The sequence below is a fragment of the Culex pipiens genome, chromosome 2, assembly GCF_016801865.2.
Source record: "Culex pipiens pallens isolate TS chromosome 2, TS_CPP_V2, whole genome shotgun sequence".
Classification (NCBI taxonomy): domain Eukaryota; kingdom Metazoa; phylum Arthropoda; class Insecta; order Diptera; family Culicidae; genus Culex; species Culex pipiens.
The window spans coordinates 21,738,118-21,882,296 of NC_068938.1; the positions used below are offsets into that span (position 1 = coordinate 21,738,118).

Sequence of the window (144,179 nt, forward strand, 5' to 3'; positions counted from 1 at the left end):
ATAATTTTGTTGAACTTTTTCAGCTTTATTCAGTACAAATAAACTTTTATCACAATTAGAGCCACGTGTAACTCCGGAATGTATGGCTCCAATTGTACTCGAAATATCTAAATAAAGTTCAACTATTCTGACAATGGCATTCAGTGATTCACTTCAGTATCAACAACAGCTCCACACTCAACAACCTCCCACATGATAAACGCACACATCACCATTAACGATTGTTTGCACGCACACAGAAACGCATCGCATTTTAACAACCCCCGAGACAAAACAATATTCACACCACCTTGGGAACTGGAAAACCCGACACCTCGGTGCATCCGCTGGAAGCAAACGCCACTCATCAACAACACTTCAGTGACCATTGGGGTGGCGACGCACGGGGCGGAACACACACGTGGACTGTGGCGTGGTGTCACGGTCAGGGTGTTTCACGAGTGCGTTTTGTTTTTTTTTTTTTGCGTAATTAGTTGCAGCTAATTATGATGGTTGTTTTCAGGTTGATATGACACTTCAGGTGACTATGGTCAGGAAATTGTAGGCAGTTGGTTATTATTGCAAATTGTAAAATCTTAATTAGTAATTCTTAATTCCTACTAAAAATTACAAGTATTTTAAAACATTTTTAAAATTGTCAAATAATCCTATTCATTGTATTTAATGAAATCTTCAAAATCGTGTTCAAATATTTAAATTTGTATTCCTAACCACATGAAATATTTCAATTAAAGGTTCACTTAAAAACTTGCCATATAATGTCAATTTTCAAGCCCAATTTTTAAAATGTTAAAGCAAATGTTTCATGAAGTATTTTATAAATTATTACCGTTATGTTTGCGAATGCTTTGCGAATAACAATGAATTAATGGAAAAAAAAAATATCTGAAATTGTATGCCTTTTTGTGATCTTTTATTCTAAAATTCAAAATATTCAAAGGCCTTAAAGCTCCCATTTTCATTGAAAATACAAAAATAAACGCAAAAATCATCAGGGGACATTGGCTATAATTTTGACATTTTTTTCTTCCTGATTTTTTTGAGAAATTTTTCAAGAGGGGGGGGGACAAACACTTAAAATAAAAAAAGCTTTGGCCTTTTTAATTCTTTTGCTTGGGGTTTAACGTTAAGTTGAAGGCAGTCTTTAAGTTTAAAACAAGCAGTTTTCAATAAAATTTGAGAAATTTTTCGTTAACATAGAGATATTCTCAAATAAATTCAACATCATTAATTGCACAGAAAAAAGTTGATTTTTTTAAGGTTGAACATTTTGTTGGTACCTAAAACATGTGTAAAAATGTGAAATTCAACAGAAACTGACAAAATTTTGCCATGTGTGTGATGTAAAACTACACATTCTTTTGGACACATAATCTGTCACCATTCCCAGTTGTAATATAACCATTATTTTTTTCATGTGGATAATATGGAAAATAACCCGGATAGGCTTGTTTGATTTCGAAAAAATAAACCTTTTTTTGTAGCTTTGCAACACATTTTGAAAAAATCGTAGAATATTACATATGGGAATGTTGACAAAAAATGTGAAATTTTACATCAGGAACTCGTGCAATTTTTAGTTTATATTGAATTTTACTTTCACACAATAATTAAGTAAAATTACCCAAAAAACAACTATTATTCAACCATCAAACTTTTTAGTCCTCTAAAATTCATCATTTTTTTACTGTGAAGAAGTTAATTTTTTTTTTTTTGAAATTAAATATGTCTTTATTGAACTTTCTTATAATAATTACATTTCATTTACATTCTAAGTGGTATGGCTAATGCTCTTCATCTTTGTTTTATTTTTCGTTTTATTATTAACTGTTCACATTCGTTTATTTACTTCAAATTGTTTTACATTTTTGCATTGAATCGAATACATTTGGGTAAAAAAGAAAAAATCACTTTAAAAACTAATCCTAACTTAAAACTAAAAAATGTGAATTCATTGAAATATTCAAAATCATTAGAACGAGTAAACTACGAACTGTATGTCAAGATAAATCCTCCAAGCGTTACTTGTTCCTGGCGAGTTTTGCACCCACGCAGTGTTGTTGTCATCTCGATGAAAATGTTCAGAAGTTCTTGTGGTGAAAACAGGTCACTACTGCCTTCACCCGTTGATGTTGGTTGGTTTTCCCTCGGTTGCTGACTGAATCCAGGAGGTGTTGTATTCTCTGCAACTTTTAGCCGCTGATTCAACGGCAATCCCTGGTAACATTTTAGGTTTTAAGTAGGCCATAAAAGCCTATTGAGGCCGTATGAGGGTTTCCAGAACCATGATAAAACCTGTAAGTTTAAAAATGTTACTAGGGATGGCTGCAGATTTGGAACCACTCGAACAGATCCCGCTCCAGGTGACGCCAAAGCAGGAAAATCCACGTCCGTGAAAGTTGGTGGTGTTTTGCGACGATTTGGTTGTTGCCTCGTCGTCGCTTACTGCCGAATTTTTACAAACTCAGCACGTTTTGGGCAGCTCCGATTCTTGGTAGAATGGTCGCCGCCGCAATTGAAGCATTTGGCTTCGATGTTCTCGTTGATTGTTTCGCAAGCTTGTGTTTTGTGCTCACCTCCGCAGGTTGCACAACGACTCTTGATGAAACAGTTCCTTCCACCATGTCCAAACTGCAAACAGTTCGAACACTGTGTCACGTCACGGTGCACTGGACGATAACGTTCCCAAGTCACGATGATGTTGAAAATTGCCCGAATTGCTTTCAGCTCCGACGGCGTTGTCGATCCTTTCTCGAGATGAACCAGGTACAGTTGATCACGATACTTGATGTCCTTGTTGTGTATCGTCATCTTGAAGACTTCGATCACGTTCAACTTAAGAGTTTTGAGCTCTTCTTTCAGCACACTCACATCCATGTCGTACAGGCCACGGAGGACCTGTTTCATGGGGCGTTTACCTGGATCGTCATGGCTGTAGTATTCAATCTTTGTGTTGTTCAGGAAATCCCGAACGTAGTTGTAATCCTCTCTGGTAGGTAGCAGAATTTTGAGTCCATCAGCACACAAGCGAATGGAAGCTCGTAAAGCACCAGATTTGATAAACCCGCACCGAATCCGATGACGATGGTTTCACAAAAATGGGTGGCAACTTTTCCCGTCGTTTAAGTTCTTCATTCTCGCTCACGTCCACAGGGAGGGTAGCGAACTGGTTTCCAGACGAATTTTGAGCGTCCTTGCTCAAACTGCCTGGCTTTGCAGGTAGCGCTTCGGCATTCTTTAGCTTCTTCAAATCTGCCGATCCTGCAAGTGAGGACCGCCTCTTTTTCTTGCCGTGAGGCATTTTTTGCACTTTTTAGCACTTTTTTGGTTTGTGAGGGACGCACGTCTGACTCGCTTCTCTGCTGATCGCAGACTTGTGAAGAAGTTTACAATTTGTGCATTTTTCATAACTTTATTTCTTTTGGAAAAAATATTCAAAAATGTTGGTTGTCTGGTCATTTTGCATATATTTTTCCAAGCTTGCATTTTTTCAATGAATCATTCTGATATTGATTTTTATCATATCAAAATTTTAAGTAAATTTTGAATAATATTGATCTCATGAGCCTTCATACCGTCGATAAGAGCGTCCAATTTTCCCGGGAAACGTGAATTCTTAATTTTTGATATTTTCATAAAGGTCATAAAAAACAATTTTTGAAGCATTAAATCATAGAATTACACGGAAAAAAATCAATTCTCGAAATCGTGAATTAAATTCACGAATGCGAGAACCACGAAGGAATATATGCACGTTTATAGTGCAAATGCACCATACTCATGAATAAATTCCTTCGTGGTTCTCACATTCGTGAACTAAATTCACGATTACGAGAATTGATTTTTTTTGTGTAGTTCAATTCTTCAGCTGGTGATAATTTTGTCAAAAGTCTGAACATGGACAGTAAATAAAAAAAAAATAAAAATGATCAACGGCTTGCCCTTAAAAACAAACAAAATTAAAAAGACTTTGTTGTGCTTTGGATTTTAAACCAGTCATATCATATAGAGATTGAATGAGATTCCGGTTACAAATGTTTCTTGCTGAAACTAAAAAAAAGAAATTAAAAGAGAAATTATTTGATGGAAACTATGAAAATTACTTTAAGTCTGTGTAAGATTATATACGTAAATTTAGATTTTGGTATTTTGCTAAAAACAATATGTCTTCAAATTATCTTAGTATTTTTTACAACTCATTTCCAGTCTTTAAAAATAGATAGTACTTGATGAACCAGACAGTTTACGGATTTGTAAACTAAATTTTCAACATCTCTTATTAGCCAAATATAAGCTGCGATATGCACAACACAAAATTTAGTGCTTTAAAAACCTATTGATTGCTAAATTAATCAATTAATTCACTATTTTCAAAACCAAATCTGAATTTCTGTATTTTTTTCAATTCCGAAAAAATATTTATCAATCCCGGGAATTCCCGGTTTTGGAAAAACCGTCAATTCAAGCAAAACAATGTAAAGGGGCCAAAACCGAAGTGTAAACAAACAGTCTGTCTTGCTTACGTCAGTGGATGTTTACATTAGGAACGAGCGGTACAGACTCTTTGTTTGCACTTCGGCTTTGGTTCCTTTACATTGTTTTGCTTGAATTGACAAATATCTTCAATAAAACTGAAGTTTCATGTTTTCTTCAATTAATTAACATCACTCCCAACAAGTCTCCATGCACCAACCCCACTTTTGTGAAGGACATTGCAGCAGGTCAACACGTTTTTTGTCTGCATCGCCATGAGTGATGACTAACCGTCACCATAGTGCTTTCTTGACGCACTAAGATTTGTTACTTTTTTATTAAAGCTCATTCACTGAATTAGGATTTGTTTTTGTTAAATATATGATTTCAGAGCGAGTTTTCACAAGATGTGTGAAGCCGAGACTAGACTAGACAAAATTTCGTTTAACTCGTTATGCGACAGCTAAGCACGATGGTGACGGAACATAATTACAGAGTCACACACGTGTTAAGGAAGCCTCGTTGCGTGACATTAGTGTTCCAATTAACCTCTTTGGCCGCATTTCCCTGGGCAGGGAAACAGTTTATAAAGTTAAAATTAACAACTCTCAAGATGTAATGTTAGAAAAAAACCTTTTTGACACAGATATGATATTAAAATTGATCTAAAATATCTCAGCAGAACAAACTATAAAGGAGTTCACATTTAGATAACTATGAATCACACATGCATTAGTCAACAGATTTTGATAATGTAGGCAAATTTTCCACTTTCCTAATGCAAGTGCTTAATCACAAGTATAAGTTCTAATCTTGATACCAGCTCAACACCAGATCAGCTGACTAACGAAGCTCTCCAAGGAAAAATAAAGTGAATGTGTGTATGAGAATTGGTTTTTCCCAATCTGGGTGAACTTGAAAAGTTGTTGAATGTTGTACAACTTCTAATTAACGCGTAAACTGGCCGGCTGATGATTGGCACTTGTTGTTGATACTGTTTGCGTGTTGATGAGAAATTTGCGATAGTGCGAGGGAAGCATCTCTGAGATATATCTATGAGGGAAAACTTGAACTTTGATTCGGTATTGAACCGGGGGAGGAAGGTGGGAATAATGGTTTATGTGTTTTGACTGCTGTTTAAAATGTTAATTGATCGGAAATTTTTTCAATGTTTTAAATAAGGATTTAATTTTCATTTAAAATAAAAGTTAAAAAAGACAGCCAGTTTTTTTAAACAAAGCGAAACAATAAAAAACAATTCGGATAAGTCATACAAATATTTAGAGGTTTTACTATTTTCTGTTCTACTTCTTTAAACGAGCAATTATTTTTGAAATCAAAGTGGCTTTAAACTTTTTGATTAAATTTCCATGATGGTCAGAAAGTTAAAAATAAGTTAATTGATAAAAAAATCATAAATATTGGAAAAATAAGCCAATGAATCAAATTTCTATTCAGCGTCACAATCAATACTCATTCAGGTAGCCAAGAACATTGCCAATACCCACAACTGATCGACGCAAATAACCCGCAACTTTTCATTTCTCACGCACCTTCCCTTGGAACAAATCGGGTGACCACATGGCATGACACCACGCGCCACCATGACCAAGACCGGTGCCAATTCCACAAAACCACCGTGAACACCGCCACCCTAGAGTAGCTGCATTGCATAAAGGCAACGCTTTTCCGTTCCTCACCGCAGCACCATGCAAAAAAATCAAGTTAGAGTAAAGTAAGGTAACTCAACACCTCTAATGGCGTTTGCATTGCTGGTTGGTGGTTTTATTGCATTAGCCTCACCACGTGCAGCACCACCGGTATTAAAGAAATTATGAAATCCATTAAGACTGCACAATTATATCATTGCCGGTTTGTCGGTTGGTGGTCACACTTTGAGCTCCGATGGCCTGCAGCAGGGTCTTTAAGTCCCCTGGAGGTAATCACTTCTGGGTTTTTACCACCCCTCATCGATGTGGTTGCACCTCAAGTCGTTCTAGTTTCATTGCACTGAACCACTTCTAAACGTTTCAACTTTTTTTCAGGTTTTTCCCACTTTCAAAAATGCACCCTCACACACCATCAGGTTCCACCAGTTTGGGTCAACTGCCAACAACATTCCGTTTTTAGGTTCTGCCACTCCAAACTCACCTTTTAAGATCAGAAACGCACTAAACGAAAATATCAAACTCACTTTTCAGTTGAACTACCTGCCCTAGTAAAGCTCTAAACGAACACTAACCGAGCGACCTGGGCAACGCATTGGTTTTATAGCTTCCACCACTCCAAGCAGCTCGGAGGAGCCGGCTCCGGCCAGCAGCCATGCTACCTGAATGTCTCCGCCGAGTGCTGTTGGTAGTGCAATACTTGGGCATGTTCGCGCAAATCGTCGGCGATTGGCGACGGTGCCGTGGCGGTCAAGTCAAAATTCTGACCAAGCGGACGCCACCACGAACCGACGCGCTGCGATCAACAATGTCATTTTAATGTTTTAGGGTAGAGTAAGGGTTTGTTGGCACCGTGTTAGCCCTATTTACAGATTTTTTGGCTCCTTTAAAAAACCCCAATTTTCTTAGTCGTTTTGTCTGTGATGGTGAAGAAAACCCCAAATATTTTTACATATTCAGAAAGATAATAAATTGAATTGATTGAAATTTGAGTTTTTGACAGCCATTTTTTTTTGCTTGACGGGACAACGAAAGGAACTGATTTATGAAAAAACTTCTCTTTCATTTAGGGGAAATTCTCGTATGTTTGGCAGGTAAAGCACTCGCACCTAACTCCATCCAATTTGCTGTTTTTCACTATTTAAACATCTAATTTTGCTAAACTTTCGATAGAAACATGCTTGCTCACTTCTTATTGAGCTATTTATCACTCGATTTCAGTTGTAAACCTTTTTAATGGGCTGTAATTGGATGTCAAAGTTGGTCGTCATCGATCATGGCCGTTCATGGTCACCCGCGACAGACACGGACGACGAAACAAAGAGAAACGCAAAAAGTAACTTTTTCAAAACTTTTTTTCGTAGTATCGCGATAACTCGTGATGTTTATAAGCAAACCCCTTATGTCTATATATCAAAATTTTTGTAATTGTCTGCTCTACAACTTTGTAGAACATTGTTACACTCTAAAAAATAACCCTGCAAAGTTAGAAAAAACACGAAATTTTAAAATGAAAAATTTTGTTCTAAATGAAAAAATGACCCTTCTGGGACAATGTAGATTCGAAAAGTACATTAAATTTCCCATAAAATGACATGTTCCAAAAAATTTTACAGTCGAGTAACGAAAAATGGGACAGTTTTTAAAACTTTTTTAGTGTTTTTTTTCGATGAAAAATACGTTTTTCCGGAATTCTGAGTACGCCATCAAATCGGGCGTCTAATTTTACATAAAAGGTTCTTTGAAACCAAATTTCTATCTCATCACCGTTTCAGGCTGCAAATTATTGAAAAACACCTCTTTTTTCGCATGTTCAAAAATGGAAGGGGTCGTACCGCCCCTCCGTCACGAGATATCAAAAACGGACCTTGGATTCGTGATCAGGGACAAAATTTACCCCTTTGGACAAAGTTTCACGCAAATCGAAGAGGGGTCGGGGCAACCGCTGTGTGAGTTGGCGGAGAATTACCCTTTTAATTTCTTTAAAATTGTAATTCAACATATATTAAATAAACACATTTTTTTTTGTTCATGTTCAATTTAAAAAATAACACGCTTTTGAAATGTTTTAATCAACAATTTTTCGATCCTTAAAAAAATTAAATTAACCATTTTTAAAAAATTCAATTCGTTAGTAACGATTTGTTTTTTTAACGGTATTGTTTTTTTAAGTTGGTAAGATTATTTCAGGAGTTACTAGGATCACTTTGTACTCTTGGATAAATTTGTAGAACGTTAAATTTAACATTGGAATTTCACTCTTGACAATATTTCCACATAATTAACACCACAAATCGAAAATTGTGCTTTTCTCCATGAATTTTGTCAAAAATTTCCATTCAAACTTCAACTTTCAAAAGTGACCCCTAAACCTTAATCGATTAGGCTCTAAACTGGCAAAAATGCCTAATTTTGGAATGAGTAATCGAGAAATCGGGGGTGTCACCTAGGATTTTCCAAAATTTACCATTTTTCTTGTCACCCTAGTGGTCTGGTATCAAATTACAGTACCCAGAAAAAAGTGTAAATTTACTTACCACGGAAATCATGAATCACATGTAAACTCGGTTGATGTCAACTTTAGATTTGATGTTATCGTCAGTATCACACGTAAAATCATGTTTTTACGTATGATTTGATGCAAATTTACATTAAATCGCATTTGAATTTAAATGATTAATGACGTGGAAAAGTGATACATCATTAATGATGTAACATTCTAAATTATTTTTTTGAAATGTGTAATATTGTAAATGTAATGTGATTCATAATTTCTGTGTCGAGTAAATTTACACTTTTTTTCTGTGTAGGTTAACTAATTTACATATGATAAAAAAAAATGATAATTCTGGAGTCTCAAAAAGGCATTTTAGTAGATTTTTGGCCCAACGGAATTAATTACACTTCCGGACAATGCACAGCATGATCAGTTAATAATACCAATATTAAATATAATCAGAAATACATTAAGAGCGAGTCCACGAACAGGGCATACCCCTTTGTATGGGACGTCGTTTGGACCTCACCAATCTGCCTGAAATTTTCAGGGGTTGTTTGTACATATAAAACTAGCATCTGGCCAAAATATGAGCACTCTAGGTCAACGGGAAGTGGGGCAAATCGGGACACAAAGTTTGAAGGTTCAAAAACGTCAAAAATCTTAAAAAGGCTATAACTTAGGCAAAATTCAATTTAATTTCAAAATTCAAAATGCATCTTAAAGGGCTTCAAAAATACAACAAAATGCAGGGTAGAGCATCCAAATTGGTTAAAACTAAAGGGAGTTATTGGCATTTTAGTGAAAAAATAGCATAATTTTCAAACTCAAATAAAAAAGTGTTCCATCCAGATATCAACTCGGTTCGACCTGCAGCTTGTAGGGGACATCTGGGACTACCATCTGAGACTGAGAACGCTTTGGGTAAGGCAGTTTAACATATTAAATAGACACTTTTACTTTTAGTGAATTTTTGGTTGTAATTTTTTGCTTGAGGGTCCCCTTAGATCCCATTTTCTGGTGATAATTTTATCATATTCGTGTTCCTGAGACAATTTCACATTAGAAACATGCATAAAAATGTTTATTTTCATCCATTTTAACCCTTAAAAAAATGAAAGTTAAAAAAAATTAAGAATCTGCTTTTTTCTGGTGTCATCTAGTATCCTTGGAAACGAACTTAATTATCAATAAATGTGAATCGAAGATTTTTTTTAACTTTAATTTTTTAAAGGGTTAAAATAGATGAAAATAAACATTTTTATGCACGTTTTTAATGTGAAATTGTCTCAGGAACACGAATATGATAAAATTATCACCAGAAAATGGGATCTAAGGGGTCCCCCAAGCAAAAATTTACAACCAAAAAATTCACTAAAAGTAAAAGTGTCTATTTAATATGTTAAACTGCCTTACCCAAAGCGTTCTCAGTCTCTAATGGTAGTCCCAGATGTCCCTTACAAGCTGCAGGTCGAACCGAGTTAATATCTGGATGGAACATTTTTTTAATTGAGTTTGAAAATTATGCTATTTTTTCACTAAAATGCCAATAACTCCCTTTAGTTTTAACCAATTTGGATGCTCTACCCTGCATTTTGTTGCATTTTTAAAGCCCTTTAAGATGCATTTTGAATTTTGAAATTAAATTGAATTTTGCCTAAGTTATAGCCTTTTTAAGATTTTTGACGTTTTTGAACCTTCAAACTTTGTGTCCCGATTTGCCCCACTTCCCGTTGACCTAGAGTGCTCATATTTTGGCCAGATGCTAGTTTTATATGTACAAACAACCCCTGAAAATTTCAGGCAGATTGGTGAGGTCGATGCGAGATGGGTATGCTTAGCTCGTGGACTCGCTCTTAAAAACTTCAATTATGAAAGAACACTATTGCCACTTCTACCCTCATTTCACACCACATCCTCCCATCTCAGCATGATCAACCAGCAGTCTATGCGTTATTTGCAACACTTTTCTCAGTGCTAGTGCTAGTAGTACACATGATCAGGCAAGCGCGCGGTAGTCATTAATCCATTTCTGTGCAACAACCAACCATAAAACATTTCACGGGTAACCACCACCGGCGGCACTGGCTCGTTTTTGCGCTGTCCAAACTTTTTGGTCATGTTCGTTCGGTCGTCATGTGTGAACGAAGCCAAGAGGGAAGTAAGTGATCGTGACAAATCGATGATCGACTACGCTTACTACAGCTTTATGCCATGTCTGCACAACATGAATTTATAACCGTGAACTGGACACTGTCAATTTGATCGTCGACATGCTGCGGGGACAAGATCTATGAAGAAATGTGTGAATTTGAAGGTTTTCGTGCGAATTTATGGACCGTGAATAAAGTTTAACTGTGGGTTAAATTTGGACACGACAATTTACTAGTAAACGAAGTTTATCATAAATGATGAAGAAAATTGAGAAATTCGTGGATCAAATAAAAAAGGATCGTGTGCAAACTTCCGGTGGTAATTGTACCATCCTTACAAAACGCCCAACAGAGAAGTTTCCAGGTCACTGACTTTTTATCCGACTCTTCAGCTTCCACACTTCCACGACGACGACGCCGACGGTGGCGGTAGTAATTGGCAGTGTCCACACCTTTCCACACCGATATATTTCATTATCAACAATGGGCGCCGACCTTGAATGGAATGGAAGAGAAAGACCGGCATAGTGAGAGAGAAGAAAAAAAAACCGAGACTTAAGACGTGAGAAAAGCACCCATGTTGAAGGTATGGGGATTCATATTTGACTAAAAAAAATACTAAAGAATTGTCAAATTGATTGAATAACAATGTGTTATTTTTATTAACGCTTATTTGATTAAATAATTAAATCTCTCAAAGTTCCAGAAAGGAACAACTACCCTACCACAACCAGTAGAGTAAAGCAAACAGTAGCAAAAACACTGCCACCGACTGTTCGAACCGGTGGCAAATGAATGAACGAAAAAAGTGTTACAAATTCAATGTCACTCTCGGCTAACACTCTTTGGAAAAAGGATGTTACACAAGTTATCACGCCAAGGTGTGATGTGCGGTGGACGATAGGAACGAAGCTACGAAATCGACTAAAAATATACGCAGCTTTGTAACACTGCCCTTGACTTTGGTGAACTGATCTGATCAATTAGTTATGCTGTTTCAACATATTTTGTTAAATTTCAAAAAATTCCATTATTCCATAGATGTTAAGCCGTTGCAAATATTTTTTAAAGTTTATGTCCCTCGGCTCTGACCAAAGTCGAAATAAAAATATATGTATAAACGCAGGAAAAGGCATTTTAACTGGTTTTCGGTTGATTTAACTTTAATTTTCATTAAAAATTTTCGCAAAAATATTTTTTTTGCCCCTTGATTATTCTGGGCGGCTTTGAAAGGGACTTTGACGATTTGTTAAGCTGCCTCGGTAAGATTCAAGTTATCATAAACTTAACCAATCATGATAATTATAAAAAGAAGGTTACTTAAAATTTTGGGGACCGATGATCTGAACATTTTCATACAATTCAAAAATAAAAATATTTTTTCTGAAAATCAAAATTTTTTAACAACGTTTTTTTTAAGCTAAAATTATTAGTGCTTTGCGTGGCCGAATGGTTACGCTGTCCGCTTTGTAAGCGAATGATTCTGCGTTCGATTTCGCTGTCCGCTTTGTAAGCGGATGATTCTGGGTTCGATTTCCATCTGCTTCAACCATCCATCGGATGAGGAAGTAAAATGCCTACTCCGGTGGAATCACTGGTGGCGGTTGGACTCGCAATCCAAAGGTCGTCAGTTCAAACAGTGGGGTGGAAGGTTCCTTGGAGTAGAAAGAGGTTTGGGTGCCCTCCCCATTCAAGCCTTCGGACTCCTAGGTTCGAGCAGAAACTTGCAATAGAGACCACAAAAGACCCGGGGGTCGTTAATGTGGATGGTTAGATTTTTTTTTATTTTATTGGTGTTTTACAATATGGGTATCAAATGATTGGGATTTTTTAAGATATTTCAAAAGTAACGATATTTATTTGAACACAAATACTCAAAATTTTCACAAAACTAGGTAGGTGAAATATACCCATTTTAATCACACTAAGCCGTTCGACCAATTCTCATCACTTTTGCCGTTTTCCGCTATTAAATCAACTTTTTCAGGTGTTTCACTTTTATTTGAGCTATTTATTACTTTGGAACATTCAAAAAAACTTTCTGAAAGCTGTAATTCATGTTCAAAGTGCTGATAGGCCGACAACAGAAATAGGCTGAAAAAGGGTATAGTTCCCCTATCTACGAAAAGTACTCAATATTTTAGTTTTTGCAATTTGGGAATCAAATAATTGGAAGCTTTTCATACCTTTCGTAAGTTATATGTAGTAAACATTTTTAAAAGTACGCATAATTTTCACAAAACTACTTATTTTCTGAAATGTACAAAAAAAAATTGTTTTTACAATATGACCAAATCTGGAATTTCAAATCTAATGATTAGGAATTTTTGATATATTTTTTAAAAGTTATATTTTTTTTGAAAAAACTCAAAATTTTCACATAACAGCGTGTTTTCTAAAAATAGAAAAAAAAATATTTCGCAAAACTACGTCCTTTTAGAAAAATACTGAACTTTTTAGTTATTGCAATATATTTCAAATATAACAAATGTTTATTTAAACATAATTACAAAAAATATTCACAAAACTAAGTATCTTTGAAAAATACTCCAAATTTTAGTTTTTGCAATTTGGAAATCAAATAATCGGAAGTTTGTCATACCGTTCGTAAGTTCGGTGTAGTTAACATTTTTAAAAGTACTCATAATTGTACTGAAAAAATTAGGTTTTTACAATATGAGCAAATCCGGAATTTCAAATCAAATGATCAGGAATTTTTGATATATTTTTAAAAAGAAATATTTTTTTAAATACTCAAAGTTTTCACATAACAGCGTGTTTTCTAAAAATACAAAAATATTTCGCAAAACTATGTTTTTTTTTGGAAAAATACTCAACTTTTGCAGTTATGGCAATACGTTGCCATATGGATTTCAAATGATAGGGAAATTTTCAGATATATTAAAAGTGACAAAACTCTTTTTAAACATACTCAACATTTTCAAAAAACTACGTATTTTCGAAAAATACTCAAAATTTAAGTTATTGCAATATTGGTATTAAATGATCGGAAATTTTTCAAACATTTCGAATATAATATTATTTTTTATAAAATGCTCAAAAATTTTACCAAGCTATGTATTTTTGAAAAAAAAATAAGTACTAAAACGTACACCTTGGGTAAAAGAGCTCCCAGCTAGTAAAATCTAAACTTAGATAAATGTTCCCTTCTTGCAAAGGCTTATGAGTTAATCTCAGTTGAAAGGGTCTCTAAATAAACACTTATTGAAATTTAAATTTATCCAATATTTTTGTCACTTTATTATCACTAAATTTAAAAAAAATGCAAAAAAAACGACATTCGAAATTTGCAGCCTAATTTAAAAAAAAAATATATTAGCAAATGGCAATAAGCTTAAGCGGTTACATACATGTAAAAAATAGTAAAATTTCATATTACAGAAATTTTTTGAATGCACTAAAAAGATGATTTTCAATCACTCCTGAAAGTTTCATGAAGATATTTCATGATTAAACTGAGTAAGAGACGATTTAAGTTTAAAGTTTTGCCATGCGCAAAACTCAAACTTTGTGAGCGTTTTTCTCGAAACACCGATTTGATTTACGGGTGCCACGATATCTCGAGATGGGATGGACCAAATTGGGTGAAATTTGAGGTGAAGACTCTCAAGACATATCCCGTGTGCATGACAAAGCCCAATTTTTAAATTTTGCTTCTTAAAAAAATACAAAAATCAAAGAATGACGATTTTTTATATGAAAAACATAAACATATTTTTATCTTCTTTTAATATAAACTTTTTGAAAATCGGCCTTTGTCATGCACACGGGACTGGATTAACAAGTTCTCACAAAAATTTTGAGCCGTTTTGGTCTAAGCAGTGTTGAGATATCGTGGCACCCGTTTTTTGAAACTGCTAACTTCAAATAGCTATATCTCGACAATGATACAACCAAATTTCACCAAATTTATTTTGTTAAAAGATGAAAATATATATTTTAATATCCTGCAAACAGACGAATTTTTTTTTTTTTTGAATGTGTCCTCATACCAACCTCCGACATTTTTTCCGATTTAGATGTATGTAACCCCTTAATACATACCCAAGTAACATTTTTTCCAGGAGTTCTACAAGAGCTCTTCAAGATAGCTACAGCATAGCAGTTTGGACCGCGGTAGGATAAAACTCTCTTCAAGTACTCTTCCAAACTCCTGAAGAAGTTTTGAAGAGAGTTTTATCCTACCGCGGTCCAAACTGCTATGCTGTAGCTATCTTGAAGAGCTCTTGTAGAACTCCTGGAAAACAATGTTACTTGGGTAGTAACAGTTATACCTCCATCACAAATTTTATAAATATCAATGAATTTATATATAAAAAAAACATTTTTTCAGTTTATTCATAAAGAAAATAATTAATTCACAATTTAGTATTTCTTATAACCTAATAGAGTTTTGGAGTTCCTTTCAACTATTTGTACTATATTTAATTTGGATGTAAATAGATATTCTAATAATAAATTTGGCACGAGAAAGACAACTTTAAAAAAAATCGGGGGTTTAAAAAAAACTTCGAGAATTTAAAATAGCCCTAAGGTTTTTACCTTTGAGAATGATAATACTTGTTTCCCCAAGTTTCACTTTTTTTTCGATCTGTGGTTCAAAAATTTAGAATTTGTAAATAATGCTCTAGCTCCTTTTGATTACAAATTCAGAAATTAACATTATCCAATATATCCAAAACAGTTTACAACCGATTGTAAAAAAATTTTCATTTAAATTTATTAATTTTTGACAATTTTTTGTTGTCCCTTGATTTACCGAGAAACTTTTTATTCATCATGCCGCTTGTAACAAAATTGTTATCTACTTGGTTATTTATTCTATTTTTTTTACTATTTCCACGGCATAGCAAAAAAAAGCAATTTATCCAATTTTGCGCAATCACACCTGTCCTCACAACATTCCACAACCAACCGAAGATTATCCATCTTGAACGAACACCGGAAGCAGCTTAGCAATTCTCCCCCAAACAGCAACTCACGTGTACTTCCTTGCTGCCAAATTCTCGCTCCAGATGGTTGAGCTGCCGGCCGTCGTCAACGCGTTTGCACCAAGTCAATATTTGTACGCCATCTGACGTGAGAGGAGAAATGGCTTCGCACATAGCATACCGGCGTGAAATATTTCACCCAATTTTGTGTACCACGAAAAGGGGCGAGAAGTAGCAACAATTTTCGCACCACGCAAAATGTCAGCAGCGGGTAAGGAAAACGCCCACGTGCAGCTCACACACACGTGCTAGAAGCTCGGTTGTTGGGCTTTTCGAGAGAAAAGTAAATATGTGTAACGATGAAATTTTATATCCACCAAAAGAAGTTTAATCTGGGATGGGAGGAAGGAGGTACAGCTTTTCCAAGAAACGTTTATTTGATGTATACACAATTCATTACACAGTTTCGAACTCTTGGTTCAGCTCAGATTTATTGCCCTTTTTTATTGGCTTCAGCAGGTTCAGTTAATGCATAACCTTGCGCGAAAATTGTATTAAATGTTTTGGCTTTACTGTGGAGATGAAAAGTTTCAGCAGTGCGAGTTACTTTAAACGGAATTCGAATATCTGGGAGCACTGCCTACTTGATCCAATAAACGCCTACAGTTAGGCAAAGCATCAGCAGCTTTGATTTGAAAAGTACTAAATGAGGCTCAAACAAGGGCTCGAATTAATGATATTTTTTGAATTCCATTAAATCAAAGACAAATAATGCTGTTTAAAATTTGCGAAAGCAAAAAAAGAAGGCAAAATAGATAGACTAAATAGCTTGAAAAAAATGTGCGGTTTTCCCCTGAATGAGACTCACCTTCTCTCGTAAATAAACCAAATGAAAATAAAACAGTCTTCAAAGGGCACTTCCACCGCTCAATTCATCGGCATTAACGAGATGCTATCTGTTTCAAGTGGTTCCTTTTTTCCAACCTGGCATTGCTCAGCCCACCAGAAAACTAGTAAAGTTACATTTTCCGAGCAAACGGCATGACCGCACCATCGTGATGGCCGGAAAAATTTCAGTAAAACGGACCCAAAAAAAATGCTTTTCCGTCAGAATTTCCTTTTTTTATATTTCGAGGTACTCGTTTTTTTACGACCAAAATGGAATCTTTCGGAGGGGGGTGAAGTAAAAAAAAAATAACGTCCGTCATTTGCGTTTTCGTTCGTTTCGTTGCACTTGGAGCACTTTCGAACTTGCGCGCGCAATTTGGGAAGGAAATTTCATTTGGCTGGGAAATTATTGAGGATTTTTTTCTCCTTTTGCTCATTTTGCAAGCTGTAGGAGAGTTGAGCAGTGATTTACTACTTTGAATGGGACGAGTATGCTCGTGTGATTTTTGCGTTTTGCTTCCCTGACGATTGGTTGTGACAATGTATAATTTCTCGGAAAGCTGTGCATTTGGTTTTAATACCCAAATGGAATCTGTGAAAAAACTAGACAAATCTTGAAGCTGAAGTTTGACGTCAATTGCTAATATTTCAACATTAGGTGCACAATGGAATTAAGTGACGTTCCCCTAATTTAAGCTTTGTTAAGTTTTTTGTCAAACATATTGAATTAATACTGTTTGCAAGGCAGAACACCTTATAATGTTTTTCCCTAAAATAACCTTAAAGATAATCTATATATTGCTGATGAACTCGAAGAACGTATGGCTTTCATACGTAAAAAGCATTATTTGTATAAGTTTTCTCTATGAATTACGAAATCTATATGAGAAACTTATGAGAGCCATGAATATTGTTAATGGATATTCTTTGACCGTATGACGTCCATAAGGTTCAACTTATGGACGCGATATAGTCTTTTCGCTGAGTGCACTGTTTTTTATGTTTCAGATTAAATAAAAATCAAATTTTCAGAATATTTTAGAATTATGTTCAAATTTACTCTTTGAAAATATAGATTTTTTTTTAATCAAGAAGTTCTTAAGCGATTTTTTTATAAAGTACACCGTTTTCAAGTTATAGTCATTTCTAGGTATTTTATCTAGGTTAAAAATAGTTCTTTGAAAAGTTGAAAAAGTCTCTACATTTAGCTTGTTTGAATTTTATTGTACGGCCTTTGGTTGCTGAGATACAGCCATGCAAAGATTTAAAAAAAACAAGAAAAAATAGATTTACTCAGTGTTGCCCAACTATCCCTCGATTTTTGATCACCAATAGCTCGAAAACTAGTGGTATAATTTTCAATCTAATTTAATCTAATCTAATCTAACACAAACGCAGCCAGTCCGATGAAAGCATGCTGGAAAGCCTTGTGATTAGATTACGCCCCAAGCACTTTTCTTGTCAATATTAATAATTGCAGTACATCCGAGAACACCCGAAAATGAATTGCAAAAATTAAAGCGGCCAGCCCTACTGCGTTGTGTTTACCGCAGAGAGGATTCTGTGAACGGATCACATTTCACAGAATCAACAGGGGAGGAAGGATGCGTGGACATACCGTAACAAACGCTCCGAATCAGTTGTGATTGGGTGTGTAAGTGTAAATTTGACAAATAATTATATTTTAAGGGGGGTTTGTGGAAATAGAGAAATGAGAATTGGGAAAATGGAAGATGGAGAAGGGGTAGGAAAGATATTTCATTTAATCAATAGAATATAATTTATACTGGTACGGTACGGAAAAAACAGCAAAAAAATATGGAAAGATCTCACCAAAACCTGGATATCTTCAATAAGCAGCTTCAATCTTCATTTTCCTGCGTTGCGCCAAACGAAAAGGTTCACGGAGAGCTTCACTTTTGTCTTTAGCCACAGAAAGATTTTCTTACAGAATAAAGTCATCCGAAGAACAAATCCGAAACCGTCGTGGAATTTTGTAAAAATTGGCCAAAAGATGCCAACGAGAAATAACTTGAAAAAAAAAAACCCGGAGAAAACGTCAAATTTACGGCACCGAAAAAAAAATACTTCCAAACTCCCCGAGCATGAGTAAATAACAAGGGAAATGCAAAATAATACCATTCAATGGTATCAATACAAAATGTTGGTTTTCGCGAGCCCTTGAAAAAATATCTAAAGTGTAAGTTAATACCAATCTGTTGTATTATACCAAATTTTGGTATTGTTTTGTTATTGAGCAAATGTTAGAAAAATATCGAATTTTGACATACTGTTATTTACTTACATACTTAAAAACGCAAATCTACTTCAAATTAAAGCCAACCATTTTATTTTGGTCTAAAAAAGTCATTTGATGATCTTTATAAATTAGGGAATACCATACATTGGTATTGTAAAGGTATTTTAAATAAAAATATTATAAAATAAAGGTGATTCATAAAAAAAACTATTTTAAATGATGTTTAACATTCTTAAAAGTATGCTGATACATTTGAAATTGATAAGAAATACATTTATATATTTAGACGATTAACTTTACGACAACAATAGGTTTAACGTGAAAAAATTAAAATTTTAGAATGGATTTTATTTAACATTTTGTGCCTTTTGCGTCATAATCGATAAACTCAAAAAAATAATGTCAATCTTTGTTAATTTGATGAAATATCTCTTTCAATACCAAAATGTTGGTATGCATGTGGTATTTGAACTTCGTTCTAAAATCCTTTTAATATTGGATTTGTGTTGAATCCTATTCAGTTGGAATCATGCATCCTCAAAAATCCCACGAAAAATGCCACGCTGCCAGGCCTTTCTCGTTCTGGTTTAGTTTGTTTCTCTTTCTTTGAATTTCCTGATATATTTGAAAAAAAAACATGTTGATGCAGCAGCAGCTCGTTTTCAACAAGCGTTGATAGCTCAGTTCGACGTCGTCGTGCTATCATGTCGCACCCGCCATTTTGACGTTCCGAGAAAAACGCGTTTTAATGTTTTACCTTGAATAAACAAAAACGAAAGCACGCAATGTAAACAATAACAAACACGTTTTGTTTGGCTGACCATTCTGTGCATTGTCCCGAAGTTTGGTTGAAGTTGGTTGCTGGAGTCGAGAGTTATAATTACAAATGTTTACGGTAGTCTAGCTTGTACGTGCGACAAACGCATCCTGACTTTCCTGGCCTGAAATCCCTTTGGCCTTTTGTCGCACTTACATCAATTTTCATGGAGTGACAAGATAGCACGACAAGATTGAAACTACTTTCATATGTAAAATGACAAAAATGCACGGAGTTTTTTCGGTTTTTGTTGAATATCTCAGGATTGAAATCGAATTTTGGGGATCTGTGAAGGTCAAAAGGTGAGGCATTGTGAGCTGCACAAAATGGCGTTCTTAACTCAATTTGGCCCAATATGCACGTACGACAAGTTAGCACGACGGCGACGAGTTGGTAAACGGGTAGCTAAAATGGTGTCTGCACCTTACCTGTCATGAGTTCGATTCCAGTATTCCTCTAGTTTTCTTTACCTGATATTTTTTGGCTCTCCAAGCAAGAATTCGTTTTCCTGCCTGTTCGAAGGATTTAAATATAGCATCAAAATTCTACCCATATCTCATTGCAATCCCATTAGCCAAATTGAATTCCCGTTGTAATTCTATAGAGAATTCTCATTGTTTTTTGTCCAACGAGATTTTTATTTACCCGGAAAGTTGTAATTTGTCTGGTATTCATTTGCCCTTGGAATGGCACGTTTTGGTATTGCTTTGGTCTTCCCCATACAGTTTTTTGGTATGATTTCATGGTATTATACCATCTATTACTGGGCAACCAAGGGCACATTTTGGTATTTGTTATTATGCCGAGTAATACCAAAATATGGTATTCCCGTGTTATTTACCCCTGCTCGGGTCGCCCAAGGCTACTTCGATCCCGTCCAAAAACTAGTGGTATAATTTTCAACTTTAAAAAGTGAAACATTCATGTTTGCAATTCCGTAGTGAAACTCCTTACTTTTTCTGTCATTCTCGAACGACGAAACAGCCTACTTTTCTCTACCGAAAATAAAAGAATCGAATAGTAATAAATATTTTCATTTTTCTTCCTGAGATGTTTAACAGTCATTTTATTTTAATGGTGTTTAAATCTCGATTGATTTTTTTTTATTTAAATAGGCCGTTGTATATATTTTTTGAAGTTTATGTCCCTCGACTTTGGCCAAAATCGAGGGGAGGGGGGCAAAAAAGTATAAAAATTGAATTGAAGACAAAAACTTTGAAAAAAAATTGCAACGGCCTAACGGTATTTTGGACATCGTGCTCAATCTTGTCAAAACAACAAAAAGTAAAATTAGAACCATTACAATGAGCCATACGAAGTTAGATATGACGATTAGTTATACTCAGTTATACTCAATTGAAACTGATTCAATATAGAATATTTCTTATTCCTTAATCATTTAAAATAGATTTTAAAACCAAATGGTTGCACAATGATTAATGTTTTCATTCACTCTGTAATTTCCATTTTATATTTTTAACGAAAGATTGAAATCTAATATTTGTTTGTTAACTTTTTATTCTTGAGCCTTGAAAGGTGCAAAATATCCTCCTTTTACTTTATAGCACAACCTTTCAATCCCCATTATCGCCAACGCCATCCTCCAAGGCATCAGCGGCAAAGTGCATGCAAACGACATCTTCGCCGGTTGGCAGCCTGCAAGAAAACAGCTTTTCCGATATTGAAAGGAGCACTATAGGGAAGCCCTAGCCAATTTGCGCCCTTTTAGAACGCATTAGCTTCAACGTTTATTGAGTTATAGCACAGATTGGGTATAGTTTGAAAATTTCTTTCAAAAAATGAAACGACTTTTGAAAATTTTGTAGATACGAATATATTATAACACATTGCTTACATATTGTTGGATCTGCTGCTCACCCTGTATCGCTTAAACCTCTTTTTCTCTCTGACTCTTTTCAAATTTAGATCACTTTTGATTTCACTCTAAATTTACGCCTTTGCGACTCTGTAGCCTAATTTCCCTTGCAGGAATGTAAGTACAAAAATTTGATCCTCAATATCACACTATCAAAACTTTGCTTCATGTTTGTCCTTTTAAACTGCCTTAAACCTATATTGGTAGACAGATCTTGGGGATTTCTTAACCTTTGAGCTTATTTCACAGTCTCTAACCTTCCAACATTCTCGAGGAGTTGACCAAAATGCGTCCAAGCTCGCTTACACTCTAATATAGCATTAATCAAAAAAGAAAACAATTTCATTTGCGTGTACTCAATGGTTCTTAACAGTTCTAATCAGAATATAGTTAGGTATAATTTAATGCTGCGCCCGGGGGTTGCCAACTTCCGGTTAATTTCGTTTTTCACTCTCGCTCGCTTTCTCTATTCTCTCTTTTTTTCCCCTTTCCCTCCTCACCAAACCATGCCTAAAACGGCAAAATTTCCTGCTCCGTCCTCCTTCAAAATTTCTGGCCCCAATCACTTCCGGCAACACCCTTTTACTGCGCCCCAAAGCTCCTGAGCGCCCGCTGGTGGGACTGGATGTGCGAGGTCACGATCACGTCCACCGTCTTCCGCAGCATCCCGGCGATGGCGTCGGCCGTGGTGGCCAACTTGTTCCCAATCTGGTTAAACAGGCCCACGATCGGACTCTGCGCTCCACCGCCATTATTTTGTTGCGGGTTCTGCTGGCCGGGAGGGATAAAAAAGTTATCGATTACATTGTTCGGAACGAACGCCGGTTGGCCACCCTGGTTCGAAGGTTGCGGCTGTTGTTGGAAGTTCTGTGAAGAAACAAGTTGAGGTGGTGGTGGTTGTGCTACTACTTGGAACTGGCCCTGGACCAGCTGGACCGCCGGAACCGTTTCGACCTGAAGGGTGGTGGTGGTGGTTGTGGGTAGGTGTGCAGATGTGACAGATGTTGTTACGGGAGGATTTCAGCCAATTTGGGGGAGAGAATTGAGAACGAAACGGAAACGAAACAAGAAAAAGCAATTTGTTGGTGCAATGTGTGTGTGAGTGCAAAGGAATTTAATATGGATGTTGTGTTGAGACAGGTGTACAATTTGCAAGTTTACGAGTAATTTATCAATTGCTGAGTATCGCTCATGAATTTACTCCATACTAGAATCGAATTGATGAACTATACTGAGAGATTAATAAGCATTTTTCCGATGTTCCATTTTTCTGTAAAACCATTATTACTACCCTTTCAAAAAATTGCTTAAAAAATTATCAAATGAAAAAAGGCATTGAGTAAAGTTTTAAGTCGTGAATATTGTTTATTCCAGTTATCGTAAAATAAAAATTAAACATCCAAATTCATATCAAATAAGGCAATGCAATTTTTTTTTAAAGATTCATGGCGCAACTCTTCGTTAAAAAACACTCAAGGACAGCAAATAAAATCTTTAGACCAATAAACTGCCCATAATTGAAAATTCGGCTATTATGCCAAATCAAGTATTCCGAAAAAAACGCGTTTTAGTGTTTGTCACAAAATCTCCGTCAAGGCAATTTCCCATAAGATTGGCATAATAGCCGTTTGGTTTTTCGCATCGGCAGCCAAGTCTAAACACTATTTCAGTAAAATTCAAGTTCCAGAAGATGCGTTGGAACATCATCTACCACCTGGTGCTAATAACTCGTTTTTGCCAAAAGTGGATATTAGCCGTTTTTTCAATGGTGGGCAGTAAAGTCACAATTATATTATTATCTCCGATAGAATATTTTGAATCGTACATATTCTTAATCAGGAAGGTAAAACACAACTTTCTACGTACAAATCTTCCATGAGTGTTTTCAATTTATAACATTTTCCTTTCGCCATACCGTGCACTTGATGCCTACTCGTATATTTGATTATCTATATATCTGTATATCTATATAAATAATAAATTTTAAATAAATATAAAATAATTATAAAAAAATGTATACATCAATTCCACGTTAAAACAGCAGGATGTGCAAAAGTACAATTATTTGGCACAAAGTTGGCATGGAAATCCTTAGTCAGAATATTGACCCATATTCTTATACGGACAGGAATAGGGTGGTCCCAAAAAATGCGTTTTTTACTATTATCAATTTTTTATATGTTTTAGGGACTTAAAAAATACATTTATGACCCATAGAAATGATGGTGCAAAATCTGGTTCGGAAGATATGATTTTTTGAAAAATAGTACACCCAAAGGAAAAATATATCTCAAAATCTGCAACATTGGATTTGCTGCAGAAAATGTCACATTTTATAACATTTTTTGCAGCAAGCACGTAGATCATTTTTGCCCGAGTGTAAAAATTTCAGCGATCTGCAGTTCTCACCAACACATATAATGCTGGCCCGTCCCCGAGCAACACTCCAAAGAGAAGCATATGTTGGTGCTCTTTCACTCACAATTAATCAAGCGTGCATGGCGCGGTGGTAGCGTGTTGGATCAATAACCAAGAGGATGGTGGTTCAATTCTCGTTCTGTTAAGGTTTTTTTTTGTGAAATACAACCAAAAAGCCGTCGGTAATGTCGATAATTGACGGTAACGGGCAAAAATGTCATACTCCTATATCGCAAAAAATGCAGGAGGACAGATTTCATGCAGATTCTGATATACTTTCATGCCGCCATGCATCACAATCATGCGACTGCCAGTTGGGTGTATTTATTTAAATACCAAAAAACGGATATTTTAAAATAAAAAATCAAAAAGTTTCGAATCGAATTTGCAATCTGAAAGTACCATATATTTTTCTACATAAACTGTACCATTCCGTCCATTTTTACCGTCTTGGAATAATAACAGATTTTGACTAAAACAATGTGTAACTTTACATCAGAAACTGGTAAAATTACCTTCAATTTCAGATAAATTTCACACAGACATTAGCAATTTTTTAGGTAAAATTACACAAAAAAGGGGTAATATTTAACCAACAAAATTTTGAACCTGCAAAAAATAATTTATAAAAAAAAAATGTCAAAATATTTAAAAAAAATCCAAAACAACTTTTAAAAAGAACTACACAGAAAAAAAAATATGGTAAAATACATCAGGAAATGTGACAGATTTAGCGTCAAAAAAATTTGTAATATTTTATCAAAAATGTTGAATTTTCATCAGTTTCTGGTGAATATTCATTAAGTTCACATTTGTACACATTTTTTCGGTAATATTACTCAAAAAAGAGGTAATATTAAATATACCAAATTTTCAACATTTCAATATTCTACCTTTTTTTGCTGTGTAAAAAAATATAATTTTCCTCATTTCACCAAAAATTACAAAACATAATTGAGTAAATCGAAAATTTTAACAAGAGATCCATTTTTTACAGATTTTCTCATGCTTTACAAAACAAGTTATTGCAAATGTGATTTTCATTCATAAACTTTTTTTTAAACAAAAAATGATTGAATTTTCAAAAAATAATAAACTTAAAAAGACCAGAATTCCAAAACGGACACATAAAAAAAAATAATTAAAGTACTTTTCGATTGCAAATTTGAATTAGTTTCTAAAAATATATAAAAAATAATCAAATATTTTCAAAAAATAATTTCTCTGGAACCAGATTGCTCAAAAGGTGTATTTTAGGTTCCATAAAACATTTCAGACATCAAATCGATCAGAAGTTCACAATTTTGAAAATCTTACATTTAAGTAATAATTTTGGATTTTTTTTTTGTCTTCTAGCAAGCAACTATGTCGAAAACACCAAAATTTTATCTCACAATCTACGCCTTATACGACCGCTGAATTGAGCCAAATTGTTAAAATTTCGATTTTTGGGCATATTTTGGGCTTTTATGTAAAGTTATCATAATATTATGTAAAATTATCATATTAACCCAAAACATGACCATAATTTTCTGGTAAATCTGGGAAACCATAATTTTTAATTTTATTGAAATGTTCAAGATAAAGTTCATGTACAGAATACTGGTTGATTAAGGAAAATGGAACATAGGAATAAAACTCAGGGAAACTACTGAATGACTGTTACTAGTGAGATCAGCTGAAAGTAACTAATATTTAAAAAGCAATAGTCTATTTCAAATGTAAAGAAGTTTTCAGCTAGTAGTTTCTAACTAAATTTGAAGCAAATTGAACTAAAAGAATGAAGAATTTAATAAATAAACAGCTTATGCAAAGCAGGATTACTACTCTAAAATTTTGAATATTTGTTTTAATTTGAAAAACAGAAACGATTTTTTTTACCAGCGAGCCAAACCAGCAAACAAGTTGATCTGCAGCAACATCAACTGTTTGACTTCTTTCCGTCAAATAACGCGTTGTAGAAACTACAGTGCAACTTGTTTGCTAGTAGATTTATTTCAAATCACCACCCGCTCCTATACTCACAAATCGCGACGTGGTCCGCTGGGTCGGGGGTCGAGTGGTGGTCTGTCGCACCACGACCGGCCTCTGGGTGGTGGTGGGCTGGGTCTGCTGCACTACTACCGGTGGCCTCTGCGTGGTGCTGGTGGTCACCGGGGTGTCATCATCTCCGAACCGGTTCGAAAGTGGTCCCGCCGTGGGTTGCTAAAATTGGGTGATAGTCGGTCAATAAAGGGGTTTTGTGGACTTTGGGACGCGGAATTGAGGAAGCTGCATGCTACAAACAAGGCAAAAACAAACGAAGCTAAGTGGATATCTGAAGGAAGATACGATACGGTTTTAAGCATGCGAAGGGCATTAAATACTTGTAAGCTTCTAAGCAACTTGTACAATTTACAGAGCAAACTTTTTTTTACAAAATTTTGATTCAGATGTGCTATTGAGTGTGAGTGCTAACCAAATCTACCGTGCTGAAGAGGGTGGTGGTGGTTTCAAAGCCGAGACCGTCGACCGGCCTCAGAATAAGTCTACTATAGGAAGTTCTATCGACTGATGAAGGGTTCCGGATGATGGTCACTGCCGGGTCCTGCTCCTGCTGCTGTTGGCCAAACAAGTTAGGGTTATCTGTTGTGAATGAATTTGAAGCGGCAGTCATGTCCTGGGTTTGAGCCTCCGGACGGGTGTCCGAGTCGGTGTCGATCAGGAAACCAAACAAATTGTTTGCGTTGAAAAAATGTGGCTGATACTGCTGATATGGCTGATACTGGTACTGCTGCTGTTGTGACCAAGGCCGATAACGAGAGGGACATCTCGTAAAGCATGGACGATACTGGATTAAATTGTTGAATGGGCGAAACTACAAAAACACATATACATGGTTGTACACATGGAAACATATAACATTAGTGCTAATTATTTACAGGGGGAGAGAGAGGATGAGATTGAGCGTGCTTTACAGATTTCATTAGCTTACAATGCAAATTCTCTATACCAGGAGTTAGGTGTTATTTACAATGAACTGATGATGGCTATCAATCCGTTAGTATTTTTAGTTAATTAGTTTGTTTTGAAGAGAATTTACATAATATTTTTACCACCAGCAATTGGCAAATTATGCCATCAAAAACTCATATAAAAAACTATAAAAAATATTCCTCAATTAAATAGCAATATTAACCCTCTACAACCCAACACCCAAAATTCAGAGTCGAGATAATCGTTCTCTCAAAATTTATTGAGGGCTCAGTGCCAAAATCGATAGAATAATGGTACCAACTCACACCATCATAACAAATGAGTTCATTCGTTAGTTGAATCAATAAATCTCCAACAAGTGTCATACATCGACTTCTGACTTCTCCTTGGTCACCAAGCTGTGGTAGCCGAGGCAGCTAAGTCATTGGATTGGTATGTCAAAGGTCTCTGGTTCGATTCCCGTTGTCGACAATTTTGGGTTTTTGTTTGACGGATGAACTTTTTTTTGCAAATAAACCTCGAGAGAATAGTTCTATCGCCCATCTCGAGCTGTGTTCTCTGCGTCCGTGAATGGTACCACTATTCTCTCGACTCGAGACCATCATTCTCTCAGACTAGCGCTGCCAGTTTTGGGTGAACCCCGCCTCTAGACGGGCTTCGATTTAAAAAATCGCCAAAAATCCATTTTTCAACCAATTTTTGATCTTCAAAAAGCATTGGAAAGAAGAACTTTTAAAATTTTGGAAAATTTAAGGGTTGGAAGTTTGACTTGTTTTGTGCGACTTTGCCAATGTTTTAAAAAATGTAATTTTTTTAGGGGTCAGCTTTGGCTGTGTTTTTTACTAACATTTCCTATATTTTAAGTAAAAAGAAGTATGCAGTAATTTTTCTAGTGCCCCAAACTATGCCTCTACGCATTTATTTACAATTTAAATGATAATGGTTCCATTTTATAGCAGAAAATGTGAAAAACAGGCAAAACATTGAAAAAGTTACTGTAAAAACATGAAAAACTAGATAGGCAAAATGTAATGATAGGAGGTGGTAGAGTAGGCCAAATACTACCAAAAAACAAATATAAACTTAAAAAGATAAATGCAAATTAAAATACTAAAAATGAAACAAGAAAAACATAAAACAAGAGAAGTAAAGTTTTTCGTAGAACAAAAGTTGCTCAAAATGACCTCCTAAACACGGGAAAAATAAAAATTTTCGAAAAAAAAATTTGGGCAGTAGAGGGTTAAATAACTCGCTTATGGCAAATTTTAATTTCAATTATAATTGCTAGTCTCATAATACACTATTCTGATTGGTACCAACTCAAAATAATTTTGTTTAATAGATGATGCACAGACACTGTTTTTTAAATGCATTTTGACCATTTGGAGAACCCAGATTGTTATTTTTTAAGCATATTTGAATGTTTGATATTATTGATAATTCTATTAAAATAATTAAAATATTAAAAAGTAATGTTTTTTATGCATTTTTAAGATAATAGTTTTGTTGCGTCTTCATTAACCGTAAATCATAATTTCAAAATAATTCAACATATTTACAGAACAAAATTAAAATTAAAACAAGAAATCGTCTTTTTCCATAAAAAAATCATATTAAAAAAATCTCTTTTTTTACATTTTCATTGAAAGGAAAAGCCTCAAATGAGTTAAATAGACGCCAATAAATAAAAAAAAAAAACAATAAAAAAGTTCAGATATCATAATTGTAATAATTATATAATTTATTTATTGTTTTATGATCATTTATGAGCTTATATTGAGAAATCATATAATACATTGAAAATTTAAAAAAAGTCAATTGATGAAACTATTCTTGAGAAAAATAAGTCAGTAATGTGAAAAGTAAAATAAAATAATATTTATTTTTTCCACTCATTCATTTTAAAAATATTAAACAACTTCATGTTTTTTTATGTGGGGGCTAGCATTCAAAATTTTCAAAATGCCTGATTATAACAATTTTCCATTTGCCAAAATTTGCCAAATTTCAATGAATCTATGGGTTGCTTTTCTTATCTAGTCTATTTGATCTATGGTCCCCAAATTCAAAATTGATAAAAGATTTTTGAAATGTAAATTAATCTTTTAAGCGATATTTATTATTTTTGCCCACTGATTTTTTGAAAAAATGATGAAGGCATGGTAATAAATGCTGGATATAACTAAGGGAAAATGAAAGACAAGAAGAATAATTTATGTAATTGCTCGCAAAACGTCATTTTTTTTGCAGTACACGTTGGCCTAAACAAATATGTTTTAAAGTTTGTTTTTTCATGGTTTTCAGTTTAAATTTATATATTTTGTTTTATATTTGGAGTCCAAATATTTTCCCAATTTGTTTAACGTTTAACGGAGCACAACAACCAGAGCTATTGCACCAAGATTTTTGTTACAGACATTTTAGAATCTACTACGGGCACTATCGATATGGTATTTCATTTTTCCTCATTTTATTAATTATTTACAATCAGGTTGTTGCAGGATTGGGTCCGTAAGTTTGGCAATTTTAGAATAAGAAGGCAACAACTTCCTTGGTTGCTGTGCACCCTTAACCATTTGGATGCAATCATTTTCAACAACTTTTTTTTTCATAATTTCGTAAATTTTGACATAAACAAAACATAACACATAAACAAAAATTAAGATGATTAGTAATTTATCAAAACTATAAATGCAACAAATGGTTAACCAATATTGCAAATAAAATTACATTACACTTTTCCCTTCAATTGAATTAAAGAACACAGCTTTAAAATGCAATTTGCTCTCGATCTGATTGTAACTGATAGCGAACGTGGGCCGGTCAATTTCAATTTCACACCATATTAAATTAGCCACAAGCTATACACGTCCAAACAACTGTACCGAGAGTTAATACGATAGAGCTTTTATGTATGTTGTCAAATGAAATGGTAATTTAATCAGTTGCTTGGAGTGTTCTAATTTAAGTTTTTTTTTTTGTAAAAGTGAGTTATGATGAAGCTTACTTTTTCAAACCCATAAACATGAGAAAATTTTGAATATAGACATCAATAAATTATTCAAACAAAATGTATGTGTCATAATGCGATAATGCGATTCAATGTTATTTTCAGTATCGGTCCAGAATCTCATCCAAAATCATAACTTCAGGCTAACGACATCAGAGGATAGCATTACAATCATTTTACAAGAATTAATTTCAGCGCCTCAATCCAGGATAACAAAACCATTCCCGCACACAAACTCAGCAGGCGAACGCGCACGCACGCACACAGCTCAAAGCAAGGGTGCTGAAAATCGGATCAACTATCACTCATTTGGCAGTCACTCACTATTAATTCAATTTCTCTCTCAGAGCTGTTGACCTCGCGAATGAACGTGAGTTTGACAGATGGAAGAGTGATGGCGAATGAATTAGACGTGAGCCGTGAGTCAACCGATTTGTTTACAATCCATTCGCTCACTTTTCCAATCAACGAATGAGTGATTTCAACTGACTCGCTGTTACAATTCAATCATTCACTACTCGAATATTTTGTGTCGAAGATTGGTTCGTCTAATCGAAATTGTCACGGTAGAAACAAATTAAAATTCTTGAAATTAACTGTGCCGTCGAAAGTCATTCATCTGGATTCTTTTTTGGTAAGTTTTGTAGATTGTCCTTCTTGTAGAATGCATTCGAGAACGTATATTTTCCTTTTTCCAGCATGACAAAGAACAAAGAACATTATGGAATTTAATGTCCCAATTAGGACGAGCACCGATGGCAGCAGAACCACCACCGAGAGCAGCGAATTCACGGCCGATTCCTCCAGCAGAGGCAGAAGCGATTCTGTCTTCCGAGACGAATCAAATGGCACAAATTATCCGAGTGGAAACATTTAGATGAAAGCCACCTGTACGTGTTGCTGGGGGAACTGCCGCGGCACTTTGACCGTCTTGCTCTCCCCGGCGAACTACCGCAATAGCGCAAAAACCTTGTCCAAAGTGCTTTGGGCGCTGTGTATTAATGAAGATTTGTTGATACGGTTCTAAATTTAGTCATTAATAAAGTAACTTACTAAGTAGTCTTCTGATCGGTTTTGTTCAGCGAATCCTTGGACTTGCCCAGCATCCTTGTCGACAACGTTTGCCAGACGGAGCCGGGAAAGGGCGGTTGAGAAGCGCAAAATTCCCAGCAAGTTTCGGGACGAGAGTTGTTGCGTGCCTCGCGGTGCAGTTCATCGACATTGTACTTAGACAGTTCCGGCGTGATGACCGGCATTTCGCGCTGGCACTGAGCGATGTACCGGCGGATCAGATAATGTGTTTGGCCAGACGAAGATCGTTGTCGCGGTCAGATTTGTCTTGGATGAGCCAGAGAAGGTCGAAACGGAAACGGAAAAGCAGAGCGGCTGGCAGTTGGATTTGCTCGATAGTGCGACGTGGGTTCTAACGGTCGTTCGGCGAATGGGCAGCGGCAAGAATCTACACACAAGCGTTCAGATAAGTCATGATAACAGCTTTGGCGATGGAAATCGTTTGCTATTCTGTGACTTCGTGATTGGCAATTCGATCGGTATTGGCCATCTTGTCATCCTTGGACAATTTGGCCAGCTAGTCCGGAGTCAGCTCGTTGCTCGTCTCGCCATCCTCAGATTTGTTATTCGGAACAGCAGTTCCGAAACCATGGCCTTGGAGCCACTTCGCTGAATTGGCAATAAGATTCCGCTGATAACGACCTGACCTCCGGGTGAAGCCATCGAGTCGTTTCCCCGCGTCACATCACGGTCAACGAGCACGGAATCTGTCCCACGGGAAATTGCTCGCTGTGCTCCTGGACCTTTATCTCCTCTAACTTCATAAACTTTAATAAACAAACTCATGGGCTTCACCTCGGTGCAAAGGGTAACGATTCCTCGGACCGTGACCAACTTGCAGATGCTCTCCGCATTTACCTCCCGGATCGAAGCTGCCTTTGATACGCTCGGTGCCTTGAACCTCATTACGCTTGACCAGCTGGGGTGGAATTGTGTTCTGCTCATCATACGGCATGTTCGGCGTCCGCGATTTGATCCTTGCCGGTGTCACTGCCATCCTGACCATCATCGTTTTCACCGTTGTTCAGCGGAGCTTTACAACCGGAGCCAGTGGACGCATCTCCCCGGTTACCGTTTCGAGGTCCCGAAGTACGGCCACCTCGTGTCGAGGAGGTCCTCGCCGGATTGGTAAACCAGAGGAAAATGTTTAACAATTCGATGCCCGTGTGCTCTCTTGTTCTATCTAGATAGAAATTACAGCAAGCTTAGTACAAAAGAGCACACCGGCATCGAATTATTACTGTCTGGCAGAAATTAAAAATAACTAAATTCAAATAACTAGAACAAAAATTCAAAATCTAAAATTTCAGAAATCCCAAATTTCGAAATTCGAATAAACTAAAATTTCAATTCAAAATATAAAAACGCCAAAAATTTAATAGTTCAGAATTTAAAACTTCTAAAATTTTAATAGCTGATATTTCAAATTTAGAATCAGAACCTCAAAACTAAATCTAATCCAAAAAAACAGATAAGCATTCAAATATTAGTCTAGAATAGAGTTATCTAAGCCCGAGCTCACGCACACTAGCACCCCATTTGTTTTGCTGGCGGGTACAAAATTTAACCTCAATCTTTTTCGTGTACGTACACGCAATACACGTGCACGTAGATAACTCTATAGTTTGAGGGATCGTGCCGCGAAAGCCGTCACGAAAAAAAAGTTTCCCATACGAATTTTGAGTTGCGTATTTAACGGGCGGACTCCGACGAGGCCCACTTGCCATCTGTCGATGGATACGCGCAACTCACGAAAACTGTCATGTTAGGGAACGGCTGCGCGTAATGAATATGTTTTTGAAATGACGTATTTTATTTACTTAAATTTTAAATAAAAATTATATCAAATTTCGGTAAGTCACCTAAATCCAATAAACAAAAACTTAATTTCAAGTAAAAAAGTTGTCACGACATATTTTCGCGACACATTTTTGCGTTAAGCCAGTTTTGAATGTTAATCTCACGAAAAGCCAAAGTCAGCCATTTTGGAATTATGTTCATAAAAAGTGACGCGATCGGTGCGAACGGTCTTAGCGCGTGGTAACGTGGAAATTTTTCGTTTGATTTTTATCCTTTGAGTTAAAGCTGTGAAATGCCGAAACGATCGAAAAAAACGCTGCGCCAAAAGCTCGCGGAAGTCATCGAAGAGACATCAAACGATGGAAATCCGCGGTGGAACTGCAAAGGAAACATGGAGGAGGAGCTGCCATGCGCTTACTTTCAAGAGAAGAATTTCAGCCCCGGAAACTTCAAGCGCCATATTCTCAACAAGCACGCGAATATTGCTGGCGGTCTGGAGCTGGAAGAGCCGGAGGAAGAAAAAGACGCATCGGAACCGACGCCAAAGAAGGTTCAGCCGGATAAAGTCATCACCAAACTTACTGTAAGCGTGAGCCCCGCCGATGTTTTACTCGGGACAATCATGCTGGTGGCAAAGAGCGGCCTTCCGTTAAGCTTTCCGGAATGGGAGGCCACTAAATACACTTTGAAGCCACTATGGGATGCTGCCAAACTGACCGTCACGCGCAACACGCTCCCTGAGCTTATCAAGAAGGCTGCGAGGAACATGCGCGAAATAATGAGCACCGAATTTAAGAACAAAATTATTTGTTTGAAAATCGATGCCGCTTCCCGAAATGGCCGCTCAGTACTCGGAATAAATGCGCAGTTTATCGACGACACTGGAAACATCCAAATCCGGCACATTGGTAAGACGATAGTTTTTGGGTACATATTCATAGCTTTAATACTAGGCTTTACAACGTGACGTCATTAAATCATCCGCACACACATTACACAGCACACGTGGAGAAAATGTAAACAGTTCATTCACTACACTCAAACCCCGATGGTTTGACACCAACTGTTGTCAAACGAACGGGGTCACGTTTTAGTTTGACACCCCTTTTACACGTGTTCACACACACTCACTACCAAACGTTTGTTTTGATAGTGTGCGTGAGCGCCGTGAAAAAAGTGACAGTTCTAACTCGGCGTAAAACCAACAGATTGTCAAGGGAAACAGATTGGTCGATGCAAAAGTGAGAGTGTGTGCGTGCAACATGGAGTTAAACTTTTCAAAGTGCCATTGTAATCTTCACAGCAACTTCACAGAAAGTTTAACTACATGTTGCACACACTCTCACTTTTAATTTATCGATAGACAACGTATGTTATGCACTTGCAACACTGTCACTTTTGCTAGGCGTAAAGGACGGTTGGTGTCCAAGGCGTTTGGATCTGTCAAATATTGGCCAATCTGTTTCCCTTGACAATCTGTAGTAAAACCTACCCAGTCACGAAATATTCTAGCAGAGCTGGTTCTGTAATAATGGTGGAACATTTCTGCTAGAATGCTGTAAGAATATCCAGCTCTCCAGCGAATGCAAATAGTTTTTATTAATGTTAAATGACGTCATGCTGTGATATTGAAGGCATTATTTTGATTGTACCCAACCTTTTTTTCAGCTGTGCACGAGATGCCCGAACGTCAGACGAAAGAAAACCTAAAAACCGTGATCGAAAGCGAGCTGCAAAAGCTTGCAGTTTTATGGGCGCAGATACTCGCCATCGCACATGATAACGGGGCGAACATGTGTGCTTGCGTCAGACTGATTAACTCTATTTTGCGCAAACTTGTTGGAATTGAACTTCCCCAGACATCTTTGGTTGAACAACCGTCTAATGCGCTGGAAGAACAACCGTCTAATGACGAAGAAGATGAAGAGGAGGACGAATCCGGTCATGATGAAGAAGACGATTCCAACGACGCTGAGATTGTAGACGATTTCTGCGATGAAGTAGATAATCTTGAGAAGCCCAACACCACGGACGAAGGAGACGACGAGGAATTTGATTTGATGCTGGATTCTATCCAATCCGTACGTTGCAGCGCGCACACAGCTCAACTAGCGGTTTGGGATGTGTTGACATCTTACAAGCCACGCCTGCAGAAGATGAATAAGTTGTGCATAAAAATGCGGCACAAAGAATTCCGCCAGCTGTTTACTGGGTACAAAGTTCCCCTCCCGCCAAAAGTTGTTGAAACTAGGTGGAATGTGTGGTACATCGTTCTGAGCTACCTGAAAGCTCTGATGACTTCACCCCTTTATCCGGTGCTGCTAGCGCAGGACGCAACCCTAGGTAATCCGATTTTTCTTTATTTCTACAGTAAAACGCCGCTAGTTCGACATTAACACTGCTGAAGTCCTACTTATTTTTCTAATTCCAACAAAAACAATTTCAGATCTGACCAAACACACCCCGTTTATCAACCAGTTCATCGAGGCATTTGAGCCGATGTTTCAACTGACAAATCGGCTCCAAAAAGACCACGTTCCGTTGACTGACTTCTACAGCCTTTGGTTGGTTTGCCAGGGCCACCAGCATCGCATTGCTTCCACCGGGAATGTTTTGGCGAAAAAATTGCTGGCCGCGATGGAAGCAAGAATTGGCAAAATGAAGGCTACCAGCTTGTTTAAAGCATGCCTGCTCTTGGACCCTCGGTACAATTTCAAAGGTGCCAACCGTTTAACTGGAACAGACAAGACCGAAGCGAAGGTAAGAAGCTGTATTTAACTATTGAGATTACGTTATTCAATAACTTATTTTTACAACAGCGGTACCTGTTGAGCCTGAACCAGAAGTTGGAGGAGCTCAACGGCAACCGTTCAAAGGAGGAAGATCTGGAACGCACTGAGGAGACCAACCCGCTCGCCAACGTAAGCGCATTTATTGAGGACTACGTGGCCGGCCTGTTTGACGAAGACGCTGCGCCTCCTTCGACGAGCGAGAAAGTTAAATCGCCGATTGATATCCTTAATCAGTTGGAGTGCCGCGACAAGGTTTGCCTCAACACAACACCCTGGACAGTTAATGGTGAACCAACTCATAAGGGAAAGCCGTTCAGCATCATCGAGTACTGGAAGAGTAAACGCTTGCACAACCCGTTGTGCTACAAACTGGCGATGGTTATCTATTCCGCGCCGTCTACGCAGGTGACCGTAGAACGGCTTTTTAGCCACCTAAAGTTTATTCTCACCGATTTCCGTAACAAGCTGTCGAGCATGTCAATCAAGGACATCATGCTTCTGCGTATGAATTCAGACTTGCTTCCGCAAACAGTGGAGATGCTGCTGAAGCAGCTTAATTTGTGAGCTCAGAATGCTATTCCAGTTCCCGCAGTACCTGCCGACCAGACGCTCGCCTTCGCCATACCGTACACATTTTCAGTTAGCCTTAATCGTTTTTTCTAGAACTGATAGAAGAAGGTTTCTAACCATAAAATCAGATCAATAAAACCATTTTGAATTTATGTATAGTAACAATTTAATTAATCAATCCGTATACTTAATATCACATATTACACAGTTAACAATAAAAACTAATTTCTCCTATAAGGACCATCCATAAACAACGTGAACATCTTGCCTTGCAACCGTCGAGCAGCACTTCGATGAAACACATTTTTGGTGCCCGATCTTGATCAGTTCATCGAAATGTTGAAGATGAACCATGCCGCGTACGAAGCTGGTGATGTAGCCATCAAAGTTTTCCAACTCCCTGCTAACTGACAGATTTTCCTGGTCAACGAGTTCACCGTGATGCAATTTCCGACCTCCATCAAGGTGTGGCATCCTGGTAGGGCCTTTTCTAGCGTAAACAGCGTCGGAATCGTTCACCATGAAGCACTAGGGCACCGGAAATGTTCAGGCTTCGTTCCGCTCTGGCTCCGTAAGTCTCCAGCGCGTTCGTACCGATCTTTTGACCACTACATGCCCAGGTTCGATCAACATATCCGAATTGGCCTTTTTCTCAGGAGTATTCCAGTGCTTGGGCAGACGGTTTAACTTCTTAACCAACCGGCTCGAGTGGTCCTGCTTCCTCGTAATCTTCTCGTGAAAAAGCTCCTTGTACTGGTGCGGGCGGCTCACCGGAACGTCCACTTCATAACCGCCCTTTTTTGCCCTCTTCCGTTATCTCCGGTGACAGCAGCAAACTCAATTTCGCCTCTGCTTCGCTGGATACCGACACACCGTTGCAATGGCGACATCTTTATTCCAACATCCTAAAATCACTTCCAGTATCCTAATGATTCACAATTTATTCACAACTCTTACAACATCCAGTAGTGAGTGATTGAAATCCAACTGAAAACGCAGATCGCTCGCTCCTGATCATTTTGACAGAATGTAAACAATCAACTCATTCGCTTTCGAATGAACGGTCGGCGCCTACTGACAGTTTTACACTCACGAGTGAGATGAACTCAAACGGAGTGTGAAACGTAAGGCGCTCACTCGCATTGGAACAAATGTCAAATTGATTTTTCTCAAGGTTCATCGGACGGACCAACGCTCAAGTGTGAGACACATTAGTGATTGAGTGAGAGCATAATGAGCAATCAGGACCCTTGGCTCAAAGCCATGTCAACAGAACATTTACGCCACGGTAGGAGGCAGATTGTTTACGCTTGTCCACCGGAATCATGTCCCTGCTGTCGTGGTGGCTGGGTGGGCGGTGTTGACCCGGTTTAATTATCAAACTATTTAACCGCACCACCGCGGACACGTTCGCCGAGTACGAAGTGGGATAATACTTTGTGTGTTACGGAATGCATGCATGCGGTTGACCCCAACCCCTCTCAACTCTTCACGCTTTATTCTATCATCCACGCAAAAGCAATTGAATATTCCCGGGAACAACCTGCTGTCACGCGTGGTCATCCCATAAAACACAACAACAAAGCTCATCAATTTGAGTTCAGGGGGTGGACAACCCTATTCGCTACTCGTTGGCGAGAAGGGGTGGACACACTCTAAACAGCACATTTTGCACGCTTTGTAGACTAATGGAATCAACCAGCGAATCAACAATACAAAATACCGCAGCGCAACCCACGGTAGAACCCGCACCAGCATATTGCAAAAGGGTTGGGACGAAGTTGTCGGCTTGCATTTGCACGTACGGTCATCGGGAAGGATTCAACGACGGAAGTATATTCTGTCGGTCTCAATGCGCTCCCGGTGTGTTTGTTGTTGCTGTTAGAATTTATGCAACTCGTGCAAACATATCGTTTTCAGTTCACCTTTGGGCGGTGACAGTTGGGGACAAGAAAATTTATCACGTATCAAAGGTAGCTCGTAGACCTACCTTCATATACATACAGTTCAAAATAAAATCATGGTCATATTACATCTGAGAATGCATTAATGAAAACAGATTTTATGTAAGGATTTTTTAAACATTACTACTGAATGTGTGTGAATTTCCACGTTTTATGTGTAATTTAACTTTTTCCACACAAATCGAGGTAAAATAACATAACAAATAGGGCTAGTGATTTTTCGCGATTTCGCGGAAGCCGCTTAATCCGTGAAATTTGCCTCTGGCCGTGAAATTTGGTAAATAGCGTGAAATGCCACGAAATTTGAAGAATTTAATTAATAAATCGCTTCTCTGTGCATTTAAGCTTTATTTTTTGATTCAAACACTTCTCAAGATTTTGAGAAAACATTATGTATGCAGATTCCAATTAAAAAAAATTTGCATGTCAGACTTACAGCTTTTTAAACTTTATCAAAATACCTACTAAAATTTAGATATTGCTGAATTGCAACAAAACAAAAAAAAACATCTAGACTTGTTATACTGATTCCACTTTTGATGAATGATATTTTAGCAAATGAAATTTTTAAAATCTCAGTACAATTAAAATAGCGCATAAATTCAACCGACCGAAATTCTGCAAAATTTCTTAAAATTAATCCAAAACAACTTTTTTTTAGTAAACAATTTGTGTCTGGGGGATTTATTTTTTATTTATAACTACTGCTAACTTTTAAGACACTTTTTTGTTCATAATTATGCCAAAAGAACACACTTTGAGGTATATTTTGAGAAATTTTTAGAGTACCATGAAATTGCCGTGAAATTCTAATGATTTGTAATTGGCATGAATATGAAACCATTAAATATTTCAACCGTCCAACATATTTTTTTTCAACTCGAAATCGAAGACTAAACAAATGTGTTGCACGATTTTGAAAACTAAAAGTGTCACAAAATGCTTAAAAAAATAATAAAAACAAATATTTATTCCTATCAAAATTTCAGTAAATTCAAGTCTTTTTCCGATGAGCGTTCCCAAAATATTTTTTTAGAACTTTTCTTCATATTTGACTTTTCAGTCCGTCGAATAAAAGTAACAAACCGTTTCCCTTCGTTACCGACGTTTCGGCTTATGTTTTGAAGCCTTCTTCACTGGATCACTAAAAATCAGTGTGCTATTACTATTTGTTCTGTGTTGTACACCCCTATAAAATCGGATCCCACGCACAAGTTTAAAACAACCAATAACAACATTGTAAAGAGACTGAAGGATCTGAAACTAATAGATGACCGAACCGCTGCATTTATGAGCTTGACATTTCGGTCAAGAAGGTTTCCCAGACTGATGGGCTACATATTTCAAGGTGTAATATTTCATAAAATAATGCAAAATTTATTTTACCCTCAGGACCTTATTTTGCGGATTTTGATTTTTTTGTATTATCGAAAAATGCAGTATTTTGTGAAAATTTGAGTGTTTCAACAAAAAAAACTATAATAAACTTAAAATGCATATCAAATTTCGCTTCGTTGATACCCATATTGCAAATGTTGAAAATTTGAGTATTTTCGAAAAAAACGGTATTTTGTGAAAAATTATGTTATTTCAAAAAAAAATCTAATACAGTGGATAAGCATACAAAATAACACATTGTTTAGTACCCATATTGCAAATTATTAAAAATTTAGTACTTTCGAAAAAATACGGTATTTTGTTAACAATTTTGAGTATTTATACTTTAAAACTTTCTACTTTTTCAAAATATATATTCTTAGTGAAGTGGAGATTTAACTTGATTTAGTAGAATTAAGTCGATTTAAAAAAGATTCTTAAAATGAGTTATCGTTCATTATCGGCGATTCGATTGTGGTAAAAAAATTCAAAGTTTGTAAAAAGCTTAAAAATGCTCTATTTGGATAAAATTACAAAAATAACGTTATAGAATGTATCCTTAATAATTTGCAGAACTTTGCACATGTTTTCCAATAAAATTTGATATTTTTTAGCATTAATTATTTTTAGCTTCTGATTTTTGGATATTTTGAAGATGTAGAGCCCAAACCTGAGATAAAATTTTAATTAGCCTTACTTGTATACAAGTCTGAAAGTTTAAATACCTAGCAGAACTGTCTCAATACTCTTTTTGAAGCCGAAAAACATCCAGGGAAGTTTTGAGGAAGGCACTAAACTCTTATGTAGCTAGTTTTTTGACATATTTTATTGATATGCATTTGTTGCTTTCAAAGATTCTTTATTAATATTAAACTCTATGTTTAAAGATTTCATGAAAAATGCCAAAAATTAATACTTGTTTTTGCAGGTATTTAAAATTATTCCTATTCGTCACAAAAATGCTAAAAGATCTTACCTTAGCAAAAATAATCAATAGTTTAATATTTTTCGACACATTTACAACAGTTATGGGGGTTTGACACCAACATAACCACAAACACAAACATCTTTGATTTATTCAGTTATTTGTGTTCGAAGAAAATGACTTTAAAAAAAGTGTTAAAAATAAGTCTCTTTTAAACTGTTAGGTTTGACTTTGGAGAATAATATTTTTTACAAATTTCCCACCAGTGTAATTTTTTATCATTTTTATCTTTTCGTAAAAAATAGCTAAAAGTGCCTAAAAATTTAATTTTTTTGATTGGAATAAAATGTTCAAAATAAATAAGACATTTTGAATTTCAATTTTGCATCTTACTCCTGTTTTAAAAACAAATTTTGAACGAATTTTTTTTTAATATTTTTTTTTTTATTTACAGCTCCCAAATAAGATTTTTTACCAGTCCTGAACTATAATTCAAATAATACCTTTTTTGGCGCATTTAATACGTATTTTGGGCCATCCGTAAACCTCGTGTACACTTCAAGGTAGGAATGGGGAAGTTGAGTAAAAAATTACAAACTTTTCCAGTCTGATTTTTTTTAAATTGAAAAAAATGTCCGACTGATTTTAGATTTTCGTGAATGGTGATGCGATGGAAATTCGATATCGAAGAAATTTTTATGTTAAAAAACAATTTTAGAATATCCTAAAAAATAAAAACATAAAAAAGCTTGAAGTTTCTTCCTTTTTTTCTCTTTGCAACGTGAGTTTTGAACATTTATTTCCAAATGCACTCAAATTGACAATATTTTGAAGTGTGATTAATTTTATTTAAGAACCACAACTTATTTTTCAGATTAACATACTTGCGACCCCCACTGTAGAACTTTATTATCTCCTTCCCCATGGCGATGGTCCAGGGGCCAAAAGCCTCAGATCTCGGGCAAGGTTGCGAACCTGACCATCGAGCGAGGAGACACTCCGTGGCGGTGTGGTAGCCATGGCAGCAAACAGTGTGGTTCACCCAACTCCACCGTTCGACGTTTTGTCCCGAGACGGTAAACTCGGCACGGTCGTGAATCAGAAGCTTAATTGGCTTCGACTGGGAAGTTTCTACTCAGAGCAGGATGCACTCGATGTACCTACACGTCGGTCGAACCAGATGTTTCGTGTTTTGTTCACAGGTTCTGGGAAGCATGAGGGTGCTCTCAACGGATGGTACTAAAGCCACAAGAGGGTACGATGCGTTTATAGCTTGTGAGGATTTCCGGAAAGATGGATGTACGGACTCTGGTCGGTAGAGATATGATATTTTAATGAACTTTAAGTATAATGATGTTTTGATTTGCTGTTGGAAACTCTGGCGATGACCTGTCTTAATGAAGAATATGAAAAGTCATGAGAGTTCAGGGAAATAAGAGTTGAATCAAATACAATATTTACAGTATTTACAAACATTGTAATTTCAACGCAAAAAATATTTACAACCAGTTCTAACTAAGTGCAATTTCATACAAATTTCAGTGCAACAATAAAATCAAATATTTTTAGGTTTAAAAAGTACTGACTGGAATCGCTAATACTTTAATTACAAGCTAGATCATTGTACTTGGAGTTAATCTTCAAGATATTTTATACCTGAAAAGGAAAAAAAACTTATCTCTAGATCATGCTGTTAGTACATCATGCGCAAAAAACAGGAAAGCATCCACACTCGTTAGTTCCTTAACACTATCATCAGTATACTCATCGCTCCATTAGTAAAACTCAGGGCTAAACTATGTACCGAGTCCGTTGCGGGAATCGACGTGGGCGGTTCGGAGCCGCCACCAGCCTCGTCGCCACTCTCACCACCGGAACTACTAGCGCTAGTAGTAGAAGTAGAGGAGGAGGTAGACGAAGAAGGCTCTACGCTACTGTTAGGTGTTGTTGGTACTGGTGGTGTACTCATGGTAGTAGTACTAGTACTAGTAGTAGGAGTAGTGGTAGTGGTTGTGGTGGTAGTAGAAGAAGTTGTTGTTGTAGAGGTAATTGGTGCTACCGGTTGTGTTAACTGTGCTGATGCCAATTGGGTTGGTCGTTGCTCTGGGACCGGAGGTTGCGCCGTCGTCGTGGACAGGATCAACGTCTGCAGCAGGATCTGGGACTGATCCCGGTCAAAGTCGTTTCTTACCGGACGTTCGCTGGGACCACCGTTGCCGTTTCCGTTGCCCCCGATCTGGTTGAACTGAATACCGCGCAGATACTCCTCGAACCGGCGGTGGTACTCGCCCGACGGATCCCAGCGTTCACGCAGTGCCTGGTACTGGTCCGGGTAGCTGTAGTACAGCGTGGTGATGATCTTGAGGGCGTTCTCCTTCTGGGTGGACGAGCAGCGGCCACACTTGGTGCGCAGAGCTTCCGGTAGAATACCTGTTGAAGAGTAAAGTAGGAGAAACAGGTCAAAATCAGATAAAGAAGTGTGTTGGTATCAATAAAGCAATTAATTCCTAAAACTTAAGGAAAAAAAAAACTATAATCAATGTCCACTAATCGACTGAAATTATACATTGCTACAACATTATGTTATTTCAATTCAATTTCAATTCAATTTCAATTCAATTTCAATTCAATTTCAATTCAATTTCAATTCAATTTCAATTCAATTTCAATTCAATTTCAATTCAATTTCAATTCAATTTCAATTCAATTTCAATTCAATTTCAATTCAATTTCAATTCAATTTCAATTCAATTTCAATTCAATTTCAATTCAATTTCAATTCAATTTCAATTCAATTTCAATTCAATTTCAATTCAATTTCAATTCAATTTCAATTCAATTTCAATTCAATTTCAATTCAATTTGAATTCAATTTCAATTCAATTTCAATTCAATTTCAATTCAATTTCAATTCAATTTCAATTCAATTTCAATTCAATTTCAATTCAATTTCAATTCAATTTCAATTCAATTTCAATTCAATTTCAATTCAATTTCAATTCAATTTCAATTCAATTTCAATTCAATTTCAATTCAATTTCAATTCAATTTCAATTCAATTTCAATTCAATTTCAATTCAATTTCAATTCAATTTCAATTCAATTTCAATTCAATTTCAATTCAATTTCAATTCAATTTCAATTCAATTTCAATTCAATTTCAATTCAATTTCAATTCAATTTCAATTCAATTTCAATTCAATTTCAATTCAATTTCAATTCAATTTCAATTCAATTTCAATTCAATTTCAATTCAATTTCAATTCAATTTCAATTCAATTTCAATTCAATTTCAATTCAATTTCAATTCAATTTCAATTCAATTTCAATTCAATTTCAATTCAATTTCAATTCAATTTCAATTCAATTTCAATTCGATTTCAATTCAATTTCAATTCAATTTCAATTCAATTTCAATTCAATTTCAATTCAATTTCAATTCAATTTCAATTCAATTTCAATTCAATTTCAATTCAATTTCAATTCAATTTCAATTCAATTTCAATTCAATTTCAATTCAATTTCAATTCAATTTCAATTCAATTTCAATTCAATTTGAATTCAATTTCAATTCAATTTCAATTCAATTTCAATTCAATTTCAATTCAATTTCAATTCAATTTCAATTCAATTTCAATTCAATTTCAATTCAATTTCAATTCAATTTCAATTCAATTTCAATTCAATTTCAATTCAATTTCAATTCAATTTCAATTCAATTTCAATTCAATTTCAATTCAATTTCAATTCAATTTCAATTCAATTTCAATTCAATTTCAATTCAATTTCAATTCAATTTCAATTCAATTTCAATTCAATTTCAATTCAATTTCAATTCAATTTCAATTCAATTTCAATTCAATTTCAATTCAATTTCAATTCAATTTCAATTCAATTTCAATTCAATTTCAATTCAATTTCAATTCAATTTCAATTCAATTTCAATTCAATTTCAATTCAATTTCAATTCAATTTCAATTCAATTTCAATTCAATTTCAATTCGATTTCAATTCAATTTCAATTCAATTTCAATTCAATTTCAATTCAATTTCAATTCAATTTCAATTCAATTTCAATTCAATTTCAATTCAATTTGAATTCAATTTGAATTCAATTTCAATTCAATTTCAATTCAATTTCAATTCAATTTCAATTCAATTTCAATTCAATTTCAATTCAATTTCAATTCAATTTCAATTCAATTTCAATTCAATTTCAATTCAATTTCAATTCAATTTCAATTCAATTTCAATTCAATTTCAATTCAATTTCAATTCAATTTCAATTCAATTTCAATTCAATTTCAATTCAATTTCAATTCAATTTCAATTCAATTTCAATTCAATTTCAATTCAATTTCAATTCAATTTCAATTCAATTTCAATTCAATTTCAATTCAATTTCAATTCAATTTCAATTCAATTTCAATTCAATTTCAATTCAATTTCAATTCAATTTCAATTCAATTTCAATTCAATTTCAATTCAATTTCAATTCAATTTCAATTCAATTTCAATTCAATTTCAATTCAATTTCAATTCAATTTCAATTCAATTTCAATTCAATTTCAATTCAATTTCAATTCAATTTCAATTCAATTTCAATTCAATTTCAATTCAATTTCAATTCAATTTCAATTCAATTTCAATTCAATTTCAATTCAATTTCAATTCAATTTCAATTCAATTTCAATTCAATTTCAATTCAATTTCAATTCAATTTCAATTCAATTTCAATTCAATTTCAATTCAATTTCAATTCAATTTCAATTCAATTTCAATTCAATTTCAATTCAATTTCAATTCAATTTCAATTCAATTTCAATTCAATTTCAATTCAATTTCAATTCAATTTCAATTCAATTTCAATTCAATTTCAATTCAATTTCAATTCAATTTCAATTCAATTTCAATTCAATTTCAATTCAATTTCAATTCAATTTCAATTCAATTTCAATTCAATTTCAATTCAATTTCAATTCAATTTCAATTCAATTTCAATTCAATTTCAATTCAATTTCAATTCAATTTCAATTCAATTTCAATTCAATTTCAATTCAATTTCAATTCAATTTCAATTCAATTTCAATTCAATTTCAATTCAATTTCAATTCAATTTCAATTCAATTTCAATTCAATTTCAATTCAATTTCAATTCAATTTCAATTCAATTTCAATTCAATTTCAATTCAATTTCAATTCAATTTCAATTCAATTTCAATTCAATTTCAATTCAATTTCAATTCAATTTCAATTCAATTTCAATTCAATTTCAATTCAATTTCAATTCAATTTCAATTCAATTTCAATTCAATTTCAATTCAATTTCAATTCAATTTCAATTCAATTTCAATTCAATTTCAATTCAATTTCAATTCAATTTCAATTCAATTTCAATTCAATTTCAATTCAATTTCAATTCAATTTCAATTCAATTTCAATTCAATTTCAATTCAATTTCAATTCAATTTCAATTCAATTTCAATTCAATTTCAATTCAATTTCAATTCAATTTCAATTCAATTTCAATTCAATTTCAATTCAATTTCAATTCAATTTCAATTCAATTTCAATTCAATTTCAATTCAATTTCAATTCAATTTCAATTCAATTTCAATTCAATTTCAATTCAATTTCAATTCAATTTCAATTCAATTTCAATTCAATTTCAATTCAATTTCAATTCAATTTCAATTCAATTTCAATTCAATTTCAATTCAATTTCAATTCAATTTCAATTCAATTTCAATTCAATTTCAATTCAATTTCAATTCAATTTCAATTCAATTTCAATTCAATTTCAATTCAATTTCAATTCAATTTCAATTCAATTTCAATTCAATTTCAATTCAATTTCAATTCAATTTCAATTCAATTTCAATTCAATTTCAATTCAATTTCAATTCAATTTCAATTCAATTTCAATTCAATTTCAATTCAATTTCAATTCAATTTCAATTCAATTTCAATTCAATTTCAATTCAATTTCAATTCAATTTCAATTCAATTTCAATTCAATTTCAATTCAATTTCAATTCAATTTCAATTCAATTTCAATTCAATTTCAATTCAATTTCAATTCAATTTCAATTCAATTTCAATTCAATTTCAATTCAATTTCAATTCAATTTCAATTCAATTTCAATTCAATTTCAATTCAATTTCAATTCAATTTCAATTCAATTTCAATTCAATTTCAATTCAATTTCAATTCAATTTCAATTCAATTTCAATTCAATTTCAATTCAATTTCAATTCAATTTCAATTCAATTTCAATTCAATTTCAATTCAATTTCAATTCAATTTCAATTCAATTTCAATTCAATTTCAATTCAATTTCAATTCAATTTCAATTCAATTTCAATTCAATTTCAATTCAATTTCAATTCAATTTCAATTCAATTTCAATTCAATTTCAATTCAATTTCAATTCAATTTCAATTCAATTTCAATTCAATTTCAATTCAATTTCAATTCAATTTCAATTCAATTTCAATTCAATTTCAATTCAATTTCAATTCAATTTCAATTCAATTTCAATTCAATTTCAATTCAATTTCAATTCAATTTCAATTCAATTTCAATTCAATTTCAATTCAATTTCAATTCAATTTCAATTCAATTTCAATTCAATTTCAATTCAATTTCAATTCAATTTCAATTCAATTTCAATTCAATTTCAATTCAATTTCAATTCAATTTCAATTCAATTTCAATTCAATTTCAATTCAATTTCAATTCAATTTCAATTCAATTTCAATTCAATTTCAATTCAATTTCAATTCAATTTCAATTCAATTTCAATTCAATTTCAATTCAATTTCAATTCAATTTCAATTCAATTTCAATTCAATTTCAATTCAATTTCAATTCAATTTCAATTCAATTTCAATTCAATTTCAATTCAATTTCAATTCAATTTCAATTCAATTTCAATTCAATTTCAATTCAATTTCAATTCAATTTCAATTCAATTTCAATTCAATTTCAATTCAATTTCAATTCAATTTCAATTCAATTTCAATTCAATTTCAATTCAATTTCAATTCAATTTCAATTCAATTTCAATTCAATTTCAATTCAATTTCAATTCAATTTCAATTCAATTTCAATTCAATTTCAATTCAATTTCAATTCAATTTCAATTCAATTTCAATTCAATTTCAATTCAATTTCAATTCAATTTCAATTCAATTTCAATTCAATTTCAATTCAATTTCAATTCAATTTCAATTCAATTTCAATTCAATTTCAATTCAATTTCAATTCAATTTCAATTCAATTTCAATTCAATTTCAATTCAATTTCAATTCAATTTCAATTCAATTTCAATTCAATTTCAATTCAATTTCAATTCAATTTCAATTCAATTTCAATTCAATTTCAATTCAATTTCAATTCAATTTCAATTCAATTTCAATTCAATTTCAATTCAATTTCAATTCAATTTCAATTCAATTTCAATTCAATTTCAATTCAATTTCAATTCAATTTCAATTCAATTTCAATTCAATTTCAATTCAATTTCAATTCAATTTCAATTCAATTTCAATTCAATTTCAATTCAATTTCAATTCAATTTCAATTCAATTTCAATTCAATTTCAATTCAATTTCAATTCAATTTCAATTCAATTTCAATTCAATTTCAATTCAATTTCAATTCAATTTCAATTCAATTTCAATTCAATTTCAATTCAATTTCAATTCAATTTCAATTCAATTTCAATTCAATTTCAATTCAATTTCAATTCAATTTCAATTCAATTTCAATTCAATTTCAATTCAATTTCAATTCAATTTCAATTCAATTTCAATTCAATTTCAATTCAATTTCAATTCAATTTCAATTCAATTTCAATTCAATTTCAATTCAATTTCAATTCAATTTCAATTCAATTTCAATTCAATTTCAATTCAATTTCAATTCAATTTCAATTCAATTTCAATTCAATTTCAATTCAATTTCAATTCAATTTCAATTCAATTTCAATTCAATTTCAATTCAATTTCAATTCAATTTCAATTCAATTTCAATTCAATTTCAATTCAATTTCAATTCAATTTCAATTCAATTTCAATTCAATTTCAATTCAATTTCAATTCAATTTCAATTCAATTTCAATTCAATTTCAATTCAATTTCAATTCAATTTCAATTCAATTTCAATTCAATTTCAATTCAATTTCAATTCAATTTCAATTCAATTTCAATTCAATTTCAATTCAATTTCAATTCAATTTCAATTCAATTTCAATTCAATTTCAATTCAATTTCAATTCAATTTCAATTCAATTTCAATTCAATTTCAATTCAATTTCAATTCAATTTCAATTCAATTTCAATTCAATTTCAATTCAATTTCAATTCAATTTCAATTCAATTTCAATTCAATTTCAATTCAATTTCAATTCAATTTCAATTCAATTTCAATTCAATTTCAATTCAATTTCAATTCAATTTCAATTCAATTTCAATTCAATTTCAATTCAATTTCAATTCAATTTCAATTCAATTTCAATTCAATTTCAATTCAATTTCAATTCAATTTCAATTCAATTTCAATTCAATTTCAATTCAATTTCAATTCAATTTCAATTCAATTTCAATTCAATTTCAATTCAATTTCAATTCAATTTCAATTCAATTTCAATTCAATTTCAATTCAATTTCAATTCAATTTCAATTCAATTTCAATTCAATTTCAATTCAATTTCAATTCAATTTCAATTCAATTTCAATTCAATTTCAATTCAATTTCAATTCAATTTCAATTCAATTTCAATTCAATTTCAATTCAATTTCAATTCAATTTCAATTCAATTTCAATTCAATTTCAATTCAATTTCAATTCAATTTCAATTCAATTTCAATTCAATTTCAATTCAATTTCAATTCAATTTCAATTCAATTTCAATTCAATTTCAATTCAATTTCAATTCAATTTCAATTCAATTTCAATTCAATTTCAATTCAATTTCAATTCAATTTCAATTCAATTTCAATTCAATTTCAATTCAATTTCAATTCAATTTCAATTCAATTTCAATTCAATTTCAATTCAATTTCAATTCAATTTCAATTCAATTTCAATTCAATTTCAATTCAATTTCAATTCAATTTCAATTCAATTTCAATTCAATTTCAATTCAATTTCAATTCAATTTCAATTCAATTTCAATTCAATTTCAATTCAATTTCAATTCAATTTCAATTCAATTTCAATTCAATTTCAATTCAATTTCAATTCAATTTCAATTCAATTTCAATTCAATTTCAATTCAATTTCAATTCAATTTCAATTCAATTTCAATTCAATTTCAATTCAATTTCAATTCAATTTCAATTCAATTTCAATTCAATTTCAATTCAATTTCAATTCAATTTCAATTCAATTTCAATTCAATTTCAATTCAATTTCAATTCAATTTCAATTCAATTTCAATTCAATTTCAATTCAATTTCAATTCAATTTCAATTCAATTTCAATTCAATTTCAATTCAATTTCAATTCAATTTCAATTCAATTTCAATTCAATTTCAATTCAATTTCAATTCAATTTCAATTCAATTTCAATTCAATTTCAATTCAATTTCAATTCAATTTCAATTCAATTTCAATTCAATTTCAATTCAATTTCAATTCAATTTCAATTCAATTTCAATTCAATTTCAATTCAATTTCAATTCAATTTCAATTCAATTTCAATTCAATTTCAATTCAATTTCAATTCAATTTCAATTCAATTTCAATTCAATTTCAATTCAATTTCAATTCAATTTCAATTCAATTTCAATTCAATTTCAATTCAATTTCAATTCAATTTCAATTCAATTTCAATTCAATTTCAATTCAATTTCAATTCAATTTCAATTCAATTTCAATTCAATTTCAATTCAATTTCAATTCAATTTCAATTCAATTTCAATTCAATTTCAATTCAATTTCAATTCAATTTCAATTCAATTTCAATTCAATTTCAATTCAATTTCAATTCAATTTCAATTCAATTTCAATTCAATTTCAATTCAATTTCAATTCAATTTCAATTCAATTTCAATTCAATTTCAATTCAATTTCAATTCAATTTCAATTCAATTTCAATTCAATTTCAATTCAATTTCAATTCAATTTCAATTCAATTTCAATTCAATTTCAATTCAATTTCAATTCAATTTCAATTCAATTTCAATTCAATTTCAATTCAATTTCAATTCAATTTCAATTCAATTTCAATTCAATTTCAATTCAATTTCAATTCAATTTCAATTCAATTTCAATTCAATTTCAATTCAATTTCAATTCAATTTCAATTCAATTTCAATTCAATTTCAATTCAATTTCAATTCAATTTCAATTCAATTTCAATTCAATTTCAATTCAATTTCAATTCAATTTCAATTCAATTTCAATTCAATTTCAATTCAATTTCAATTCAATTTCAATTCAATTTCAATTCAATTTCAATTCAATTTCAATTCAATTTCAATTCAATTTCAATTCAATTTCAATTCAATTTCAATTCAATTTCAATTCAATTTCAATTCAATTTCAATTCAATTTCAATTCAATTTCAATTCAATTTCAATTCAATTTCAATTCAATTTCAATTCAATTTCAATTCAATTTCAATTCAATTTCAATTCAATTTCAATTCAATTTCAATTCAATTTCAATTCAATTTCAATTCAATTTCAATTCAATTTCAATTCAATTTCAATTCAATTTCAATTCAATTTCAATTCAATTTCAATTCAATTTCAATTCAATTTCAATTCAATTTCAATTCAATTTCAATTCAATTTCAATTCAATTTCAATTCAATTTCAATTCAATTTCAATTCAATTTCAATTCAATTTCAATTCAATTTCAATTCAATTTCAATTCAATTTCAATTCAATTTCAATTCAATTTCAATTCAATTTCAATTCAATTTCAATTCAATTTCAATTCAATTTCAATTCAATTTCAATTCAATTTCAATTCAATTTCAATTCAATTTCAATTCAATTTCAATTCAATTTCAATTCAATTTCAATTCAATTTCAATTCAATTTCAATTCAATTTCAATTCAATTTCAATTCAATTTCAATTCAATTTCAATTCAATTTCAATTCAATTTCAATTCAATTTCAATTCAATTTCAATTCAATTTCAATTCAATTTCAATTCAATTTCAATTCAATTTCAATTCAATTTCAATTCAATTTCAATTCAATTTCAATTCAATTTCAATTCAATTTCAATTCAATTTCAATTCAATTTCAATTCAATTTCAATTCAATTTCAATTCAATTTCAATTCAATTTCAATTCAATTTCAATTCAATTTCAATTCAATTTCAATTCAATTTCAATTCAATTTCAATTCAATTTCAATTCAATTTCAATTCAATTTCAATTCAATTTCAATTCAATTTCAATTCAATTTCAATTCAATTTCAATTCAATTTCAATTCAATTTCAATTCAATTTCAATTCAATTTCAATTCAATTTCAATTCAATTTCAATTCAATTTCAATTCAATTTCAATTCAATTTCAATTCAATTTCAATTCAATTTCAATTCAATTTCAATTCAATTTCAATTCAATTTCAATTCAATTTCAATTCAATTTCAATTCAATTTCAATTCAATTTCAATTCAATTTCAATTCAATTTCAATTCAATTTCAATTCAATTTCAATTCAATTTCAATTCAATTTCAATTCAATTTCAATTCAATTTCAATTCAATTTCAATTCAATTTCAATTCAATTTCAATTCAATTTCAATTCAATTTCAATTCAATTTCAATTCAATTTCAATTCAATTTCAATTCAATTTCAATTCAATTTCAATTCAATTTCAATTCAATTTCAATTCAATTTCAATTCAATTTCAATTCAATTTCAATTCAATTTCAATTCAATTTCAATTCAATTTCAATTCAATTTCAATTCAATTTCAATTCAATTTCAATTCAATTTCAATTCAATTTCAATTCAATTTCAATTCAATTTCAATTCAATTTCAATTCAATTTCAATTCAATTTCAATTCAATTTCAATTCAATTTCAATTCAATTTCAATTCAATTTCAATTCAATTTCAATTCAATTTCAATTCAATTTCAATTCAATTTCAATTCAATTTCAATTCAATTTCAATTCAATTTCAATTCAATTTCAATTCAATTTCAATTCAATTTCAATTCAATTTCAATTCAATTTCAATTCAATTTCAATTCAATTTCAATTCAATTTCAATTCAATTTCAATTCAATTTCAATTCAATTTCAATTCAATTTCAATTCAATTTCAATTCAATTTCAATTCAATTTCAATTCAATTTCAATTCAATTTCAATTCAATTTCAATTCAATTTCAATTCAATTTCAATTCAATTTCAATTCAATTTCAATTCAATTTCAATTCAATTTCAATTCAATTTCAATTCAATTTCAATTCAATTTCAATTCAATTTCAATTCAATTTCAATTCAATTTCAATTCAATTTCAATTCAATTTCAATTCAATTTCAATTCAATTTCAATTCAATTTCAATTCAATTTCAATTCAATTTCAATTCAATTTCAATTCAATTTCAATTCAATTTCAATTCAATTTCAATTCAATTTCAATTCAATTTCAATTCAATTTCAATTCAATTTCAATTCAATTTCAATTCAATTTCAATTCAATTTCAATTCAATTTCAATTCAATTTCAATTCAATTTCAATTCAATTTCAATTCAATTTCAATTCAATTTCAATTCAATTTCAATTCAATTTCAATTCAATTTCAATTCAATTTCAATTCAATTTCAATTCAATTTCAATTCAATTTCAATTCAATTTCAATTCAATTTCAATTCAATTTCAATTCAATTTCAATTCAATTTCAATTCAATTTCAATTCAATTTCAATTCAATTTCAATTCAATTTCAATTCAATTTCAATTCAATTTCAATTCAATTTCAATTCAATTTCAATTCAATTTCAATTCAATTTCAATTCAATTTCAATTCAATTTCAATTCAATTTCAATTCAATTTCAATTCAATTTCAATTCAATTTCAATTCAATTTCAATTCAATTTCAATTCAATTTCAATTCAATTTCAATTCAATTTCAATTCAATTTCAATTCAATTTCAATTCAATTTCAATTCCTTTTCAATTCAATTTCAATTCAATTTCAATTCAATTTCAATTCAATTTCAATTCAATTTCAATTCAATTTCAATTCAATTTCAATTCAATTTCAATTCAATTTCAATTCAATTTCAATTCAATTTCAATTCAATTTCAATTCAATTTCAATTCAATTTCAATTCAATTTCAATTCAATTTCAATTCAATTTCAATTCAATTTCAATTCAATTTCAATTCAATTTCAATTCAATTTCAATTCAATTTCAATTCAATTTCAATTCAATTTCAATTCAATTTCAATTCAATTTCAATTCAATTTCAATTCAATTTCAATTCAATTTCAATTCAATTTCAATTCAATTTCAATTCAATTTCAATTCAATTTCAATTCAATTTCAATTCAATTTCAATTCAATTTCAATTCAATTTCAATTCAATTTCAATTCAATTTTATCGTAAAATGTTGAACTATTTAAAAATTTCTGTAAAGTACTTTTCGATTGATTATACATTAAAAAGCGAAGTCAAAAAATGTTTGAGTGAGATTTCTATTTTTCCGAAAAATAGAAATCTCACTTCCCATTTATTTAAAATTAAAACTCAGCAGTTAATTTTTTGCCCTTACTTCTCTATGATTCAAAAGTTATGAATTGATGTCCCCTAACACATATCAAAAAATTACAAAAAAATATTAAAAAAATATGGATTTTGAGAAATAAATATTTATGTAAAAATAAATATTTGAAAAATCACTCAAAAGTAATGCCTGAAATTTTAATTTTTAATTGTTTCAATAGTCCTCATTAATACCTACAACTTTGCCGAAGACACCAAATCGATCAGATTTTTTTTAACATATTTTCGAGAAAATTTCGTATCATTTGTGTATGGTACAGCTGCCAAAATTGTGTGGAGTGACAATGACACAAAAAGTTTGTTACAAATTAAAAAAAATACATCCGTTTGAGACATTTCAGAGAATTGCTCATTTCAAAACTGTCATTCCAGCGCTAAAAATCCAAAAAAATGTAAACAAAATATTTTTTTTTATTCTTAAAAAATTGATTTGTTTTTATGATGGTAATATTCAAACACGATTTTCAAAGATCTTTCGAAAACAGATTCGTTTTCATTTTTAAAGCATCAATTCAAATTAAAAAATATATATTTAAAACACTTTCTCGAAGAATTTTATAAAATTTTCGATTTTTTCCTTGAAAATAAAATTTTTTCAGTGAAATAATCATATTTTGAAATGGCATTATTCTACAATCAAAAAAAGTATCGCGACTATCATTTTCAATTCCAATGTCTCTTTTTAACAATCCCGAAATAATTGCGCTCAACCACCAGAACGAATCCCGAGGTAAGCCAACAAATCGAAAAAAAAGTTAGAAAATCCCACAATCAAATTATATCATGACAAACGAATTAGACGAAGCGTGTAACCACACAACAGATTCTAAAAACCCCCCTCGCTTTCTTGCCAAAATCTCCCCCTTGATGGCATGATAAATCAACCCCAAATCGTGCTCGTCACGTTAAAATCTCATTACGCGCGATGAACTGTTGACAGGGGTGCTAAAGTCAGTGCCGCGCAAAAGTTTTCTGCCAAATCATCGCCGGGTAATTTCCGCTTTTTTTGGATAATTTACAACCTCTCGGCGCACACGGTAGCAGCTTCTCTCTCTTCTGTCACTGTGTTGAGTGACAGTTGACAGACTGCGTCTTTTATTGCGGATAATTCGTGAACTCGTGACTGTTCATCTCGCAGGAGATGTAATTTTCTAGTTTTACATTTCAATAGGTTCGATTATTCAATTTTACTTTTTAAAAAAGATTGATTCAAAACAATCCTAGAGTTTTTTTTGATTAGGCCCTATAAACATATGAAAGATAATAGTTTGTTGGTCCTTTTAAAAAAAAACTCTGGAATTTATATTGAATTTAATGTGATCCAGATCACCTTCAAACCCAAAATCAATTCTCTGAGATTTCGGTCATTCGATTTTTTTTATATTTTTTAATCCGGCTGAAACTTTTTTGGTGCCTTCGGTATTCCCAAAGAAGCCATTTTGCATCATTAGTTTGTCCATATAATTTTCCATACAAATTTGGCAGCTGTCCATACAAAAATGATATAAGAAATTTAAAAAAACTGTATCTTTTAAAGAAATTTTTTGATCGATTTGGTATCTTTGGCATAGTTGTAGGTATGGATATGGACTACACTAAAAAAATGATACAAGGTAAAAAAAAATTTGGTGATTTTTAATTTAACTTTTTGTCACTAAAACTTGATTTGAGCAATTCTCTACCAAAACCGGAAATGGATTTTATTTGTATTTTTTGATTTGGCTCAAACTTTGTGGGGGCCTTCCCTGTGACCAAATAAGCTATTTTGTGTCATTGGTTCACCCATACAAGTCTCCATACAATTTTGGCTGCTGTCCATACAAAAATAGTACGTACATATTCAAACAGCTGTAACTTTTGAGTGAGTTTTCTGATCAATTTGGTGTCTTCGGCAAAGTTGTAGGTATTGTTGAGGACAATTGAGAAAAAAATATGTACACGGAAAAAAAATTGCAGATTTTTTTATCAACTTTTTTTTCACTAAAACTCAATTTCCCAAAATACGTATTTTTTGATTTTCGAGATTTTTTGATATGTTTTAGGGGACTAAAATCCGCAACTTTTGAGCTATAGAGAAACATGGTCAAAAAATCTGCCGCCAAGTTATGATTTTTTGAAAAAATAGTGATCTTTGGAAAAAATCCAAAATTCATGCAAAAACAAATTTGAAGTTATTTTTTAAAGCAAAATTGAATTTGCAATCGAAAACTACTCTACAATTTTTTTGATAAATGGCTTCGTTTTCAAGATATAGGCACCGAAAGTTTGATTTTAGCAAAATATTTGCAGTTTTTTGATTTTTAAAAATAGTGACATTGAGCGACCATTTCTAAAAATATTTTTTTTTAAAAGTTCAGAAAATTTGCTATAAAATTGTCCAAGAGACATTGAAGATTGGACCTCGGGTTGCTGAGATACAGCCGCTTTAAGAAAAAGAAACACGAAAATTGAAGTTTTCTAAGTCTTACCAAAACAACCCACCATTTTCTAATGTCGATATCTCAGCAACTAATGGTCCGATTTTCAATGTTAATACATGAAACATTCGTTAAATTTTCCGATCTTTTCGAAAAAAATATTTTGAAAAAAATTAAATCAAGACTAACATTTTAAAAGGGCCAAACATTGAATATTACGCCCATTTAAAATGTTAGTCTTGATTTAAAAATTTGCAAAATACTTTTTTCGAAAAGATCGAAAAATTTCACGAATGTTTTATGTATTAACATTGAAAATTGGACCATTAGTTGCTGAGATATCGACATTAGAAAATGGTGGGTTGTTTTGGTGAGACTTAGAAAACTTCAATTTTCGTGTTTCTTTTTCTTAAAGCGGCTGTATCTCAGCAACCCGAGGTCCAATCTTCAATGTCTCTTGGACAATTTTATAGCAAATTTTCTGAACTTTTCAAAAAAAATATTTTTAGAAATGGTCGCTCATGGTCACTATTTTTAAAAATCGAAAAACTGCAAATATTTTGCTAAAATCAAACTTTCGGTGCCTTTATCTTGAAAACGAAGCCCTTTATCAAAAAAATTGTAAAGTAGTTTTCGATTGCAAATTCAATTTCGCATTAAAAAATAACTTCAAATTTGTTTTTGCATGAAATTTGGATTTTTTTCCAAAAATCACTATTTTTCAAAAATTCATAACTTGGCGGCAGATTTTTTGACCATGTTTCTCTATAGCTCAAAAGTTGCGGATTTTTGTCCCCTAAAACATATCAAAAAATCTCGAAAATCAAAAAATAGGTATTTTGGGAAATTGAGTTTTAGTAAAAAAAAGTTGATAAAAAAATCTGCAATTTTTTTTTCCGTGTACATATTTTTTTCTCAATTGTCCTCAACAATACCTACAACTTTGCCGAAGACACCAAATTGATCAGAAAACTCACTCAAAAGTTACAGCTGTTTGAATATGTACGTCCTATTTTTGTATGGACAGCAGCCAAAATTGTATGGGTGAACCAATGACACAAAATAGCTTATTTGGTCACAGGGAAGGCCCCCACAAAGTTTGAGCAAAATCAAAAAATACAAAAAATAAAAATGGTCGAAATCGGCCGATTTCGTAGAGAGTTGCTCATTTGCAAAAAAACACTATTTTTTATTTTTTTTATTTTTTGATATGTTTTAGATGCCAACTTTTCAGAAATTTCCAAAAAAGTTACCTAAAAATGGTTATAACTTGAAAACGGTGCACTTTATCAAAAATTTACTAAAGTACTTTTTGATTGCAAATTCGATTTTACATCGAAAAATGAAGTTGAAAAATTTTTGCGACCAATATTTCGATTTTTAAAAAAAATCTGAATTGATTCAAAAAATCATAACTCGGTCAAAGATTGTTTGCCCATTCTGGAAACTTCTGAAAAGTTGGCATTTTATATCTTCTAAAACATATCAAAAAATAAAAAAAATTAAAAATAGTGTTTTTTTGCAAATCAAGTTTTAGTGACAAAAAGTTTAATTAAAAATCACCAAATTTTTTTTTACCGTGTATCATTTTTTTTCAGTGTAGTCCATATCCATACCTACAACTTTGCCGAAGACACCAAATCGATCAAAAAATTCCTTCAAAAGATACAGATTTTTGAATTTTCACATATCATTTTTGTATGGACAGCTGCCAAATTTGTATGTAAAATTATATGGACAAACTAATGATGCAAAATGGCTTCTTTGGGCATACCGAAGGCACCAAAAAAGTTTCAGCCGGATTAAAAAATACAAAAAATAAAATTAAAGAAAAAAGACCGATTCCGTAGAGAACTGCTCACATACAGATTTAATTAACTGACTCAGGGGGAGGAGGAGACACGTTCCTCTGAAAACGCCGACAAGAAATGTTTTGCGTACCAATTGATGCCGGAGGTGATGAGTTGGGATTTGAAATTGACTTGAGCAGTTCTTGATGATGGTGCAGGCAGCACGTGTCGGCAGCGTGGGTGGAGCCAACGAACGTCAATGGAATCCGTTATCAGCGATGAATCGGATGTGAAAGTATCACTGGGGATGATGCTGCAGGGTTTCAATTTGAATTCAATGAATTCTAATTAAAGATTTAGTCATAACAAAAATTGTTTTGAACAACTTAAAAAAATATTTTGAAAAAAAGCGCAACAGAATTCGCTTCAAACAATTGACAAAACCCTCAAATTGCAGCTCTGTTCTAAGTGAAACCGTATTTATACATTCCTTGACTTGACAGGAATGGAATTGTACCGACTGACTGAAAGACGATCCGAACCCCTCCCTGCCCTGCAGCCAAATAGTTGCAACTCATTACACGTGTAATTGCAAGACGGATTTGAACACTAACAGTACCCTCAGGGAATCACAATTAATTGCAGATGAATCTTCTCTTTTTAAAGCAGTTTTTTATTCTGAAACGCAATTCCATAAGAGGATAAAAATCTTAAATAAGCTTAATGATGCTGAAAAGAGTATTTTGGCACCACTTCAACAATTATTCAACTAAAAAAATGAAAACAAATTTATTCCCCATCACACTTCATTCGATTGTGTATTTATGAAACCTACGCCCTACTCCTCCACATTTCCAATTAAAACAATTATCCTGCCACTAACGAGCTTTCCATAATGTGCAATTGATTTTATCTACACTGTAATAATACAATATTACTAGCCAGAAAAGCCTGGAATCGTGGGATGAGCAGTACTTTCAATGACCACCCTCTGTCTCTCTCTTAAAACAAGTACGTACTTGAAATTACACAGCAATAAAAGTGCCAATTGAATTTATCGAAAGCAATTAAAATTCAATTACCGTGCAATTTCGTAGCTCAACCAAATACACCCACTTCGGGATCGATTCCAGGCCGGAATTTACGCTTGTGGGAAAGGCTTCCGTTAAGTCCACGTGGGCATTGGGAAACATTTCATTTCTGTGGTGTAACAAACCCATCCGCATTCGATTGGCAGAGCCGGATGGAGGTGGAACCTACCTGCACATTGAGCAAATTGTGTTCTGGGATTTTGTGGCATAATTGGGTGTGCTTTCACAACAATGAGCATAATTAGGGTGAATGAAGGTATTATTGCTTAAATAATGCAACCGGATTTTGATTTTTTTATCAAAGATTTATTTGCAAAAGTGAATTATGAAGATTAACGAAAAGGGAATTTTGTGATAAATTCGTCGGGAAGTTTAGCTCGTTCCGGAATTGTCCGAGTTTCGTGTGCTCTTCCGATTGGTGTCAACGGTGGCCAACGCAATCGTCAGTGACAAGAGTGCAATTATTTTTAAATCGGCTATTCCTTGAAAACAAATATTCTAAAACAAATCTATTGGTATATGCAGTTTTTTCAACATGAACAGATCATTGTTAAATAATAAGATTGTCAAAAGAATATTTGTATGGGTTTTTGCATTTCTCAAAACATGACAAGTTCATTGAAAATAAATTGTTTTTTTTTGCATTCTTTTGAACATGCCAGTTCTTGAAAAATAAATTCATAATTAAAAAAAAACATTCTATAAGTTTTTGCATTCTTTTAAACTTAAGCTGTTCTTAGAAAATTTAGTAGAAATGATTTTTTTATATTTATGGAATTATAGCATTCTTTTGAGTTTTTTTAAGCAGCTCCTTTAAAAATGAGCAGATTGATAAAACAATTTTGAAATATGTTTACTCAATTTTGTCTTTCATTGAAACATGAGCAGTTCTTGGAAAACAAAAACAATTTCTGCATTTTTTTTCTGATTTGCCAATTAAGAGTATTTCTCAATTATTTGAAGAAACATTATTTGATGTGAATGAATTTTTCATTAAGAATATTTTTCTCTTTGGGGTTTTAAATTCTTTTAAGGGGTTACATACATGTAGAAAATCACAAAATTTCATATTTCAGATAATTTCTTAAATTCATCAAAAAGATGATTTCCAATCACTCCTGAAAGTTTCATGCATATATTTCATTATTCATGTAAGTAATAGACGATTTAAGTTTGAAGTTTAGCCATGCGCAAAGCGAGTTTTCAAATTTTGTGAGCGTTTTTCTCTAAACACCGAGTTGATTTACGGGTGCCACGATATCTCGAGATGGGATGAACCAAATTTGCTGAAATTTGGGGTGAAGACTCTCAAGACATATCCCGTGTGCATGACGAAGCCCGATTTTAAAATTTTGCTTTTTAAAAAATACAAAAATCAAACACTGACGATTTTTTACATGAAAAACGTAAAATATTTTTATCTTTTTTAAAAATTAAGTTTTTGAAAATCGGCCTTCGTCATGCACACAGGACCGGTTCAACGAGTCTTCACCAAAATTTTGAGCCAATTTGGTCAAAGCAGTGTTGAGATATCGTGGCACCCGTTTTTTGAAACTGCTAACTTAAAATAGCTATATCTCGGCAATGGTACATCCAAATGTCTTCATATTTATTTTGTTAATAGATGAAAATTTATATGTTAATGCCCTGCAAAAAGATTAAAGAAAAGTTTAAATGTGAGCTCATACCAACCCCTGACATTTTTGATGATTCAAATGTATGTAACACCTTAAACAATGTTCAGCGAAAAAGATATAGTATTATTCTGCTTTTTTTTTTAAATTAAGCAGATAAAACCAATTCTTAAAAAAATGTATGTATATATTATTATATTAATATATTATATTATTATATAAAAAAGATAAAGCATTCCCATATTTTTTTAAGCAAGACAAAAAATTAGGTAAAATATCAGTTCGGAAAATTAAAATTAAAATATCTTAAAATTTGATACTCAGTTTTTATTAACTCTATTGCTCAGAATATCAAAACGGATTCGGTTGTAGAGCATGGGGCACTAATCTGGGCATCTTGTAATGTATTGTAACGACTTTCATATAAATAAAATGAAACAAAAAGTATCATAAAGGCCTTACAACAAACATGCGGTTTAAGTACTGTTTATTAAAATAAACTTCTGTAACTGTAACTTAACCTTAACATGATTTGAATTAAAATTTATATGTTTTTATCTTGTTTTGAATCTATATCTAATCTATCTGTAATTTTCCATAAACCTGTCATAAACAACAACAACCTGTTTATTTGCTTTCTTGGCGCCAACCGAGTTTCGTTCGATCCGGTCAAACATTAGCCCTGTGCTAATTAGCGATTCGTCTAATTTGGCTACCGTCTCTGGATTCGACGCAGGCGACTGGCCGTTGATTACCGTGGCAAATGATGGTCTCGCTCAGCCATGGCTCAAATTTAATAGCGCCCCCGGCCCGACCCAGTTGGACGCCGAAACGGACTGACGCCAAAACTTGTTGACTTTTGCAAAGTGGGTAGATAGATTGCCAAACACACCGTTTTCGAGGGAATTTGGCTAAGGTGAATAAATATTATCGTCGGCATTCCGGCGCGAATGATGAAATGTTGGGAGAGTGTGAATTAGGTAATAATTTTTGCAGAATTAGTTTAGGATTAGCTTGCATTAAATTTATTGCAAAATGAGACACAAACATGTTTAATGTAGATTGTTTTTACAGGAAGTTGGTTCCAGTCAAAATGTCCATTCCCTCATTACTCAAAGCTGCGGTCCTTGAGACCACTTTGATCCTCTTGATTACTTTTCCCATCGTCGTCATCAGAAGACACGTTCTTTCTACCACAAATATAGCTTTGAACCAAACTTGGCCAAAATAACAAACACTCATAACCCCGTAATCCCAGAGGACGTTGACGACGACGACTACGACGACCTGTCCGGAAAGTGGTCTCTCCCTCAAAATCTCACCAAAATCGATCTCAATGGTAAGCTCCCCACCACACGTCTTCCCAGCAACTTTTGAAAGGACGAAAATCTGATTGACAAGCAATTTAGCCACGTCCTTCCGTACCCTGGAGCGGTTTCCATTTCAATCCTGGACGAACTTGTCACACTGAAAGCAGTGAGCAAGGATTACCTTCCACAGACTCAAGTAGAGGACACTTTGCCTCGAGTGCTTTTCTGGAACCGAAGAATGGTCAGACTGCTGGGAAGACCACACATACCTGGGAGAAGGAACACTGTGGAAAGTGGCTTTTTGCTTTGGTTTTCTTCGACTGGACTTTTCAAGCTGGATTTGGTAAGAGTGAAGTTCTTCTTTCGAGTGTTGCCAAATGTAGGTCCTTTGATGTTTTCGCCTGGGTTTGTTATGCCTGGGACTGTTCGATCTGAGGTGATTTTTGTTCCTTTATTTTGTCAGCATTAAACAACTTTAGGACACTACAAAAGCAATGAAAAACAAATTTTATTGCTTTTTACTTCAGGAAAAGCCTTATTGTAACTAGCATTTATTTTAAATTCTCAATGACATGCAAACTAAAGCTCATATGAAATAAATGCGATCGTATGATGCAAATCATATACATTCTAGCAGTTTTTTTTAATATTAAAAAAAAGTAAAAGTACAAAAATAAACCTTTTAAAATGACAGTTTTGTGATTTCAGCACATATTTTTGATTTCTTAGATTAAAGTTTTGAAAAAATCATTTCTTCATTTTCTTTCAATCATTATGTTCTCAAAAATACCCAATTTCAAAGTTCAACATCTTTGAGCAATTCTTTGAAAATCAGCCGAATTCTTGTATCTTGATCAAATAGGCCATTGCACAGTGGTCCAGATCGCAAAATTAAGTGGAAAATGGATATTCCGAAAAATGAAATTGAGCCAAAGTATCGAAAAACCGATTTCTGGTCATAATTTGGTCATAAATGATAATTTTACATGGCAACCCAAAAAATAACCAAAAATCGATTTTTCGATACTTTCGCTTAATTATGAGGGCAGTTTCAGGTTCAGCGGGCAAAATAACATAGAAAAACATATATTTGGACAGTTTTTGAATTTGATTAGGGTGGTCCCATATGATATTCCCTTGAAAATTTGAAAATTCTGCGTTTGTAGTGCTAGATCTCCTCTTTCAGATGCAACCTGGTGCTTTAAATTTGGTTTGTGCCTTTACGAGACATTTAAGTTTTAAATTTGCATCTTTTTTACCTTAAAATGACTGTAACTTTTGACCCTTAAGTCCAAATTGACATGTCAACAACTAAAAATGTTCTTTTTTTGGAGCTCTAAAAGTGCTCCTAAAATCACTTTTATCTAAAACTTAACCCTGAATTGCCACGTTCAAAAAACTGATTTTTGAAGGTTTGCTCAGATGCTTTCTATAAATTTGGTCATAGAAGGCGTATATTACGAGATAAAATTTTGTTGTCTTCGACAAAGTTGCTTGATTTGGCAAGCCCAACAACTTTCTAGAAGACAAAAACATTCCCAAAAATATTCCTGTAAAGTTAGATTTTCAAAATCACCCTAATCGTGAACCACCCTAATTTTCAACCAAACCAAAAGTTGCCCCTTTCCATTTGCAGCATTTCTTCTCAAGACACCAAAGCTCCAAAACTTAACCATTTTTCGGAATATCCATTTCCACTTAATGTTGCGATCTGGACCACTGTGCATTGGTATTAATGATTGTTTACACACATTGCCCATCAACAAAAAGTGACAGGTCATTTTTCGACGTGTGACGATACATTTGCATGTGTAGTAGTGAAAAATCAAATTTACAATCAAAAGTACTTGACAGAAATTTAAGTAAATTGCGCCGTTTTCAAGATAAAAACATCTTAAATATGATTTTCCCTATCGATTTGAAATATAAGAGTCTATGAGAGTCTAAATATTAAATTCAGCAAATAAAAGAAAAATAAACTTTATCGAAGGCATCAAAGCGATCAAAAAATTCCACTAAAAGATACAAATTTACAAATATTTACGTCCCATTTTTGTACGTAACAGCTGCTGAAATTGTTAGGAGCCTTGTATTGGTGAAACAATGACACGCAATGGTGTTTTTTTTTGTCATAAGGAAGGCTCCTACAAAGTCTGAGCCAAAAAAAATGTGCATTAAATCGGCTGATTTCGTTGCATATTGCACAAAGAATTTACTGTAAATTAATTATATTCATGAATAACATTTCGTAGATCATTTTGGAAAGAAATTACAGTTTGCTATTCATAAGTTTAAGCAGTATTTTATTACAATCAATAATGTTGTTATTTTCGCCTTCCTCACCTTACTGAGGGAAGGCTATAAAATCACTCGAAAAATGAACTTTTTAGTTAGAACTCCTAGACCTACCTTCATTTGTACATATCGACTCAGAATCACCAGCTGAGCAAATGTCTGTGTGTTTGGCTGTATGTAGACATGTGTACCGAAACAATGTCACTGCAATATCTCGTCACTGTCTGAGCCGATTTTGACCGTATTAGCCTTATTCGATTTGTCTTGGGGTCCCATAAGTCCCTATTGAAATTAATAAGATTTAGTAAAGCACATCAAAAGTTATGCTTAAAAAACTGCTGCATAAAAATTTTACAATTTGCAAAAAAGGGTGGGTTTTGCATGGAAACCTGCCATATTATATATTTTCAGAATGGTTCTGAAATAACCTTTCTTGTGGATTAAGAATTTTCAAGATCTGACGTACCTATCTAAAATTACAAGCATTAAAAAACAATTGTCTGAATTGACATAACCTCAAATGGTCGGGTCTGATCGCCATGAAAAAGCCGTGTAGAGGGATGCCATTTTCCTCAAAGGCGGTGTCTGTATAATCTTGACAAAAAGTCTGTAGGTAGACTGTTTTTTTTACTCATCACTTATTTTTATTAGGTCCTCTTATAAATGAGAGGAAGGTACCAACCACCTAAAGATGGATTAAGTAACGTTTTTTCTATAAAAATACATTTTTTTTTTTCGGAATTCTGAGTACGCCATCAAATCGGGCGTCTAATTTTACATAAAAGTCCCTTTGACATCAAATGTCTATCTCTTCACCATTTCAGGCTGCAAATTATTGAAAAACACCTCTTTTTTCGCATGTTCAAAAATGGTCGCACCTCGGATTCGTGATCAGGGACAAAAGTTACCCCTTAGGACAAAGTTTCACGAAAATCGAAGAGGGGTCGGGGCAACTTTTCCCGATTTCGTGTGAGTTGGTAGAGAATTACCCATAAACATTTCAATGAAAAAAGTGATATAAAATGCATAAGTACAGTTATTTTTCAATCATTAGGTTTAGAAAAATTCAACATATTTTTCTACGAAAAAAAGGTTTTTGCGGCACCTAACATCATATTTTCACAAAAAAAAACATTTCAAAACTATGTAATTCAATAATACAAAACAGGATAAACAACGCATGAAAACACAGTTTTAATTGTTGTTGATTGCCAGTTGACTATTTGAAAAGATATTTTTTGCTCCCTGATTTTTTGAGTCTACGTTAAAATGAGGGCTAAACCATTTGAAACGGCCTTAAATTATCCTAAGAAGTAAACATTGTTTATTGTTTTACCTGCCGTGACCCTTGTTATTTTTCCGGAATATAAAATCAAAATTCAAGGGCTTAAGGGAATCCTTAATCAAGTACTTCCTCGTGTTTGTCTTGCGTTTTTGATTCAATCGAAAACCGATAAAATAAATCCATTCCATTACACTTTCGACCTTTGGTGCCATGATGCCCTTAACATTTTCCACCTCGTTAAACTTTCAGCTAGCCGGCCCGTTCGCTGCTACTCAACCTGTATTAACTAACAAGTATCATAGCCAAGGCATAAAGCTCACCCAGCCGCGTATTGTTTACGGTTGACGCTTCACGAACTACTTGCAAACTACACACCCAAGTACATCGCCCGTACAACAGCCGGCTGCTGCTGCTGCTGATATAATCAAGCAGCCAGTGTGGCTGCACTTATGAGCCGTTTAAGCCCACAGACAACAAAGCACGTTAACCGTTTAGCTCTTTAACGGGCGCTCGAACCCTTTCTCACGACACCTGACCCCTTCCAGCTTAAGTGGGGGAGGATTCCGATGAATCACAAACCGCTTTGTTCTTTTTCGGTTGTGATTATGCGTTTAAAGTGGTTGTTATTTAACAATGGAATACGACTTATTTAAAAATTATTCAAATTCTTCTGGTTCGAGAACTGTTTTTGCGAACGAGATCACGACCTCGGCGAATTCATCTCATGGGCATAGTTTAGCAAATTTAAGAAGTAAATTTTTCATGCATCGTTAACCTGAAAATGTTGCATTAGGCTAATACTTGCTGACAGTGTGAAACTTTGGAGCAGAATGCATTCTCTAAGTCGTGTGCATCACATTGCAGTCGTTGAACGAATGCAGCCAATTCAACTTGTTTACAGCAGTTTAATGTTCGAGCAACCTACTTCAAGAATGCCAGGGTTGTTAATTGTACTGCCAGATTCATTTGAATAATTTCATAAGGCCATTTGAAGCTGTAGGCCTGAATTTGCATTTAAAATCGTTTTACACTTTTTTATGCACTTGGCAGTTGTGAAATTGTAGAAAAAAATTTAATACAGTGTTATCACGTAAACAATTGCCAAACAAAACAGAGATCCCTTTTGTCATTGAATTGACCGCAAGAAAACATTATGCAGTTGCGTGGCTGAATCGGACAGTTCAGTGCCTTAACCTACCCAATTGTTCAGGGTGCGTGTTTGGCCACCTTTACCGCGTAATTTAATTTGTTTCCGACCCAAACTGCACTACACACCCCCATGCTCACCTGAGTAAGTTGTATTTAAAACGCATAACATCATGTCCATGCGAACCCACAGACACAGTTTCGAGCAAATCAAATTTGAACCTCAACTTGAAGTGAAGTAAACTTGGCGTGAAAGAAACATTATGCAAGCTTAGAAACCGTTTTGAATTATTCTTCATTCGGTTTGGTTAAGTTGCTTGCGGAAACCAAGTCGAGGTTCAGCGGCAAGTTTCTATAGCAGTATAAGAACCGACCCGGTTGTAAAAGGCGTTGACTTCCTTGTAAACGCGTCGATTTACAGCTGTACAATTCAACTATTTCGAACCCTAATCGGCGTAACAAATTCCAAAAACCTTGTACAATTGTGGCCAGCCAGACTTACGTTTCAGATCCTTTCCCTCGGGCGGGCACGGCTTCCGGCTGAGCAGACAGTCGACGTAGTTGTTCACCAGCCGGTTGCTGGAAAGGATCGTGTCGATGTCCAGGTTGTCGTATCTGCGTTGAAATCAAAAAGAGAAAAAAAAGGAAGCACGATTATTACATTTTAGTTGAAACAAATTCCTAAGGTATTAACAACAAAGCTATTAAGAGGGGAAACCCCCATCTTATGAGCATTAGTTACAAATTGCCTCCAAGTCGTATATTTGTAGAACAATCAACTGGCGGCTGGGACTTTCCGGAGATTCCAGACAACAGGTGGGTTAATAACTTATTTAATTCAATAAGTTGCGTGCATCTCAAGGGCGCATCTTGTCTGGAATCACCGGCCTGAAACACGCCACATGGGATGTCACAATGTTGAGTTGCGTTGAAATTGAAGGGACTGTGTAGTTCGGTTATGAGCAATTCTCTACCAAAACCGGAAATGGATTTTATTTGTATTTTTTGATTTGGCTCAAACTTTGTGGGGGCCTTTCCTATGACCAAATAAGCTATTTTGTGTCATTGGTTCACCCATACAAGTCTCCATACAATTTTGGCTACTGCACGGAAAGGAGTTCCATCTAAAATTTAACAATTCAAATTAGCTGGCTTCAAATTGGTGAAACAGTGATTTTTTTGGTTGAATCAGCTAAAATTTCAGCTAAATTTACCAATCTGGGATTGGTGAAATAGCTAACCCTGATTGCTGATTTGCTTTCCAAAACTGACAGCCCAAACCAAAATGACAGGAGAGATTTTACCAAAAATAATGGTGTTTCAGCACAATTTTGCGTAAAATTACCAAAAAAACTAGCTGGAACCGGCAGCATGGATTTTTGACAGATCATCAGTTCGAGAACAAAACAAAGCAACGTCCTGTGTCGTGTTCGATCCTGTTTGAGCCGCTCAGTTCGTGAAGTTTTTTTTTTGATGATTATGTGTGTTGTTTGAGTGCAAGTGCAAAAGGTGATAGAATGTGTTGTGTGAGTGAATAAATTAAAAGCCAGGAAGATTTTCTGCGGATCGGCACCTGAAGGAATGTTTCAGTTGATAAGGTGAGAAGTTTTTTGTGTTGAGGGAAAGTGGTTAGAAGTTGAGCCTCTCGTTACTGTTTGGACGATGCGTAGGTAAAAAAATGTACTTAACATAAAGTGGGGGCATCCCTAAACCACGTGAAAACATTGGCAGGGGAAAGGGGAGACTGGCAATTGTCCACACTCTACTTTTTTGTATGGACATCTGTCCACCTGGAGGGGCGGCTGGTACAGAATGTCTAGACATAGATTGGCCGATGTTTGACAATTCCGAACAAATAGGGCACCTAACGCCTTTAAAGCACATCAAAAAATAGTGTTAAATATTGTTAGAAACGAAGTTAAATGAAGTTCAATTAAGTTAAATTTAGTGAAATTAAGTTTAATCAATTTAAGTTTTATTAAATTAGTTAATTTTAGTTAAATTAAGAAGAGTTTATAAAAATAAGTTGAATTAAGCCAAAATTTAGTTTAATTCAGATAAATTCAGTTGAAAAAAGTTATTTTTAGTGTAATTTAGTTGAATTTGCCAAAAATTAGTTAAATTAAGTTGTGTTAAGTTAAATTTAGTAAAACTAATAAAATTAAGCAAAATTAAGAAAAATTAAGCAAAATTAAGTAAATTTAAGCAAAATTATGTAAAATTTAGTAAAATTAACTAAAATTAATTAAATTAAGTCAAATTAAGTAAAATTAAGTAAAATTAAGTAAAATAAAGTAAAATAAAGTAAAATAAAGTAAAATTAAATAAAATTAAGTAAAATTAAGTAAAATTAAGTAAAATTAAGTAAAATTAAGTAAGATTAAGTAAAATTAAGTAAAACTAAGTAAAATCAAGTAAAATTAAGTAAAATTAAGTAAAATTAAGTAAAATTAAGTAAAATTAAGTAAAATTAAGTAAAATTAAGTTGTGATAAGTTAAATTTTGTAAAATTAAAAAAAATTAAGTAAAATTAATAAATTAAATTTAAATTAAGCAAAATTAAGTAAAATTAAGTGAAATTAAGTAAAATTAAGTAAAATTAAGTAAAATTAAGTAAAATTAAGTAAAATAAAGTAAAATTTAGTTAAATTTAGTAAAATTAAGTAAAATTAAGTAAAATTAAGTAAAATTAAGTAAAATTAAGTAAAATTAGTTTGTATTTTTGTATTTTTGTATTTTTGTAATTTTGTATTTTTGTATTTTTGTATTTTTGTATTTTTGTATTTTTGTATTTTTGTATTTTTGTATTTTTGTATTTTTGTATTTTTGTATTTTTGTATTTTTGTATTTTTGTATTTTTGTATTTTTGTATTTTTGTATTTTGTATTTTTGTATTTTTGTATTTTTGTATTTTTGTATTTTTGTATTTTTGTATTTTTGTATTTTTGTATTTTTGTATTTTTGTATTTTTGTATTTTTGTATTTTTGTATTTTTGTATTTTTGTATTTTTGTATTTTTGTATTTTGTATTTTTGTATTTTTGTATTTTTGTATTTTTGTATTTTTGTATTTTTGTATTTTTGTATTTTGTATTTTTGTATTTTTGTATTTTTGTATTTTTGTATTTTTGTATTTTTGTATTTTTGTATTTTTGTATTTTTGTATTTTTGTATTTTTGTATTTTTGTATTTTTGTATTTTTGTATTTTTGTATTTTTGTATTTTTGTATTTTTGTATTTTTGTATTTTTGTATTTTTGTATTTTTGTATTTTTGTATTTTTGTATTTTTGTATTTTTGTATTTTTGTATTTTTGTATTTTTGTATTTTTGTATTTTTGTATTTTTGTATTTTTGTATTTTTGTATTTTTGTATTTTTGTATTTTTGTATTTTTGTATTTTTGTATTTTTGTATTTTTGTATTTTTGTATTTTTGTATTTTTGTATTTTTGTATTTTTGTATTTTTGTATTTTTGTATTTTTGTATTTTTGTATTTTTGTATTTTTGTATTTTTGTATTTTTGTATTTTTGTATTTTTGTATTTTTGTATTTTTGTATTTTTGTATTTTTGTATTTTTGTATTTTTGTATTTTTGTATTTTTGTATTTTTGTATTTTTGTATTTTTGTATTTTTGTATTTTTGTATTTTTGTATTTTTGTATTTTTGTATTTTTGTATTTTTGTATTTTTGTATTTTTGTATTTTTGTATTTTTGTATTTTTGTATTTTTGTATTTTTGTATTTTTGTATTTTTGTATTTTTGTATTTTTGTATTTTTGTATTTTTGTATTTTTGTATTTTTGTATTTTTGTATTTTTGTATTTTTGTATTTTTGTATTTTTGTATTTTTGTATTTTTGTATTTTTGTATTTTTGTATTTTTGTATTTTTGTATTTTTGTATTTTTGTATTTTTGTATTTTTGTATTTTTGTATTTTTGTATTTTTGTATTACTGTATTTATTTATTTTTTAATTTGTCAATAGAATAACAAAGCCGTACTATAAGGATGATCAACTAGAACATAGTTTAAAAAGCCTGGAAACTATTGAAACATCCAAAAAACTTTGCTGGACTACCAAAAAACGTACCAAGAATAGCGGAAAATCATGCTACACCAGCAAAAAGTCTTTTTGAAAATAAAAAACAACTTTACAGGCAGCAAGGGATTTTTAAAATGATTTCGAAATTTCCAGTTAAAACAGTCGAAAAATTAGCTGGACTTACCGAAAAACGAAGCAAGAACAAAAAAGAAACGAGCCAAATCAGCCAAAAGGCTGGGTGAAGAATGCGTGCTTTGCAGGCAGCAACGGAGGCTTTTGAAAGAAAACTTGTAGAAATAGTGGAAAAATTAGCTATTCCAACCAAAACACCTACCAAGAATAGTGGCAAAGTTAGCTAAACTAGCTAAAAAGATGTGTGAAAATACCTGGCTTCGCAGCCATCAATGGAAAATTTTGAGAATGATTCCAAAAAAACTAGTTGAAACAGCCTAAAAACTTGCTGGGCTAACTATAAAACTTCCTAGAATACCATAAAATCTAGCTAAAATAGCTAACAGACCTTCTCAAAACATACAGCTTTTGAGACTGACAGCATTTTTCCAGCTTGCAAATTAGTAAAATTTACTAAAAATTTAGCTAGATTTATCATTTTTAGGACCTGGATCCAGCTGTCAAATCCAGGAATTTTTTTTAGGATTTCCAGCTAAAAAAAATCGTGGTTGGAAAAACAACCAATTTTTTTAGGGTTTTTAACCGAAAATTAGTAAGATTCACGATAAACCTTCTTTCCGTGTGTCCATACAAAAATGGTATGTAAATATTCAAACAGCTGTAACTTTTGAGTGAATTGTCTGATCAATTTGGTGTCTTCGGCAAAGTTGTAGGTATTGTTGAGGACTATTGAGAAAAAAATAGGTACACGGAAAAAATAATTGCAAATTTTTTAATCAACTTTTTTTTCACAAAAACTCGATTTCCCATAATAAGTATTTTTTGATTTTCGAGATTTTTTGATATGTTTTAGGGGACACAAAATTTGCAACTTTTGAGCCATGGAGAAACATGGTCAAAAAATCTGCCGCCGAGTTATGAATTTTTGAAAAAATAGTGATTTTTGGAAAAAATCGAAATTTCATGCAAAAACAAATTTGACGTTATTTTTTAATGCAAAATTGAATTTGCAATCGAAAACTACTTTACAGATTTTTTGATAAAGTGCTCTGTTTTCAAGATATAGCCACCGAAAGTTTGATTTTAGCAAAATATTTGCAGTTTTTCGATTTAAAAAAAAATGACCATGAGTGACCATCTCTGAAAATATTTTTTTTTAACAGTTCAGAAAATTTGCTATAAATTTTTCTAAGAGACATTAAAGATTGGACCTCGGGTTGCTGAGATACAGCCGCTTTAAGAAAAAGAAACACGAAAATTGATGTTTTCTAAGTCTCACCCAAACAACTCACCATTTTCTAATGTCGATATCTCAGCAACTAATGGTCCGATTTTCAATGTTAAAATATTAAACATTCTTGAAAATTTCAGATCTTTTCGAAAAAAATATTTTGAAATTTTTTAAGTCAAGACTAACATTTTAAAAGGGCCAAACATTGAATATTACGTCCATTTAAAATGCTAGTCTTGATTTAAATTTAACATTAACATTAAGTTAATTTAAAATTGAACAACATCTCAAAGGATATTTTTTAAATATTGAAAAAAGTTGCCAAAACAGAAAAAAAAACAAATGCAAATATGTTGTGAAATTTATGTTAGGCTACTTGTTTTACTAATCCTTGCGAAAAAATAACTATTTGTGGTACATAACAATTATTCAATTACAAATATTATTAACGAAGGAAAATGCATGTTATGTTAATTGAGTTGTTTGCACGTCTATTTTCATTGAAACTTTAAAGATTTTAGATAAAATATTTTATTACCCCTGATTTTCGATCTATTAATAAACAGGATGTAAAATAAACTTTTTAAAATAATTATTGCCAACAGTCTTCATACTAAATTTTTAAAGTTCAGTATTATTTTAATTGAAAGATGTTTAAAATGTGTTGTTAATATTTCGATATTTCAAAAATCCTAAAACAAATATATATTGTCAAACCTTAATCACAAAAAAAATACAGGAACATTTGCTGTCATACTTTTTCCAAAAAATAGATTTCAAGAAATTTATTGAGATCAAACTCTGATTTTGTCACTGAACTTGTCAAAAATCATACATTAAAATATGTTCCTTTTTAATTTCCAATTAAATCAACATTAATTAACACATTTCTAAAACTTTGTCACCCCACCACAAAACTCCTCCTCACTCACCTGGAGCTGTACAGCGTCCGGCCCGTTTCCTGCGACTTGACAAAGTTGGCGAACGCTAGCAGGCCGCTCGCCACCACAATCCAGACGTTCCGCATCTCTCCGGTTCGGTGGCCACCGCTGGACTGTCGTATTCCTCCGTATGACACTACACTCAATATGCACGCTCGGACTCGGATCGAGACTTCAGCACACTTTTCACATCAAACACGCACTTTTTTTTTTCTTTTTTACTTGTTGTTGTTGCAACTATTTTTAATTTATCACACGAGCGCTGAGGTGTGAATTCCTGCAGCAACTTTACAGGCTCGACGACGACGACTTCGTGATCTCCAGATGCTGGGAACCAAGATCTAGATCGGAAGGGATTTCCCAATTCAGAACAACAGAACATACACTCGCGGAATAATCCCTACAAAAAAGGGGGCGCACACTCAATTATGGAATCACTTTCAGTTGATGTGCTGATTCCCCCCTTCTTAATGGGTGCGTAGATTGTGTTTTGAACTAATCACAGCAATTGCAACTATTGATCTGATAAGGTTGAGCTCAGTTCAGCGGTTAGTAATTTGTTTTGACCAGATTGAATCTACGTTGTAGGCCGGCCGGCTAGCCAGGCATCAGGTCTCTTCCATGTGCGTTTCGGTAATTTTGGGGTTCTGGAATCGATCTAATAAGGGCGGAGGGTGTCGTAATATGTGCTTGGCAAATTGTTATAGCTTGCGGGAAAGTTTCCACTCAATTTTGAACTCATATCATCACGCTAGAGTAGGAATTGCTCGGGAGACTTGGTTACACCAAGCGACGAACCTCACTATTTCACAGCAAACAATTTTAATATTATACTCTGTATCTAACAATCCACCAATTACCCTAAACAAACATATCAATTTCTTCAACCACACATGGTCCGGCCTTATAATTTGGATGTTACCCACTTTTAATGCTCGCACAGCTCTAAAACTACACGCCATAGTTATACTACCGCGGTTAGGTGATAATTATACTTTGTTGAGGTCAGCCAGATTCCGCCGCACCCCATCCCACCATCGGAGATTTATAAATTTTGTTAGGGGCATCAACAAAAAAACGAGGTGCGCCATAAACATGCACAGAAGCTAAAACATGATCATCATAATGGGAAATAATACCCCGCCGGTCGTGATGAGGGGTCACATAAGCAGCAACACAAAAAAAAGTCTCAATTTATAAATGTGGGAATTTATTCGGACAAACACTGCGAGTGTGAGTGTGTGTGCCAGCGATTATGAAAGGTCAGTCACGTGGGCGGCACGAAGCGCACTTGCTGATTTATGCGGGGTGATTAAATATGCTGATTCTGAGGAGGGGTTACCTAAATTAGTAATTTTTATGATTTTGATTCTAGAACTGAGCATCAGCAAAGAGTGATAAATTTAAATAAAGACATTTGATTTGCATTAATGACTCAAATGATGATTGATTGCAAATCTTACACAAATGATTTTTTTATCAAGTTATCAAAAACAATAAGTACAAAATAAAACTTGTGTTTAAATGTTAAAATGAAGTTGGCGTCAGTTTGGACATTAAATTTTTTTGTACATTTTGTTAAAATATGTCTTTTAATTAATTAATTGATGATAATTATAATAATTATGATGATAAATGAAATGAAACTGAAATGATTTTGGTTTTCTTACCTGCTTCACTTCAGTCGTTTGATTTCAACAGAAGCTTTTCGATAAATTTGGCAAATTTTTCGTAAGATTCACTTAAAGAATTTTATTTGACTTGTGTTTGGCTTGAATTCGGGATTTTAAAAAGAGAAACCTTTTTTTGCTATGAGCGCAAAATAGGTTCAATCCTGGACTTTTGAAAAATCGTAGCATCTTACAATACTTTAAATAACATAAATGTTCAATTAGACATCTTTATGAAGTTAAATTTACCAAAAAAGTACTTTTGAAAGCACACAATTGAGCGTAATATTGAATGTTTAGCCCTTTTGAAATTTTAGTCTTGATTCAAAAAAAATCAAAATATTGATTTCGAAGAGATCGGAAAATTTCACGAATGTTTCATAGTTTAACATTGAACATCGGACCATTAGTTGCTGAGATATCGACATCAGAAAATTGAGGATTGTTTGGGTGAGATTTTAAACAAATCAATTTTCCTGTTTCTTTTTCTTTTATCCGCTGTATCTCAACAACCAGTGGTCCAATCATCAATGTTTCTTAAACAAAATTGTAGGAAATTTTCTGAACTTTTCATGAACACTATTTGAAAAAAAACAGAATTTTCAGACAAAATTTAATTTTGAACGGCTGTTTTTTGAAAACGGTGCACTTAATAAAAAAAATTTAAAGTACTTTCCGATTGAAAATTCTTTTTTGCATTAAAAATGATGTCAACTTTTTTACAAAAATCCCCAAGAACATTTAATAAAAATTCAAAACATTTAAAAGTGGATTTTTGGAAATTATTTTTTTGTGAAAAAGAGTCAATTTATAAATCATAAATTTTTCCATGTACCTTTTTTTATGAAAAGTCATCATCAATACCCTTTGCCCAAGACATCAAATCAATTTCTTGAAAAGTTACAGATTTTCGAATATTTACGTACCATTTTTGCCCAAGCATGGGTAAATAACAAGGGAAATGCGTAAAAATACCTTTCTCTGGTATCAATACCAATTTTTGGTATTACTGAACCCTTTCAAATTTGTCTTAAGGATTATGCAAGAGCAAAATGTGGTATCATACCAATTTAAGGTATTGTTTTGATATTGCAAAATTGCAGAATTTGTCAATGGTCGAACACCACATTTTGGTATTCTTTTGGTATTACAGTATTTTATCAAATTCTTCTGAAACTATGGGAAAATTTTGACCATTTTTGACAAAATAATTAATTTTGCGCTAAAATGATGTCTCAAAGCGAATGCCTTCATTGAAAACCGGAAATTTAAAACTTGATTTTAAACATTTTTGTTATACCTCCTAAAGAAATTAATTGAAATTGTGGAAAATTTTCTAAGTCAGGATGCCACATTTTGGTTTTATTTTGGTATTGAAGTGTTTGATCAAATTCCTCTGAAACTATGGGAATTTTTTTATAAATTTTGACGAGATAATTAATTTTGCGCTAAAATGACTTGAAACCCAAAAATGTTAAAGCTGATTTTAATTTTTTTTTATATACCCACTAAGATTTTTTTTTAAATCGTTGAAATTTCTCTAAGTCGGGAAAACCAAATACTTTGAAAAACGAGTCAATCGACAGATTATTGAATTTCAGTGAATTTCAATCCAGTTTCATTTAAATAACATTTATTTTTCAATCTTGTTATTTTTCAGAAGCTTCAAGAACTTCAAGCACAGGCCGTTCATCAATGACAAATGCATTCGATGTGGTGAAGAATATCACTAAGAACAACATGGAATCATCAGGTGAGTAGATTTGGCTGTTGCATATGGATCATTTCCGTTTTTTCACTAACTGCAACTGATGCGTTTAAAATGGTATGAAAATACCAAATTTTGGTATTACTTGTGCAAATACCAGCGACCAAAATGTGCCCTTGGTTGCCCAGTAATAGATGGTAAAATACCATGAAATCATACCAAAATCATGTATGTGGAAGACCACAGGAATGTGAAAATCTGATTTTCCAAGGGCGCGGGAATACCTAAAAATAAAACCATGGCAATACCAAGTTTTGGTATTCAAGCAATGTTCAAAAATCCAGATAACCTCAACTTGGTATTGAAATGGTTTTATTTTGAGGTATTATTTTACCCTTGGAATTGGAATAACATGGTTTCACGCAGAAAAATAAGGCATATTTGAATCAACAAAACGTTTTGTTGATTTGAAAATCATGATTTTTGTTGAATCAACGCTAAACGTCAAAGCAGATTTTTCAAAACAACAAAAGACTTTTGTGGAATTGAGAAAATCACGGTTTGTTTCAACGCAAAATCGGCGTTGATTATATTCAACAAAAAATTTGTTGATTCAAACCTCGTACAGGCTGATTCTACAAAACATTTTTCTGCGTGTTGGTATTGTTGTGCTCTTCCACATACAAGACTTTGGTATGATTTTATGGTATTTTACCATCTATTACTGGGCAACCAAGGGCACATTTTGGTCCCTGTTATTTACCCAAGTAATACCAAAATTTGGTATTCCCGTGTTATTTACCCCTGCTCGGGATGTATGAACAGCTGCCAAAATTGTATGGAGACTTTTCTGGGTGAACCAATGACACAAAATTACTTCTTTGGTCATAGGGAAAGCCCCCACAAAGGTTGAGCCAAATAAAAAAATAGAGGTTAAAATCCATTTCCGGGTTTGGTAGAGAATTGCTCAACGGGTAATTTAAAGCTTTAAGAGCCCAAAACCCTTTTTCTTACTAAAGACCTCCCAAGGTGTCTTGAAAATGTATCAACACTTAGTCATCAACTCATCAAAAGAAACAGTTTCTTGATAAATGTTTCAAACCACTGGTCTAGCACGCATTTTTCAGGAAGTAAAAACCTCCCCTTGCCTCAATTAGAGCTGTCTGTCACGCTCCTTGAACCACCGAATAATAACGCTCAATAACCTCTCCAAAACAAATAAATACAAACTCGACGCAGAACGGACCTAGAAATTGATGTTCCTGACTGACGTTAGCCACGCCAAATTGCTCAAGAGTCGTCTCAACGAGTGTTTCCGATTTGACACACACACACACCGATCCACTTGACGGTCATCAATTGCTCCAGTCAAGTGCGTTATCATTTTTTGTTGTTACTTTTGGGGTAACTTTTAGCGGACAACCTTCCACTCGTAGGCCCGGCCAATTGTAGGCAATCAATTGGTGTGCGGTGATCTTCGACTCTAACGTTTTTTTGTTTGTTTTTCAGCCGGTGAGCCACGTGTGACGTCTAATGTATCACCTCTTCAACCGGCTCATTACCGTTGTGACATCTTGCCACATTGAGACAATTTTGGCAAAACCCGAAAATTTGTATAACGTGTGTCAATTTGCACTGGTCATGTTATTGCACTACATGCGTCAAGGCATCACTACATCAACAACAAGAGATATATTCGTCTTAATCGTTCGCGCCGTAAGTTTCAAGTGGCGAAATTATAAGGCAACCCCATACTCGATTGCTCACGCGGCACGCGAATCTTTTGGAAGCCAAAAAAAATGTTCAGGTGTCTTCAATTCCGCCAATTCATTCCGGTACCACTTCTTGGGAGCAAAAACAACGGCGCCACCACATCGGGTGAATTTTTCGGTGATGGTTAAGGCCATGGTCACGGTGAACAACACAGCACAATTCCGCACTTCTCACTGATCTTCAGAGATCTCCGAGAGGGTCTCCTCTAAACGGTTGTCACATCCGAAACGGAAGCACTTTGCAAAAAAAAATGTCTCGAAGGAGTCTCGAGCTGCCTAATTTTTGCACAACCGATTTGCATACTAAATTTGCTAACGACTCACAACAAGTCAAAGTTTGAAATATATTTAGTCACCGGAGACATCTTAAGAGTAGGTCATTGTCACTTAGACTGGTTCAAAGTTGATAGTTCAAAATCTCTGGTTTCGGGTTGAAAACACTTCATAAGTAAACAGTACAGTTATTTCCAATATGAATTTTGTTAATGAATTATGAAAATAACACCAATAATTTCAAAACACTAAATTACTGCAGTACTACAATGTTCACATTAAAATCTAGAAAAAAGATGAGGGTTGTTAATCTTATCCAAAGACTTGTGCATATTAACTAAGCACAGAACGTGAAGCATGACGATAATCCGATCACTGTTGACGTCAAAGCTCTTCACTGCGTCAAGTTTCAAATCCACATTCTGTGCTGAATTTTAATAAACTATACGCTTTGGATTCCTTTACACTTGCTGTTTAGTATTGACGATATCTCTTCTTCTCAACTAGAGATATTGCTCATGTAAGAACAATCGTAAAACAATTATCCACCGTTGTAATAAGGCCTTCTTGGACTGTTTGACTGCTAATGAAGACGACTTCCGTCAGCTTTCATCATCCATCAATTTATCAAAGCATTCAACTTGAACTTTGAGGTAAGTAATCATCAAGTTCCACGAATGTAAGCCACTGCTGCTGCCCTGGTCAAACTTTTATAATAGCTTTTCTCTAATTGTGTGTCCGGTCCGCATCTTTCGCGAAACTTTTAATGGCTTTTTAATGTCCCCTCCGAGCCAACCGTCCACGACCAGGTCCGACTTTGAAAACCACCAAATCTCTCTGTCTATACCGTTTTCCGATCGCAAGCAGCTGATACCCGAACAGCTGACTTTGGGCCGCGCCACGCCACGACTTTTGATTGGCCTTTTAATGAGTTTCGCGCGACACGCCAAATCGAATTGACCTGCAGGGAGTCGGCAATTTTCAGCGCAGGAAAGCGGTAATTACTTGGAGCAGTTTGAACTTGATCTCCGGTTCCCCCGTGTTTGAACGACTCGGGCTACCTTGCGCGGGTCGTTGAAGATAGTGCGAGAGTGCGGCGGCCTCTTAAATCATCAATTGACCGTGAATTTTCAGACGGGTTGACTTTTTAAAAGTTGAGGGTGATCCGTATGGAAATGGCAGATACTTAGCCGAATGTGCAAAATGCCATCGCGTTGAACCGCCCACATCTTGAGATATTGTGACGGGATGTCGAAGGTCGCGGACCGGCGTTACGATTTCGGACAGTGTGACGCGTAGACGGGTTCGAAATTGGGCATGGAGAAGAATAATCGGAAATCTGACGAACGCAAAAAAAACTAACTTGATAAATGTATGCGGTTGGTGCCATACTGACTCTTTACCAAAAATATGAAGAAAACTTAGTCCAATTAAGATCCGGCTTGCCAGATTTTCAAACGTTCAGACCCGTTGAAAAGGCTGCGATATACGTGAAAATATATTTTTATACAAAACATTTAAACTACTTATCAAAACTTCGAACAGTTGGAAACTTGATATATGGGACCCTAAACCGAGTCAAATGCGAATAATTTGACCCAAATTACTTCATCCTTAGTTAAAAAATTATGTCAAAAAAAATCAAACCATCCACATTAACGACCCCCGGGTCTTTTTTGGTCTCTATTGCAAGTTTCTGCTCGAACCTAGGAGTCCGAAGGCTTGAATGGGGAGAGCACCCAAACCTCTTTCTACTCCAAGGAACCTTCCACCCCAGTGTTTGAACTGACGACATTTGGATTGCGAGTCCAACCGCCGCCAGCGATTCCACCGGAGTAGGCTTGGTTTGGTGTGTTGTTTGTACTTATGGCATGGAGACGACTCCTACACCTGGAATGACTTAACGGCCTAACAACCAAGGCCGGGACCGACATTTTACTTCCTCATCCGATGGAAGGTTGGAGCAGATGGGAATCGAACCCAGAATCATCCGCTTACAAAGCGAACAGCGTAACCATTCGGCCACGCACTGCTCCAAATTATGTATGTACACGGAAAAAAAATAATACCAAAAACGTGAACAAGCGTTGTTTTTGTTTGGTTTGTTTTTGAAAATCGTACCATGAAATTGGGTCACTTTGTTCATGGTTCCTAATTTCATGAACGCTTGTTCACGATTTCGGGAACTATTTTTTCTCCGTGTACATACACACTTAAAATTGTCTAGTTATGGAGTTGGGTCTACGAAGTTTTTACAAACAATGCTTGTTCTCAGTGAGAAAGAAAAAAAATAACATTTCCATCGAAAAAGGGCTAAATTCCGATCCAGAGGGTAATTTAAACTTGTTTTAATAAGTTTAGAAAATAATATGCAATCTATAGCTTTATGTCATTTTTTGACTTTTGAACATTGTATTGATTAATGTCTCCAGAACAACTTCAAAGCCAGTTTCCAACAAACAAACAAGATCCCGTCCTCCCAAATTTGGCCACTAACAAGTTTCAATCATCCAGTTTGGAGGATGGTATCAAGTACCGAGATCAGACCTTCGATTCCCTCGGATTCCCTGTCTCCACCTCCTACAAGCAATTAAAATGTTATTCTGGAATACCCCTCAACCCAGCATCGAGCCTCGAACTCTTTGTTTGAACAGGCAATCTATCCAGTTTGCTTTACAGCTGACAGGACAGGACACTGCCAGGTTGCGACTAAATGTGCCACAGAGTCTCATACCTTTGAGCACAACCGGTTTAGAGCGCAAACGCTTTAACACTGAGCTCGAACGAACGAAAGTGGCGTTATTGCCCGGTTCGGTAGTTAATCTTTGCAAAAATTTAATAAATCTTAATTCCCGAGCAGACGGTAATAACCTGGGAATAATTTTTTTTGATATTTGAAAATACTAGGCCAATATCATTTTATGTTATTTATAACAAGATTTGTTATTCGTCGTTATGAATTTATTGTTATTGGATTGTTATTGTAATAACAGAGTAATAACATTTTTAGTTATTCTTCGAACAAATCTTTGTTATTATTTTTTGTTATTTTAACAACTAATCCGATCATCCCAATAACAGCTGGCGGTATTCTTCTATAACAAAAAATGTTATTCCAAAGTTGTTTTGGCTTTCAACCAATATCAGACCAATAACAAATTGTGTTATGATAACATAAACTGTTATTAAACTCTTATGAAAATATGAATTTTGCAAGAATATTCCATAACACTTTCTGTTATTTTAACAATATTTGTTATTGAAATGGCATGAATTTTGTTATTACCGTCTGCCCGGGTTGAAAAATGATGCTCCAACAGCAACAGACGTTGCGAATACCTTAAGGCACCCTTTTCACTTAGAATTTCAAATCCCGGCTTATTAACATGATTAGGCGGAATTTATCAGGAAAGATTAATTCGATTCACCGGCGGGGATTCGCGCCAGCGATGGAACCTGTTCCTTCGAATAGTGTCCAGATAAATTATAATCGTTTTGCAATTTCTGCCGTCACTCCTTCCACCTTTGGAAGCCTCCGGCGCAGTGAGTGCTGGTCGAAGTGATGCGTCTCTAGCCTAGAAATTGGTTTGTGCTATGATGATCTCACTGCTGGAAGTCGATCCCTTGATTGCCGGGATGAGCTGGTTTGTCATTAAGAAACTGTGGTGGAATAATTCCTGGAAAGTAGCTTAGTCATCATGTTCCATCAAAAGATGTTTGGGATTCATTGATTTTTTTTAGTAGAATTTTATTGACGAAAAGTACTCGTTGGGCATTGCCTAATCACAACAATATAATTTTGAACTATCGTTATATTACATTCAATTTTACTAATCTGAATTGAAATGGATTAAGTTTGAATAACTAAGCATGCATGTGTTTAAAAGTATTTCCGAAAATTTCCAAGAATTTCAAGTCCCTGCAAAATAAGTAACTATCATTTTTATGAAATGCATACAGCTAGTGCATTCGCTTCGCTTCGCTAGGAGACAGTGATTTTAGCGGATTGCAGACTGGACTTCGTCATGTGATGTGATGTGTTTGTCTAAGCCCAAGTTGCCTAGGAATTGATAATTGGGAATCGAACCACCATTCTCAACACCATGATAGCCGTCCATTGCCGGCCGCTCCCATCTTCACCGCACACCAAGGACAAGGAAAGTGAATTGGAAAATGGGAAGTGATGATGTTCCACTTTTTTAAGGGGATAAGGGAAAATCTCCAAGGTAGCCCCAAGTAAGTTTAGCGTGGAGTTAGATGGTTATTGGAGAGGTAGAAGGTCTAGGATACGCTCTAAGCGTTGCGACAATTGGCATGATATTTTAGGAACTTTTTTTCAAGACAAGGAACATTTCCCGACCAAAACAATCCGTCTTCCATGCACCAAAGCTCAAAAGTTGGCATTTTCTGCTCAATATTTGTTTTTCAAACAAGTTTGGTTTTGTTTGAATAAAATTATTTTTAAAAGAACACAAAAAGTTGATAAATTGCCATGTTATAAATTAATAGTCATCAAAAAATTAGTTTCTGGTAAAAAAAGCATATATTTTTCATTTCTTTTTTGTTGTTGTTAGAAAACAGTTTTCATGGCAACATAAAAGAGTAATTATTTTTGTACATACGATACCTTGGTCACTTTGTAAAATGGAATAAAAATACATTTTATTTCATTAGGAAATTCAATATTTTGCAAATACTTATTTAGAAACATTACAAAATTTCAACTTATAACATATTAAAAATTTTAATAACATCTGAATTCGAGAAATCTGACAATTCAACAAGAATAACGTTTTTTACCTTCTAACCGAGGCTAGGTGCCAACAAATAGTTTATTACTTTATTCTTTCCACTTTTAACCCTCAATTAAATGTTATTAGATAACAAAACATTTTTGATAAATATTGCCTGTATTACCTGGTTACATCGTCAGATATTTTGAATCTTTTAACAATTTCAGTCTAAGTTTCTGCGTCGCAAACATTTCTCAACATCGTAAAATTGTGACAATTTGGAGAAAATTTAATATTCTCATTACTGATATTATACATAATTTTTATCAAGTAAAATATGTCTTGATGAAATGATGAGTATTAACGAAATTTTCAATTGAAAACATTAAATTACACTACTTTAGGCCAACGCTGATATTTTTCATAGTTTAAGGGGTTACATTCATGTAGAAAATCACAAAATTTCATGTTTCCGAAAATTTATTCAATCCACATAAAAGATGATTTTCAAGCACTCCTGAAAGTTTCATGAAGATATTCCATGATTAAACTGAGTAAGAGACGATTTACGCTCAAAATTTTGCCATGCGCAAAGCATGACGAAGCCCGATTTTGAACGAGGCTTCACCAACATTTTGAGCCGATTTGGTCAAAGCAGTGTGGAGATTTCGTGGCACCCGGTTTTTTGAAACTGCTTACTTAAAATAGCTATATCTCGGAAATTATACAACCAAATGTTTTCAAATTTGTTTTGATAATAGTTGAAAATAAATATTTTAATGCCCTTAAAACAGATTTAAAAAAGGTTTAAGTGTGTGCTCAAACCAACCTCTGACATTTTTGCCGATTTACATGTATGCAACCCCTTAAGGGCAGCAAAATTGAAAAAGAATTGATATAGCAAGCCATAGATTAGGCATTTTAATTAAAAAAGGGTTTTAAAAGGGGGTTTACACTAGTTCAGTTGTTTACTGCCCATGTTCGCATAAATGTCCCATATGCAAAAACAGCAAGCTGAGAAAAAGGCATTTGAAGTTTGTCCCATACATAAGGCTAAGTGTTAAGTTTTCGCGAAAAAACTGGATTTCCTCCTGATTTCTAAAACAAAGTACTGGATGTTATAGGCTCTTTTGAAAGAGCACACGATTTTGAACCAAACTGCATCAATAACTCGAAATCGATGAAAATGCATATGGGACATTTATGCGATCAGGGGCAGTTTAGCATTCATTAGTTTTCGAAAAATATAAGATTTGACGAAAACGAAAATTTTAGGGAAAACTAACTTTAAGCGGTACTGTCCATTGAAAATTCACAAAAATTCTGAAGATTTTTGAATTAACTCAAACATGTTAAAAAGTATTCTCAATGCAGGGGAATGCATTTTAAATTGATTACAGCGTACTGCTATTGAATTTCCGCTGAAATTCAGATTTTTTTTTTTGAAAAAATATTTTTGGTCCCCTAATTAATTGGCCCATTTTAAAGGAGAGGGGGACGACAAATTTTTTTAAAAACACAAAAACACAACAGCTTTATTACAATTCAAATAAATTTTATGCATGTATTTAAAGCAATTTTCAGAAAAAAACAACAACAAATTTGAAATAGAAGCAACAACTAATCGAAGCCCCAGCTTTAACCTCAACCTTCATGCTTTTTGGCATCGCGATACCTCGCAAAAAAACTAAACAACAATCTCATATGACCTCCCAAACTTCACACTGCTATGCCGGGTACACTCCAAAAAGTAACTCCAAATTGCTCGTGCAAACAAAGCTTGCAGATCTGCAGATCTCGTTACCTTCTACAAACTCCTACCACCAAATCGTTTGACCAAGTTCGACACCCGTCTCTTCCCGGTTCAACTCGACCACCTGCATTCCATTTGGTCTCCACTCAACAAGACTTCATACCTAGGTGCTAACTACAACTACAGTTTCGATCACCTCAAACCTTCAATCAGCCAATTCCAGAGACCTGTTAAACGCACATGTGAGCTGAAAGGTAGCCGGCGGCGGTGGACAACTTTCCAACGAATGTCCCCATTTCTTGGAGCAATTGCTGCTGTTCAAACACTCTTCTTGGATTGTTGAATCGTTGCGTAGTGTTGCGTTGGTGTTCTTGAGGGTGTCCGAGCACTTTCACAAAGCACTAAACCGCTTCCAAATGGGTAACTCAAAAAGGCTCTTGAATTTCGTCAAACAAACCTCCAAAAACCGAAAAGCACACAAAAAAAAATCGCACGTGGACGCACTTCACCGCGGGATGCCACACTTGACACAAAATCTTAGACAAAACCAATTTCTTCGTGCGCGAATCCGTAAGCTATTCGCCGTGTAGACCGATCGAGAACTGAGATTCTGGTGGAAGCTTTCCGACTGCTGCTGCTGCTGCCGTGTTTCAGCACCTGCTAGCGCGCGAAGCTCGAAAGTGCAACTGAAGGCTGAAACCGTACCGATCGGCAACTTAACACGTTCAATGTCCAAGTCCGCGCGCATAAACACTGTGGAGCTCGCGAGCGAGCGCACGCGAGAAGCCAAGACAAAGCACCCCTCGAGCAGCAGTCGGCGGTGGTGATCATGGACCGAGGGGTGGCTCAAGTGTGTGTGGTTGGACGCGCGTCTTCAGAACTCGGGGTGTTTGATTAGGAAAAGGTACTTGGCCAGGGTGTACAACTGATGTGTTTGGAGGCACTTGAGAGAGTTGGATTTGCTAATTGAACAATTGTTTGAGGGGATCCTGCAACAGCAATGAAAAGTGGAAATAATGACAAGATTGATTGCCAAATTTATACTTTAAAACTGTAAAAAATAAAGCTAAAAAATTCAAATAATCGTCAAATAACATTTGAGTAATTTTTTGCCAACTCAACCCAATCAGATAAACTTGCCTCAACCCTCTACAGTTTTCATGGTACTTAGTTCTTCAAGTTCAGTTGTGAGAGACTTGAATTTTCTAATTGAACAATTATTTGAGGAGATCTGCCAATGACAGCAATGACAAGTGGAAATAATGACAAGATTGATGACAAAGTTCAAACTTTTACCATTTTATTTTTAAATTTGCTAGAAAGAGTGACGTATAAATAATACAATGATGAAATTCATTCAAAATTTTGCTGTGATTTTTCAATTCAAGTTTACCTTTAAATAACAATTGAGTTATTTTCTGTCAACTCACTCGAAATCAGTCAAAGTTGCCCGAACTTCTGTTCAGTTTTCTTGAAATTTTGTACATTAAGAAATTTTGATACTAATCCAAAATCCTACACCTAATTTAAACAATCCTCTTTTAAAAAATAAGCAAAGACAAACTATTTTTCATTATCAATTCTTCCTGTACAAATTTTAGGAGTGGTTTCAGAAAAAGTCTTTTTAAAATTAAAAAAAACTGAGCCGTGAAAAGAAATTTTCTGATCAATACAGGTAAAAATACAGGTTTTTTAAGTGCACCTTTTATCACAAAAATAATTGCGCATAAACCGCTTGGTAAAATTCCCAAACAAAAATTTCAAAGGATATGTGTTAGAAAACCATCAATAGTATCTTTTAAGTTTCAACCCAAAACAGTCTTTATTAATTTGCCCTTCTCGTTAACAATTTTGCTTAAACCAACTACTATTATTGAAAATTAAATGACAAGTAACAGTAACCTAAAAGGGTGTTTTTTTCTGACATGATTTTATTTCACTAAAATCGTCAAGCTTTAGAAGCTTCACTATTTTTTCAAATTTTGCATGTATTTGTACTGAAAAACATTCACATAATATAATAGTTTAATGAAAATAATCGGATATATATATAATACAACATTTAAATACCCTATTTAAAAAAAAGATACAGTATTAGGTGAACAAAATTTCATATTCACATAGTATTTTCATTAAACATACGACAATTGAAAAAGTTTCGGTACTTTACACTAATAACTCTAATATAGTAAATATCTTAGCAAAATTTCGCGACGTTTGTTATCTATATTGCATATAATGAAAATTTGAGTATTTTGAAAAATACGGTATTCTGTGATATTTTTAAACATAAAATATGTTTTAATCAACAGCTTCTAAACTCTGGTAGGATTTTGTGCGAATTGATTTTATTAAACTAATTTAAATGAGATATCATTGTTAATCACAGATAAAATTATCGTATTTCGGTATCGACAACCTTATCGTTATCATCGGACGATAAAACTAGTGGCGATAACCTTATCGTTCAACAACCTTGTTTGTTGTCTTTATTTTCGGTGTTTTCGAAAATGCATGCTATTTAATAAAATTGGTAACTCTGCCGAGGGCCTCGTGGCGCGGTGGTTAGCGGCTTCGGCTGCCGATCCCTAAGTTGCTACGGGGCGCGGGTTCGATTCCCGCCTTATCCTCCTGGCCTTCTATCGGATGGGGAAGTAAAACGTCGGTCCAAAGAGGTTTTGGGTGACTCACCACACATAACCTTCGGACTCCTAGAAATGAGCAAAAACTTGCAACAGAGCCCACAAAAGACCCGGGGGTCGTTAAAGTGGATTGATTTACTTTTTGGTAGCTCTGCCAATAAAAAATTTACCGTCTTTTGTTAAACATCAAAGGTTGGATTATGTGCCCAAAAACAACCAATTTCAAATTAGTTTATTTGTTCGGAAATGGCTTTTTTGTGCAATTCTTATTATAATTTGATGAAGGAGAAATCAAAAAACTGTATTTATTTTTTCACAGCTTTGCCGGAGACAACACATCGATCAAAAAACCGTTCTTAAAGTAATGATTTGATAAAAAATACTTTGATAGAATTTTTTATAGTCGGCTATCATCATTATACAAAGATTTGTACGGATACCATAGAGGAAATACTTTAAAGAACTAGAACTAGGGCAATTCGTTGAGCAAACTCAGGAACCCTTTCAGTTTATGCTTCCCTTAAATTAAAAATTCGCAGAAAAAATTTGTGTTGGTTTAATCATTAATAAATATAATCAATCAAATGGTTCAATAAAGTTTCGTTTCAAATAATTTGAACCACTTTAAAAAGCTGTCCTAAAATTTAAATGCATTTTAAAAGCCCATTGATATCAATCGAAACAATACTTAAGCAAATTTTACGATCCAATTCGTCAAGTTCAACTGCCCTCTCACTTATTTCACACCCCTCGACCATTAGCCGGCAGTTTCTGGGGTGCCTTCACCAAACACAACAACTACCGATCCACCGATTTGTACAATGCACTAAGCCGCTAAGCTGCGCCTCACGCCTCACGTTGCTCTTGTCCAAGACGAGTTTTCTGTTCAGCGGTTCGCCGCTTGCTTCCGAGCTACAGCAACAACTCCCAACACTCTCATCAACACCCCAGTTGCGTTGGTTTAAGTCACTCACAGCTCACTACTCACTGTTGTTTAGCGCACAGTACGCAGCCAGTTTACACTCACGACGATTTGCACGCGCGCGCTCACTTGAAGAAGTTTTCGTAGCAGACCTCGACAAAATTAGATACACTCTCAGAGAGGCACAGTTTTGAACTGATCAACAACGAACACCTAGACGACCTTCCTGCGACGAGTTCTCACGGGGTACTGATTCGCGCCGAACGGTGGCCACAATGTTTTATGACCTGTGTGTGTGCGCAGCGCGAACGGGGAGGTTTCTCACCCACCGACCAACCAAGATCTTCGGAAGTCGCTTCTACTCGCTTCTTCTGTTGGTGACCCCAAACGAACGGCGTGGTCACGTAGTACCCTTGCTTGATGTGCTACACTCAATGGCTGAAAATTTAAATAATCGGTAAGATTCTTTAAAAAAACTAAAAACTAAAAACTAAAAACTAAAAACTAAAAACTAAAAACTAAAAACTAAAAACTAAAAACTAAAAACTAAAAACTAAAAACTAAAAACTAAAAACTAAAAACTAAAAACTAAAAACTAAAAACTAAAAACTAAAAACTAAAAACAAAAAACTAAAAACTAAAAACTAAAAACTAAAAACTAAAAACTAAAAACTAAAAACTAAAAACTAAAAACTAAAAACTAAAAACTAAAAACTAAAAACTAAAAACTAAAAACTAAAAACTAAAAACTAAAAACTAAAAACTAAAAACTAAAAACTAAAACTAAAAACTAAAAACTAAAAACTAAAAACTAAAAACTAAAAACTAAAAACTAAAAACTAAAAACTAAAAACTAAAAACTAAAAACTAAAAACTAAAAACTAAAAACTAAAAACTAAAAACTAAAAACTAAAAACTAAAAACTAAAAACTAAAAACTAAAAACTAAAAACTAAAAACTAAAAACTAAAAACTAAAAACTAAAAACTAAAAACTAAACTAGTTATGCTACTGACTGCAGAGCTGCCTCAAGTTGTTGTGGAGGAGACCCGCGATCGAAACTGCGCGCCGGCCAACTTTTCGTGTTTTTTGTTTTGTTCGCTCTCTTCGGCTGCTCCCCCACCCACTTTTGGACCTCCTCCCCACGAGGCCGTCCCGCACAGGTCGATCGAGGGTCGCTCTAACAAGAGAGCGGGTGTCCGGAATATTCAAGTGTCACGTATTATTAGAGGCATTAGATGACAGATTTATTTGTTTCGTTGATGACTTGTTGAGTTGTTTTTTGCGCCGTTTTGTTTTGACACGAGCTTTCGCCACCCCTGTTGGTGATAGAGGGTGACATTTGGCGCGACGCACATTTAAAAGAGAAATCGGAAGTTATCGCATTGGCGGCGCTTCGTCGTGGCCTAAATTCCACAGTGGCACGATTGGGGAACTATGCAAATTTGTGTCGAACGATATTGCACCACTCTGTGCGGTGGGAATTATTACTCATTCAAATATTTTTCTGAAGATGATTTCTAGAGTAAATTTTCAAAAGGTCCTATCCGACAAAATAAGCAAACTGAGTTATTTATTGCATGACATTCAGCTAGCCGGAAACTACACGAACCGCTGATCCGATTTTGTAAAAGCCTTTTATTTTTCAAGTTATTGATAGAAAACAAAACAACCTAAAACCACTCTCGAAAAATGCTACCCCAAATAAATATAGGTTGTTTTGCCCCTCGGGAGTCCTATGTGCATTCGAGTCAAACGTGCACATAGAACCGTAGCAAATCAACCTATGTGCCATCTATATAATTTTATAGTCATGATGCATATACGCCTAATATACGCCCATATCAAAATGACCTATGTACATGGTTATTTTGCTAATTAAAAAATATGTATAGGTCGTTTTTTTTATGAAACCCTAAAACAAAAATATTTTGCAAACTTCAAGTTCACCCAATCCTCACGCAACGTGTAGGCAACAGCTGATTGAGAGCATGAAATGTTTCAATGCTTCCAGCGTGAGAGAGAGAAACCGTTAGGAGAGAAAAACACCCAACCCGCGCTCTCGTAAACATCTGTCGGATAGGTGCTTGCAATTTAACTTACACGACAATGTAAACATTATTTGCCTGAGTCGGATAGGACTTTTAATATTTTCTACGATTATTTACCATTATTTTTACGATTATTTACCAAAGTAGTGCTAGAATCTTGTTGTAGGCTGATAAACTAGAGTTCAGGTAAGTTTTTCTGTTAAAAATCAACGGTGGTAGCGGATTAAAACCAACCTTTTTGATTGATTTTTAAATTTTCTTTCAGAATCTGGTGAACTGGTTTTGAGGACAAATCAGCAACGGCGAGAACAGAGAAACGATAACTCTCCAAGCTGGGGACTTCCAAGGACTGGGAACAGCCGTTGGTAAGTTTAATTTGAGGGACTGCGTCGAAGACTGCGTGATTCGAGTTTTGAGTTAGTGAGGAATTTTTTGTTTTAGGTGTCCTGAAGGCGGTTCGTTGTGGCTTTCCGCAATGCGTCCAGTGGGTGGAGGACGCCAACCAGCTGAGGAGGGAGGCATTCGGTGTTAGCCAGCGGCTCAAGCGGTGAATTGTGCAAGAGATTGCCAACGGGTACGGAGTTTATCCGCCGCACTGCAAGAAAAAGTAAACCATCCTGCCCGATCCGGTGTTGCTGGACGTGGAGAAGCGCACCCCGGCAAAGCGAACGGCCGAGGGCAAACCAAAGAAAAGGGAGATTTAAGATTTTGCTGTTTCCTGTTTAATTTTCACGATATTTGATTATTTAGGTGGATGGTTCCCGTGGAAGTTAAAAAATACCACTTTTTAGTTTTCTGTTCTGATTTTAAATAAAAATTTGAAGATTTTGCTCCAATTTAAATAATGTTTGGCTTCTTGATTTTTATTTTTTGAAAAGTGAGATGAAATCCTCAAAAAATATTTTGAGCTGGGCAAAATGTCACAGAAATTTTAAGTTATTTCAATCATTCTGGCTGGACAAGATAATTAAATGTTGCTTTGGTATGAAATTCAATAAAATATAAAAAGATAAAATATAAGCAAATCAGCGATAACTTTTTAGCTATATTAGAAAAAATTACTAAGCCTACGGATTATGTATCCTGCGAGAATGGACCTCGGCGGAAGAACGTTCCGGAAGCGGCCGTAGACGTAGTGGTCGTCGTTGGCCTAGCCATCATCGAGGAAGTCGTCACCACGCAGAAACAGCAATTACGAGATTGCAGTAAACTGCAATGACGAAGTCGTCGGCGTCGCAATGGAAACGACTAGCTTGACCGACGGGGACGAGATCAGTACGGAAATGCTGTTCCCATTGCCACCGACGTCCGAAGAGTAAGCCCAGCAATCTCCACCGCTACCACCGATTGCGCCCCTTTCTCCGTTGCCACCGACCTGTCCAACGCCCGCGTCGGAACGTTCCCAGCAGCAGCAGAGTTCCAACATCGCAGTAACCGGTTCCTCCAGCGACGAATGTCGCTACGCCCGCCAAATAACAAGGTCTTTCTCAATTGGTTTTATGTTCCCAAATCATTTCTGTTTTATCAAGTACCGAGGTAACAATTTTACATCTTTTCAATTTAATAAAGCAAAATTTGGCAAAAAAGTTGTGCAAGACTTAACAAACTGTTTATAAATCGCAAATCACAAGCCATGTTGCCTTGTCTACGTCGATCGCTCGGTGGAGCAGAGCAGAGTTTGGAGAAAAACTTTGGGCCAGTTTTTCAGCAGTTGATGTCAACGACGTGATGCACCGACCACCACGTCTACGGCCGCTTCCGGGACTTTTAATTCGGCCGCGGCGGGTGAAACCATCAGAGCTGGAACGCTCACGACATTGCCGCTGACCTCCTTGTCCTTCGTAACGTTCGAGGTCGATTCTCGCCGGCTACTTGCTCTGCTGTGTGGATGCTGATTCGAGGACGACGACGAGTGGGAAAGCTTTCGTTGGCGTTCCTCGTGGTGGTGCTTCGAGGACGATGAATTCGACTGTTAACCCGACCAAGAACTGTACTTGTGCCGGTGACGGTCGTTTTCCCTCTCCCGATCGCGATCCTAGTTCCGATCCCGGTTTTTATTGTTGTCTCGCTCGCCGTTCTACCGGTGCTTGTCCTTCTTACCACTGCTACTTTCGTCAGCAAACCGCCTTCACGACACCTAAAACCAAAATTCCACATCAATTCAAAACTAAAATCACGCAATCCTCCAAATTAAACTTACCACCCACCGAGAATTTTGGCTCGAGCCAAAATTTTCAGTGGGACACGGCAGCCAAGTGGTTGCTTGCTCATTTTCTTTTTACCTGAAGTCTCCAGCTTGGAGGGTCGTCGTTCTTGCGCTTCTTGTTCCGGCCAGCGAGATCAACTCGGTTTTGTTCTCGCCGTTGCTGATGTATCCTCAAAACCAGTTAAGCAGATTCTGAAAAAAAATATTGTCATCAAAAAATGTACGAATTTCAGGTTGCAAACAAGGTTGCAAACCACTACCATCGCTGTATTTTAACAGAAAAACTTACCTGAACTCTAGTTAATCAGCCTTCAGTAAGATTTTAGCACTTCTTTGACAAAAAAATCAATAAAAAAAAATTAAAACCAGAAATATCTGAAAAGTCCTATCCGCACCCAAACAAAGATTGTTTACATTGTCGTGTAAGTTAAATTGCAAGCACCTATCCGACAGATGTTTACGTTTGGGTTTACGAGAGCGCGGGTTGGTTGTTTTTCTCTCCTAACGGTTTCTCTCTCTCACGCTGGAAGCATTGAAACATTTCATGCTCTCAATCAGCTGTTGCCTACACGTTGCGCGAGGATTGGGCGAACATAGTTTTTATAAAAAAGTTGTTCTTTTTAAATAGAGATTTAAATATAATTAAGAAAAGTCCTATGTGCAATGCTGCACACATTTGCTCCAATGTGGAAATCCTATCTGCAAAAAAAGTTCTATGAAGCGTGTCCTATGTGCACTCAAAGGTCGTATGCAACAAATTTATTCAGAAATAAGTTTAAACAAGACTATTGATAGTTCCCGTAAAGTACACTTAAAAAGCATCATTCTAGGTCCATTTGTGCGTTTTTAGAATTGAAAAATATTGAACCTTGTTTAAATGGGATTAAAAAATATCCAGCAAAACTTTGACATTAATTTACTCAGATTGAGGTTTTTGCACATAGGACCTTTTGAAAATTTACTCTAGATTTCTCCTCATTCAGTCACAAATCCGCCGACTGTGAAATGCTTGAAATCAAGTCAACTGTTTAAAAAAACCGTAATTACCTTACGGAACTTTTTTTTAAATATTACCAATCAACAATTAAAAGTATTTGGGAAAATTAATTCAAAAAATAAGATGCAGAAATGAACAGCAGTGTGAATCATTTTGAACATTCATAGCATAGCATAGCATTGGTGTCTACCCGTAGCTGCTACTTCGTTATTGACCAGGACCCCCAAACATTGCTCCGTGGACCACAGATGAAAAGTAGGAACCAATCATCACCCCTTCGCAATTTTCAAAGGTCCCTATCGTGCTGATCAATACCGACGCCGGCCACGACCAGTGGTAAGACACGGGGAAGTGGATGGGAATGTTAGCCGATACTTGAGTGATGGGACCGCCAAATCGACTGCGTCTCCGACAAAGTATCACATGAGTTTTGAGGGGTTAGTAAGATGGGTATGAGGTCAGGATTCACTGTGGTAGGTGATGCGACCATAAGCAATTTGTTTATCGGTTGAAATTTTAAAAATCTTAGGCAGCCGGCTGCGGAAAGATAGCTATCTAGGGATTTAAATATAGTATTAATTCGACCGCGATTCTCCAGAAATTCTCCGTCGGCGTGCCTTCCGATCAACGGTGATGTAGGAAGGGCTTCATTCATTAAAATTATTTTATATCATAAGCCTTAAAACATATCCGTCGACGTGCCTTCCGATCCTCGATGATATGGAAAGGACTTAATCCAGCAATACGACTTGCTTGTCTCAAAAAACAAAAATCGGATCGTTTCTATCGAAAACTACATAAAGAGAACAAAAATAAAATTCATCGGCCAACGAACGCGCGAACAAAAAATAATTGAAAAAAGAAGAAGAAGAAATCCAATCACCCCATGCACTCGAACAGCGACACAAAAGAGACGGAAAATAACACGAAAAAAACAGGACTGAGCGTCCACACAGGCACCGCACTACTGATGCCATTATTTAATTATAATGACCAATCACCCCATGCACTCGAACAGCGACACAAAAGAGACGGAAAATAGCACGAAAAAACAGGACTGCGCGTCCCACAAGCACCGCACAACTGATGCCATTGTTTAATTATAATGACCAATCACCCCATGCACTCGAACAGCGACACAAAAGAGACGGAAAATAGCACGAAAAAACAGGACTGAGCGTCCACACAGGCACCGCACTACTGATGCCATTATTTAATTATAATGACCAATCACCCCATGCACTCGAACAGCCACACAAAAGAGACGGAAAATAACACGAAAAAACAGGACTGAGCGTCCACACAGGCACCGCACTACTGATCAGTGTGAATCATTTTGAACATTCTTACAAAAACTCATTCCATTTCATAGAATCATCCTTGCGGTAAACTTGACGCAGTAGGCCTGGCCAATGAATGTCGTTGAAAGAGCAACTTAGATTGGGATTGGGATTGGGATTGGGATTGGGATTGGGATTGGGATTGGGATTGGGATTGGGATTGGGATTGGGATTGGGATTGGGATTGGGATTGGGATTGGGATTGGGATTGGGATTGGGATTGGGATTGGGATTGGGATTGGGATTGGGATTGGGATTGGGATTGGGATTGGGATTGGGATTGGGATTGGGATTGGGATTGGGATTGGGATTGGGATAATTTTATTTTGTTATCGACTGGTATGGTTGCAGATTCTATTTTTTTTTTTGTTACTAAGAAAGCCGGTATTACCCCGAAAAATGTACGACAATCAGGAAGTTTTAAGTTAGATTGTAACCATATTGAGACGATCAATTTTAGTTTCAGCCAACGTCAATGATGACCATCTAACAATAATCATAATTGCCTTTACCGTAAGTTCATCCTATTTACCCAATGTATTATTTCTGCATTGTTGCTGTGTAATAAATTGAATATATTATAATGTAATTACAATCCAAACACACCACGCAAACGTCAATAGTGCGCATATCGCAATTAAATTAATAGCAAAATGAGTGCGATTTGTGGTCGACTTAATATTTACATAATTCGATAATTACCTCACCGCAATGTAACGGGATCCAAATGCAAATTAGTCATATTTTGGCATCACGGTTTCGGTTTCGGTTTTGGATACACCGAACCACCACTTCCCACTGAGCTCAACCAACTAATGCACCAATTATAATTATCGATTGAGTCGCAGCACCAGGTCATCCTTGACGTCCGATTGGCAGTCTCAATCGATACCGACTTGCTCATTCGCTGCAGCTTCCAGCGTTATTGGCTATGGTCGAGCGTTATTTGCCTTTGTTGAACCTTGCTGAGATTTTGACGAAAATAGGTACAACTACCCTATATTAAGATTTCCGAAGATGGTGTCTATCTAAATCTGATCAAACGCGGCAGCATCCATTTTCACACCAATTAAGCTCACGACGCCGTAAATTGGTGGATTTTCAGAAACAAAAAAACTTGCGAATTTCAGTTCAGCCAGAAAAAAAACTGCAATTGTCGGAACAAGAAGAGCTAGAATCGTCTCGAATAGCAAACAGATAAAAATTGCATGCAAGATTTTTCAAGCAAAAAACGGAAGCAATTGTTTGGGGATGGCCCCCGGGGGCGCACTTGGCCAAATACTGACCAATAGTCAATGGCTCGCGATGATCTTGTGGTTGGCCGATTTTGGCAATTTGGCATTTTGCTCGGGTTTGAAAGGTAGCCTGCGGGCGCACTTGGCAGGAAACTGAGCTTGACCCAGATCGGATCAGGGATGCAGTTTGACACAATGATCGTTGTTTTGTTGTTTTGTTGTTTTGTTGTTTTGTTGTTTTGTTGTTTTGTTGTTTTGTTGTTTTGTTGTTTTGTTGTTTTGTTGTTTTGTTGTTTTGTTGTTTTGTTGTTTTGTTGTTTTGTTGTTTTGTTGTTTTGTTGTTTTGTTGTTTTGTTGTTTTGTTGTTTTGTTGTTTTGTTGTTTTGTTGTTTTGTTGTTTTGTTGTTTTGTTGTTTTGTTGTTTTGTTGTTTTGTTTTTTTGTTGTTTTGTTGTTTTGTTGTTTTGTTGTTTTGTTGTTTTGTAGTGTTGAATGCCCACACCACAGTTAATTCCGTTATTATTGAATATTTGATGTCACCTACCAACCCAACCATAAACAACCAGTCAATCGTATGGAATTCACCTTCGATGTTCCTTTCTTCCATATCTGAGCCGGCTTTCGGGGTGTTGTTTACAGTTTGCCAACGCAATTAGCATAATTTAATTCCATAGCGGTCCACCTCGACGATGTTCTACCGGCGGGATGCGTTTTTCGAGTTATTTTTTAAATATTTTCCGCGAGTCAACGGCCTTAAATTGGATTTATGGTTAAACGTCTTTTATATGGTTCCGTGTTGCATCTTCAAGTCTCCAAAAACGAGTTTGTCCAGTTTTGTCCAGATTTGGAGAGTGCAATAATCGAAAATTTATGCTTTCTGTCTGATAAGTTTATGGAAATAAATTTCCGCTTATGGTGGATTTACGGAATCGAACGGCTCATAAAAAAACGTTGAAATCACCTTCATCAATTTGAGGGAATAAACCTTCTAGAAGAGTTTCTGCGCCAAAATACGAATGATTGACAACCGACTTCTCGCGATGTCACTGTGGCGTCTGGATTTTCGATAATTTATTTTACCAATTTATTGTGACTAAGCCACGCGACCGCAGCTTTTTTGTTTCAACCCATAACAGTAGGGTGTTAAACTTGCAAATCACTCAATTACGTTCCTGTCATAATTTAACTCACGCTGAGTTTATCAATTACCACTTGAGCAGAAAAAAACGACCTCAGAACATGAGAATAAAAAAAACTTTTTAAGGCGCAAAATTTTACTCTGAAAGTCATGATTCGAGTGCTGAAAACTTACGTTTTCTTTTTAGATGTTTTTGTACAGAACCTAAGAACTCATTATTTCTTATTCAATGCCACAATTAAGCTGATTGGCCAATTGAATTGTCTGGACGATTGAAATAATTTCACAGATAATTTAACTTTCGCCTGATATTTTACCTTTAAAAATGTGTAAATTAATCAAATTTTCGGTGTTTGAACTAAATTTGGAATAATGTTACACCATAAAAGAGGTAATACTATACCATCATAAAAGGTTTATAACCTTCTAAATTTACACACTTTTTTTACGGTGTATAGAGCTAAATCAGAATAGCCAAAAAGCACATGTCAACGCACTAGAAGAATTTAAGCTGAAAACAACCATCAATAATAGTCTGACCACTGACAAAATAGTAGAATGCCCCCGGGGCTGCAGTTTTTGCCCCTCCAAACATAATAGCGCTAACCCATTCAGGGTGACACAATTTCCTGTCAATCGAACCATTCGCCCAAATAATGAGGATCTTTGGTACACAGTTAAAAGTTTAAAAGTTCCAAGTTGATACATTTCCAATAGTAATTTTAATATTTTTATAAATCTGCCAAAACATTCTCGGTGATCAATTAAAATTATTATTTTTTAATTTTTTTTACCAATCAGGCCATCAACACCGCAAGAAGATCACGAGGCGAGGATTCGAATGGATGCTGGATTTACCAACAGAAGAAGAAAAAAACCCCGACGACGAGAATTAAAGACATGGTCAGCTCCGAAATTACCTCTTGGACAGAGCACAATAGCTCACTGTTCACAAGTTCGAAGTCAACACGAAAAGGAGTGACCCCACTCGCTGTGAGCTGCTGGTCACTGACTGGTCACGTGAGGTGCCACTAAAATTTAAAATGATCAGAAAAAAAACTGCCAAATTAACCGAAAACAAAACAAAAAATCAACACTTCAGGACCCCGGTCACCAACCGTTGAAAGGCAAGAGCAGGGGAGTTACAAATGATACGGGCTTTTCCGGTCAAGGTGACTCACGTCCAGTTCGGAAGGTGAAACCACGAAACCGGCGCGGAGGTCAAACCCTTCGGCCAGCGAAGTGAAAGAAGAATTCGGTCTGGTTTTGATGCTCGCTTTTTGGACGGAGTCAGGTTTAAGTCGCTTTTGGTTGAGGAGGGTTGTGGCTTTCAAGGGTGACTTTATTTAAAATTATTTCGATTTTAATTTAAACGAAAATGAATCGACGAATATTTGAAACCCATTTTCCTCAGTAGAATTAAGCACAATGCAAACTCATGTGTGATAAGAGCTCTCTACAAGAGTCTCCCAACGGTAAATCTCGGGTTCATTGGAAGCCTGTTAAGGTGCCGGTATTTTCGAACGACAGCTTCAGCAATGGAGACGACACACTTGGAACGACGCGAAATTTGCGTCTTCCTACAGTTTAGTGGTTAACTCAAATATCACCAACATCGCACCTTCAAGTGGTTGGGATACCTGTTGTGCTAAAGGGTAACTGTTGCTATGTTTGGGATAAGATTGAAACTCGTTTCTAAGTACAATTTGATACGTCTAAGAGGCAGAAGAAATCAACAGAAATTATTGATTATTCAATTTAGGTCAAGGGTCATCCTCGTGCCCAAGAGCAGTGATTTACTGCAACGACCTGATTCAAGTCGTATACTTTAGTCGGGTATCATCCGATCTTCCCAGCTTCACCAACCACAAAATCCACATCGTCGTCGACAACTCGTAATCTAGGCACGATTTCATATCGCTTGTGCGGTCTGGCACCGCGTTGCATTGAATCTCCATATATCCACGAGAGACTCGCTGTCAGTTGTTCTGAGGTTGTTCTGACGATACAGTGGAAGTGCAATTCCAGTTCCTGTTCTACAGAGCTGACGACAACAGCAACCGCAGCAGCTGCTTCAGTGGGACAGGTTTAAGTGACTCCAAGTCGAATGCTTCGTAATTGATCTAGAACGACGACATCTCTACATATTACGATTATTGCATTTATATGACGGGGCCCGTCCGGCCTAATGAATTTGCTCAAGCAGAGATGTTATGCGATTCACCTGAGATCATAAACTATCCCTCTCAACGCATGAATTGTTGAAAAGCTTGTTCAAGTTTTACGAAGTGCTCTTCAAGTCACTCAGAATAGTTCTGAAGCTTTTGACCGGACAGCTCCGTGACCGAAGTTCAACTCTAGAATCGGTCAAACAATCATCCAAAAAAAAGTTAAAGTCTTTTGTTTTCTGAATTGCGCTTTATGACGCAGTAAAGTTATAAATTTCTACAACAACAAAAAATAATTCTTTCAACACCCTCCGTGGTCCTGAAAAAAAAAACAAATCTCTTCAACAACACATGTTTCCTGGTACCCTGGATGTGATCTTCTGTTGCTGTTTATTCGGATGTACTCAACGGTTTATAACCATTTTATGACAGCTCATTTCAACATTTGAGATTTGAATACAAACGTTAGCTCGGGGAAGCTTCTGCCTCCCGGAGACTGTGAATGAATCGCGTGCCAAAGTACTAAAGTTGAATCACCCACATCGAAAGCTAGGGGTTTTTTTTTCGTGCAAAACAAAGGATCTTGAAAATGTCGTGATTTTGTGGAGCATTGTTCTACTGATTATATTTATGTCAGATACGACTAATTAACATCCAAATTTAGCTTATTCCACAAATTCTTATTCTTTTACTCTTCTGAGACAATGTTAGATTGAACTACGAACTTTTAATATTATTCTTCTTGTCTACTTCTAAAATTTATTAAAGGTTAAGAATGAATATCCATGTCCATAACAAAATATAACAGCAATTCCATTTGAAAAGAGCCTAAACCGGAAAAAGTTTTCCGATCGGGCTCAAAATTTTTCTGGGGGTTCCTTGGCCAAAATAATTAGACCCGAATTTCAAAAAATCGTATCTCCGCGCAATTTCATCCGATTTAGCTGTTTTAGACACAAAAGAAAGGTAAAAAAGGTGGATATCAAAACTTTCGTAATTGAAAGACGCAACTTTTGTTACCATAACATCTTTAGGTCATCGCTGAAATTTTAAAGTTATCGCAGTTTTAGTGGAAAAAGTTGATTTTTGCCGATTTCGTCATTTTCCCGTTTTTGCGCTTGGCGCGTCGAAAAACTCAGTTTTTATTTTCAAAAAATCACATCTCCAAAACGTACAGTTCGACATCGCCAATTTTTTTGAAATGTTATGTGAAATTTTCTGAGGAATCCGATAAAAATATTTTCAGACACAGACTCGTTGGTTCAGACACGGTCAAAACGCAATTTTAAGTTTTCATTCGACTTTTTCAAATGTTAGGCTGGATTTTTGAAACTTCTTACTATTTTTACCAAATAACCAAACTCATCACCTTTCTTTTGCGTCTAAGACAGCTAAAATCGGATGAAATGGCGCGGAGATATGATTTTTCGAAAAAAAACCCGATTTAATCCCACCTGGGGTGAGATAGAGCCTTTCTTACAAAAGGAAGTTAACGGCAGTTGATTTTTTTTTTCAAAAAAATAGCAAAATAAAGAATGGTCCATTCATAATACAATTCGAAACTCAACCATATTTTTTCATATAACTGAAAAGCGCTGGTTTTTGCCCCATTTGCCATGGCCGGTTGTAAGCTGTGCTCGCACACAAGCATTTTCGATTTTTTAAATCAGAACACATTGTTTTTGAGACAGAGAATTAGCTCACAATTTGCGATGTTCGTAATGTTTTCTGCATATCGCTAAATTGTTCGTATTCTCTGAGTGTTTTTTTTGCACTTTTCAAAATATCAAGAATTAACGAGAAAACAAAATAATTCCGTCTTGCTCCAATGCGTTAAAGTGGTTACAAAATGACTAGCAGAAAGTGTTTCAACACCCGAGAATTTTCCGTGTTGTAAACAACGATGTAACGGTAAAGCCGCATAAATGTTCTTGAAAGCTTTGAAACGCCTACTGTAATTCACTAAACTGTCATTTAGGCGTTAGGCAAAATTGTGAGCTTTCAATAAGTATGCATGAGTATGTAGTATGCATTTAGGCGTTTTTGGGATTGGGAAGCATACAACGGCTGAGCGCTCGGTGGGACTTCACTACGACAAACGCAAACGTACCGAATAAACCACCTTGGTGCGCTGGTACGATGAACAAAAATACTAATACACAAAAAGGCTAGTACCGAAGCTAGAAAACCAAACCCGCGATGTGCGTTGTCACTGGCACATGGGAAGCTTGGACGCTTCCCAGAAATTCGTTCGCTCAGAGTTCGATCAGAGAATGAGCAAAACAAAAAAGAAAGGCAAAAGAATGAGCATGAGGCTTCAGAACAGATAGCTGCTTGCGTCTAGTTTGCGTTCACTGAAGCTTAGCATAGAAAATAATGATAGGCGATATGTGATGAACGAGCAATCGATAAAGCAACTTGCACTAAAAGGGGGTAATCTAGTATCAAAACTCTATACGCGCCAGCATCACGCGCCAGCATTGCTCGCGTCTGCATGTGAAGCTCAACTTGACAACTTGTCGACGAGGCGTCGAAAATCGATCGTCCATGATTTTTTGCAAATTTTTCGAATTTATATTTCTCGAGAAATGATTTGAGAACGAAGCTTGAATTGGAGTCGGAGCCAAAAGCAAACACTATACCTTTCTTTAGTAAGAAAGGCAAAAATGGAAATTTTCTAAAATCTGAACGGTAAATCCGAATGAGGTCAAATTTGTTTCAGAACATCGAGTATGGTCTAGATTATGATGTGGAGAAAAAAAAATTAGATAAAATGCCAAAGGAATAGTTTTGGCATTTGGTGAAAGTTGGCTTTTACCTTTTTTAGGGGTTTTTCCCCCTCACAGTGAATTAGTCCACAAGCTGTAAATCAAGAACCACATTACCGACGTGGATGAAAATTTGGGAGGATGTAGGGCTGGAAAAATGCAATTTTTTGGATAAATAAACGATTTCAAAACTTCAATTTTTGACCGAATTTTCATTTGAAAACCGCCTGATTTGGTGAAAACACACTCCGAGTCCCCATAAAAAATGGATAAATTCAAATTTGGTATGGAACTGGTTCAGGTTCAGCACATCCCCTTTCAAATGCGCCCAAGAGAGCTTAAATCCATAATGTGGGCTCTGAGAAACCCCCTACCACAAAATTGAGCACTTTTTTACCACACACGGACGTCACGCGTGCTCTACAGTAAATTAAGCGCCAAAATTCGGATATTGGAGGTAGACCAATTCTGTCATTGTCAATCGATCGGGCGTCGAAAATCGATCGTCCATGATTTTTTGCAAATTTTTCGAATTTATATTTCTCGAGAAATGATTTGAGAACGAAGCTTGAATTGGAGTCGGAGCCAAAAGCAAACACTATACCTTTCTTTAGTAAGAAAGGCAAAAATGGAAATTTTCTAAAATCTGAACGGTAAATCCGAATGAGGTCAAATTTGTTTCAGAACATCGAGTATGGTCTAGATTATGATGTGGAGAAAAAAAAAATAGATAAAATGCCAAAGGAATAGTTTTGGCATTTGGTGAAAGTTGGCTTTTACCTTTTTTAGGGGTTTTTCCCCCTCACAGTGAATTAGTCCACAAGCTGTAAATCAAGAACCACATTACCGACGTGGATGAAAATTTGGGAGGATGTAGGGCTGGAAAAATGCAATTTTTTGGATAAATAAACGATTTCAATACTTCAATTTTCGACCGAATTTTCACTTGAAAACCGCCTAATTTGGTGAAAACACACTCCGAGTCCCCATAAAAAATGGATAAATTCAAATTTGGTATGGAACTGGTTCAGGTTCAGCACATCCCCTTTCAAATGCGCCCAAGAGAGCTTAAATCCATAATGTGGGCTCTGAGAAACCCCCTACCACAAAATTGAGCACTTTTTTACCACACACGGACGTCACGCGTGCTCTACAGTAAATTAAGCGCCAAAATTCGGATATTGGAGGTAGACCAATTCTGTCATTGTCAATCGATCGGGCGTCGAAAATCGATCGTCCATGATTTTTTGCAAATTTTTCGAATTTATATTTCTCGAGAAATGATTTGAGAACGAAGCTTGAATTGGAGTCGGGGCCAAAAGCAAACACTATACCTTTCTTTAGTAAGAAAGGCAAAAAGAGGTATTTGCGAAAAATGACGAAAATTGCCATTTTTTGAACCACCCTAGCACGATGTAGGTCACCCTAATGGCCAAAAAAAAATACGGGTCTAATTATTTTGGCCAAGGAACCCCTAGAGAATTTTTGAGCCCGATCGGAGAACTTTTTTTTCGGTTAAGGCTCTTTTCAAATGGAATTGCTGATAATAAAGTTCAATAGAAATGCAAATGCAATTAATTAAAAACTATTTAAAATGCATAAAAAATCTGAAACTAAATGTTTGCCAGTTCTAGTATTTCTTTTTTATACAAGTCTCCATGCAATATTGCGGGCTATTCATACAAAATGTAGTTTGTAAACGTATAAAAAGGTATATAAAGAAGAGATCACTCAGTCTTTTGCAAAATAAAAAAGGCAAACTCTAAAATAAATCCCTTTTTTAATTAATAACTGAGAGTTTAATTGCTTAGTTCTGCAATTTCGAAAAAGTATTTTTAATTTGACAAAAAATGTATCATTTGTTTAGAGTTTTGGATTTACAAAAAATTAAAATGGGATTTAAAATTAATCCTAGATGCACCAAAAACTTGCCATAGAATAATAAATAATTTAAGTATTTTAAGTATTTTAAGTATTTTAAGTACTTTAAGTATTTTAAGTATTTTAAGTATTTTAAGTATTTTAAGTATTTTAAGTATTTTAAGTATTTTAAGTATTTTAAGTATTTTAAGTATTTTAAGTATTTTAAGTATTTTAAGTGTTTTAAGTATTTTAAGTTTTTTAAATATTTTAAGTTTTTTAAGTATTTTAAGTATTTTAAGTATTTTAAGTATTTTAAGTATTTTAAGTATTTTAAGTATTTTAAGTATTTTAAGTATTTTAAGTATTTTAAGTATTTTAAGGCTTTTTGCCTCAATATCAATATAATTGAAAAAATATTTGTAGTTTCCCTTAAGATATATTGACAACTATATGGTTTAGTGTCTTTAAAATGAAACTTTTGAGAAATTAATTTCATAGCGATTTTTTTCTAAAATTTCGATTCAAATCCAACATTTAGATTTTTCTCTTGATCAAAACTCCAAAATTCATCTACTGACTCCATCTGGCTCATCTGACTCCTCTGCTCTTCACGCAGCTGCCCCAATTACGCGGCGCCACCAACAACCCACTGTTGTGCATTGTGTCGCTGGGTAGAGCCCCTACGTGGTCCGTCTCGAAACCTTGAGGAAGAAACCGAAAAACGCACTTTTTTCTTTCTTTCCTCGACTCGCAAACCACTTAAAGCCGTGAAGGTATCAACGGTTAATTTTTCGTTCTCATGTCCTCAAGTCGACTTTTGAGCTCAACGAAAATAAGATCAACAAATCATCATACGACCTTTTGAAACGTTACTCGAAGCAAGTAGCGGGTCTCTGGACATGACGTCAACTTTTGAACTCAACGTAAAGGTTGGATGTCGGGCAGTTTTATGTGCCCAAGCGTAATTCGATTCGCCTCCGAACAAGAACAAAGTGTTATTTAACAGGTAATTTCTCATGATGAGGGTGACATGGGCACAGACACTGCTGCCAGAGATAATAAAGAAATCAGACCAAAAAAAAGGGTGGTACCTTGATACCTACCGTTAATAACTGACCAAGGAGTGCAGGGCAGGCTTTCGACAACGAACTGCAAATGACACATATTATTTTTACTTAAAAGGAGTTCGAAGATTACATCTCAAGTCGTTTTCCCATTAAATTTTTGTTGTTGATGATAGTCTGATATTTTGGGAATATTTTTTTTAAAGGAATTCATCACAAAAGCCATAAATGAACTATTCAGTATGATACGTGAATCTATGCAATAATGCTCCTTTTCTTCTTCAAAATTCTAACTCTGCTTTACCTTAACTTATTTTTTTCTATCGTATTTTTATGCAATAAAGTGTAAAACCAAACGGTCGTTAAAAGATCTTTAAAAAAAGTATTTTGTAACCTTGTCAAGCTTGAAAAAACAATTAAAATGCATTGTCACGTCAAAGTTTTTCATATTTAAATCTCATTAATAACTTATCTGTTGTGTACTGCAAACAACTACATAATTTATTCATTAACCCACCATAACCGCCCTCGAAGGGGTTCCCCCGCAAAAACATGGAAAAGTTGGCAGCCCTTCCGCCAACCACACTGCATACCGTTCCATCGAATCTTCCTAGGAAAAACTTTTCCATCTCCCTGGGTGGCAATGCAGCTGAGCTGCCGAAGTTTTTCCTGCACCACCCACAGCCAGATGGTGCAGCTTTTTTCGAGTCCCACACAAACACAGGGGAGGGCCAATTTAGTTGCAACAATTTGCAAGCTCTGTTCGGTGCTGTTTGTCCCAGCTGGCAACACTGTTTTTGTTTGCGATTGTCAGGATGGCAAAAGAAATTATAACAAAATTCAGAGCAGGAACAAACAATTAGTTTGATTGAATTGTGCAGCATCTGGAATGCCTTTTTCTGTTCATTTCCATATTTCCTTCAGTTTGACGCTGTCGTGCTATCTTGTCGCACGTCGCTTTTTTACGTTCCGAGAAAAACGCGTTTTAATATTTGACGAGCACGCAATGTAAACAATAACAAACACATTGTTTGGTTGACCATGATGTGCATTGTCCGAAAGTTTGGTCGAATTTGGTTGCCGGAGTATCGCGTTATAATTACAAAAGTTTACGGTTTTTGGGCATGTACGTGTGTCAAACGCGTTCTGACCTATAATCTCTTTGGCCAATTATCACTCTTACATGAATTTTTAAAATGTATCTTGACACAAGATTGAAATTAATTTTATTGAATATCTCAGGATTAAAATCGAATTTTGGGGATCTGTGAAGGTCAAAAGGCGCGGCATTGTGAGCTACGCAAAATGGCGTTCTTAACTCAAATCGGTCCAAAATGCACGTGCGACAAGAAAGCACGACAGCGATGAGTTGATGATGGAAAACCAGCTTGTGCTGTGCTGCCTTGTTTATCAGGAAATTGAAAAAGTTTGCCCGGCTTGGCAAAACTTTCAAGATGATGATGATGGAACTTCATTGTACCAGCAGAGAGTGAGATATGAACGCAAAACTAACATCAGCTGCTGCTTCCTAGAAGTGCCGACCGCATCGCTCAAACAAGTGGTGTTATTTGTCAGTTAGCACCGCTCAAGACTGGGTAAATACTTTTTTTTACTCATTAAGTGGAGAATGTTTTGCGAATTATGGAAGTAGAGGTCAAACGAGTTGTCTTATTTGTTCAACAAAATCTTGATATTTATCTTTCATTAAGTTTTGTGCTAACTTGAAACGACGATGTAACAATGGTCCAAAAACAAAATAAAAATCATTCTCATTAGTAAATTTGAACTTAACTATTTATTTGAACTTAACTATTTATCTTATTGTGAACGACGTCAACAGAGAATCACATTGTACCAAATCGCACAGTCATCAATTCAACATTCCAAAATTGAGGAAGCAACCGCAAATTAGCTTAATGCTCGATAATCATAATGTTTCAATTATCCACAAAGATTTCTAGAACACTCGACAAAGCCTTGACCGTAATCAATTCTGATCCACGTGCAGGCCTCCGAAATTGATTAATCCAATAATCATACCGCTTGGTTCTCTCGTTGATTGCTCCACAAAAAATCCACAATAAACAAATTACGCGTCTTCTAAACAGGCATTACTGCATCTACCTTGCGAAGTTGTGATCTACGATCTTAAGAAGATGTTCGTGACGCGTGTCGTCCATTAATTGCAGCCCTGCTCTTCTGCTAGTCCAATTAGGTTGATTATCCTAGTCCAAATGACTGAAATTGCACCCAGAAAAATCATAACCTCAAATTGATTCCCCCTACCCATGATTCATAGCGTCAAAAAAGGTTTCATTTTTCCGTACTTGTTGCTAAAATTAGTATGACTTTGAGGCGGCTCGATCACGCACACATGTGTGCGTGTAACTGAACCAAAGACATCCTCCAACTTTTTCAGCACCAGCAAAAAAAAAACTAACTTAATCCACCTATGTGGTTGGTGCCTTCCTCACTCTTTTCCAACAATGGATGATATGTGATATGATGGGTTTGGACACAAATTTCGTCTAATTTCGTTAAGTTCCGGAATAAAAAAAACACACATATCACTCAAGGGCTCATAAGTTGCATCATAAGTGGTCAGAACTCGAGATAGGGTTGCCAGATCTACATTGTTTTAGACTCGGCATTTCAATTACCTTACCAACGATGGGTCGGATGATGGATCCGGACATTGTTTACATACATTTAAGTGAGATCCGGCTACAAAAAAGTGCATAAATATCACTTAAGTGGTCAGAACTCGAGACAGGGTTGCCAGATTATCAATGTTTTAGGCTCGTTGAAATGGTCTATTGACAACCTAATCAACGATGGGTCGGATGATGGATCCGGACATTGTTTACATACATTTAAGCGAGATCCGGCTACAAAAAAAAGTGCATAAATATCACTTAAGTGGTCAGAACTCGAGACAGGGTTGCCAGATTATCAATATTTTAAGCTCGTTGGAAAGGTCTTTTGACTACCTAACCAACGATGGGTCGGAAGATGGATCCGGACATTGTTTACATACATTTAAGTGAGATCCGGCTACAAAAAAAAAGTGCATAAATATCACTTAAGTGGTCAGAACTCAAGACAGGGTTGCCAGATTATCAATGTTTTAAGCTCGTTGGAAAGGTCTTTTGACTACCTAACCAACGATGGGTCGGAAGATGGATCCGGACATTGTTTACATACATTTAAGTGAGATCCGGCTACAAAAAAAAAGTGCATAAATATCACTTAAGTGGTCAGAACTCCAGACAGGGTTGCCAGATTATCAATGTTTTAAGCTCGTTGGAAAGGTCTTTTGATTACCTAACCAACGATGGGTCGGAAGATGGATCCGGACATTGTTTACATACATTTAAGTGAGATCCGGCTACAAAAAAAGTGCATAAATATCACTTAAGTGGTCAGAACTCGAGACAGGGTTGCCAGATTATCAATGTTGTAGACTCTTTGGAAAGGTCTATTGACAACCTAATCAACGATGGGTCGGATGATGGATCCAGACATTGTTTACTTACATTTAAGTGAGATCCGGCTACAAAAAAAGTGCATAAATATCACTTAAGTGGTCAGAACTCGAGACAGGGTTGCCAGATTATCAATGTTGTAGACTCGTTGGAAAGGTCTATTGACAACCTAATCAACGACGGGTCAGATGATGGATCCAGACATTGTTTACTTACATTTAAGTGAGATCCGGCTACAAAAAAAGTGCATAAATATCACTTAAGTGGTCAGAACTCGAGACAGGGTTGCCAGATTATCAATGTTTTAAGCTCTTTGGAAAGGTCTTTTGACTACCTAACCAACGATGGGTCGGATGACTCGAGACAAGGTTGCCAGATCTTCAATATTTTAGACTCCTTGAAAAGGTCAATCGATTACCCAACCAACGATGGGTCAGATGAAGGATCCAGACATTGTTTACATACATTTAAGTGAGATCCGGCTACAAAAAAGTGCATAAATATCACTTAAGTGGTCAGAGCTCGAGGCAGGGTTGCCAGATTATCAATGTTTTAGGCTCGTTGGAAAGGTCTATTGACCAGCTAACCAACGATGGGTCGGATGATGGATGCGGACATTGTTTACATACATTTAAGTGAGATCCGGCTACAAAAAAGTGCATAAATCTCACTTAAGTGGTCAGAACTCGAGACGAGGTTGCCAGATCTTCAATATTTTAGACTCCTTGAAAAGGTCAATCGATTACCCAACCAACGACGGGTCAGATGATGGATCCAGACATTGTTTACTTACATTTAAGTGAGATCCGGCTACAAAAAAAGTGCATAAATATCACTTAAGTGGTCAGAACTCGAGACAGGGTTTCCAGATTATCAATGTTTTAGGCTCGTTGGAAAGGTCTATTGACTACCTAACCAACGATGGGTCGGATGATGGATCCGGACATTGTTTACATACATTTAAGTGAGATCCGGCTACAAAAAAGTGCATAAATCTCACTTAAGTGGTCAGAACTCGAGACAAGGTTGCCAGATCTTCAATATTTTAGACTCCTTGAAAAGGTCAATCGATTACCCAACCAACGATGGGTCAGATGATGGATCCGGACATTGTTTACATACATTTAAGTGAGATCCGGCTACAAAAAAAGTGCATAAATATCACTTAAGTGGTCAGAGCTCGAGGCAGGGTTGCCAGATTATCAATGTTTTAGGCTCGTTGGAAAGGTCTTTTGACCATCTAACCAACGATGGGTCGGATGATGAATCCGGTCATTGTTTACATACATTTAAGTGAGATCCGGCTACAAAAAAAGTGCATAAATATCACTTAAGTGGTCAGAACTCGAGGCAGGGTTGCCAGATTATCAATGTATTAGGCTCGTTGGAAAGTTCTTTTGACCACCTAACCAATGATGGGTCGGATGATGAATCCGGTCATTGTTTACATACATTTAAGTGAGATCCGGCTACAAAGAAAGTGCATAAATATCACTTAAGTGGTCAGAACTCGAGACAGGGTTGCCAGATCTTCAATGTTTTGGACTCGTTAAAAAGGTCTTTTGATTTCCTAACCAACGATGGGTTGGATGATGGATCCGGACATTGTTTACATACATTTAAGCGAGATCCGGCTACAAAAAAAGTGCATAAATATCACTTAAGTGGTCAGAACTCGAGACAGGGTTGCCAGATTATCAATGTTGTAGACTCGTTGGAAAGGTCTTTTGACCACCTAACCAACGATGGGTCGGATGATGAATCCGGTCATTGTTTACATACATTTAAGTGAGATCCGGCTACAAAGAAAGTGCATAAATATCACTTAAGTGGTCAGAACTCGAGACAGGGTTGCCAGATCTTCAATGTTTTGGACTCGTTGGAAAAGTCTTTTGATTACCTAACCAACGATGGGTTGGATGATGGATCCGGACATTGTTTACATACATTTAAGCGAGATCCGGCTACAAAAATAGTGCATAAATATCACTTAAGTGGTCAGAACTCGAGACAGGGTTGCCAGATTATCAATGTTGTAGACTCGTTGGAAAGGTCTTTTGATTACCTAACCAACGATGGGTCGGATGATGGATCTGGACATTGTTTACATACATTTCAGTGAGATCCGGCTACAAAAAATTACATAAATATCACTTAAGTGGTTATAACTCGAGACAGGGTTGCCAGATTATCAATGTTTTCGACTCATTGAAAAGGTCAATCGATTACCCAACCAACGATGGGTCAGATGATGGATCCAGACATTGTTTACATACATTTAAGTGAGATCCGGCTACAAAAAAAGTGCATAAATATCACTTAAGTGGTCAGAACTCGAGGCAGGGTTGCCAGATTATCAATGTTTTAGGCTCGTTGGAAAGGTCTTTTGACCACCTAACCAACGATGGGTCGGATGATGAATCCGGTCATTGTTTACATACATTTAAGTGAGATCCGGCTACAAAGAAAGTGCATAAATATCACTTAAGTGGTCAGAACTCGAGACAGGGTTGCCAGATCTTCAATGTTTTGGACTCGTTGGAAAGGTCTTTTGATTTCCTAACCAACGATGGGTTGGATGATGGATCCGGACATTGTTTACATACATTTAAGCGAGATCCGGCTACAAAAAAAAGTGCATAAATATCACTTAAGTGGTCAGAACTCCAGACAGGGTTGCCAGATTATCAATGTTTTAAGCTCGTTGGAAAGGTCTTTTGATTACCTAACCAACGATGGGTCGGATGATGGATCTGGACATTGTTTACATACATTTCAGTGAGATCCGGCTACAAAAAATTACATAAATATCACTTAAGTGGTTATAACTCGAGACAGGGTTGCCAGATTATCAATGTTTTCGACTCATTGGAAAGGTCTCTCAATTCCTTAACTAACGATGTATAGCATGATGATGTTTGGTTCAGTTTACTGCCATTTATTCAACTTCTGAAAATATGCGAAAACACATTTTTATACATAACTTTTGAACTACTTATCGAAACTTCAAACAATTCAATAGCACCGTATGGGACCCTAAACCAAGTCGAATGCGACTGGTTTGGTCAAAATCGGTTCAGCCAGTGCTGAGAAAACTGCGTGACATTATTGGTCACATACACACACACATACACACACACATACACACACACATACACACACACATACACACAGACATTTGTTCAGTTTTCAATTCTGAATCGATATGTATACATCAAGGTGGATTTTCGAGCTTAAAATAAAAAGTTCAATTTTGGAGCAGGATTATAGCCTTACCTCAGTGAGGAAGGCAAAACGGTTCCAACAAACTTTGACGAAAAACGACAAAGCGACCGGTAATTATCGATTTGCCACCGATCGTTAATGGCCACCACCATCGTCGTCAACTTGTCCGGTGGATCACGACACCCCACCATACTAGATTCAACCGAATTAGCGAATTCCATCGAGATGAGTCTGCATGGTTGATGTGAGTTGGATGAGCAGTTGATTGCAATCGAAATTGAAAGTGTTGCCAAATGAACTTCTGCAAACAAAATTATAAAGGTCAAATATATTAAACATTATTATAAGGGTTAAAGCGCATTCTTGTCAATATTATTAATTTCAGTACATCCAAGAATAGTTCAAATGTCTTAGAAAAATTAAAACGGCCAGCCCTACTGCGTTGTGTTGACGGCAGAGAGGATTCTAAGAAGGATCACATTTCTATGAACCTACACGTATGCAAATCCGGTAACTCTGTGTTGTTTAATTGGACAACTTTGCAATGTTTCCAAATTCGTCAACATTTTTTTTCGAATTCGTTGCAAATATTATCAAAACTGACAACATTGTTCCCAAAAACAAAAACAAATTGACGATTTTGGAATCATTTCAATGTTGTTGAATTTAACAACACCAAATTACCGTATTTGCTTACAGGATTTCTATCCAGTATACCGTGGAGCTCGATTATTTAGTTACAAATTCGTTTCCGTCAAAATACCTGGCAACCCTGCCAGTTGACTCCAACCACAAATTTGCTACCGTTTCATTTGGCTGGCAATGGAAAGATACAGATGCCGTCAGCCGGCGTCAGCAGATGCCGCCGGTCCGAAACCGTACCCGCACGAATTGAGGAAGTTACAGTTTTCGGACATCACGTGGAAGACATGAATAAATTAGCGCTTTTGATCTCCGTGTGTGTCTGTGTCGAGAACGTTCTCAAGCCACGAGCACCATCGGCTCTGACGTGAGCGGTCTATTTTGAGCCGATGAACCTGGCGGATAAGAGTTTAATTTGGAACAATTTTCCCAAATAATCACCTCCAGCCACCGTGATGAAGGATTACGAGGCAGGTTCCAGAATAGTCTGCAAAATTAGGGAGCAGAATCGGAATAAGGAAGCCAACAAAAAATAAAATCTGCCAATTCCCGGGAGATGCGCAGAATGCAAACACACAAAGAGGGGGGTGATGGAATCAAATTGGAAAATCAAATATTTAGTGGGCCCAGCCTGGTTTTACCCGGGGAGGGTAAATTTGGCCCGGGTGTGATTGTGAATTATTAACTCATCGCGTGCGTCAGAATGAATTTTGCGGTTTTATTTGGTGTCGGTTTGGACGCCCAAATGTTAGGGCATTGTCAAGGTCGGAGGATGAACTTACCTTTGAAACATTTATAAGTTTGTGATTCCGGTAATTGGTTTAAACATTGATGACGATTCAAAAGAAATTATTTTGTAGGTTCTATCCCATTCCCCCAGAATCCCACTCCCTAGAATGACCCATTCCCCAGAAATGTTTAGGACCTTGAAAAACATGTTATATTTCCCATTTGGCATAATGCCGTTTGGCATAACGTAATGTGGCATAATGGCGCATAATGGTAAATTAGCATAATGATATTACATTTTCAACATTAATTCAATATTAGAATCGCTTTAAAGATGACATCGTGACTGCTGCTGACACTAATTGATTTTTTCCTTCTTTAAAAAGGGAAAACTATCTTTACTAGGGATAACTGCTGAAGGAAAATTCAACTTATGTCAGCATGCTGCAGTTATCATAAGTCAAAAGAGTTTTCCCTTCTTTAAAGAAGGAAAAATTCAACTTTAAAGGGAAAATTAAATTTTTGTCAGCAGTAATGAGAGTCTAGAGAGTTTCCCCATCTTTAAAGAATGGAAAATACAACTTTTAAGGGAAATTTCAACTTTTGTCAACAATTCGTCGCCGTCGTACTAACTTGTCGTACGTGCATTTTGGGCCAAATTGAGTTAAGAACGCCATTTTTTGCAGCTCACAATGCCTCACATTTTGACCTTCACAGATCCTCAAAATTCAATTTCAATCCTGAGATATTCAATAAAAACCAAAATAGCTCCGCGGATTTTTGTCACTTTTCATATGAAAGAAGATTCAATCTTGTCGTGCTATCTTGTCACTCCCTGAAAATTTAGGTGAGTGTGACAATTGGCCAAAGGGATTTCAGATCAGGATGCGTTTGACGCACGTACATTTGTAAACATTTGTAATTATAACTCGGGACTCCGGCAACCAAATACAACCAAACTTAGGGGCAATGCACAGAATGGTCAACCAAAAACCAATGGTTTTTGTTTATTTAAGGTCAAACATTAATACGCGTTTTTCTCGGAACGTCAAAATGGCAGGTGCGACATGATAGCACGAAAGCGTCGAATTATCACAAGAACAACTCTATGAAAACGGTCTTTTCTCTTCAATTTTATTTTTTGTATTTTTTTATCCGACTGAAACTTTTTTGGTGCCTTCGGTATGCTCAAAGAAGCCATTTTGCATCATTTGTTTGTCCATATAATTTTCCATACAAATTTGGCAGCTGTCCATACAAAAATGATGTATGAAAATTCAAAAATCTGTATCTTTTGAAGGAAATTTTTGATCGATTTGGTGTCTTCGGCAAAGTTGTAGGTATGGATACGGACTACACTGAAAAAAATGATACACTGTAAAAAAATTAGTGATTTTTTATTTAACTTTGTCACTAAAACTTGATTTTCAAAAATACACTATTTTTTTTTCTTTTTCTGATATGTTTTAGGAGACATCAAATGCCAACTTTTCAGAAATTTCCAGGTTGTGCAAAAAATCATTGAACGAGTTTTGAATTTCTGAATAAATACTCATTTAAAAAAAATCGAAATACTGGTCGCAACAATTTTTCAACTTCATTTTTCGATGTAAAATCAAACTTGCAGTCAAAAAGTACTTTAGTGAAATTTTGATAAAGTGTACCGTTTTCAAGTTAAATCCATTTTCCGGAAACTTTTTTGGAAATAGTCGCAGTCTTTCATTCTTTTTTTAAATTAGTGCGCATATATTTCTTTTTTGAACTATGTTAATTAGGCCTCTAATTGCTGAAATATTGCCATGCAAATGTTTAAAAACATGAAAATTGATGAATTCCAAGTCTCTCTCAAACAACCCACCATTTTCTAACGTCGATATCTCAGCAACTAATGGTTCGATTTACAATGTTTAAAGAAGGGAACATTCAACTTTTGTCAGCAGTTATCACAATAAAGCACTTCACACTTTAAAACTGATCATTGTTTGAAATAAAGTACATTCGTAATAGAAAAAAACACTTTTCTGGGGAATGGGTCATTCTGGGGAATGGATTTCTGGGGAATTCCATTCTGGGGAATGGATTTCTGGGAAATGGGATAGAACCATTTTGTAAGTAGAAAGTTTTTCAAATTCAGTACAGAATCTTTTCCAAATTTTATTTAACTGGTAAATTTCCGCTGAGACTGTTAAAGATATGTTTCATAGCAAATGTGCCCCCTCTTTTATTGGCATTACGAAAAAATCATTTTTTTCAGAAACACGATAAGTTTGTCAAAAAGCACAACTAAACCATATTAGAAACAAACAGCAAAAATATTTGAGCGTGAAAAGGTAATTTTTTCGGGTATTGTCAATAATAGGGGATGTTCCAATTTGAATGAAAATTGAGATTCTTGCATGTTTGCAAGATTCTTACAAACGATGGCACATTTATGTTTAAGGGAAATAGTTATATAGCATCTATTTGACTAATGATATTTCTAAAACTATTGATAACATTGGTAACGTCATTTGTTGAAACTTGTTTGAAATTGTCTGAATTTAAAAAAAAAGTTTGGTTGTACTTTTCATTATTAGGCTCCCTTACTATGCCAACTATTTTGCAGGTATCTCGAAAAAAAACCTCAATTCTTAAAAAAAATAAGTTCAGTTTTTTAAATAACTTCAGCATTGTTGTTATTTTTAATTAAAATGTATTATGGAACCCGTCTAATTAAATATTGAACTCTTATTTCCAGAAGATTACAGTTGGCATAAATTGTGAGAAAGATTTATTGCCAGCGTTGTTTTTTTATATGCTTAAACATTTGAAAATTAATCTTTTATTTGATTATTGAGCGCTTTTAATTGTTTTTGAGAAAGACAGATTTCTTAAACAAAATGTTTTTTTTAAACAAAAATTCCTGAAATCCAACCTTTTCTAATAAAACTAAAAATAGATTTGACAAAATATCAAAAACTAATTAAAAATCATATCTGTAAAAAGAAATAATGTACCTAAACATTAATTTTGTTTTCCCAGACCAAATACAAACGAATGTTGGCAAAATATTACATTCTTTCTGTTGAGGCCGCTGCATTTTATGTCCCTCCATGCCAGTTGGGGAGTGAAGGGGGGAAAAAAGATTTAAAAATAGAAACAACAAGACATGGATTCAACATTTGAATGTAAAAATTGCTTCAACATGCATTTTACACCATTGCAAAATATTTCCAAATATTGACGAAATTTTTCAACAACCAGGACAAAATTTTAAATTTGAATAGAAAACAAGACATCAATAAAACCAAAATTTAAAGTCGCTTATGTTACAGAAGATTCTATAAAGGTCACTCGAAAGTAATTGAAATTCCACACCAAATTTTTCACTCCCATTTCCAAGCAATCGTTAAGGTACGTTGAACCTTCAGGACATACTCTTCGCCATGGCGCGTCCTTTTTTTCACGAACACGATCCCGCCGATGGCAACAACGGTTCGGACGGTTCAACGTGGACTTGTAAAACTCGCACGTGCGGAAAAGAAGCGCGCGTGATGTTACAAATTGATTTCAGTTCCGAAGCCCATCCCTAGTCACATTTTTTTCCGCTGCTGTTCGTCCAATATTTGGCTTTCGTGCATCGAGGACGCAAAAATTGTGAAAAAAAATTCTCATCTGTTTTTCCCTCTCATCAACGTGTTTTTTTTCGCGATTTTCACCAGTCAATGGGGATTTTTCTCTCGCTGAGCCGTGATGGTTTTACATTTAGCTGTTTGCGAAGCGCATTTTTCATGGTGCGAAAATAATTAATGGTTCCCGGGAAACAGCAAATGAAACTGAAAATCAGCACTTTGTTCTTGGCGGAATTTTTGATTACGGTTGTTAATTATGTACATGCGGAATGGTGTTTGTTTGGCCAAATATTGGATAATTAATTTGTTGCGGCGAAATGAAATGTTTCCATTAGGGTCCATAAAACATTGTGGTTAAATTGCACGTTCGTACTTGATAAGCTTTTCAAATTTTACCCAAAATGTTTGGTTTCTCACCATCTCAGAACAGAGCAGTTGTACCGAGTGAGCTTTTTATGTGATTAAAAGTTAGTCATGCCTGCGGTTCTAGGTCGGTGAAAATATCGATCCTAGCAATATGAAATAGACTAGAAACTTATAACTGAAAAGTAAACAATACTCAATTCAATCAATTCTTCATTCATTTTCAATCTCCAATCTTTTTTTCAAATATTATTAATTTTAAGTGCCGGGGAGCAGCTGTGGCTGAACGGTTACAGTGTTTGCTTTGTAAGCGAATGGTTCTGGGTTCGATTCCCATCTGCTCCCATCGAGAAAGCTAAGGACATAGAAATACTTGAAATGCTGAATATAAAACGAAAAATCAAAGTCGCCGAAGGCGGGGTTTGAACCCCCGTCCTTTGGATTGGTAAGCAAAAATGCTAACCACTAGGCCATGGCGACTTGGTGAGCATAGACTGGAATTAGGAATACTGTTACAACCAACCCGCAACGCCTTTCGAGGTGTATCCTAGGGTTCTACCTCTCCTACTAACATTGAGTCCAAAACCTCCCTACAAACATCTATACCACTAAGGTGACGTAGGGGTCCTTGCGCACTTTAGATAGGTGTTTACTAACGATCCTTCATATCCCTGAGGATAGCTTGGACCCGGCCTGGACCCCCTTATGCCCTGGGCTGTATTACACACTCATCAAAAGATGAAGACATGGTATCTCCCGTGTTGGATTATTGTTCCGGATGAGGGTCTAACACAACCAGACCAAACAGAGGGATAAGCGTTGTGGAGCCTTCCGGTGGTGGGGCGTCCTCCAAATGCTAATGCTAATGCTAATGCTAATATTATTAATTTTAAGTGCCATTTAAAATGTTTACCTTTAATGCAAAATTTACCGAAAAACAAGCAACAATCGCCTTACACACAAGAACACACACGCACACGACCCCGGGTGAAAAACTGCATGCCATGAAAAGCACTTTGCACACTCTGCAGTGTGCACAGCACACCCAGAGTTTTTCATTCATCCTGAGCCGGGCGTTTGAATACATGAAGCTGTCGTTTGCACTTTGCCCGAATACGGAAAATAAATTTTCAATTGCTGCTGCTGCAGTGCCTCTCTGCCTCTCTAGAATGGCTTCTGAATTGCACCCGGCAACTTGTGTATATGCGATTACATTTTGGGAGGTAAACAGAGTTGTGGAAGCTGTTTGGGAAATTGAAGGAACGGTTGTTCGACTTTACAGGATTGGTGCAATCAGATCGATATTTGACCACTGGAGTTCGAGAATTTGATGGCGGAGGAAAAGTAATTTTCCAATTGATTGAAATGATAGAGCAATTTCGGTGAAGTTAGATTGTGGAGAGTGAGACTTAAAGTAAGAGAATTGTGCATTCAGAGCTAGGCTTCTCAAACAAAGCTCGATTGAAAATGTTTCTAGCTTTTCGCAAAAATAAACTCGCTAAAAATATAATTTTAATGGGGTATTATAAATTTTTTTCTCCACAAAGATTTGGGAGCAAACCAATCATAAGTGCTTTGCAAAAAAATGAAATCTTTACCTAGGGAATTACTTTTCTATTCGATTTGGGATTTTTGGTCCGAATGTATGACAATATGTTGAAATGTGAATTGGACAAAAGGAAAATGGGATCAAACATTTTTTAATTGGGTATAATTAGGGCTAGTGATTTTTCACGGCTCAAAAACTGAAATTTCGTGGCATGCCAATTACAAAATATTGGAATTTCACGGTACTCGAAAATCTGCTTGAAATAAATGCAAAAATATGTTATTTTAGTATTTAAGTGCAGCGGAAAGTTACATTAAAAATTTACAATAATTCAAAAAACAAAATTATTACTCCCTGACTATTACAATTTTTGTATGAGTTCTATTTTGTCCAGTTTTACATCCGAAAGACATTCAAAAAAAATATATCAAAAAAATTTGCAAAAGTCTCTCCAAACGAAAACCATTCTTAATTCTCTAAAAGTAGAATAGTGGCAGTGCGTGGCCGAATGGTTACGCTGTCCGCTTTGTAAGCGGATGATTCTGGGTTCGATTCCCATCTGCTGCAACCTTCCATCGGATGAGGAAGTAAAATGTCGGTCCCGGCCTTGGTTGTTAGGCCGTTAAGTCATTCCAGGTGTAGGAGTTGTCTCCATGCCATAAGTACAAACAACACACCAAACCAAGCCTACTCCGGTGGAATCGCTGGCGGCGGTTGGACTCGCAATCCAAAGGTCGTCAGTTCAAACACTGGGGTGGAAGGTTCCTTGGAGTAAAAAGAGGTTTGGGTGCTCTCCCCATTCAAGCCTTCGGACTCCTAGGTTCGAGCAGAAACTTGCAATAGAGACCACAAAAGATTCGGGGGTAGAGCGTCCAATTTCCCGTCCCGGGAAAAAAATTCCCGGGATTTCCCGGAAAAAAATATTTCCCGTTTCCCGGGAAATTTGTAAATTTCCCGGGAATTCCCAAAATACAAATGGAAGTATACATTTTCCTACCTTTTTGGCACCAATAATTAGAGAACCTTATTTGATTTTATTCATTTCAATTTAATGTTCATATTGAACTATGTCTGTTAATTTCATGCCAAGTTTTAATTCAGATAATATTTATTCCTGAAGCATTCACAACAAGGAATATTGTTTGGTTATATGTTGGGCAACACAAATTACGCTATTATGGCATGAATATTGCCTATTTTTTTTCGACAATTTATTTTAACGACTTTTTTTGTTATATCATTTGAAAATATCATTTTTGTTTACCTTGACCAAATTGGATGAAAATTTAATTGATAGGATTAAATTTTTCAAAAAGGTTTGTTCAAGAAGAATTTGTTTAAAAGTATTCAAGATATAATCGGTAAATTTAAAGTATGAAAAAATATCGTTTAATTTTAACCATTTTTACACTATGAAAATTATTTTAATCTAATTAATTTATTAGGACATTTAACCATATAACTAAAATCTTATGAAGTTTACCCAAAGAATCCAACCATTATTTCAAAAACTCGCTTCAATTTTTGTAAAACTGTGAGTTTGGTATCAAGAAACAGTGATAATCTATTTGTTCACAAGTTGAAAATACTTGTTCTGAAATAAGTAATTTGCCATAAGAAACATTATTTCTACATGATATTTTTTTTTGTTTCAACGTTATGGTCACTGAGACAAATTTAAAAGCAATTTTATTTTTGTGGGGCATAAATTTTCACTGTCCAAACACTTTGATTAAAAAAATACTTTTTAACAAAAAAATAATAATAATATTTTGTTGATTTGGTACGATTTGAAAGACAGCATAAAAAATAAAAAAACTTATACTATCTTCTCATAGCTTCATGATTTTTTACAAGCATTCAAGCCATTCATTGATCCTCACACTGATTTTGGACATTAATGATGCCGTTCTATACAATTCTGTTGCAAAATATTAACCAGAAACAGGATCAGAATAATTTTCGTCATATTTCAAATTTCCCGGGAATTCCCGGGATTTCCCGGGAAATTTGTTGAAAATTTCCCGTTTCCCGGGAATTTTGTAACCCCGGGAAATTGGACGCTCTACCCGGGGGTCGTTAATGTGGATGGTTTGATTTTTGAGAATAATAATGTTTGAATATTTCGAATAAGTATAGGCAAAGCACCTTTATAACAGTTTTTGCAGCATTTGGTATTGAAAGAAACAAAAAAAATCAAACACTTAAAAATACTTTTTAAATTCAAACTAAAATTCAATAAAATTCAATTTTCAACAACAAGTATTATATTGCATTACATTTGAAAATTGAATAAAAAAAAACAGTTTTAAAAACATTTCATGTTATCATAACAAAATTTGTTATTAGTCTGATATAAGTTAAAAGCCAAAACAACATTCGAATAACATTTTTTGTTATGGAAGAATACATCCAACTATTATTTGGATGATCGGATTAGTTGTTAAAATAAAAAAAATAATAACAAAGATTTGTTCAAAGAATAACTCAAAATGTTATGAGTCTGTTGTTACAACAATCCAAAAACAAAAAAACACAACAACATAAACAAAAAAATCATAACGACGAATAACAAATCATGTAAAAAATAACATAAAATGTTATTTGCCTAGTATTTTCAAATATCAAAAATGTTATTTCCAAGTTATCCCCGTCTACTCGGGATTTAATTTACTATTCAGTGAATTAAACTAACAACGGTTCTAAAAAGACATACAATTTAATTTAAATTTAGAAAGAATCAGGAAATAATAAATTTAAAAGAATTACCGAATCCTGTTCATTTTTGTTAAAATAGAAAATACTAAAAATTGTAAAGAAAACAAGAATATAAAATGCTCAAATTATTTGTTTTCGGAAAATTCTATTTTTCTCGTGCTCAGGAGTTTATTTTAAGCAACTTTTGTTCAACGAAAAACTTTATTTAATTTTTTTTTCTTAGGATTAGGCTTATTCTACCACTTCCTATATTTTTCATTTTTTCATGTTTTTTCGTACACCCAAAATTCAGAGTCGAGATAATCGTTCTCTCAAAATTTATTGAGGGCTCAGTGCCAAAATCGATAGAATAATGGTACCAACTCACACCATCATAACAAATGAGTTCATTCGTTAGTTGAATCAATAAATCTCCAACAAGTGTCATACATCGACTTCTGACTTCTCCTTGGTCACCAAGCTGTGGTGGCCGAGGCAGCTAAGTCATTGGATTGGTTTATCAAAGGTCTCTGGTTCGATTCCCGTTATCGACACTTTTGGTTTTTTGTTTGACGGATGAACTTTTTTTTGCAAATGAACCTCGAGAGAATTGTTCTATCGCCCATCTCGAGCTGTGTTCTCTGCGTCCGTGAATGGTACCACTATTCTCTCGACTCGAGGCCATCATTCTCTCGGACTAGCGCTGCCAGTTTTGGGTGTATGTTCTGCTATAGAAAAATACCATTATCATTTCAGTGATGGAAAACTTTGTAGATAGTAGTCTGAGACATTACAAAAACATAATTAGTTTTTATAAAACATGTAGGAAATTTTATTGAACAAATCAAACATTTGAAGCAAAAAAAATCATAGCATTTTCAAAGTCTGAGAAAACAAATTTCCAACTTAACTATTTAATTTTTTCTCAAGAATTCTTTCCAATCCTTTAAAGAAAAAGGGTTTTTAGTAAATTTTTTAATCGAAATATTTTAGAAATTTTACAACCATTTTAAAAAAAACTGGTCATGCATGAAAGAATGGAAAACCTCACAATAAAACTCCAAAACGAAAACTTTTATTTGAACTCGTTTCGAATTACCAAAAAAGCTGAAAAAAACAAGAATAAATTATTAAGAAAGAATTTTTAAATATGCCCTTACCCCATTTTCACAGACTTTTGTCCTTTCGACCTTTTTGTCTTACATCCCTTCGGCAAAGTTTTGGGTTATGGCAACCAGAACTTAAAAAAAACATTTTGATTCATTTTTAAATCAATTGTGACTGGTACGACCAACTTTACCCACTTGAATTTTTATATTTAAATTTTAAAAATATTATAGAGACAATTTTCAAGGTAACTTTTTTAATGTAATTTTTTATAGTGGCTTTTGTTATTAACATTTTAAATATGCACTTGTAATATAATTTTTTTATGTATTAGTTAGTCTAAAAGTTTGCCAAAAATTATACCTATGTGAGGGTAATTACAATCTCTTTTTCTGCAGTTATCTGATACATGAGAAAAAATGATCTTTTAAATTAACAGTAACTACAATGCAAATTAAATCTTAACTCATGATTCCAACTGAAAAAGAAAAAGATATCCAAAAAGCCCACCGCTATCAATTCCTGTCATAAATTCCATTTCCATTTCCACCGGAGTGAAAATATGTTTTCATTCGACTGGACTTCCTCAATTCAACAATATTATTCTTTCTACCACAGATACGGCACCCGTACCATTCCCACAACGCAAATTCTCGGTGGAACTCCATACAACAACGTGTATCCCTCGTGCACAAACGCCTTTGTTGACCATACTTTGCTACTATCGTTTCTGTTTCCAACTAGGCTTTAGTCTTTTTTTTTTTTTTTGAATACTCTAACACGACCAGAACACGCTTGTCGATGAGCAATATGCGGACTAGGAAAAAAAAGGCACTGTGAAAAAAAACACCCCCACTCATAATTACAAATTGGACCGTCCAAAAAGCGATTGCAGCTAATTGGCCCAATCTAAAATCGAATGCTAGCTGATACAAACAAAAAAAGGGTAGTTTAATTTTTTTGCCCACGATTTCTCACCGTTTATCGGCGAGCGTTAGTTCACGGTGCCAGACGGCCAAGGTTCGGTCCCCGGTGCTGGCCAAACTATTGAGGGGCTATGGTATCATCGCCGATGCCTCTGTCGAAGTGAAAATTTATGCTCGACTAGATAAGCCGAAAATGTGTCGGCTGCTCGCGTGAATGCACCACCGCTGGACGCGTTCGCAAAGCGCGACGATGTACCTATTTTCGACCTATGGTGTACCCATTTTCGACCTAACTTCACAAAGCCAAATATTGAAACTTGACTCTAACTTGGTTTCATCGGCCAAAGGGTGGTCGTTTCTTTTTTCATCGAACATCTGCATTCTGTGGATGCACATTCGAAGTGAAAAACTTGTTATACTGCAGCTCACGTTTCGGTGTTTAAACGTGCACAAAAAAATCCAATCGAGATCGCACCCAAGTCAGCAAAAAAAAAGAATAACACTTGTATCGATCTGGCAAGTGTATTAACACATCCCATTCCACGCCGAGGCACGTACCCTTCAAGAGTGAGAACATCACACAAGTGGCACTACAATTCAAATTTACTCCATACGAATCGGAAAAAAAGAAATAAATTGGATTCGATTTAACGCATCAACTGGTGCGAATATTGAAAACAGCGAAACCCCCTTTCAGTTACTTATCATTGTCTGTGGTGCGATGAAAAATTCAATTTGTTCCGCCTGAATGTAGCCATCAAGCAAAGTGGAGCTGCATTGAAGGTTGCATACACGTTGGGCGCAATCAACACGAACGGTTCAACGCCAGTTATGGGGTGCACTCAAATTGAGGGAAATGGACAAGTTTTGCTCAGTTCGGTGAATCAATCAGCGGGATGGCGAGATTGCAGCGTAAATATGCAACAAATTGAGATCAAAATATCCATCCAATCACTGCTGGGAAATATTGATTTTGAATCATGGTATTTGCACATCAATTTAAGGCAGAATAATTTGATATATTCCGCCCCAAGTAACCATGCGTTTGGCATCGACCATCACCAAATTTGGTCATATTTTGCATTGGAGTTTGTGTTAACATCCGCCGTTGCATTTTTCTAATGCTATTCAAAGAGAAAACTTTACAAAAAGACAACATTGGCGTTAGCAAATTTGAAGGATTTTTAACGTAGAATTCTTTCGGACAAGGTGGACAGATATGTAAATTATGGGATAATGTTTTTACATTGAAATGCATTTTAAATCTGATTTACCATCACCAACAAAAATAGAATTGCATTCGATTCTTGAGATTTTATTAAGGTAAATAAGATTCTCTTGAAACTACTTGGTATATTCAACCGTTCACGAGAAATCGTAATGTTGTGGTAAAAATTCAAATTTGTCGAATCAATCATTTCCCCAGTTGAATACTTTATTACAGATTAGGGTTAGATCGCAACAGGTCTTGGATTTAGAGGGATCAATATTATTTAACTTAAAGGTAGAGCGTCCAATTTCCCGTCCCGGGAAAAAAAATCCCGGGAATTCCCGGGATTTCCCGAAAAAAAATATTTCCCGTTTCCTGGGAATTTTGTAAATTTCCCGGGAATTCCCGAAATTTAAGCGGAAGCATACATTTTCTTAAATTTTTGGAACTATTATTTGAAAATGCTCTGAAAAAATAATAAATGAACAAACTCAATATGATTTTGTTCAATTAAATGTATTGTTTGGTTTATATATAATTAATTAGATTATCAAAATTATGATATCAGAATTATTTCTGATAATATTAATTTTTGAAGCAACTGGGAATAGATCTTGCTTAATGAGTATTAAATTATTACAATTAGGTAAGCTTTTAACAGATTGATGTTACAGTAGTTGTTCGGTAACTGGGCTGAGAACGTAGCCCAGTCACCGAATGCTGCTCGCTAACTGGGCTGAACGTAAAATAACGAGGGGACCACCGATGCATAGTATTATCCTGATGTAATATAAACATAAAAATTTCTCAAATATATTTACAATGCTTACTTATCATATTTATTTAATTAGGACTTGAAATTAAATAAATGTTTGAAAACAGTTTTTTTATTTGTTGAACAGGCTCAGGCATCCATTAACCCCTCGGTCATTTCGGTTTGTTTTGGTTTTTTTACGTTTTTCTGCTTTTTAAGTGGGCTACAGCCCAGTTATCGAGCGCCCAGTTAAAAAGCAGCCCAGTTAAACAACGTCCAGTTACCGAACAACTACTGTATTTCATCAAAACAATATTAACTCCTTACCTCTAAATTAAAATTGATATTTTTTTACGTTTCTATTTACCATAATCAAATGAGATGAAAATCGAATTTGTGCAAAAACTATTAATTTAGTACAAGTACAGGTGTTAGAGGGTTAAATGTGAAAAAATAGAAGACTTTTTGTGAAATGATGTTAATTTATAACATAAACCTTCACACATCTTTAATGATGTTAATTTATAACATAATTTAAATCATGTTGCATAACAATACAAAAAAATCATTGGAAAATTACTTCTATTGTTCGTTCTCAAAAAAATGCAAAAATATATTCAAAGCTTGCTTCAAATATTTGAAAACATTGGGTTGTTTGGAGTAAAACCAACACTAAAAAGCTACCATTTGTTCAAAAGCTGAAACCAGTATTTGTCATGAAAAACATAATTTCTACATGTTTTTATTTTCTTGTTTCAATAAACTGGTTACAGAGGCAAGTTTGAAATTTCTCATCAAAAAATACCAAAATACATTTTCTTGTAGTTGAATGATTTTTTACATGCAGTCAAGCTGTTAATTGACCTTCACACTTATTTTAACCATTTTTAACATTGTCCTTTACAATTTTTAAGCATAATATCAATTATAACCAAGATCATAGCAATTTTCATAAAAAAAATAATTTCCCGGGAATTCCCGGGATTTCCCGGGAAATTGGCTGAAAATTTCCCGTTTCCCGGGAAATTTGTAACCCCGGGAAATTGGACGCTCTACTTAAAGGGGATCAATTTTAGAGATTCATGTATTTTGAATTTAACAGTTTTGAGTTATAATATAAATCAATATTGATTTATTCTGAACTGATAACACTATCAACATATCCTTCAGGGTGGCTCAATATGCAGAACAGCCATTTTCTGGTCACAATCAGGCCTCAAAACAACCTTCTAAAATTTGGGAGTGATCTGAGCAGAACCGGCTTTCCGGCAAGCATATCAATTTTGTATGGGAAAAACTCTTTTTTGTAATATTTATGTTTATGCCAATTGGAACACAGCTGCAATAAGGTTAAAATTGATAAATCTCTAAATTTTCCAATCCACCCTAATATTCATTGGATTTCAATTTAATTTGTAATCAAAAAAAATCAAATCAAATTATTCGCTCTACAGCATTGCCTTGGCGTTCGCTATTGCGAGATTCCTACTCGAAACTAGGTATTCGAAGGCTTGATTGTTGAGTCAATTGCAAACCTCTTTTTACACCTTAGCTTCCATCCAACCCGGGATTCGAACTAATGACCTTTGGATTGTTAGTCCAACTGCCTACCAGCGACTCCACCGAGGCAGGACCCAGGGAGACGACTCCTACACCTGGACTGAGCTAACGACCTAACCTTTGTTTAGGTTAGTCCGGGACCAACATTTACAGTTGATCAGACAAATCTCGTCTCGAAAAATGCCACCGGGACCGTCTCATTATCGAACCCAGGCCGACTGGGTGAGAGGCAATCACGCTTACCCCTACACCACGGTCCCGGCCATGTATGCCATGCAGACATGCATTGGCACTGCACTTGGTTAGCACGCGTGCTATTTTAACGGATAGCACTGCGCTATCGATCAAAGCACTCGCCCTTGCACTCTAACCAAATTGGTAACTAAGAAGTTTTTTCTTTGTTGATTTGAAATAGACTGTCACTGACAACTAGAAGGTGTTTCAAACAATTTCAACTATTTTCATCGGAAAGTTTGGTGTAGTTCTTGGGTTTTAGACTCTGATTTGAAAGGTCCATGGTTCTATTCCCCTGAAAGTATACTTTTTTATTTGTGTAATACACAAGTATTTTTTTTTTCTTTTAGTTTGGCACGGCACGGTTTTTTTAAATGGCAAGAGAAGTTGAAAATTAATTAAGAAATTATTAAATGTTATAGAAAATGGATAAGCAATTGTACCGTTTGGGACTCTACAAACATCACGGATCGTTGAAATGAACCTTTTTGCCAATCGTTTTTTGCTCAGCGGCTGTAGAAATTGATGTTTACTTGGAGTGCTATTTTGGAGTGCTAAATTATAGCACTAGCACTGTGCCATGTGCAGTTTACTTTGAACTTGAGGTAAGTGCTAATTTGATGTTCCAGTGCAGAGCGTGCCGATGCATGTCTGATGCCATGTAATCATGATCAGAAAATTTCTGGTGAAAAAAAGTCTTAAAATTGGTTGCATTCAAACAAGTCATTGAAAGTATATTTTCACTTTTATTAAAAATATAGTCATACGAGCAATACTCCCTGAATAACGGAAATGGGTTATATTTGAATTTTATATTTGGCTCAAATATTGTGGGAGGCTTTCTTATGACCACAGATGCCATTTTGTGTCATCGGTCTCAAGTCTCCATACAATTTTGGCAGCAAAAATGGCGAAGTGAGGACTATTAAAAAAAATGTACAGGTTTTTTTTGCCGATTTTCAAATTAATTAAGATTTTAAGAAAATCTAAAATTTATTTTAGGACGGGTGAACCAATGACCGCTACCCTAAATGGTAACGTGTCATGCTAAATCTGCGATCCAATTGATTTGATCATTTTAACTTTCCTTATTGTTTCCCCCTGTTTTTTATAACTTTCTAATAATTCAAACAGGTTTGAGACAAAGCATTCCTAAAACAGCATTATATTTACAAAATACGTTTACAACATTTAACTAACACGGGGATCACTAAATTAAATTATCACGACCGGATCCCCAAAGTCTTCCACAATCGAATGGCATTTCTACGCACCAACATCATCTGCCCCAACTTAACTTAGTTTCACTCAGTCAGTGTTTCTCTGTGTTTTTTTTTATCGCAAAGGCTAATTACTTCGGCATTCGAATCTCTGCGAGGTGTAAATCAATCAAACTCGATGACCGTCCTCACGTTCATCTCGTAATCCGAGGCGGGATGCTCCTCTTGAGTTTAATCCAGCAGAGTTGCCGTTTTGCGTCATAAAAGCTAGAATGGAAATAAGTTATTGGCTGTTTTATATAATTGTTTGTAAATACCTTCTCGCGATGGTCGTTTCCATTCGGGCGAACCAGAGATCTGCACCTCCGCAGCCATAACGATCCGTTCCCGATCGTTGATGAGTATGAAGTTTCCCATCAGGCAGCAAATCAGCACAAAAACCACGCTGCTACAGTGCTCCATGCTTCTTAATTGCAACAATTACGTCCAGCAACGACTTGCATACGATTACTTGCAATTAGTGCACACCACCTTTTTGCTAAAGCCAGCGATGACGAAATCCTCAAAGAGTCGACGACGTGACTTCCAGCAATTTCGTAGATATTCAAATTTCTTTTGAGCAATTTAAATTCTTCTACAGGTTTGTGCCCAGCTGAACTCGCGTTGTCTGTCTGTGCGTAAGGTGGTTGGCTCGACACACTCCTCCTTCGACTTAGCCGGCCCGATTAGAGCCGTGTGTTTGTATTCGCTGGACAGCGATCATCGACTGAAGTCTGAACAGACGGAGAGACTTGAGTGTGCACTACCGGTAAGCCGGGTTCTTCTTCATTTGCTTCTTCACCGTCGCGCGATTTTTGTCGTCACACGCAACGCGCTGGGGTCGGTTTAACGCTTTACGTCGGTCGATCACACACATAATTTGCATACACTACCCACCGACACACACACACACACATTCAGGAAACATTTGCACGAAGCGTGCCAAAAACAGTGACTGCTGAAAGTATTTTGATATTTTGACTTTTAATATCGGTCATAAAATCTTCAGCCAGTTCGATGCTTGAAAATCGAAGGGTAAGATTACGCCCAAGCACTTTCCTTGAACATCCGGAAATGTATTACAAAAAACAAACTGGCCAGCCCTACTGCGTTGTGTTTATCGCACAGAGGATTCTGAGAACGGAATCTACAGAGGAGGAAGGATGCGTGGACATACCGTACCAAACGCTTCAGTTTGCACACTTGACCAATTCCTTATATTTTTATTTTGTTTATTTTATCACAATCGTGTTCCCCGGACAATTTTACATTATAATCAATGTAAACCTCAAACTAAAATGAATCATTGGCGAAAAACAGCGATTTTACTGAAAAAAGTTTGATTTTGCGCAGCACTCTGTCCTATGAATTCAAATCTGAAATAATTTTCTCACATACAAAAAACATCCCTCATTGTTGAAAAGTACACCATGTCGTCAGTTGTTTGCTATCTTGTGACAACGACCATTTAGTACTTTTTGAGAAAATCGATTTTTAAAGTTTGTTGGTAAATAATTTCAAAACTATGAATGATAGAGCCAAACTTTTTGAAGCAATCGGTTCGTATACTATCGGTTAACAAACGCTCCAGGTTCAACTAATTTGGTTACACCAGTCAAAAGATACAGTAAATAATGAAAACAAAAATCTGAAAAGCGTGTGTCACAAGTGTGTTTCGAAAGTAAAATTGTACTACGTGTCACAAGTGTGCACAGAAATCAATGGTTTAATCGACTTAATCAGTATATTTTTACAAACAAAAGGTTGCATTGCCTTCAGAAAGTATGTGCGTACATAAATTTGTGAAAAACAAGACAAATTTTCCACATTTTCCAACAACATGTATGACGTGTCACAAGTGTGCACAATCATTTTGATGATAAATTGGTCTATGTCACAAGTGTGTATCGCGATACCCGGGAAACGGAGTTTCCAAAATCGGGTTAAAGCATCTTGTAGTGTTGGTTAAGTATAGCAAAACGTCATCATTAACTCATTTTCGACCAAAATGGTCTATGTCGCAAGATAGCACACAGCTGACGATGTACTTCCGAGTGCTGTGCAAAATCGCACTTTTTTCAGTAAAATCGCTGTATCTCGCCAAAAGTTCATTTTAGTTTGAGGACTACATGGATTATTATGAAAAATTGTCCAGGGAACAGGATTGTGATAAAATAAACAAAATAAAAATATAAAGTATTGGTCAAAACTGATTTTTTATACTTGAAACGTCAAAAAATTGAATTAAATTTTATTTTTATCAAATTCCTTGAACAATTTTTTATAAAATGCAACCTGTAGAAAGTCTTTTGCTCAAATAGTTGCAAAGTTATGATTAAAAGATAACAAAGTTTTGCAGAAAATCGTCAAAAAAGAGGGCGGTGCCAAAAATAGAGGGATGGTCCAATCAGCACCAAACTTGGGATTTCTGTTAACTATCGATAGTTTGGTCCACATCGGTGAAGGTCAAGTACCCAATTGACCTGGAATTACCCGTATATGTTTCATTTTAGGCATTGAAAATCAAATCAATAGTTACTGAGATAACGGCAATTAAAAATTGAGAGCTATTTCGGTAATAACAAATAAACCCAATTTTTCCTTTTTCTTTTTTGTAGCTGCATTTCAGCAACTAGAAGTCTAACATTCAAAGAATTTCGGACAAATTTATAGAAAATTTTCTTTAGAAAACGTCATGTTTAAGTAATCGTGATCACTATTGATAAAACCGCAAATGTAAATTTTCGATAAGGTCAAACCTTAGGTCAATCGCTAAAATAAATATACGTTTTGATGAATATCCTCAATCTCTTGTGAATCTTTATTTGATTTTTGTCAATCATACTATAAGAAGTGTTTTTTTTCTAAAAATGGTTTATTATTAAATTCTTGTATGAGCTATGTGCTCAACAAAACAAATTTATTTGAAAAAGATCAGATTTAACCAATAAATCAACAACTAAAAAAACTGATTTCTAAAACATAAAATTATCACTTCAATATTCAGTTAGCTCCACCCTAGCCCAAACAAACCATGAGTAAGTGTTGCCTACTTTAAGGCTTATAGCCCAAGCTCATCTTCTCTAGACAAGCTACACCCCGTCAACGGTGACTTGATCCTCCTCTCACAACAAGCAAGAAACCCGATCATCATCACCTCAACCAGCATGCATAGTAACCAACAAATGAGGGACCTTAAACGTTACCTTTCTCAGTAGATTTCAGAAACAACAGCATTTTTTTTTTTTTTTTAATTTATATTTATTCAAATTTCTTTTCCATGTACATTCATTCAGTTAAAATATTATTGAGTGTCCAATCACAAACGATGACTTTTCACCTCAATTTTAAATACTAGCAACTTTCATTTATTCATGAAATATTGTAGCTTTCGCTATTCAGTGATTTCAAATGTAGGAGGTCCTACATGTACAAAAGGGAAAAGGGATACCTTAAAACTAACTTATAAACTATATAAAGAGCGGATCAATGCAGCTGAAGACTGCAATGATTTTTGTCGAAATGCATCAATTATCTTATTGGACATAACATCCAAAGTGTCAACTTCGGCTAATTGATGAAGTTCACTGGTGCTGAACCAGGGAGGAAGTTTCAGAATCATTTTCAGAATTTTGTTCTGAATCCTCTGAAGTTTTTTCTTCCTGGTTAAGCAACAGCTTGTCCAGATCGGCACAGCATAAAGCATGGCAGGTCTGAAAATTTGTTTATAAATTAACAGTATATTCTTGAGACAAAGTCTAGAATTCCTGTTTATAAGTGGATACAAACATTTAATATATTTGTTACATTTAACCTGGATACTTTCAATGTGATCCTTGTAAGTAAGGTTTTTGTCAAAACCAAGTCCAAGATATTTCACTTGATCCTCCCACTTTAAATTTACCTCATTCATCTTTATAATGTGATGACTTTTTGGTTTAAGAAAATCAGCCCTTGGTTTGTGAGGGAAAATAATAAGTTGAGTTTTTGCAGCATTTGGAGTAATTTTCCATTCTTTCAAATAAGAATTGAAAATATCCAAGCTTTTTTGTAATCTTCTTGTGATGACACGAAGGCTTCTGCCTTTGGCGGAGATGCTTGTGTCATCAGCAAAAAGTGATTTCTGACATCCAAATCAGGCAAGTCAGAAGTAAAAATATTGTATAAAATTGGACCCAAAATGCTTCCTTGAGGGACGCCAGCACGTACAGGTAGTTGATCAGATTTGCTATTCTGATAACATACCTGCAGAGTACGATCCGTCAAATAATTTTGAATAATTTTCACGATATAAATCGGAAAATTAAACCTTTTCAATTTCGCAATCAAACCTTTATGCCAAACACTGTCAAATGCTTTTTCTATGTCTAGAAGAGCAGCGCCAGTAGAATAGCCCTCAGATTTGTTGCTTCGAATTAAATTTGAAACTCTCAACAACTGATGAGTAGTTGAATGCCCAAGGCGAAATCCAAACTGCTCATCAGCGAAAATTGAATTTTCATTAATGTGTGTCATCATTCTATTAAGAATTATTCTTTCGAATAATTTACTAATAGATGAAAGCAAACTAATGGGCCGATAGCTTGAGGCTTCAGCAGGATTTTTATCCGGTTTCAAAATCGGAATTACTTTGGCATTTTTCCAACTACTGGGAAAATATGCCAAATCAAAACATTTGTTGAAAATTTTGACCAAGCTACTTAAAGTTGCTTCTGGTAATTTTTTAATTAAAATGTAAAAAATGCCATCCTCACCAGGGGCTTTCATATTTTTAAATTTTTTGATAATAGATTTTATTTCATTCAGATCCGTATTAAAAACTTCATCTGATGAAAATTCTTGTTCAACAATATTCTGAAATTCTATTGAAATTTGATTTTCAATAGGACTCAAAACATTCAAGTTGAAATTATGAGCACTCTCAAACTGCTGAGCAAGTTTTTGAGCTTTTTCCCCATTAGTTAATAGAATATTATCACCATCTTTTAAAGAAGGGATGGGTTTTTGAGGTTTCTTAAGAACCTTTGAAAGTTTCCAAAAAGGTTTGGAATAAGGTTTAATTTGTTCGACATCTCTTGCGAACTTTTCATTTCGCAGGAGAGTGAATCTGTGGTCAATAACCTTTTGCAAATCTTTTTGAATTCGCTTCAGTGCAGGATCACGAGAACGTTGATACTGTCTTCGGCGAACATTTTTCAGACGAATCAGAAGCTGAAGATCGTCATCAATAATGGGAGAATCAAATTTGACTTGGACTTTAGGAATAGCAATATTCCTAGCATCCAAAATTGCATTAGTTAAAGATTCCAAGGCTGAATCAATATCAGCTTTGGTTTCTAAAACAAAATCATGATTTAAATTATTCTCAATATGATGCTGATACCTGTCCCAATTAGCTTTGTGGTAATTAAACACAGAACTATTGGGTCTGGTAACTGCTTCATGAGAAAGTGAAAAAGTTACTGGAAGGTGATCAGAATCAAAATCAGCATGAGTCACTAAAGGACCACAATACTGACTTTGATTTGTCAAAACCAAATCAATTGTTGATGGATTTCTAACAGAAGAAAAGCAAGTTGGCCCATTCGGGTATAAAACCGAATAAAGACCAGAAGTGCAATCTCTGAACAGAATTTTACCATTGGAATTTACTTTTGAATTATTCCAAGATTGGTGTTTGGCATTAAAATCACCGATGATCAAAAATCGAGATCTATGCCGAGTAAGTTTATTCAAATCCCCTTTGAAATAATTTTTATTTTCCCCAGTGCATTGGAATGGCAAATATGCAGCTGCAATCATAATTTTCCCAAAAGAAGTTTCAAGTTCAATGCCCAAACTTTCAATAACTTTTAACTTAAAGTCACGTAACGTGCTATAAGTCATACTACGGTGGATAACTATTGCAACTCCACCGCCATTTCGATTCATTCGGTTATTAGTTATAACTTTATAATCTGGATCACTTTTCAAATAAGTGCCAGTTTTTAAAAATGTTTCGGTTATAACAGCAACATGCACGTTATGAACTCGTAAAAAGTTGAAAAATTCATTTTCTTTCGCTTTTAAAGAGCGAGCATTAAAATTCATAATATTGATGGAATTACTTAGATCCATGATTAAACTTCAGGGTAAGAACAACATCATTCGCAAATTTTAATCCAATCTGGATTGCTTCCATCATGGATGTAGCATTACTCATTGTTTGAATCAAACCAAACAGTGAGTTTTGCAAAAAAGTCATTTTTTCAAACGTAACATCGCCGAGATCAGAAGATCCCAAAGCGTTGCCAGCAGAAAAATTTTCAAATGAGATTTGAGGTACCTGCCCAATTTCAGAAAGATTGGTAGAGGATTTAAAATTCGTGGATGAACCCGAAACGACGTTAGCATAAGAAATGCCATTGTTGTTACCTAACTTTTCCACGGTAGGGGTATTTCTAGAATTGTTCGAGTGAGACAGCACGAACGTTTGATTTAAAGATGCAGGTACAACCTGACTTTGAGAAAATTTCGGTTTGGATTTCGGCTGATGCTTAGCACGAGAATCCAAAACCTTTTTTCTGATGGGGCAATCCCAGAAATTTGATTTGTGATTTCCACCACAATTTGCACATTTAAATTGGGTGACTTCTTTCACGGGACAATTGTCCTTGTCGTGAGAAGAATCCCCGCAAACCATGCATTTTGGAACCATGGCGCAATGATCAGTACCGTGACCGAATGCCTGGCAACGCCGGCACTGGGTCAGATTCTGGCCATTACCGCCATGTTTCTTAAAATGCTCCCACTTTACCCGTACATGGAACAAAAACTGAACTTTGTCCAAAAGTTTCAAATTGTTGATTTCATTTCTGTTGAAATGAATCAGATAAAATTGTGAAGTCAAACCAAAGCGAGAAATATTCCCGTTTGATTTTTTCTTCATCGGTATTACTTGGGATGGGGCAAAGCCAAGCAACACCTTAAGTTCGTTTTTGATCTCATCCACCGACAAGTCGTTGGAGAGACCTTTCAAGACCGCCTTGAATGGCCGAGCATTCTTGGTCTCATACGTGTAGAAATTGTGTTTGTGGTTTTTCAAATAACCAACAAAAGTTTGGTGATCTTGTAAAGATTCCGTCAACAAGCGACATTCTCCTCTTCGACCAAGCTGGAACGAAACCTTCAAATTGCAAGTTTCCTTGCAATTCTTCAGTTGCGTTCGAAAGCTGGCCAAATCGGAGACGGAAGTCACTACAATTGGCGGAGCCTTTACTCGTTTCTCGACGGCAGAAGGCTCAGTACGAGGAGAAGGTTCCTTGTCATCAGTTTCGGATAAAACACCGAAACTGTTTGTCAATGGAATTGGAGGATTGACCTCACATTCAGAATCAGAATCAGACCTCAGAAGAGGCTGTTTTCTTTTTCTGTTTCCGTTAGCCGGTTTAGCGTTCAAACGCTTCACCGACGTAACGACCAAATCTTCAGAAGATTTGCGTTTACCTTTGTTTTGACGCATTTTGCAAGCAAAGTTCTCTTAAAAAGATGGCTTCGTTTGTAAAATACAACAAAATTTCAGGCGGGGTTAGTCTTGAAAAGACTGTTTAGAATTTTGGAAAATAACTCAGGTAGTCTTTAAAAAGACTGTGAATTTTGTTTTGAAATAACTCTGAGCTTAGGTAGTAAAAAATACCGCAGCTCTAGTGTTCGTTCACCACGAAGGTTCGCAAGACACTGAGAAACAACAGCAATAACAAATTGACCACTATTGGCTAGGTTCAAAAGCCGCCGCCATCGCGTCGAAGCTTCTCCACTGTGGGTCATAAATTACACACGAAAAACGACGCACCGCCGCCGCCGGTCTGCAATTTTCCTACTCAATAACCATTTAATTTGGCCAGCCATTAAGGTGAGCTGCCCGTGGGGGTCACCTGAGGTCCACCTCCGTGCGAGTTCGGATTCACTGAAAAACGAACACATCTCGCGCTGAGTTCTTCACTTTATTCGAAGAAGAAGACGCAATGCACGCACTGAAGTCCACTTTACCCCAGACGTCCCCCTCCCGTAATGATGATCATTATTTTATAACGCATCTTTAATCCATCCGACGCATCATTTATCGACGACCCTCGGCCGATTGACCGTGATCTTGAGCAGCTTCCTCAGTCGTGGCTTCACTCTCACTTGCCGGCGATTTCTCCTCCGCAGCAGCTGAACCGCCTTCCTCACGATGCAGCCGGAAGTGCATCTGTTCGTCCAGGTACTTCCGGCGGAACTCTCCCGACGGGTCGTACAGCTTCTCAAGGGCACCAAAGTCGTCCCGCCGGTTTTCAACGATAAAGTGGATCACCTTGCTGGCGCCGGCCTTTTGCTTGTCCGAGCACTTTGCGCAATCGTTGGCTAGGGCATCCGGAAGATTCTCTGTAGAAGGGAGGAACAAGGTCAAGGTTATTGATGCCGACGCAATTCCATGGGCGATGAGTTATGGCGAGTTACCTTTTAGTTCCTTGCCTTCCGGAGTGCACGGGCCGAGCTTTTTCAGACAGTTCATGTAGTTGTTTAGCAGTCGGGTGCTGCGGAAGATCTCGTCCAGGTCCACGTTGTCGTACTTGGTGTCGTACTCGGCACCGTTGACCGCTGCCTGCAAGGTGCAGCAGAGTAGTACCGCTCCCAAAATGACAAAGTTTGAAAACATCTTTAAATCTCCAAGAGGAAAATTCTTATCTTATCAGCAATACAAATCCGGAAGCACTAAAGACAGTGAATTTGTCACAACTGGCTTTATAGGAGGTCTAATTGGGGGAAAACATGTCGGGGAAATTGGCCTTCCGTGATCAACAGAAACAATTTGATCCACGCGAATGCAATTGAATCTGATTGTTGCTGTAGCGCACCTTAAGTTTGCAAATACTTTTCGCATGACTTTACTAAGGTCAATGACTCACTGTTTGAAATTATTCACAGCCAAATATATCTTGAACATTTTTTTTTATTTTCCTAACAACGGAGTACCGTCAACTGAATCCAATTGGGACTACAGTTTGCATAGTGGCAGCAGATTGAAGAGTTGTGTTTTTGATTCCTTAAATATTGACATTGACATTTTTGATTGAGAAACAAATCAAATTGAAAATTGAGATGATTAAAAAAATTATTGTTGATTGCAAAGATAATTTTCGATTTCCTAGAACGCTCTATCACAATTTCTTGGCCGAAAACTGGTTGAAACAAGAACCGTTTGACACAGTTTCTTCCTCCAGCGTATTCTACCACATCACAACCCGCTCCAAACGATGGACCTTAATCCAAGGTGCCCAGAACCGTCCGCAACCCAGTGAGCCATTTCACCGCGCACACGCGACTCAATTTGACCAGTTATGCTAATTAATTTCGATTTCTCCCAACTTTTGAATATGTCCCCACCTAGAAGCGTCCCAAGGCGAACCGAAATGAAAAATTGCAACCTCCAAATCGATCCGAAACGCAACCAAATACGGTGAATCCAACCCCAAGAAAACCCATCAACCAAGAGACCCGTCTTTCCTTGTAATCTCAACGCCCCACACTGAGCCTGATCGCATAAATGTCCCATATGCATTTTGATCGTATTTTGAGTTATTGATGCAGTTTGGTTTTTCAGAAAAAAAACTACAACATCCAGTACTTTGTTCTAGAAAACAGGAGAAAATCCAGTTTTTCGCAAAAACTTAACACGTAGCCTTATGTGTGGGACAAACTGCAAACGCGTTTTCTCAGCTTGCTGTTTTTGCATATGAGACATTTATGCAAACATGGGCAGCACACGCGTATGGGCTTTTGTGAACTTCGAACTCTTTCGATTGTGGCGGTCTCGAAAAATAAAGAAACGAAACGAAGAAGTCAAAAGTCATCCGATGAAACACCCAGAATGGCCAGTCGTCGTCGTCGTCGGAGGTGGGGGGACCATGAGGCAGAAAACTTTCCGGTTTCTTGCGTTTCGCAGATCTTTTCTCCAAGACTCCAAGGTTTCGTGTTCTCCCTCTCTGTCTGTTGGGGCTCGATTTCGGTCACACATCACGCGACTTTGGTCCGGACCAGTTTTATTGCTTTGCGTTTCGGGTCTTCTGTTTGGGCAAGATTACGCAATTTAGGTACGCACCTTTTGGGCAGCCGGTATGGTTCGCCAATGGCGTGAATTGAACCGAAATTGAATGGTCAATATCGACGAACTTTACTTTACATTTACGGCCTATGCAAACCATGTCATGGTCCACATCATTACTCTACTTTTCTATCAAACTCTGTAAACATACACAACCGCTGTCCCAACTACTTTGACTTCTTGATAATTTGTTCTAATCATTAATTAATTTAAACACATTTGCTTTACATCTTTGTAGAACATTGTAACACGCTAAAAAATAACCTTGCATAGTTACAAAAAACACGAAATTTCAAAATGCAAGATTTTGTTCTCAATGAAAAAATGAGTCCTGTGGGTTAATGTAGATTCGAAAGTTACTTTAAATTTCCCTTAAAATGACATGTTCCATTTTTGTTATAGTTGAGTAACGAAGAGTTTCTTTCGATGAAAAATACGTTTTATCAGAATTTTGAGTAAACCATCAAATCGGGCGTAAAATTTTACATAAAATTCCCATTGACACCAAATTTCTATCTCATCACCGTTTCAGGATGCCTTTCTAACGAGTCTAAAACATTGAAGATCTGGCAACCCTGTCTCGAGTTCTGACCACTTAAGTGATATTTATGTATTTTTTGTAGCCGTAAGGTAATCGAAAGACCTTTCTAACGAGTCTAAAACATTGAAGATCTGGCAACCCTGTCTCAAGTTATGACCACTTATGATGCCACTTATGAGCCCTTACGTGATATGTGTGTTTTTTGTATTCCGGAACTTAACGAAATTAGACGAAATTTGTGTTCAAACCCATCATATCACATATCAGCCATTGTTGGAAAAGAGTAAGGAAGGCACCAACCACATATGTGGATTAAGTTAGTTTTTCATCAATAATAGAGTAAGCGGGCTTAGATAACTCTATAGGACCTAATAAAAAAATCTAGAAGTGTTTTTGTATTAAAAAATATAGCTAATGCAATTTGCAAACAGAGAAAACTGACCAAAATAAATTTTAAAGATCTTTAAAAATTGTAACATTTTTTTTAAATTTAATATTAAAGTATAAAGGACGACTTACATTTTTCCGTCAACTTTACCGATAATTTATTGATTGCCATTTGCTTTAGCTTATCGAAAAAATGTGAAAAACCAAAAAAATAGGTAAATAGCGTAAAATTTCCAAACTCTATTTAAAAAAATCAGAGGAACTGAATTTTTTACATAAAGCTCAAAGACCCTATCGATACCTATCGACTCAGAATCAAAAACTAAACAATAATTAGTTAATTAGTTCAAAAGTTGTGTATACAAGTATGTTTTCTCAAATATCCGGAAGTAAGGTAATCGTAACAAACATCATGTTATAAATCATTGGGTACCTACCCAAAAAAGACAAACGAGTCTAAAAGATAGTTAATCTGGCAACCCTGTCTGAACTTCCACTTAACCACTTAAGTAATATTTATGAACCTTTCTGAAGCTGGATCTAACTTATCTGTGCGAAAACATTTTCCGGAATCATCATCCAACCAATCGTTGGTTCGGTAATCAAGAGACCAAGTTCAACTCTGTCAATACTTTTTCAATAATTTTTGAGACTAGATCTGAATTGAACTTTGTTGGCCTTTATTTGGTTAGCTGAAAGAAAGGCATCAACCACGTGGATGGATTAAGTTACTTTTTATTGTTAAAAGCTGAAAATGGTTCATCGTAAAACTAAACCGATTTAAATAAATGTGAGCCCTGTGATGTAAACTAGTAAATGGAAGTTCTGAGCAACTATAATAGTTTACAAAAAAACATTTATTTGCATCTTGATTAGATGTATTTATTTAAATTAAAATTCCTAAATGTAGTTGAAGATCAAAATTAGTTGGAAATGATTTATCAAATATTTTTTACAAAAAAAAACTTCGCAGGCGAATTTCGTTGTGAGTTATAAGTCAACAACTGCTGAATTTTCGAAATACTCTTCAAGAATTGAGCTCATCTATACTGTTCAAATCGTGGAATTAAATTTTAGATCATTTCTGGACAAGTTACAGAAGCTTCTTTTTTCGATATAATCGAATATAATCGAACCTCCAAGAAATCAATCATACGTAGGAAGATTCAATAGACCCGCATGGTTTCTTATAATGAATTCTCCGAAAAAATCATCACTTATTGACTATGACTTTGCTTTGTTGCAAACAAAAAATGAAGGTAAGCATAATTCGACATAAGTCTAAGTAAATTGTATTAAGAAATGGCTTTATTTCGGATCGCTGAACACCAAACAAATAAGACTTTCATAAAAGGGATTTTTATTTCAGGATTTTTTTTTATTTTCTTAAACAAATAATAGTCTACAGGAAACACCACCCATTTCGCAAAAAAATGCTCTCAGATAAACTCACGCTTCAGCAAATAGAAGCAAACTTTACTTAATAATTCTCGTTTCAACAATCGAACGTCGGTTTGGCAACAGCCACTCCGCGCAAGGGGTGAGGTTCGGTGGACTTAGTCATCGCCTTGCGGATAAACAAACCTCCAGTAACTGTGTCAACGCGGCAACACGCATGGCTTGCCTCACACACGCCCAGCCCTGAAGAGGTTGTTGGTTCTCGGATCGCAGACTTCTTATGGGGTGAATGGACTTCTTGCAAGGGAGGGTGGTTGACCCCCTACGGGGGGTAGCGTTGCAAAACCGAAACGTCGAAAGCCCGTAACTCTTGACGTTGAAGAGGAGAGAGGACACCATAGGGTTTGATAGTTTTAAGGTTAGGAATGATTTGTTTGTGGGAGGTTGTGTTCATTGAGGCGCATTCACAGTTCGAGGGGAGGGAGGGCCTTCAGTCTTAGACGGTGATGCCGAACTTCTTGGCCTCGACGCGGTACTTGGTGCGGTAGGTGTTGTCGGGGTCGTACTTCTCCTGCAGGGTCTTCCACTGCGAGGGTCGGTTGTCGATCAGGTAGTTGACGACCTTCTCGGTGCCCTGCTTCTGCTTTTCGCTGCACTTGGAGCAGTTGGTGTTCAGGGCGTCGGGCAGCAGCCGCTTCAGCTCCTTGCCGTCCGGAGTGCAACGGCCCTGGTCCATCAGGCACTTGAAGTAGTTGTTGAACAGCCGGTCGGACTTGAGGATCTCGTCCAGATCGATGCCGTCGTATTTGGTGGTGTACTTGTCCTGGGCGGCCACAGCGGCGATCAACGCCAGCGCAACGACGATGTACAGCTTCATCTTGGGGTTTTGTGTGTGTGTGTTCTGTAAACATTGCAAACAAACAAACGAAAGCCGTTAATAACTGCTAATTTTCCCGAGTACTCGCGGAATAGAAAGCGACAGACAAACAATCGGTAATCACACGACCTGGTGGGTCATGCTAAGGGGGAAAACCCCTTGAGGACACGTGCTACAGAACTTCAAACTTGTTGTTGTCGTGATATCTTGTATTCGAACTCACGTTTTCAAGCAAAACAAATCAAAAGTTAATGACAACTGTCTGTCTTAGATATTAATCAATGTTTTCAGGTCAAAAGATCCCAGCAAGAATCATGGATATATGTGTGACAAGCTAGCACAACGCTGACGAACTAATCACCGTACTTTCTGATTCTAATCGTAGATACTTGTACTGGTGCATACACAGCAGACAATCATAGTGCATGACTACGAAATTATGCAAACTTCTACACAAACCCAGCATTCAATCAACGCTCCCAGACGACCCGCTGTCAACGCGCGTGGCTATGAATCAGCGACATTCGCTGTACCAGCAGCAGTCAATTTGGCGACACCAAACTGGTCTGCCCAATTTGAATATCATGAGGTCGGTTTTCGAAGAACCGTTAGAACTACGAACTAGTTTGACGTGACATCGGATCTGAACCCTGAATGCTTTAGTGCAAGATTATTCCAGCAGTTTTAATTGCCTCGTTTTAAAACCATGAGGCTTAATGGTCGTTTCCTGACGTGTGAAAAGCAAAAAAAGAAGTAAACACTTTGAAATCTCAACCGGCGAGCAAAAATTAGCAGTCAGAGTGGACGAGCAAATTTGTTCACACCTCATGGTATGTGACAAATTTTAAGGTGTGAAAATTGTTTGCTAAATTGACGTCAACGTTGGACAACCAATTTTTAAGATTAAGTTTAACCTTAGACTGAAACTTGATTTTTACCTAACCCATTTTAAGCCGTTTTCAAACCAAAAAAGTCTTTCAAAAATACAAGTTGTATCCAAGAGGTTTACCAAGTTGAATTAATACGATGAATGCTGTCAAACTCCAAAACAATATAAAAAAGTATGACTTTCGAAAAATGTGCTGAAACGATAACATTTTCAGCACTCACATGAATGTTGAACAGTACTTTTCAGTATTGTTATTCTTTTCAATGGAAAGTAGGCCGTTTGGTTACCACGAAATTTCAAATATGCCTTTTTTACGTGATTTGAAGAACCATTTTACGTATCATGATAAACATTAATTTAAATTTGCTGTTTCTGAGTTCTATACACAGAATTACCATAAGGATAGGAGAAACATACTTCATTTGTGAGATTTTCTTGAAATATAAGAGAAGAGATTGAGATTTCAAGATGAGAAAAAGTTTCAATCTTAATAATGAAATTAAACTTTTAATTAAGATGCAAACAGCAATAAAATTAGTTTAAAAAAATCCCTAAACCTAAATAATGTTTAAAATTTTAAATCCAAGAGAAACTGATGAGACTTTCATCAGTTCGTGATTAAAAAATTCTTAATTTTTGACAAAAAATCTTTCGTAATTTCCAGATGTAATGTTTACATTATTTTGGTTTATGTACACGACAAAAAAAAGTGTAAATTTGAATGGTTAAAAATGTGTAGG

The 144,179-nt window shown here is 34.9% G+C and overlaps 6 protein-coding genes and 3 long non-coding RNA genes across 21 annotated transcripts in view; 4 read left to right on the forward strand and 5 right to left on the reverse strand.

The window, feature by feature from the left end:
- LOC120427067 (ejaculatory bulb-specific protein 3-like) overlaps positions 1–6,800 on the reverse strand; it is a 23,059-nt gene extending 16,259 nt beyond the window's left edge. The window contains exon 1 of one of the 2 annotated variants that reach the window (XM_052707647.1): positions 6,668–6,800. The gene's annotated coding sequence lies outside the window, so the exon portion shown is untranslated. Of the gene's footprint in view, positions 1–6,624 lie in introns of both variants that reach the window. The other variant, XM_039591906.1, reaches the window with a different exon arrangement.
- Positions 6,801–21,525: 14,725 nt separating this feature from the next.
- Positions 21,526–89,297, reverse strand: LOC120427056 (mucin-2-like). 12 transcript variants are annotated; one of them, XM_052707624.1, is made up of 7 exons: positions 89,112–89,297; positions 73,564–73,913; positions 67,731–67,843; positions 42,291–42,916; positions 26,460–26,858; positions 26,027–26,206; positions 21,526–22,537 (listed from the first exon to the last, which is right to left on the reverse strand). In XM_052707624.1, exons 2-7 carry the CDS (start codon positions 73,656–73,658, stop codon positions 22,166–22,168), a joined length of 1,785 nt encoding a protein of 594 aa, XP_052563584.1. In that variant the 5' UTR covers positions 73,659–73,913; positions 89,112–89,297; the 3' UTR covers positions 21,526–22,165. The 12 variants fall into 12 exon arrangements, with proteins under 12 accessions (XP_052563584.1, XP_052563585.1, XP_052563588.1 ...); XM_052707625.1 differs by having other exon boundaries at positions 89,098–89,297; XM_052707628.1 differs by having other exon boundaries at positions 89,151–89,172.
- LOC120427059 (uncharacterized) lies at positions 29,722–31,047 on the forward strand. The gene is made up of 2 exons (XR_005606815.2): positions 29,722–30,621; positions 30,686–31,047. It is a non-coding gene; the product is annotated as an uncharacterized LOC120427059 (long non-coding RNA).
- On the forward strand, positions 33,130–33,835 carry LOC120427057 (uncharacterized). Its single transcript, XM_039591897.2, has one exon. The coding sequence runs from the start codon at positions 33,151–33,153 to the stop codon at positions 33,823–33,825; it is 675 nt and encodes a 224-aa protein (XP_039447831.1). The 5' UTR covers positions 33,130–33,150; the 3' UTR covers positions 33,826–33,835.
- LOC120427055 (uncharacterized) lies at positions 34,538–37,304 on the forward strand. The gene is made up of 3 exons (XM_039591885.2): positions 34,538–35,201; positions 35,305–35,618; positions 35,678–37,304. The coding sequence occupies exons 1-3, from the start codon at positions 34,538–34,540 to the stop codon at positions 36,212–36,214; spliced, it is 1,515 nt and encodes a 504-aa protein (XP_039447819.1). The 3' UTR covers positions 36,215–37,304.
- Positions 89,298–90,625: 1,328 nt separating the features above from the next.
- On the forward strand, positions 90,626–92,158 carry LOC120427051 (uncharacterized). The gene is made up of 3 exons (XR_005606814.2): positions 90,626–91,281; positions 91,361–91,460; positions 91,537–92,158. It is a non-coding gene; the product is annotated as an uncharacterized LOC120427051 (long non-coding RNA).
- Positions 92,159–93,096: 938 nt separating this feature from the next.
- LOC128092829 (uncharacterized) lies at positions 93,097–94,216 on the reverse strand. The gene is made up of 3 exons (XR_008212033.1): positions 93,591–94,216; positions 93,378–93,493; positions 93,097–93,232 (listed from the first exon to the last, which is right to left on the reverse strand). It is a non-coding gene; the product is annotated as an uncharacterized LOC128092829 (long non-coding RNA).
- A 42,971-nt stretch (positions 94,217–137,187) lies between these two features.
- On the reverse strand, positions 137,188–137,941 carry LOC120427060 (ejaculatory bulb-specific protein 3-like). Its single transcript, XM_039591899.2, has 2 exons — positions 137,703–137,941; positions 137,188–137,627 (listed from the first exon to the last, which is right to left on the reverse strand). Exons 1-2 carry the CDS (start codon positions 137,899–137,901, stop codon positions 137,323–137,325), a joined length of 504 nt encoding a protein of 167 aa, XP_039447833.1. The 5' UTR covers positions 137,902–137,941; the 3' UTR covers positions 137,188–137,322.
- A 3,677-nt stretch (positions 137,942–141,618) lies between these two features.
- LOC120427061 (ejaculatory bulb-specific protein 3-like) overlaps positions 141,619–144,179 on the reverse strand; it is a 3,985-nt gene continuing 1,424 nt past the window's right edge. Inside the window, exon 2 of the mRNA XM_039591900.2 lies at positions 141,619–142,574. Within this exon, the coding sequence (XP_039447834.1) occupies positions 142,170–142,550 (381 nt within the window). The 5' untranslated portion in view covers positions 142,551–142,574 and the 3' untranslated portion in view covers positions 141,619–142,169. The remainder of the gene's footprint in view (positions 142,575–144,179) is intronic.

Bases quoted from the DNA above. Each gene is read 5' to 3' on its own strand.
- LOC120427057 (XM_039591897.2), top strand. From the start codon at position 33,151: ATGCCGAAACGATCGAAAAAAACGCTGCGCCAAAAGCTCGCGGAAGTC.
- LOC120427055 (XM_039591885.2), top strand. From the start codon at position 34,538: ATGCCCGAACGTCAGACGAAAGAAAACCTAAAAACCGTGATCGAAAGC. The intron at 35,202-35,304 runs GTAATCCGATTT...AAACAATTTCAG, and splicing joins AGCGCAGGACGCAACCCTAG to ATCTGACCAAACACACCCCG. The intron at 35,619-35,677 runs GTAAGAAGCTGT...TTTTTACAACAG, and splicing joins CAGACAAGACCGAAGCGAAG to CGGTACCTGTTGAGCCTGAA.
- LOC120427056 (XM_052707624.1), bottom strand. From the start codon at position 73,658: ATGCGGAACGTCTGGATTGTGGTGGCGAGCGGCCTGCTAGCGTTCGCC. The intron at 42,917-67,730 runs GTAAGTCTGGCT...ACTCTTCAACAG, and splicing joins CGAGGGAAAGGATCTGAAAC to GTATTCTACCGGAAGCTCTG. The intron at 26,207-26,459 runs GTTAGCACTCAC...ACCCAATTTTAG, and splicing joins TCTTCAGCACGGTAGATTTG to CAACCCACGGCGGGACCACT.
- LOC120427060 (XM_039591899.2), bottom strand. From the start codon at position 137,901: ATGTTTTCAAACTTTGTCATTTTGGGAGCGGTACTACTCTGCTGCACC. The intron at 137,628-137,702 runs GTAACTCGCCAT...TCCCTTCTACAG, and splicing joins GGAAGGCAAGGAACTAAAAG to AGAATCTTCCGGATGCCCTA.